The following is a 125,030-nucleotide window of genomic DNA, read 5'->3' on the forward strand; positions in this document are numbered from 1 at the left end:
AGTCTCCTTTGTTGAAGCTGGCCCAGGACATGTCCACCTCTGTAGCCCTGATGACTCTGCGGCCCTTGACATGCAGCAGGCGTTTGACATTCATGTCGTTGGTCACCACATGCTGGAAGCCCGAAGCCACTCCACCTTGCTGTGACACAAGTCAAATAAATGTTTTGGCTTTTATGCCTTTATTGACAGGACAGTAAGCTGACAGGAAATGGGGAGAGAGAGATGGGGAGTGACATGCAGCAAAGGCTGTCGGGATCGGGACTCGAACTTGCGACACGCTGTCAGGCTACACTGAACCTAGGTGCCTGGACCGCTACGCTGCTACGCCAGCGCCAGCGGTCCTTCTTTCTGAAGGCCAACTGCCACCGTGGGTTCCCACCGAAGATTTCTGATTTGTTTTTGTTTTGGAAATGTTCTAAATTTCAATACAGCAATGCATTGATATTAAACACATTAAATGTACTTTAGGTCATTTCTACTTTTGAATTCTTGAATATTTACTTTGTCCACCACTGCGATTATGGTTCGCTGGCATCACTGCCTCTATTTTTCCACAGGCTTGGTTCAGTTTGGCAGATTTGCTGCCATTTAGTGTTGGAATAAGACAGTCATGAGTTTTCCTCAGCCTGTTTTCCATTTCAAACTCTCCATGGAAATCCCTTCAGTGGAAGCCCTGTGAGAGCAACCAGCTATTACTCTGGAATGTTCTAGAGATAGCGCTATGAGCATTTTATTCACTGTATAAACTGTATGTTTTCAGACTGGTACAATAAACAAACTGTATTGTTTGTTTATTGTTGTAATAGTGTTTCATGCTGCTCTATTGCACAGCTCAATCTTGGAAAAGAACATTTCAATATCAATGAGTATTTTACCTAGTTAAATAAAGGATAATGATTAAAAAAATGTCCTGCACTTGTGCCAAATACAACCACATCAATATTTATTAATTGAACAAAATGCAACCTTTTCATTTACATCAACCAGATTTAGGATCTATTATTATTAAAGGTTAAGCTTATCGAGACAATTCCGGTCTCAGAGTTGAACCGTATGGACATGGGTAAGTACTGTACTGTGCCATGATTGAGATTTTGTGCCTCATTCGTCGTCTTGTCTAGATTTGGTCATTCTATGTGTATTATGTTCCTGCAGGTATAGTTTTCTTTGTTCTAGGCTCCTGTCTGCCTCAGCTGTGTCTCATTTGTAATCCCCCATGTGTATATCACTCTTGTTCCCCAGTTAGTCCTTGTTGGATCAGTGCTCTGTGTTACAGTACATGTTGTCTTTGTTTTCTGTGTGTCACCTGCATTAAAACATCCGGTACGGTACTGGGTTTTTGATCACTACCTGCCTCACTGTCCTGCACTTAGGTCCTCACCACACCAGCACGTGACACACTGGAGAGGATTCATAACTGTGTATTATGCTTTGTCCCGATAGTAACAGCAGGAACCTCAGTGTCCCCGTCAGAATAACATTGACAGTCCTGCATTATAGTATTAGAAAGTATAATCTTTCTGAATCTGTATTGATAAGAAAATGATGTAGCGATGTAGGTGTTTGCTGTGCAAACGGTACAACAATGTTACACCACATGTCTACACCAAATCTTGTGAGCTTGTAGATTGGTTAAGTCAGATACCTTGTACTTCACTCCAGACTTGAAGTAGCCCAAAAATGTGAGTGACTCATGTTGTTGAACATCGTGGAATTGTACTGGTCCTCCGCCCAGGAAGTCATCAAGCTGGGTGGCAAAGATGGCAGCCGCGCCTTTCTCATCCTGGGAACTCTCTGCTCCTATGGTATAAGTGACAGTTCATTGAAAACTACTTGTAAGAATATAACAGGAAACATGTATGTTCATCGCGGGGTCCATGCATGTAATCCACTTGGAGGGACATGCATTATTTTAAGAGTTAATTAGACAAAGTCTCATCATCTGAATCAAATCGCCAAATTGTTCTCTTACCCAGCCACATGTGAATGTTGTACGAGAAACCCGCGCTGGTGTATAGCAAGATATAGGCATCGCCGGTGTAGAAGTCTCCATGAAGCTCTTTAGGAAGAGGCTTCAAATCCATCTTCTCCACCCGCCACACCTGCAGGCCGGGCTCCTTCCCTGCCACCTCAAACTCTTTGTGATGCACCATCGCGCTGATGGGCAAAGAAGAAGAAGATTCACACTGAACCATGTCATTACACAAACTTTACACATGTTAATATACAGTACAAAATTGTGTTTTCACTTTCACTTTAATTTATGAATTATAAAAATCATGTAAGGACAGAAAAACTGCCACTATCACCAACCACTTAAACCCCATATGAGTCCTACAGGCCGATCTACAAGCTTACAATGCTGTTTTAAGCTTGTAGATGTGTTATTTATTCGAAGGTTTTCCCTGGAATACAGATGCTGGGATTTAAGTAGATAAAATACAAGTCTCAAAGGTTTCCTCTTTTTTGCACTCTCCCACTTGGATTCCTTTCAAAAGCTGAACTTTATGTTGCATAACATATAAATAGTGTACAGCTCTCCAAGTTAGGCTTTTAATGTCTTTTGTGTGCAATGTCCTCAGTAGGCCTGGGACGATATGAAAATGTAATGTCATGATTATCCTGGCCAAAATTATTTGGATTCACATCATTATCCCGATAATCATAAAAAATATGCTTAGACTCCTAAAATGGCAATATAACCCATAATCCTCAGTGTGCATGCATGGAATTGTTTGCTCAAGACATGTATGCTATGTTATGAGCCTTATTGGTAGGCTATGTATGTGTAGTGTGCTGCAAAAAAGTTATGAAATGGTGCATGAAACTAGTAACCTAAACCTATTGTATAATTCTATCAAAGGTGTCAATTATGATGTTCCCTCTCAACATCCCAAGATTTCTAAAAAATACTTTTTAGATGCAGTTTTGAATTTGCAATTCTCTATCCTCCAAAATGCCATTTAAAACTGCAAATGTGCAAATGCATAATAGTCTGTAGTTCTACAACCTGGTTTGATATTATTACCATTACATCATAATTTGTGCTGTAGGGTGGAGAAAGGTCACAGTGTGTCATTAGAGACAGCATCATGTAAATGATGGTAGGACGCATATTGTCTTGAGAAGTTTCATCGAATGATCGACTATATCATTTTAAGACCCATTTCTCCAACGACTCTATTGCATAAGCCAGAGCTTATTAAGTTGACTTAATTTCATCCAATAACCAGTTTCTGCGGGTTGGAGGAGGCTATGAGTAACACGCAAAGAATTCAAGGGTGTGAAGATACAGCCTAGACCTGCAGCGACATGCTGGAGAAGTAGAGAATAGGCTCAGTGTGTCACTGGAAGACACAGTGTCCATCATTTCATGATTGTCAAAATGAGCTAAAATAAATCACATCTATACTTTCTGACACTCATTCTACAACTATTTAGTGTGCACCGAAACAGTGTTAATTCGGCTATTTCCTACCTGCAGCCAGATGATTAAAACAAGTAATCAGAAGCTGGTAGAGTGGACAGACAGGTAGTTCCAGTTCCAGATGTCCGCAAACTCGTGTGCGAATACAAACCAAATCTGTTTTATAGCCTGGAAGGCTGGAAAAACGGCATCATTATGCTGGCAGAGAGGCGTGTCTAGCCGCATCCCATCCACAATGTGTGGGATGGGTCATCATGGGTGTGTTGCTGAAGACGCCCTTAAACCAAACCAAACACGCATGCACACGCGCGCGTTCGCAGACTTCGCACGCGCGCGCAAGCCCAGTCAACCCACACACACACACACACACACACACACACACACACACACACACAGAGCTTGGTTAGTTACATAAAGAAAAGGAGAAGAGCATAATAATATATCTACATTATACAGTAGACTATGTTGAATGTCTTGTAATAGGCCTATTTTTTTTCTGTGTTGACAGAAATTACTTAATGAGATGGTGAGAAATAGAAAAAATAAAAAATAAAAAATAAAGAATGAAAATAAAATAAAAACGTTTTTCTGTCTGTGCCTTCTTGGGATCAAGGTGCATAGTGCTGAAGCAATGTGAAGGTTCATCACAGGGTTGTGCGTGACTGCTTGTGCCTGATTTATACTTCCCTATTATAAAAAATATAGTAGCCTAGTAAATAACTGATCTACAAGCTCACAACATGTTAAATCGCAACGTGTTGTGAGCTTTAGGTCTGCTATTTTTGACTGGTGACACCATCATACAATGGAGGTGGAGCATGAAATAAACATAATGTAGATGGCTGCATGATTTGAATGACCTGCTGGCTGTTAAGCTTGAGACAGAATCTATATAGCACACAGCACAATGTCAATTTAAATCTGGATGGTGCGCAACACGTACTGAGTTGAATTAAGTCTCATGATTCTGTGTGCAGTACTAGTGTGCCAGAAAGCTGTCAACAGGTTGGGTATTTGGCCTCTCAGATTAGGGCCAGGTCCTTCACTCTCCCTACAACCACACAGCTGAATCAGCACATTCTACCTCATTGTTTGCTATGCACACAGCAGCACACAATCCTTGTTGAAGCCATCTGCACACACACTTTCATTCATCCACCTATCTCCCTCTGTCACACACACACACACACACACACACACACACACACACACACACACACACACACACACACACACACACACACACGCACACGCACACACACACACACACACACACACACACACACACACACACACACACACACACACACACACACACACGCACGCACGCACGCACGCACGCACGCACACACACACACACAGTCTACACACAATTCTCTCCAGCCCCAATAGTTTGCATAACATGAAGTCTGCCAACTACTATGTTCTCACTTGATTGGGCACATAACTTTGGTGCTGGTGGTTTTGCACAACTGGAGTTGCTGGTTATTGTAATTCTGAGGGTTTCTAAAATGAACAGGACTAACACCATTCACAGACCAGGCTTCAACAAATGTTGTGTATTTGTAGTATGTACTCTGAATGTACCTTGGACAGGTTTCTCTTGAAAAATAGATTTTCAGATGTTTTTACCTCGTTTAGATAATGGTGTGATAATTAACAACATTCCACCACTCTTTAGGCCGGTGCAAGTTTCATCGTGTAGCATGGATATCAGATGAACAGAGAATATACAGTATTTGGAGGTAGCATCAGATCAAAATCTCCCACAGTACAGATCCTTATCCACTTCAGATTCCAATTCGGCAGACGTTGCGCTTGCATGAAACAGGAATGCAAATCACAAGGACCTCATGAAAGAGTTGAAAGGGGACATGACATCAAAAGTTACTGGCATAAAGATCTGTCACTTTTCACCCTCAATTCCTGGAAGAATGGTCACTGGCATCATTATATTAACAACAGAACAGTATTTACCTCAGGTCTGATGCATCTGCAGATGGTATAAACAATTAATAGTTGTACAGTAGGTATTTCATGCAAAGCTGGATGATTGGGGCTCAATGTGTTATCCCATACCAAACAAATGGAACTTGATCCCTGGCTAATGGACGTTGCAGGTTCATAATAATACATTTAGGATAAGAATAATAATAACAACAGATGTACAGTAAGTCTCTTTTAAATTAGATGTTGGTGAGAAGTGCTACCTTATCTGATTTCCTGTTTTTCCGATCATAAGTCATAAAGTATATTTATATTGGCGCCATTTGGAACACAAGGACCAAGTGAAATAGCTAAACGTTTTAGAAATGCTGAAAGGGTCAGGTATTACCTCAAAGGTATTTGAGGTATATGAATTTGCCTGAGGGGTTCATTTGAACTGCAGGTCAGGAGTGGTTATTTGTTGGCAGATGAGTCTCATCTCATTGGCATGCTGTCGGGTGTACTGTGTCTTGCACTGGAGATGTGACTCTTGAGTTGTGAATCTTTTCCCTCAGTGTGACTAGATGAGACCTGCTCTCTTTCAAACCCAGAGGCAAAGGGTCATTATCAGGCTATTCTGCAGTTTATCCAGACGTCACACTCTCCCTGTCTGGAGATGGTGTGATTTTCACAGGGTTATAATAGCCAGAACAGACTCAGCAGTGTAACAGCACAAAATAAATCCAATCCAGATACTAGTTCCTCATTGTGATGTACAGTAATAATGATAATTACTAGAAAAAGTGCTCCTCGGAGCACAGGTCTCCGCCAGGTCAGGTACGTTATTGTGGCCTCCTGGTGGCGCTATAATAGGCCAATGTGAAAAGGGTGGCCGTTTCTTCTTAGGCCTTTCACGGCAATCGGACACTGCATTCATGATTTGAGGCATTTTGTTCCAAAAATGTATTTTGCTAAATTGGACCTGCTGGTGGTGCTATAACAGGCCAATGTGAAAAGGGTGGCATTTCTTCCTGGGCCTAGTGGGAAATTGGGAATGTGTCACGGAAATCGCAAGCTGCGTTCATGATTTGAGGCATTTTGTTCAAAACGGACCAATCCTGCAAACTTTGGAAGCCAACCTTAGCCAATGAGGATGGAATATGGGAAATCGGACAGATCCGTGTTGATCACATGACTATAGAGATACTGTGTACCGATTTGCATGACGTTTGGATAGAATCTGTAGGAGTAATGGGGAATAAATGGGTTTTGCACAAATCGGCCTCCTGGTGGCGCTATGACAGGCCCATGTGAAAAATTTGCCCATGTGAATTGGCATCCAGGGAGTGTGTGTGCACAGTTTGGCAGCGACCGGGCCAACAGTGTCGGAGATTAGCTGCTAACACACGGACAGGACGGATGGACGGACGGACACACGGACACACGGACGGACAGGGGGTAAAACATACTCTCGCCATGCCTTTTGGCCTGGCGGAGACAATAATAATACATTTTATTCATATTGCACTTTACATTTAAAACAAATCTCAAAGTGCTACAATACAGGGTAAAAAATAAAATATTTGCAACAAATATTACATCTAAAATAGGTCTAAGGAGAGAAAAGAAAGAAAAAATAATAATCACGCGAGCATAAGAACTATTACTAAACGAATGCTTTGTTAAAAAGGAAAGTCTTTAGTCCTCTATTAAAAGCGTCAACAGACTGTGGAGCTCTTACTGTAGGTAGTCAGGGAGGGCGTTCCACAGTCGAGAGGCAGCTGAGCAGAAGGCCCGGTCAGGCGGTCACCCATAGTCCAGTCATAGTTTCAAGGAAGGACAGACATTCTGGTAGCCCTAATATGTAAGCGATGTGCCTACATATTACAGTAATATTGCTGCATTTACATTGTTTCATATCCACTTGAACTCAGATATTGAGTCATATACCATATACCAGGGTGAGCGTGTAGCCTACTGGAAATGTTGTGTTCTGGAGCAAACCTTTTCACAGGTTATCTGAACTGCTGGTGTTCTTCTCTGCAATATTCTAATATATATCATGTGTGAACAGGTAACCAATATAGTATTATAGCATAGTATAACTAGTGTCTGTCAAAAATCAATCATCTAACATGATTCATCATTCACTCCTAAAGATTTCCTGTATCATTAAGTACGTAGTAAGTAAGTATGTAAGTATTACCTTTAAGCTGTAGCTCTTTAATTGTTTAAAAACTATTTCAGTGAACGCTGATACAATTAAAAGACATGGTAAACATGTTTGTGTATTCAACAAACCCCAGTAATGACAGGGCAAAGAGGACATGATCTACATGCTCATTGTTACATTGTCAGTTTAGTGGCTCACTGTCAGTGATGGCGGCCAAACTATCATAACAAGAGCATTTGTCATGTCCATGATAGTGTTTTGTTTTATACTGCTACAGTAATACCATAGATTGCACCAGTATACAGTACATTAAACCTCAAGCAATCAATTATACTAAACCATTGTCTGAAATGTAGTGGAGCTGCTTATAACAGTGCTTTACATAACATTAGGCAGCTTATTATACAAGACAAGACATGATATGACATGAATATTCAAGATTATTTATTGTTACATCTCATTATTCACATAAGAGAGTAAAATCTTTGGTTTGGCTCCTTGACATTGCAGCTACGAGAGAAAATAGCACTAAAATAACAAAAAGAAATAGCAATAACAATTATACATTATATACAGTATACTGTGTGTGTGTGTGTGTGTGTGTGTGTGTGTGTGTGTGTGTGTGTGTGTGTGTGTGTGTGTGTGTGTGTGTGTGTGTGTGTGTGTGTGTGTGTGTGTGTGTGTGTGTGTGTGTGTGGGGTGGAGGTGTGTTAAATATGCAGCCAATTTATCATGGTTTGGGGTAATTAAATGGTATTCTGTAATTAAGTGGTTTGGGGTAGTTAAGTTAATTAGGTTTAAGTCAATAGATGGTGGCCATAACACAACTTGAACTGCTAACATTTCTGGCATGTAGAATAACTCGCTCTTGCACTTCCTGAAGCACATTTGTGGTTAACCTTACTTAAACTATCAATTACACATTTTGAAAAAGAACACAATAAAAATATAGAGAACATTGGTGTTTGTGGTGAATAAGTAGCATCTTTTTTTGCATAAAAACTACTTGGGACGTGTTATGCATAAACATTGTACTAATTCTTTCAATAAAATCAAGACCCAAAGCCACCAATGACATTTGTCACCAGAACTATGTCAGGGGCAAGCTCAAGGAACACGTCCATCCTGCTATACTTTGCATAAATCGAACATGTTTCCAGTGTATACTTTGTAAGCTATGAGTTCAAAATAATACCTCTAGGACATAGACAGGGAGGGCTGGCAACAAATAGGTACGATATTAGCCTTATCTAAGAGAATTAAATGATGCTGAACCTTTGCTTCACTTGCATGGCTTTATGAAGCTCTTCAACTTCCTCCTCCCTTTCTTTGGGGGCTCTACAGCAGCGGTTTTTAAAATGTTTGTCAGGCACACCACTGGTTATTCAAAAATCTCATGGCACACCTGATTCATAGCAAAAATCTACATTCTACAATCTCACAACGTGCCGTGAACTCATACATCTGCTATATTCACTATGTATTATGTAACTAAATAATAATAGGAAATGACATGCCCAAAACAGGGATGCAGTATTTTTAGGGTAAATAATGTTCCTCAGTATAGGGAAATGAGTGCGCAAAAAAGGGCTGATTATGTTAAATAACAACATATTTAATAACGTATAGTATAGTGGTGGTTGTCATTAAATCCCAAGGCACAACTGGACTGGACTTGGCATACTGCTTGGGAATCACTGATCTACACTACAGTACACACAGATCCATTGCAAGTCACTTTGAGCATGGCAAATATGTAGACCTAGGAGGAATTATACAGACACAGGGACATCTGACATGTACTTGATGCATATAAGGAGCCACAAATTCATACTGACACAATCCAATTTCTACATACATAATAGCAATGTAAGATGTGTATTTTTCACTTAAGTAGCTAATGTACAGCATTACTCAAGATCAAGAGAGAATCAAAACAATGAATTAATTAATAACATAATAAGACTAACAGCATGTGATAGCCTGTGCTAAATTTAGTGTGCTTACATCTTTGCCACAGGGACAAAGATGAAAATAGGCCTATTCAGCTGACTCACCACAGGGCACAGAACACACTATTGATCCCAGAAGCTGTTAAAGAGAAAGATTCTTAGTGAAACCTATGATACATTTCTACCATTTTAGAAGTAGATTGCAAAAATAAGGAAAAAATACTAAGAAAATGTAAGATTGCATGAGCATTAGATATGATGTCCCAAAAGGCTTTCCTTTCATGTAATGGATACATGTGTGCAATTGCTTTTTCTATACTTGTGTTGCCCTGTATACTGGTATGTATGAAAACAATTATATAAAATGACCATTTGAAATGTAACATTTTGACCAATACATATTTATTACTATCTATGGGATGTGGTCTATCATTAGCTGGTATCTTAGCTTTGTACTTTATAGTGATTAGTTGACTAATTGAACTAAAACCAATATTGTATCTCATATTTTCATAACCAATCCTCAACATATCCTTGAGACAAGACAGCACCACCGAAATATTGAACACAGCACAGTTCAGAAACCATGAACGCCTTTGTGTGTCGCTATGATGGGTGTGGGGATTTATAGTCAGGAGCTGCTCATCGTTGTTTGCCACACAGGACATACTAACACTTGGATAATAAAAGCCCAAACACTATTGCACAGTATTTAACCACACCCAATTACAAACCAGTTTTAGAAGGAAAACATTCAAACTTGGTGGTCTATCGGCTAGTAGGGAAGGAAAAGACAAAAGATGTGGGGATGCTCAGAAACAGTAGACACGTATCCGTTGTCAGAAGCGGGGTAATGAGTGTCTTGATGGCAAGCTTTGCAGAAGGAGCACAGAGCCGTCCGGGCCAGCACGATGCTTCATTTATACTTTGTCGTACGACTGATTTTCAACGTGTCACTGTCATACGACAAAGTATAAATTAAGCGTAAGAAGTCTCTGTTCTACCGCTTACCCTCTTCCATGGTTCAGTGATAGGAGCTCTTGAAAACATTGAAACTTTGCTTTAAAAATCAACAGCAAGATGGGGTCAACGAGGCAGCCCTGCGGCCAGCTTCTCCATGGCGACTGTGCGCTCCTCCGCTTTCTGCTGTGAGCGGCGCAGCTTATCCCGTAACTCCTGCAGGTGGTCCAACGTGCCCTCCAGCTCGTCCTTCACCGTTTTCATCTGGCTCTCCAGCATCTGTGTGTGGTGCAGGGAGCTTCTCCGCTGGCGTCTGCTGCAGCGCACCCTCTCCTCCAGGTCCTCCACTGCAGCACACACAGCACATAACCAAGCATGTTAGAATTAGAATTAGAATAGGAGACTAGAATTGAAAAAAAACTTTGTTAACCAAAGAAACAAGGCTTTACAAAAAACTATAACTAACTGAAACTGTTGTGTGTGTGTTTATGAAACTAAATAAAAGTGAATATGGCCTTAGTTTTAGTCAATATTTTTAAAGAAAAGAGCAGATCAAAAAGCTCACAATGCATCGCGATGCAACGCGTTGTGAGCTTGTAGATCGGCTATTTTTAATATTTTCCAGAAGTCTTTGAATCTCACCCCTGACAAATACTTCATATTACAATAAAAAACTAAAACTAACACTAACACTAAAACTAATAAAAAAAACTAAACTAAAACTATAAGCCTTTAAAAATAAATAAATAAATAAAGTGGAAACAAAATAAAAACTAATGAAAAAAGTCCCTTTATAGCACTGTCCACACTGTTATTTGCAAGTGATCAGATCTGATTTGTGTATTCAGACATTGACAAAAATAGTAGATCTACAAGCTCATAATACTGCACTTTCTGAGCTTGTAGATTGGCCATTTCAAGCAAGTAACAGTATTGTGTGTCGTGTATCGAGTGTCCAGACTGATACACATCTTTAGAAATCAGATTTCAATCGCATTTCAAACCACCTAGGAATGTGATTCAATGACATCTGATTTGCAAAAATCAGTTTCTATGTGTTTTTGTGCTGTTCAGACTTGATAAACCCAATCTGATTCCATCTGTATAGGCAAAAAATATGATTTGGGCAGTTTGAACATAACCAGCCCCAGCAGAGCTGGTACTTTATATTAAGGTCAATTCCAATCATTGGGGTTAATTACAGCTTCAATAAAATTACCCAGGCTTTTAAGCAGGAGCCACATGCAACACATGCTGATACAGACCCATGTTGTCCTGGTAGTCTTGGCTTTCTGTCCCCGACTTCTTGTCCATCAGGCTCCTGGTCTCCTGTAGCATCTTCTCCATCTTGGCAAGCTCTGCGGCCTTGGTGTCACTGTCTCGCCGTATCTTGAGCAGCTGCTTCTCCCTCTCTGAAGGCTCTCCCCCACCCTTACTCATGTCCTGTGTCACACAAAGCCTGCACAATACACCCTGGAAACCGAACACGACGGCGCGGCTGATACGAGGGCAAAACACTGCGGTGAACACAAGGCGCCTTAATGATGGGTGAGCGATTGTTATGACGCTTGCACTGTGCACTAGCTTTGACGAATCATATCCCTCTAAGAGTACAATTTGGAAGTAGAATGCCCCCTGTCAATAGCTGGTCTCACGCTTTCCAACCAGAAAAAATCAGTTCTCTTCCCAATAAACTGTAGTGCTAGTGATAGTTGGGTCTTAAAAGCCTCAGCACGTCAAGAGACTGCACAAAAACAGTACACGGCACGCCATGTCATAAGACTCGCTTCACACAGCCCTGAAGCAAAAAACAATTTTACTCAATGAAGCCAAAGTTCTATAGGGACAAAACAAACAGTAGGTTATGTGATAAACCATAAAAAAGAAAGGAAAAGAAAAAAAGAAACACTGATGTGGACAGCCAAAGAAAGTATCACTGTTGTTCAGATTGGTGAAATGTTAATTTATGAAACAGCAATGTCTGTGCATGGGCCTACAATACAGTGTTTGGAATATTAGATATTATACATCAGCAGTCAGTCAGTGTACCCAAACCAGTTAAAAACATAACAGCAGGTTTGAAGCATCTGGTTACTACTAGGTTACTACTGGGCCTTACACCCAGAACTCATCCATTAACCGCTGCTCATTGTGCTAGGGTGGGATGGCTCAGGGTAGAGGACAGAGTAAAGCAACTTGCAATGGGCCTGGTCTTCAAGATACACAAGAAACAGGGATACCCATGTACCTGTCAGAATACTTCAATAGCGTAAAAGACACGCGACATGCACAACACCAGAAGGGGCTCCACTGCTCCACTGATCTCACTGAACCCAGTTTCGGCACAAAATTGGGGTCAAATTAGTTCTACAGCTATGCCACCAGAATGTGGAATGCCCTACCAACAATCATAAAAAAGTGTGACTCCTTACCCTCCTTCAAAACCGCTCTAAAAGAGCACCTACAGGTGGCAGCAATTTGTAAAAAGTCTAAGCTTATCCTTATCCCCCCCCACCCCCCAACTGTTTACTGTACATGTTTTTTTTTTTTTTATTACTACTGGTATATATGTTTTGCATATTATTGTAAATTATTGTTTCTTTAAATGTCTCGATGAATTGAATACACAGGAGCTTAATGGAAATATGGCTTATTGGGATATCCTTTTAACATTCTTTTGTATAAATCTGTGCCACCGGGCCTTTTTTGCAAAAGTTAAAGTGTTCAATCAATCACTCAAAACTGACTATGATCGTGCCAGTTTGGGGTAGGAAAAAGGTGGATATCACACATGTACAACAGATGTACAGTTCAGTACAATGCAATCTCTCCCGTCATATTTTCTGAATCAGGAATTTACTCAATGTTTACTGTCTCTCTACTTCTGTTCCCGTCTCTCCTCTCCAGCTACTTTTCCCTCACTCCCCTAACTTGCAATTCTCCACTCACCCACCAGATGTCCTCCTCAGACCTTTCTCCATTCCCTTCAGCCTGTCAACCGTAAACACTGGGAAGTTACAAGCTGGGGGTTTATTCATAGCCAGTCTAAAGACCATGACCATCACAAAGGCCAAGGAGGTGACCATCACTAAGGCACTGTACTATGGCCTAGGAGGTGACCATCAAAGGCACTGTACTATGGCCTAGGTCCAGAGGTGACCATCACAAAGGCACTGTAGTAAGTAGACAGGCTTGCTTCAAGCATGTAGAAAACCTGCTAAAACAGCTATGGGTCCAAATGTGGTTATTTCACAACAAACACTTATTGATGAATGACTGGTAACAGTTGTACAACATTGGAGTTACTTTTTTTATTAGGCTTTATATTTTAAGTAAATATGACCCCATCACAAATAGGGCACATAATCATACAAAGCTACAGATATGATTGTGCCAAAGTGTGATGACTTTTTAAAGATGTATTTTGAGAAGCATCAGACTTCAGTAACAATCACAATAGGCTGTAACATCTCAATAACGAGGGAATAAAATTAAAATTAAAAACTTGATAAGTGTGTTCCCCGGAGCGAAGGTCTCCGCCAGGCCGCGTTGTCTAAACAGGACTTGCACATTTTGGAAGGCAGTTATAGACAATTGGAATGGTATAAGAGAAATCAGTCTAATATATCTTGATCACATTACTATTTGTGTGAGTTTTGGACAAAAGTTGTAGGAGTTGTAGCAAAATGTGTGTTTTAAAGAAAACGCAAAAAGGATTTATATAGGGAGCTGCATCATGGTCAAAGGAATCCAGGGGAAAAAAAGATTTTGATCTACAGTTCACAGCTACAGGCCAAATCAAGAAGCAGGCTGTTATAGCGCCACCATGAGGCCGATTAGAAAATTTGGGGTGGAGGTTCTTCCTTGGTCTACTGAGAGTGTGTGTGCAAAGGACGGACGGACAGGGGCGAAAACATAGTCTCCGACTGTCCGGACTGGCGGAGACAAAAATACAAACACACTCACAGTATAATGTATATAAACATATCATACACAATATATCGATCCATATCATATATACAAACAAGGCTCTGTAAACATACTCATTTCATTTCTGTCTAGCTAATCAGCTACTTTGGGCATCTTCGATCCCTCTGTAGAGCCATGCTCTCGCTTCTGTCGTTTTGTCTGCCCCTCTTCTGCTCTGTACTCATTCCTGTTGACAAAATAAACACATCTAGTATGCCTTATACAGCACAGATGTATGACTTCAAAACAAATCTATACATCATCATCACAAAGTAATATTTGGTACAATAAGGACTTAATGCACTTGAGTTTTACAGTAAAACTAAAATGGCAGCAGGATTTGGTGAGTGCTAATACATCTACTAAAAGTAGGATATTTGTTGGCGAATAGTTGTAATTCGAATAGTTGGCGAATAGTTGTAATTCCACTGCAACAATGGTCATATGCTGCATATGCTATATCTGAGCTCATCTTTTATTTTTAATAAGCACAATCATGCCAGCCCCCACAGAAGAAGGCTGCACGCTAAGAACAGTTAACATTTTAAAACTACCATAAAACTTATCACATGATTAATAGTTTTTATTCAGACCAAACGCAATTAAATGAAGGGAGTGATTGTAACAAAGTTTTACACCCGTTTGGACTGTCCTAAACTGACTCAATATGTAGACTTTTGGATGAACTACCTAAGCTCTTGAAAATAAGTGAAAATCGAATATTAACTATTAACTAATTTTTTAGTTTCCAAAGAAATTGAACTGTTTAGTCCCATTTCGCTGGTGCTCTGGTCCATTGACCAGAGCACTGACTTAGTGAACCCATAACTGTGAATAGTTATAGGTTCATGGCTTTCTCATGGACACCTTGATTAATATCCGATACCTTTCCATTAGACAACTCACACACGACCTCACGCACGCTGAACCTCAAATTAACTCATAACCATGTTTCACTCGTAGCCAAATGTAGGTGAAAGCTGGTATTTAGTTATGTAAAAGACAGCATGCAGCTTATTGTTCCCTGAAAATACAATCTGCAATACGATGTGAATTCTACATAATAAGTTGGCATCGTTGATGTATTGTTTGAAATGTACAATATATTGTGCTGTGATGACTTTTCCCCATACAAATTCTTTACAGTGTATGTTTGTGATAAGAAGGTTAGCCAACAGTTCTTTTCCTTAAAAACAACTCAATCTGCTCCTTGAAATGCAGTGGTGTTGCGTTTCCAGAAACTATAAAAAATACAGTAATATCTTTACTGGAATCTATTTTCACATACCAAGTTCTGGATACAATTTGACCACAAATGATATTCCGCTCTTGGGTTTGTAACCTTTCAACACACTTGTCATACATGAGTGAGCTCACCTGGACTGCCAGCGCCGGCCACTGTTCCACACTCTACCAAAAGAGGGCAGCCAGTTAGCGTCTGTCTGGGAGCTGTGGTCAAAGTTGGCCCCCACTCTGTTAGGAGGCAGCTTCCTCAACTTCTCCTGTTCCTCTGGAAAGGAAAACAAACAAATAAATAAATGGCCAGGGTGAAGGCCAAGGACAGATAGGCTATACAGCTGAAATGATCCTCAGTTACATTTATAAAAGAATGTCATTCATTCTAATTAATCACGTGGTATGTTTACATGCATGTGCGGTCTAGCCTGGTAAACGCCCTCCCTCCGGAAATCTCATTTGCATTTGATTTCAAGGAGGTCTGGGATTGCGCAGGGAGTAAGCATGCCCGAACACTGCGTGTTCGAACCAATCAGCGGCTGCTAGGGGCGGGATCATCCAATCAGCTGCCTAGTAGCTTGAAAAAAAGAAAAACTGTCTGTCATCGATTCTGCGACCGAAGTCTCAGATGGGAAGTAGGCTGTGAAACAAATGTGTGTCGCAAGCTTCTTCCATTTGACGGTGTCAGGTTATGTGCGGTCTGCAGCAAATAATATGTCCGAAGGTAGGTTTGTATTAATGTTTGTGGCAGCAGGGTAATGGTTAGCGCAAGATCCCGGGAAGAATAGGTACGGAACAACCCCCCCAGGACTGTACCTTACCACCACCAAACCATGCCTAAACTCAACCTAGTAACAGCACCTAAACGTAAAAACCTTAAAATTAATTGATTATTGCACCACCACAAACCCAAGCCTAAACTTAACTAAAATGATTTAAGTAAACCACACCAAAACCATTTGATTGGTCGAGGTGGCCGTCTACCATTCTTCCGTTCCTACACCCTCTGGGATCTAGCACTAAATGCGGGTATGGTATGTTGTCAGCTGTAAGATACACCAGGACTCCTGGAATGCCAAAAAAAGGCACCAGGTTGAAAGTGGTTAACCCATTCAATCCGTAGATCTACAAGCTCCCTACGAGCTTGTAGATCTGCTATTTTTGAAAAATCTTGAACATTTGTGCAAATCTTTGAATATTTATTTTTTTAAAGCGAACATTTGTAACTCAAATCTTTGCTTCTGGGGGTCCCTGGAACAAAATATTTTACAAATGTTCACTTTATATATATTCAAAGATTTGCAAAAATGTCCACGATTTTTCAAAAACAGCGGATCTGCAAGCTCATAGCGAGGCACTCGGTGCCGCGCTATGATGCCGCGAATGGTTCAACCTCCCTAAATGTGCAACATTTCCAGAAAAGTGCTTACTCTGTTTCAGGAAGTCTTGCAGTGATGGGCCGATCTCCTGCTGCGCTGCCATCCCAGGGTTCCCAGGATCCTCCTGTAACCATGGAGGAATGGCCCCTACAACACACAATGACTACACTCATTTCTGGAATATAAAAAAATCATACGTCTCTAAAATGTCTAAGCAGGCACAAAACAGTAATAAACACATCATGACATAAAAGTCATCTAGTGCAGAAAAAGTGAATCCCTAAACGCATCTCATATAGCTGGGGACTACGTGGCTCAGCAGGCAGAGAAGAGGGCTGGCGGTAAGGTTACTGGTTTGAGCCCCGGCTCCATCTGCACCGTGTTGAAGTGTCGTGGAGCAAGACACTGAACTCCTAACTGCTGCTGATGAGCAGGCTGATGCCTTGCATGCTTGCCATCACCATTGTGGTGAGTGAATGAGTGAATGTACTCACAGTACATTGTAAAGTGCATTTGAGTGTTTGTAATGACTGGAAAAAGCACTATATACAGTACTGTAAATGCTGTCCATTTATCATTTATTGTCCAACAAGGAATAATCAAGTAATCAATGTTACAAACAAGCCCTGTGTTCTCCATACAGTTAGTTACAGCAAATAAAGATGCAGATTATATCAATTCATAGTTTCAGTGTTATGTTCTAATAACATGGGTCACACTGTGATTACATGGGGTTTGCTATATGGTGGTTAAGGTCCCTTTAAGAGACTGTGGTTATTATGGGATGCTGACGTTACGCGCGGAGCGCTCGCTAATACAAGGAAGTATGCTCTGTACTGTGAGAGACTGAAAGTAAAGCAGTGTATGTTCTGACGTTGAAACGTGCGTGCGTGTCAGTCTTTTCAACACACAACATTCAGGTTCATTTTACCTGTGTGAACATTTCCACTGTTCCTGGAATCCTGTAATAGAAGAAAAATGTGAGCCACCAAAGCTAATACAGTTGTAAAAACCTGTTTAAACAAATGTGTTATGATAATAGATCTTTGTAGTTTTTATGTCAAATCGGGGATCCTTTGCTTCCCTCACAGTGCAGACGAATGCGTCACATGGCATTTTCAGTTCAGATGTGCTTGTTTGTCTATGGTGAAAATGAATGGGACTTTTGGATCGCATTGTTCTGTCCTTAACAAGAGTGGAATAATATCAGAAGATTTGACACCTCTAAATGTTTAACAACTTCACCGGGGTACACCAAATCCCTTTGCCAAAAATAGCCGATCTGCAAGCTTACTCTGAGCTTGTAGATCGGCTATTTTCGTCGAATGTTCACCTTTTATTATACCATGCCCAGAATTGGGACACCAGGGTTAAAGTGGTTAAATTACTTCCAGGATTTTTTAAAGAATCTGCTTACAACAACCATGATATGGATGTTGTGTCATCGTGCTGACTAAGCATGGATCTCTAGTCAAAGCTTGTCACACTTGTGTGTCATGCAGATGTGACATCTAGGCATGCTAAACTAGGTAATGCTTCTTTTACGTTTTTCAATGCAACTTAAACCCAATAGAATCTATCTCAGCAAATATAGAAATGCACGGTTGCGTCAAAAGAACAATAATATGGATTATTTGTACAGTAGTTGGAGGCAAAAGAACAATAATAAGGATTATGAATTTTTTAATGTACAGTAGTTGGAGGCAATCTCTTTACTCTTCGGCTTAAATGGTGTAGTTAGGCAACAAAATTACAACACAATTTAGTGATCTAAGATATTGTGTCTATAGTTTTAACACAGTGATACCTGGTAACCAATGAAGGTCAGGCCTTGTCCCGGTCCAGGCCAATGGCTTTCCACAATGGAGTCTACCCGGCTAGGTCCCGCCTGTTCATCTGATCCTGTGGGCTTCAAGTGAGAGCTATTCCAAAACAATATCAAGCAAAGCCACATTTGATTATTTTGTATTTATTTATTTAAAACGAGACCTGCTCTACCAAAATATGTGTCTGATGTCTTTTCAATTGTGAGCAACATGCACAGTTTTTCGAGATAGGTCAAACTACAGTTCATCTGACACTGTTTATGATAAAAACCTGCTTCAAGGTGACAACAAATGAGTAGTCACATACTGTATGAGTTGGACCTGTTTCACATCCAAAACTCATGAGGTACGCCATGAATACGCAAACAAATACTTTTATTGTTAAATGTTTTATTGCAATTAAATAAAATCTCGCCAAATGAGTTTAAACGACATTGCAATTACAATAGATTTTTCTTCTTGTGATGTCAGAGAAATGTGCCAATAAAAGTGCTGCAATGTAATGTAGATGAGTGTTATGTTGCTCACCTGGCTGCCTCCTCTACAGAGTTACCCAGGCTGTGGCTTCCATTGGGCAGCTCCAGCTCGTTCTCAGGCTGATGTTGATTCAGGAAAAGCCAACAGTGTTTCACAGATAAAGGCTGATACTGTACTACCCCATCATGCCATTTTAGCTTAGCGGTTATTACTGTCCACCTTCATCCCAGATATTCCAAGTATCTCCCTCTTCAACCCTCCCTCCCACATGCGGAAATAATGCAGCAGCTGATGTAATATTACAAAATAACTAACCATGAAAAGAAATGCAATTAGTGCTAGTCCACAGTGACGGATACTGCCATTGCATCCTGGCAAAACAAACCTCTTTAAGGGAGGACTGGAGGACCTCCTGACGATGTTTCTCCTGGGTCCGGATATGGTCAGCTTGCTGGAAAACCAGAAGAACACATCACAACAGAAAACGATGTAAACTTTAATTAAACTTTAGTTTTTGGTATTTTTGGGGGATTATTCTTCAATTTTACCCCAAAAGCCTGAAATTTGAAAAATCAGTGGTTTATTTGTGGTCAGGGCATATCTGCATAATGACTCAAACAGGCCTTTGAATAGCCCGTGGACTGTTAGGTGATTTTCGTAACAGAAGGCAATCCAATCCATCAGAAAGAGAAGCAGAGAATTATGTGGTGCATGGTGGATGGACATAAATGACATGATGATGTTGTTGTTTTTTCAAAACCAGCATGTCATAGGACCTTTAATTGGGTCTAGCTTGATTCCCCGGCCCATATTGTTTATAGCAGTGCTAAAAAAAAGCACATGATTTAGCTATACAGCACATTGTCCTTAAATAACACAATAAAGCACAACAATATTCTATTGAAAAACAATGTTAGCGGGTCCAAATGTTTTGCAGTTAACCCACTTTCAACAACAATGCTGTCTGAATACTAAGTTGGACTTCAAATCGCATCCTCATTGAAGGAATGGTCTAAACCTCTATGAACAGAAATTAAACCAATCTTTAAATATTTCAAAACAAAAGAGTGTGTGTCACCTGTTTGATGAGTTCATCCTCCTTCTCCACAAAAGACTCCAATACTTTTTCCACTTCAGATTTGAACCTGAAAGATAAAACAATTCTCACTTTAGAGCATCCTTACTAACTGTCATGGTCTTCCACATGGCAGAAGGCCTGGTTTTCGTTCCAAACTGAGTAGTGTGATCCGGTCTAGGCCACACCTACTCTAGAGGTCCATCAAAACATGGACATACATTTATAGTTAAGCTTTGTAACTAGTACCCACTGGCACCTACCTTTCGGTTTCCTCCTCTGTGATGATGAATCGGTCTAGAAGCTTTGGGTCAGCCTTATTCTCCCACCAGAACTTGTGTGTGCTCTTCCTATGTTCTGCTCTGAAATTACATTACAATTACATTTGAATTATTTTACCAAACTAATAGAGCACTCAGGTCCATTGCCCAAAGTGTCCATATATTCCAACGTGTTATTCTCTTATTTTAAGTATTTCTGCTTTAACAATTAAAGTGGAGTAAAGACAGGATAGTGTGTGGCAGCAGACATTTGTGCAGCCACATATAGCTTCAGTTATGCCATCACATTGCCACACGTTGTTAGCTAGAAAATCAGCTCTTGTCAGCAAGCCACATACTATGGAGTATAAATTAGGCGTATGGTACAAGTAGTAATGATGATGATAATAACATTATTATTATCTTTATTTATAAAGCACCTTTCAAACATAAATTCCGCGGTTCAAAAACAGAAATGTTAAAAGGAAATAAATTAAAAGCAAGGTCATAAAAGTATGTTTAATCCATCAAGACCAGGCACTCAGTGCCGCGCTATGAGCTTGTAGATCTGCTGTTTTTTTTATTGTGAAAATGTGTGCAAATCTTTGAATATATATTTTTTAAAGCAAAAATGTGAAAATATTTTGTTCCAGGGACCCCCAGAAGCAAAGATTACAAATGTTCTTTAAACAAGACCAGGAGACCTGGTTCTGCCAGACCCAAAATGAAGTCCTAGTATGTAACACAACTACAAACCACTTTATAACTGAAGTTCATGATGTCATGAATAGTTCGTGACGAAAGGGGACGTCACAAACTTTTTTTTGGCTGGGGCCGGAGGACAAATGACCCCTGCCCATGTATGGACGAAACAGGTACAAAGCCTCATGGTACAAAGCCTCCATACATGGAGGAAACAGGTACAAAACATGCACTACGTCACGGCTAAGCCGGACTTCACATGACGTGTCAGCCTGTGTATACCCATGTATGGACGAAAGGGGGACAGACTTTTTTGGCTGGGGCCGGAGGACAAATGGCCCCTGCCCATGTATGGACGAAACAGATACCCATGTATGGACGAAAGGGGGACAGACTTTTTTGGCTGGGGCCGGAGGACAAATGGCCCCTGCCCATGTATGGACGAAACAGATACCCATGTATGGACGAAAGGGGGACAGACTTTTTTTGCTGGGGCCGGAGGACAAATGACCCCTGCCCATGTATGGACGAAACAGATACAAAGCCTCATGTAAGCCCGACCCCTTGGGTCTGGCAAAAAACATATATTCAAAGATTTGCACAAATGTTCAAGATTTTTCAAAAATAGCAGATCTACAAGCTCACAGCGCGGCACCCGTATATCTGCTATTTTTGAACAGCCAAAGAAATCTAAAATGACACAGATGCGTTGCTGGATTGAATGGGTTAACTGCCTCTTCAAACCATCAACCGAGGTTGTAAGTAAGCGGTGAAGTGAGAGTGAGAGTTGCAGAATATCTTACGTGGCCATGTGTTCCAACAGCCCCCCGAACAGCACCGTCATGTTACCATCAGTGACGTTCCTTTCAACTTCCGTCCCACAGCAGTAACACCAGAATGTACGCTGGTGCTGAGTGCGGTCACATTTCTCAACATGGGGCTTTTTTATTGTCCGCCGGGCTTCTTTCACCTGGAAAAGTTCAGATTGATTGATTGAATACTTTCACAGTTTGCAAACAGTACAGCGAGTACAATTACGCAAGAAATGCTAAAAGTATAAATGACTTATTTAGATCCTGTTATAAATTGTGGACAGGTGCTCTTTTATGGTGAGTTTGAATGAGGATAGGGAGTCGCACAGTTTGAAGCACTCGATTTCAACAAGTGGTGTAGGCAGGACATGCATAGATAAATAATCTATGCGCAGAAGTTATTGACAGAAAGTAGCTCATAAAATGCCTAGGTGGATTGTTATGAAACAAAAACTTGACAGAGACAAAGAGGATAAGTGAAGCTTTTCCGCACAGGTGCAATATTGATGAGTTTACCGTTGTTTAATACAATCAGATATGACTTTTCTGTTTCATGAATGGGCTGTCAAAGGGAGGGTATCGCAACTTAGATGTAGATAGCATTTATAGCATCTAGGTTGCTTACGGCTAGTCCTCTCTGTGTGTGGTGTGCTCACAAGACATCTAAATGCATTGATGCAATAGTAGCTCTGGTCCACAGCGTTAGAGGGTGTGAAGGAGAACTCCCTCTAACTCTATGGACCAGAGCTAATGCAATAGCAGTTTGCAAGATTAGTCAGGTTAATTTAGTAAGTTTAACCAGTGAATGGTTAAACTGGTTAGTTTAATCAGAGAATGGTTAAACTGGTTAGTTTAATCAGTGAATGGTTAAAAACTGATGGTTAGTTAAAGGGATATTTCACTTTCAAACATGTTTGGGGTCTTCAGGCTTTTGTGAGCAACTCAGACAGTTTTAAGTTGCTTGATTCAGTATTTAGATATTCATTTTATCAGACACGCCCCCTCCCTATTCAAACTCATTGTATCTTCAAACTCCATTCTAACCATGATAGATACATCGAAAACACCCGTCCTTGGTTCTGGTGACTCATACTGCCCTCCTAATACTAGCCTGGTAAAGCCCCTCCCTCCGGAAAATCTAATTTCCATTTGATTTCAGGAATACATTACAAATGAGATTTCCGGAGGGAGGGTTTACCAGGCTATCCTAATACGTGAGGGGCTGTGTTTTTTCAATTACGTTTTTTATTTTCCCCCAAAAAAAAAAAAGTAATTGAAAGTCCTCACGCATTAGAAGGACATTATCAGTCACCAGAACCATGGACAGGTGTTTTCGATGAATTTCTCATGATTAAAATTGAGTTTGAAGTTACAATGGGTTTGTATGGGAAGGGGGCGTGTCTGATCAAATGAATATCAAATATCTAAATACTGATATTACAATATATTAAAATACTGAAATAGCAAATTAAAAACTGTCTGGGATGCTCACAAAAGCCTGAGGCGTTAAAATGACACCAAACATGTGAAAGTGAAATATCCCTTCAACCAGTGAATGGTTATGCTCATATAGCTAGTTTAACCAAATATTGGCTGTTCATTTAGTTAGTTTACCCAGTGAATGGTATGTTCATTAAGGTAGTTTACCCAGTGAATGGTATGTTCATTAAGGTAGTTTACCCAGTGAATCAATGGTATGTTCATTAAGGTAGTTCACCCATTGAATGGTACGTATGTTCATTAAGGTAGTTTACCCAGTGTATGGTATGTTCATTAAGGTAGTTTACCCAGTGAATGGTATGTTCATTAAGGTAGTTTACCCAGTGAATGGCATGTTCATTAAGGTAGTTTACCCAGTGAATGGCATGTTCATTAAGGTAGTTTACCCAGTGAATGGCATGTTCATTAAGGTAGTTTACCCAGTGAATGGCATGTTCATTAAGGTAGTTTACCCAGTGAATGGCATGTTCATTAAGGTAGTTTACCCAGTGAATGGCATGTTCATTAAGGTAGTTTACCCAGTGAATGGTATGTTCATTTAGTTAGTTTACCCAGTGAATGGCATGTTCATTAAGGTAGTTCACCCATTGAATGGTACGTATGTTCATTAAGGTAGTTTACCCAGTGAATGGCATGTTCATTAAGGTAGTTTACCTAGCCCTGAAACATGACTGTCATACCATGACAGTCAAGCGTCATGTGAACCATGGCTAGTAGTTTACCCAGTGAATGGTATGTTCATTTAGTTAGTTTACCCAGTGAATCAATGGTATGTTCATTAAGGTAGTTTACCCAGTGAAGGTAGTTTACCCAGTGAATGCAAGGTTATATTTGATTATTACTTAAATAAGCCAACTTACCTTTTCTGAGAATTTAAGAAGGACGACCCTGAGTCTGCTTTGATGGCTTTTTCCAAATATGTGTCCCTTGCCAGAGAAAGACGTTTGTCTACATACAGAGCAGTAAAATGCAGCCATGTGTGAAATCTGCAAGACACCGTGGTATTAAAGCGTCCACAATAAGTTAGTACATTTATTAAGTAGATTAAGAACTTCAAGTATTCCTAAGTTCTCTCTGTAAACCATAGCTGTAAACATAAAGAAACAGGACGTCAGTGTTGCCAGATTCTGTGAGAGAAACAAGCAACCAGATCTAGGAAAACAAGCGACTATGGACCACATGCATGAGCACTTTAAACAGATACATCGGCTATTTGAAAATAGCAGATCTACAAGTTCACAACGCGTCGCAAATAAAATCTTGGGGGAAACACAATATTTTAACAACGCAAATATTGTATGGGGGACATTGGGGTCCCTGCCTGGCATAACATATTTTTAGATGGGGGTGTCGGTGGACAAATACTTATTAATTTGGGGGTCCAGGACATCAAACATTTTTGACAACCACTGGTTTAAACAACATTAGGAAACAAGCCCAAATAAGCAACTACACTTTAGAAACAAGCCCAAAAAAACGCAACCACCAATATTTACAAGCAACTTAACAGAAAAAACGAGCCCAACGTCGCTTATAATATGCAGACATGGCAACACTGCAGGACATGCAGCATACACAAAGGCTCGGGTGGATCCACTGTCTCACGCTTTCTCGTTCCTCTTCTTTTATGGCGGCTTTTTGCTACAATTACCGCCACCTTCTGATCCGGAGTGACAGTGTGGATCATTCAAATAAAAGACCCAAAAGGGCCCTATTTTCACCGGTGCCTTACCCATTATCCCTATTATTATTATTTTTTTTACTATTTTAAAAAACATTTTCAAATAGCCAATCTACAAGCTCACAACGTGTCGATGTAGATCGGCTAGTTGAACTATTTGAAAATGTTTTTAAAAATAGTAAAAAAAATGGCAAAGAAGTTTAGGGATAATCTCCCAGCCCATACACAAAAACTCACACACATATACCCTGAACTACTCTATATCCTGTATCTCAAAAACTCTAACAGCACTCTGTTTTCTCAGGTTCCTAAGATCTTACTTTTAACTTTTTTTAAAATCACTTTGATTTAAGTGATGTCCATAGTGCCGTGATACACAAACTTGTTATCAAACCTTGGAAAACCAACCACCTGGGCCTGAATCAATACCATATATATCTATTCTTCTGCCTACACATACGTCATGTCCTAAGAGTGAATAGGAGAAGGGGATCAACGTCACGTGATTCCCCTAGTTTGACCCGGCAAAACTTGGATGTGTCTCAAAGAATATGATTATTGGCAGAATCACGGAAAGTTTAGAATATTTGGCGGTTCGGTTACATTTTTTCACAAGATCGGTGGTTGTTGCAATGACCTGCACTACAATACTTCACCATATGTTGCGCTATGATGAAATAAACCCACAAAATGTAACAATGTGTGCGTTCCGTAATGCAATTCCAATGGTGAATGCTGTGTTGTTTCACCCAGTGAAGGAATGGCGGATTCGGCCACGCCCCAAAATACCTGTATGTGTGTCTCAAAGATGATCAATACAAAAACGTAGGTGTAACTGTATAAAGGGCCCGACAAAAGTAACTAGTCCTAAAAAATAAATTTGTGGGCAGAGATTCTTGTAGTGCGCATGCAAATTGATCATCAGTCCAATGGTTCCTGAGATTAGCTGTTCATAGACAGACAGACAGACAGACGGACACTCAAACGCCCCCCACCTTTATAACACCAATGCACCATAACCGCACCCCCCCACACACACCTTCATACTGCCATATCCATCCAACGCTTTTATACCACGTCTACCATGTCTTCCACCTTCTTGCAGTGCTCAAATGGTGTCATTGATGCATTGCTCTTGGCAGAAAACGTGGTTGCATACATCTCAGCAAATTGCTTGAAGGTGAAGTCGATCATAATGTTACCCATACAATAGGTCACCCTCATCCTCTCCATAGGTGGAGATGATGACATTGACATTCTCAACTATACGTTGTGATAGCTTTATTATTCCCTAGTGAATACCAGTCCATATCTATCCGACAGTATATTAAATAATTACATCAATAAACGGAGGACACTTCTAGTTATAATAGTATTTGGATTTATTCCAGAGAAGAGATCTTACAAGCGTCAGAAAAGCATGGTTCCAGATATGTTCTTCTGATGTTTTAAACAGAGACATAGTTTTATACACATAACGTGGGTTAACGCCTTCCGTCATCACGTGAGCGTCAGCTGTGGCCATCTTGCTTCATTTCCCTGGCACCCAAGTTCATCATGACATCAAAACTGTAAACAATCCGATATTAACCTGCTATAATAATATTGTTTACATACCAGATCGAGCCCATCAGACATAAACAAAGTTGCAGGCACTGCCTGAGGGACCTTGGAAGTTCAACCAAACTGACACACAAGAGGCAGGTTGGCTAGCAAACATGAACAAGCACATACAAATGATATATATCTTTATCAGATTGATGAATATATATTTATAGATCTATCACGTTGGAATGTCTGGTGAAGCTTCTTGGGGTCCAACTGCAGCTCCAGCAAGGCATGGTCCATCTAGTTCATCATCAGGATGGGCTTAATATGCTCACACTAACACCAGACACACAATCCACAACAACCAGGGCTCCATCAGTGACGAGGAGAGCTGCAGTCACTTCAGAGAAGTCAACATTCCCTGGGGAATCAATCACGTTGATCAGGAAACCAATGCTCTGCATGCTTGATAAAGGCCATGTCATTCTCACTCAGCTCATAGTACAAAGAGATGGCAGTGGACTTGTTAGGGATGCAGTGTTCCTGCTCGTCTTTGCACGTGTCAGTGAAACGATGATGCCAGCATTTGACACCAGCAAGTCTGTCAAGGTAGACTTTCCGTAGTCAAAGTGCCCAATAACAGACATGTTACGGATATTGGCCTTCTTGTCCATGATGCCACAAATTTGGTCTACATTAAAGTTCACCATTTTGCCAAACTGGTTTTGGGTTTTCTTAGTATGTAGCTCTTGGGAAAGCTTAAAAAAATAATTTTAACTTTTTGGCAAACAAAATGCTTCACCACATAAGCCACATAAGAGGAGATCAAATCACTGGCACACTGGTGCCGGGAGAACAACCTCTCTCTTAACGTCGACAAGACCAAAGAACTGATCGTGGACTTCAGGAGGCCGCGGAGAGACCATGCGCCCATCCTCATCGACGGTGCTGCAGTGGAAAGGGTCAGCGAGTTCAAGTTCCTCGGAGTACACATCGAGGAGGACCTCAAATGGGAGACGCACTCCACACACGTGAGGAAAAAGGCTCAGCAGCGACTGTACTGGCTCCGCCGCCTGAAGAAGCTCGGAGTAGGACGTCGCATCCTCAGGCTGTACTACAACAGTTCTGTTGAAGGCATCCTAACAGGCTGTGTCACGGCCTGGTACGGGAACTGCACTGCCCGAGAAAAGATCAGCCTACAACGAGTAGTGCGATCGGCAGAGCGGATAATGGGAATCGAGCTCCCAGCGCTCCAGGAACTGTACAAAAAGCGGTGCGTGGTCAAAGCCAAGCGCATCATCAAGGACAAGCACCACCCAAGTCACAGACTGTTCAACCCCCTACAACGACCGCGACCGGGCAAGGGGCTCTACCGCAGTATCAAGAGTTCCACCACCAGGTTTTGGTGTAGTTTCAATCCAGCTGCTGTCAGAATGCTGAATGGGGCATAAGCCTGGATGAGGCATGGGCCTTGTTCAGCAGCCTGACAGCAGGCGGCGCAGACTTTTCTGGCTCTTCCTGAACACACCTGTGGATTATACCAGGGACAATGACTTGGACTTTAGCCCCCCCTCGGACACACCTGTGGACTACACCAGGTACAAATGACTTTTTGTTGCACTCCCTCATGGAGCTACTTGCGGATTATACTAGGGTCAGTCCACTCTAGGTGGACACGCACTGACCTTTTTGCACCTTAATCCCTTGTATAACGCACTGACTTTTTTTTTTGGTCTTTTTTTATTGTGCTCCTTTTCCTCTAAGCACCTTAACGTCCATTGTCTATCATGCACAGTATAAGTATAACATGCACAGTATACAATACATTGCTGCTATGCTCAGGCACCTTAGTTTAGTTTTTTTAGTCTTTTTATTATCTCAGGTAATTTGTAAATATGTAGATAACTTGTCTGGCCTTCTGTTGCTCTCTTGTTTTGATCTCCTTCCCACCTGCCCCCCACCCTCTTCTTCTCCCCCCCCCCCCCCTCTTCTTTCTATGGAAACTAACGTTGCGATGGGAACGATGTACAAAAAAGAATTTCACCCACTTTTTTACCTTGTAAACCTGTGATGTGACAATAAAACTGATTCTGATTCTGATTCTGATTCTGATAAGCAAAGAAAAAAAGGGAACACTTATTTGCAAATATTCTTTGCCCGTACTAGACTGTGGAGAAATTAAACTTCATTCTGAAATCTAGCTTGCCTAGATGGGAAACATGAGCCATACATAATCGGTATAATTCATATCTACGATCATCAGCATCTCAGGACAGATGGCATGAATTCTAAATACAATTTTGAAATTCTGCCTGATCAAGAGTGGAGTAATAATATAGACAGATAATGGTCCATCTGTACCTGTGTTTATGTTACTGATATGAGAAAGGTTAACATGATGCATACAGTGTGAATAACATCACCTTCTTATGAATTATTGTTGAAGTACCTTTTGTACCTGTTGATGTCAGTACTATGTAGATGAGATAAGGGATCTCCCCATATATGGACATGAAAGGGACACAGACAGACAGATGCCGAGATCTCCATATATGGGCATAAAAAGGAGACAGACATATGGAGATCTGTGGATTTATAGATACCGCCAATCCAAATTTCCACTCGGCATATCACTCCTTCAGTTCCTCAGAGGTCCACCAAGTTTGAAGTCGATCGGTCGGACTCCATATTTGGTCAAGGTTCCGGGCTGATTCCAACCTCCATTCACTTCAATTATTACATTATTATATATATAATAAAATTAAAAACGTAGTAAAAAAATATACTATACGGATAATGTGAAAATAAAAAGCATGGAGTAGCTTCCTTGTCCTACTGTCAATGTGCACAAGACATTTGGCACTGATCAGTCCAGCAGTTTGCACACACACAGACTCTTGCTAGATGACTCGTCATGCAGACTACTGAATTTTCCTAAACCAATCACAAGGGATCTCCACCCCCACCTCCGACTCTCATTGGAGGGTACTTTTTGTACCGAATAAATCCTAGGTTCACATTACAACACCAGACCAAGAGAGGCAGTCCACTCAGAGAGTGGGCGGGGTCTATGGTCTGGAACCAGCCTATAGAAGTTCTACAGTATTCACTCTGACAGCAGATAATCTTTTTCTTTGCTTTCATACGTGTCTGAAGATACATAAACTAAAAAACGAAGTTAAATATGAAATATAAAAAAAACAATAAAATACAGTATGTGGAAAGAAGTTGGTGGAGCCACACAAAATGTGGCACTGATCGGTCCAGCTGTTTGCGAGATTATCCCCGGACAAACAGACAGACACACACACACACACACACACACACACACACACACACACACACACACACACACACACAGACTCTTAGATGGCTAGCTCTTTCAGAGCCATGCCACATGGAAACACAGGAGATGTAGTGAGTGAAAACAAAGAAAACATGGATACGGTGGGTAAGTGGGAGGTTGGATGGTAGAAAGCTGTGACCAAGACCCAATGTGGGCTAATTTGGTGCTGAAGTTACTTTATAGGCTATTATCCCCTCCCCTTCCAGTGACAACAAATCCTCAACAACAAACAAAATATGTCAAAAATATGGATTTATAGGGAAGGGGAGGAGACAAAAATCATTGCTGGAAAAAAAAGATATCCCTCTTGAAATTACTTAAAAACATTATTGAGCCACCTGGTAATTTGCAGAGATCTTGCCATTTTCTCTGACGGACTGCGCTGTCCATTGTTGACACGATAAATGGAAAGGAATTTGCATTCAAGCGGTCTACCCACAAATACACAGCTCGTACCCAATCTTCATTCATTTAGTAAGAAAAGTATGAATCAAATCTAGTTTAATAGCTTTTGCACCTTTTCACTGATTATTAATCCAGCTGTACTATGCAGCCATTTTGTTGTCCTTCCTGTACTCTGGTATGTCAGCAAACTCCCTGGCTGCTTCTGTACCCTGCCCCGGTACAGCCACCGCCTCCATGGGGAGGTGGGCTGTTAGAGCGACCTGTGTCCCTGTGGACACTGATGCCACCACGACCACTGTAACCCAAACGGCCTCGGTTCTGACGTGAGGGGATACCAAACGTCTCAGAGTTCATCCGCCTCTCCTCAGCCCAAGTCTGTCTACGCTCCTTTGGGAACCCCAAGCCTCCAGATTTTTCATTTGCTTTCCTGGTGTCATCATAGGAGGATATGTGGTCAAAGAATGACTTGGACTTGTCATAGTAACAGTTGGGGCCCAGTGGGTCTCCGTTTTCATCAGCATTCTCTTCACTGTTCTGGGTCTCAACGTCTGACTCATCTGTATCCTCTCCAACATTCACCACCACCTTCTCCTCTGGCTTGTCATCTTTCAGCTTCAGTTTGTTCTGAAGCTCTGTATCGACCTCCTTATTGAACTGGGCGTTTGCGCCCTCAAAGTCAAAGTCTTTGTCAAACTTCATGGGTTCGTCGCGACGTACATTGAAACGTCCCCGACCACGGTGGCCACCTCCTCGACCACGCCGGTTAGCCTGATCACCAGCAGCTGCTGTGGAACGTTTAGAGGTATCCCTGCCTTCACCTCGAACCTGATCAGTCTCAGGCTTGCGGGCTTTCTGCACATCTGTGCCCCGTCTGTCCGTGCTGTCCTGATGATGAGCCTTCTGAGCTCCGCGGTTAGCAATGGTATGGACTGTATGGCCATGAGCAGGGTTCCTGCGTCCTAGCCCTGGCGCCAGAGAAGTGAAGCCAGGAGGTGGTGCCAACGAGGTGGCTTGTAACACCTGTGAGCCAATTGCACTGCCCTGGTACTGGGTAGCTGTTGCTGCTGTGCATGGGTCATTCACAAATGAGGGCACTCTAAACAGTGGGTGGTTGAACTGTCTGTATTGGGGAACTGGGCCCATGTTGAAGGGGCCATAGGAACCAGGAGACTGGAATGGGGCTGAGGCAGTGGAAGATGGTGGACCTGAGACCATGGAGGACTGGATGATAGCAGGGTCCTGAAGCAGAGAAGATGTTGGTTTAGGTGGCTCACACACAAGCAGGTCCTTAATGTCGCTTCCTCTGAAGATGATGTACTCAAAGATCTCATCTCTGGGTGGGATGGGCCTATCAGTGGGACGAACCTCTGTGCCAAAAGAACGCACTTTGGCGAGTGCGATGGTGGAATTCTCAGGATCTATAGTATAGAGGATTCCCTCGTAGCGAATCTCTGCCTTTGAGATTAGGCTGATTTTACTTCCCAGATACGGCGTCCCTCCACTCATTGTGACGCACTGTGCCCAACGGTCTGGTCAAATACAACTAATTTGACACCCCAACCTTTAAACTGCACAATTAAATGCAAAGCTATCACTCAACCTTTCTTTAATGTGTGCTTCTTCACCAATTGATTGGTTGAAAAAACAGTTGAAAGACAGTTTAAATGTGATCTCTTCCAAAACTCTACAAAGCGTTATTCTCTCACGTAAATCAAAGTGAGCCTGTAACATGTATTTTATGCTCACCAGTTCTTTGCGTCATTTGATGATGTCACCCCTCCAATGCACTCTGATTGGACAGCGTCAGTCAGACTTAATTCAGCCAGAGTTCCCTAATCAATATTTCTATGGCATGGCTGTGTTGGAGGCTAGCGTCCAGAAGAAGTCTAGTCTCTGTTAAGTGCCTGTCGTGCGTGTGTCAGTGTCCGGGGCTAATTTCGCAAACTGCTAGACCAATCTGCAGCACATTTCTTGTGCATGCAGTCATGGAGTACGGAGTCACAACAAACTGACGGCATCAATAAGACATCAGTCTTGCCCAAATATGGAGTTCCAACTTGACCTCAATTATTGACCAGTGACACCAAAATGGTGGCACTGAATAGCTAATTTCATATTTTAGGCCTAAAAGCAATACCTATTTTTTCTCAAACTTCTTACAGTGGTAGAAGGGCATCCCCAACATCAACTGTTGGAATATGAAGCCTTTTAACCACATTCTGTCGCTTTGCTGATGACATGTATTATTGTGTTAATGTTTTATGCTTTGTTGAATTGAATACCTTTCTCTATAATTCAGTCTATTCCATTTCTATGGCTTATTACGCATATTGCTTATTGTGTTTTGCATATGGCTTATTGTCTCCGCCAGGCCGAAGGCATGGTGGAGAGTATGTTTGCCAGACCCAAGGGGTCGGCCTACATGAGGCTTTGTCCCTATTTCGTCCATACATGGGCATAAAAGAGGGTTCAAGTTTCGTCCCCCATAGTGATGGAGCTCACTTTAAAAAAAAAAGATTTTTTGAAGTGCATAATCCTATTTATAGGTTATTAATGTCATCATGTGTCTCGCTAGCCAATCACAGTGCTGAATAGAGTCAGCCAATTTCGTCCCCCTTTCGTCCATACAGGGGCATAAAAGGAAAAGGAATTTATTCTGGGTCTGGCAGAACCAGGTCTCCTGGTCTTGTTTACCCTCCGTGTGTGTGTGTGTCCGTCTCAGCCAAGCTAACATTGGTCAAGCTTCACGTGACATCACAATATGTAATATAAATAGGTAAGACAGGATTAATCAGGAACAGTACTCGCCTGGCGGAGACCTGTGCTCCGAGGAGCACATTTTCTAGTTGCATATGACTTGGCCCCCGTTATTGCTGCTTGCAGCTATATTCATTGTTATTAAAGGTAGGGTGAGTGATTTTTTTTTGTTAAAAGGTTAAAGCACTATTCTCGGATAGTAATCATCTCCCGTCTCTTCGGCTCTTTAATAAACATAAAATACATTTTCAACCAATCAGGAGAGATTACCCATTTATCAGCTTCAATTTTATATTGTTCCAGTTCTAATTTTGTCTGCTCATTTCTTTGTGTCATTACTTCCAATTTCACTTGTTTAATCTGTATCCTGTATGAGTCCTCTCTCCTGATTGGATACAATTGGTACGGTTACGATCTTGAGACTGTATTTTTATATTCCAAATTGAGTGTTGTACAAGTGAAATACTGAAGCCAGAGAGCTTATTGTTTTTGAAAGGTAATTATTGTCATGTCATTCTTGAATAAATTCATTTCTCAGAACCCAAGATCAATATTTATTTCAGAATACAAGGTCATGCGTAAGTGTAATTTTATGCATGAGAGCGGTTGATTATGATGATCCTAGGATCTCACTGCCCAGAATGCCAGAACAGAAAAAAGAAAAACAAGACTTGACATGTCCTTTACAGCTGGCTACCAATAGAATTCTTTTTTTTTTACAAACACCGGCCACTCGGAACGTCCGAAATGAGAAAACAAGTGCACCTCTCTGGGATATGACCTCTCCCCCTATCTCTCTTCTCTGAGTACTCTTGAAGCTTACTGAACTTTACACAAACACTTTCACACAGAACACCTTGCAATTGCTTCGAGCAAGTTGTTCCATTGTTTTTTCATTATGACTGCTCCCTCTTCACATGTTCCTAATAGGTGCTGTCATATATTTGGTTTAAAAGTTAGATCTCTATATTCTGAAACTATAAGTAATTATTAATAATAATTAATAGGGGTGTCCTCGTTTGTCCAGCTCTTTAGTAAACTCTTGTACTTGTGATGTACTCTAGGGTACATCACCAATTTCATGCACTCAGGAAAGATCACCCATTCATCAACTTTAGATTTATATTGTTGCCCTTTTGCAATGTTGTCTAACCAAACCAATGTTCATAAATACATAAGTGGAAACCACCCCTAGTGTGCGTAACAAAGTTTCTGCCTACATGATGCCCATGTGTAGAAGCCTCTGTCTTACCTGTCCCAAGGCAGGGCATATAAATATTATAAAGTAGGAGAACAAATACCAACAATTCAAAGGCTGCTCTGGGTAGTCAAACACTAGCCTGGTAAACCACCTGCGTCGCGGAATTCAATTTCATTCAGCAAAATGAAATTGAATTCCGCAAACGGGTGGTTGTGGAATTCAATGCTGCGCATGCATGCCAGGGTGCCTGCTGTGAGTTTAGTGACTTGGGAGAGCAGAGAGGAGAGCGCAAACTAAATATATGACATGAAGTCAACATGCGCACCGTGGTGTGTGTGACCATGGAGTCCTTCTTTATCAAGGTGAAAACATGCAATTTAAATCAACTGTCTCTTATCTTGTAGGCTGCTTCATGGCTGCTTAGATTCTGTCATGGAGTAGTCTACTGTACAACTGGCATGTACAGGTAGAACAGCATTTTTTGCCAGCAATTCAAATCATTAGGTTTGTCAGTACAGTATGGAAATGCCCAACAGTCGGGTCAGTTCTTTAATATTGAATCTCACGGGTCCATCTTAGTGTAGGCCCAGGATTGATTGTTCATGCATGAGAGAGGGTGCAGACCGGTGACGTGGAGAGAGTGTGACTGTATTATTGTTCTGGAGGGCTGCAGAGTGCACTGAATAATGCTCCAAAGAATAAAGAAGTTATTTGTTTCTTGTCCTTAAAAAGCCTAAAGCCCTTCTACCTTGGACACTACATAAATGCCAGGTCCACTCAGATCTCTGACCAAATTTCACATGTCCTTTTGGGTTCGGTTCTGTCATTTGAAAATAAATCTCGTAGCCAATCGGATCTCCATTTATTTGGGTTCGGTTCCGTCACTCAGAACCAATTGGATCTCAGACCAAATGTCACAGGTCCATTGGGGTTCAGCTGTCATTTTTGATCAGTGAAGAGCTCTAATTTGATCAGTGAAGAGCTCTAATACCTCTCTCTCTGTCCGTCTCCCTCTGTGCCCCTCCCCCCTCCGCTGCATAGGAAAGCTTTGTTGCTATTGGTAGGCATGGCTGCCAGTTCCCACCTGATGTTGTGTGGGAGTTCCGACTACTCCAGACCGTACTGAATAACAGCTAGCTTGGATAGCGTCTTCAGACTAGGACTTAAATCTAAGATGTACAGGTATTCCTCCAAAGAGAATGATCTCCCACCATAGCACATCCTATACATTGAACCCGGGTTTATCCCTTAGGCTCAACCTTCTTCCAGGAGAAGGACTATGGGTTGAATTTCCACTGATCATTGAAGTCGTATTACAGCTGTAGCCACCAAATATGTACAGCCCTCCATTGTAGGCAAAGGTTGAATGACTTCAGCATTGTTCTGGAAGATGCTGTGCAGACGTGCTCAACCAGCAGTTGGTCTCTGTGTCAAACAACGTTATGTTTTTTGAGTGGTAACACATATCAGACCTGCTCACCAATACAAACATGTTTCCGATGATGTGTTGATGATGACATTTTGATGTCATCTACCAGGCCAGGCCTCAGAACCCTGTTCTATCAATGCCTCAGTACCACAAGACTCAATCCTCCTCGGTCCCGTCCTATTCTCCATCTTCATCGATGACCTGGTTGAAGTGTGTGAGAACGAGCTGTACATGTACACATACGAATCTCTCCAGATAGGGCAGAAGTGGAGGCTAGCGTTAACTGGGATTTCCAACAAATAACCATCTTGGGAGACCGATGGAAGACCACCTTTGAGACATTGAACCATCAAAGTGCAAGTTCATGACACTCTCAAGAAAGAGGATTCCTGGTAGCAAAATAAATTATCACCCTATCCTGGCTGCGACCACTACAATTAATCAATGGCATGAGAGGTTGTGGAGAGTGTATACTATGGAAAAAATACTGCTAAGCTCCAGATGAAGTACGACACGTTTTAAAACATTTTTTAACTTCCCTATAAGAGTTTACGTTTTTGTGTAAATACTGTATATGTGCCATGCTAATGTCTTGCTATACTTATGTGTATTTTTATTTTGAGTACATCTTATCAAAATATCTTACATCTTAGCTTTAAATTTCTGTTTATATGTTTGCCGAATTGTCATTTTTTCCCCTTTTTTTTTCTCTTGTTGCTTGTTTTAATTTTGGTTTGTTTGCAGACAAAAGTAGCCTGGCTCCACCCCCTGAATCGCTTGCCAGTTGCCTCGCATTCAGGGTCTGGTGACAGTGTCGAAGGCGGGGGTTTCTCGGTTGAAAATCTGTACGACGAATCGGGATCGGGATAATCCAGTATGAACCAATCGCCAAAGAGTCCAACTTTGGCCACGCCCCCACCTCAGAAAACGTCTGCACTGAGAGGGCTTTCAGACTGAATAATGGAGTGAAACGAAATGAAAATTCAGGCTGAGTGTCAGGCTAAGACAAAAGATGACTCTGTAAGATTTCACTGATGCAGAAAGGCAAATGAACATCTATGTTCAAAAAAGAAAGAAAGAGTATTCCATCACAGCCTGACCTGCACTTCCTTATTGGTCACCACCAGCTGAACACCACTGTAGCTGCTGCTACAGTCCTGTAGTGTACAAAATGCACACCCGCCACTGCCCACTGACCTGCAGGATATGCTCCCTCCACCATATGTCAGATGGCGAAGCACCCACCTGCATAGTCAGCCACACAAGAACATGCTCTGAGCCTCCCAGGCTCCAAAACACAACCATTAGACAGAACCTTTCGCCACATTGCTGTCCAGGTGTTGTGGAAATTTAACATTTCCTCAGTGAGAGAATGAAGAGTTGATACCAATATGCATTTTAGAAGATTTATTCAATACAAAAGATGACAATAATATGAATATAATTCCTATGTAATATAATAATGAGAAATATATCAATGACAGATAAAATAATGATAAAATAAGAGTAAAGAATAGAAAGGAAAAAGAAAGGGATGGAAGGAGATGGAAGAAGGAAAGGTGGACAGGGTCCGGCTGCCTCGGAAGGCAACAGGAGTCTGACACCGATCTGGATGTTGCGGAAGCCTAAATACAGATTCTACAAGGATACATTTTTAGGATAATTCTGAGGACTGACATTCCTTCTGTCTGACCAAAAGATGTGTTCTCGGCACTTGAGTATGGAAGGTCAATTCTGCCTAACTGCCTTGCAATGAAATGTGCTGCTCCGCGCTCGGCATCCAAAAGTGGCGACACTAACCTGACCAACTATGAACATGTGCTCTCATCGACTGAGAATGGAAGGCCCACTGCTATATGCCGAGGCCATATACTGCCCTATAGCCAAAATACTGACGCCTGATACGAGAAACATTCTCCTTGCATTCATAAAACCTTATAACTTGTCTTCTTGCTGTCTAGGTCTGAAGCTTGCCTACAGAGGAATAGCTGCATGACCTTGCTGTATGAGCCTGCTACTTAATAACTACACTGACGGTGTACTAAACTCCTAAGACATATATCAGAATAAATGTACTTCCCTTGCTAGGACATACATTCAGACACATCAGCATACAGTCATATAACATAACTGAAGTAAGATGAATACTAAATGTAAATGTATAATGAATAAATAATCGAGAAATCAATGGCCTAAAAGGAATATAAATTGTATCTCCGTTACACCGGGTGTGGAACGCACAGCCTAACAGAGTATATAGTCATAGTCGGATCACTTTTCTGAACCTTTGATTTGATCTTTTTGTGTATTTTGTGAATACATTGGATTTGCTGACTATGGTTAACTTGTTAAAGTTAGTCTAATATGCAACACACTTTCATACAATATATTGGGGGTCCGTGCTTCATCTAGTGGCTAGCCGATCTCTGCAGTTATTGGGGTCCCTGGCCTGAAAAGTTTTGAAGACCCCAGATAGATAGAGAACAACCTCTCTCTTAACGTCGACAAGACCAAAGAACTGATCGTGGACTTCAGGAGGCCGCGGAGAGACCATGCGCCCATCCTCATCGACGGTGCTGCAGTGGAAAGGGTCAGCGAGTTCAAGTTCCTCGGAGTACACATCGAGGAGGACCTCAAATGGGAGACGCACTCCACACACGTGAGGAAAAAGGCTCAGCAGCGACTGTACTGGCTCCGCCGCCTGAAGAAGCTCGGAGTAGGACGTCGCATCCTCAGGCTGTACTACAACAGTTCTGTTGAAGGCATCCTAACAGGCTGTGTCACGGCCTGGTACGGGAACTGCACTGCCCGAGAAAAGGTCAGCCTACAACGAGTAGTGCGATCGGCAGAGCGGATAATGGGAATCGAGCTCCCAGCGCTCCAGGAACTGTACAAAAAGCGGTGCGTGGTCAAAGCCAAGCGCATCATCAAGGACAAGCACCACCCAAGTCACAGACTGTTCAACCCCCTACAACGACCGCGACCGGGCAAGGGGCTCTACCGCAGTATCAAGAGTTGCACCACCAGATTTTGGTGTAGTTTCAATCCAGCTGCTGTCAGAATGCTGAATGGGGCATAAGCCTGGATGAGTTCAGCAGCCTGACAGCAGGCGGCGCAGACTTTTCTGGCTCTTCCTGAACACACCTGTGGATTATACCAGGGACAATGACTTGGACTTTAGCCCCCCCTCGGACACACCTGTGGACCACACCAGGTACAAATGACTTTTTGTTGCACTCCCTCATGGAGCTACATGCGGATTATACTAGGGTCAGTCCACTCTAGGTGGACACGCACTGACCTTTTGCACCTTAATCCCTTGTATAACGCACTGACTTTTTTTGGGTCTTTTTTTTATTGTGCTCCTTTTCCTCTAAGCACCTTAACGTCCATTGTCTATCATGCACAGTATAAGTATAACATGCACAGTATACAATACATTGCTGCTATGCTCAGGCACCTTAGTTTAGTTTTTTTAGTTTTTTTTATTATCTCAGGTAATTTGTAAATATGTAGATAACTTGTCTGGCCTTCTGTTGCTCTCTTGTTTTTGATCTCCTTCCCACCTGCCCCCCACCCTCTTCTTCTCCCCCCCCCTCTTCTTCTCCCCCCCCCCCCTCTTCTTTCTATGGAAACTAACGTTGCGATGGGAACGATGTACAAAAAAGAATTTCACCCACTTTTTTACCTTGTAAACCTGTGATGTGACAATAAAACTGATTCTGATTCTGATTCTGATTCTGATTCTGATAAAGAGCCAATCTCAGTGATTTTGTGTAAATACACCCTAGCCTTAGGCTACACCCCAATATCCTAATAATTTTTAGTGACAGTGGTTGTCCAATATGGTATATCCAGGACTAGTCTAAAAGTAATATTATCATTTATTATTGGTTAATAACATTGTGGGAATTTTCAGGCCTTCGCCTGAAAATTGTGACCTTTTGGATTCAAGAGGATGAGAGAGCAGGGTGGCAAACCCTTAGATTTTAATATAGATGCATGTCTCTGCTATTGATGTGTTGATCAGTCAACACTTTAAGATCCTGGCCTTTGTCCTGGAGCAGAAGCTCCCAGCTTTAAGTGTGAACCAAAACAAGTTTCTGGGCCAAGTCTTTTGTTACCAAGCGGCTGATTACAATACTATTGTCTTTATGCAAGGGTGATGGCTAAGGTGAATGCATCTGTTCTATCTCTCTCTCTCTCCAAAAAACCTCTGTCCCTAGGAAGTCATGCAGACTCAAATTGAATTATTGTAATTATTCTTATTTCACAGTAAAAGCTTATTTTGTAGTAAGTACACAAGAATGAACATTGGTGAAATGTGGTTGGTGGAAGAAACCAGTTAGTTTCATGTAACTTTTCTTCTTGAATCTAAGAATAATGCCATTCCTTTTAAATCATCTCTTTTTGTCTAAATCATTCATACAAGGTTGAAAACATATGTGAGTGGTCTTATTTTGAAGATAATAAGATGTAAAACAATGATTTCATAATATGAGCTTGTGTAAAAAATACAGTTTGATAGATAAATGTTATGTGTTAAAACCTAGACAGATTGTGTGATCCATTGTGCTGATTGAGAAGGCCCACCCCAAGAAGTCTTTTGTTCCTAGAAACCAGTTTGTGAGTGGTCAGAAGGAGGACTGGGAGGAAGGTCCTATGTCAAATGTCTGTCTGTATTGTGATGTTGTTCTGTCTATGGAAATAAATACATTTCTGTGGACAAACCCACTTTCAGACTGGATCTTCTTGCATTCAGGGAATAGTTATGGAATAGTGTTTTTCTTGTCTGATCATGGGACCATATACAACACCAACAACGTTCACATGCAAGACAAGTTAGAGCACTGGTTGCCAAACTTTTGAGCTCAGACCCAAAAGAGAAATTTGATGTCTTTGATGACCAGAGTAAGTGAAAATAGCAGATCAACAAGCTCACAAAAAAATAGCAGATCTACAAGCTCACAACATCGCCATCGTCTTAAACATTTGTTTTCTAATTGATGGAATTTATTAGATTTTTATTAATATATTTTAAGAAATTATTTTGAAGAATCATTGAATTTGTTTGTAATTCATGAAACATTTTGCATTGACATTCTTTTTAATGAGTTAGAGAATGCTATGGGGGAGGGGGGGGGGGTTTTTCGAGGCTCTCTGAGTCCTGCACAGCCAATATATGTAACTAACTTTACCGCAGCAGCAGCATCGCCACCGACGCAGCTGTAGCTTCATGTCGGTCTGCCTCCTTGCAGCACAACACCATAAAGATCAAGACACTGCCGCGGGAGTACAGCATCTAGCCTATAGAATTACCGGGGGGATATCGGTGCATTTGTTTAAATTGCCTGTAAGCCTAGGCTATAATCTCTTAATATGAAGAGTAATTTTCAGAAGTCAAGTGGCACATAAGATAAGGCGCACGCATAGCTTCATTTGGCAGCTGTTGTGAGATGTTCTGTATTATTGGCCATGGCAAGAGCTCTGTTTCCATGGGGGCTCTTCCTCTTCAGGAAGCCCGTCTACATTCAGGTAAGCCTCGCCTCGGGGAAACCCCTGCTACCCTTTTAGGACGAAAACCTTGTAATCGCGCATTTACATGATCGGTCCACCACGTCTCAGTTCCATAGTCTAGTGGTACGTCGCATGATGCACTCGACTGTTTTTTTTTAAAAACTACATTTATCATACAAACACACCGCATTGCCTATATGAATGTCGTTGCTTATATTATCTACATTCAATGCGATGTTTTCCAGTAGCCTACGGTATGATGTAGACTTTATGTAGGCCTACAACAGTGGAGACTGGAGAAGGATACTAGGCACTTGATGCTCGATATGCCTCGGGAGAACTCAACCTCCACCCCCCTGATACTGGTTGCTGTAGCAACCAGGTCCATGATCCAGCTCAGCTGGTAGACGGGACTACTAATGATAGTCGTTCTATGTAGCCTACACCAGTGGTTCTCAACATGTGGGTCGGGACCCTACATGATTATATTTTTTGGGGGGGAGGTCCCCAGATGACAGTGAAGTGACAATTTAAGGACTTTTAAGACCTTTTTAATACCTACCTAAATAAAAGAGACCATCACTGCATCAAAAGTAATCAACAGACACACTATACTATAAATATAAAATACTGGTCAAACATTGGCCAAATTGTCAAATAATATTAGACAGAGGGAAACATTTTGAAAATAGCCGATTTACAAATCTGCCATTGCAAAAAAGAAATTGCCCTTGGCAGATTAGGTCTGGCCCCTCTTAATAGAGATTTTATTTCTCTCCCTCCAAAGTTGTGAGGGACCAATCAGAGCCCAGTATGTAAATATGGGGCGGGTTTATAACCAGAGGCATTTTTTTAATTTGCCCCTCGGAAATGCAGGTTCCACACAGAGATTCCAGACTAATATTTACACAGTGATATTAATATAAATTAAAATAAAGGAATAAAGGAAAATAATAATCAGCCGGCTCATGCATTTGATAGCCTATTTGAAAGGGTTTGCTGGGTCAATGAAAGTGGTGCCATGGCTTCTATCCTGTCATTCATTTTAACTGAACATAATACTGTATGTTCAGTTGACTGCTTTTGGCACTGCCCTGTTTAACTTCAGCAGGCCTAGTCTTTGCTCATACTCTGTCTTTCCTATGTAGTCCTCTCCCTCCCTGTATGTGAGAAACGAAGTTGTCAAATGCAGTGGAGGAAAGGACGGCCCATCTCAAGGGATGGCCACCATCATACATCGTTTTCTAGGGCAGGCCACCATAGCCTTCCGCTATCTGACAACTTAACAAGTGTCATTCAGTGATCCTGCTGAGAGTGAAGCGATTTCCAGGAAATGCAAAGACAGACAAGTTGTATGTGATGTTTCAAATGTCTAGCAGCATATTCACAGCAACAAGGCTACTTAAAATGATTGTATATATTTTTACGATCAAGTCTGGTGAATACTAGGAGGACCTAGAGTACAATACATGCATGAATGCAAAAATACTCTCGCCCATGGTTCATACCATCATCCCTCCGATTTTACTTTATTTCAGGCTCAGACATTTCTCCATATTTGCTAAATTAAAGTTAGCAATTCTAATTATTCACATACTTAATTGTCCATCTCCCTAAAAACTGTTAAGCCATGAAGATAATTAGGTTTCTAATGTTTTTGCACCAGTGAGGCGTAGATGCTAGTTCAAACACATGAAATAATGTGAGTCAGTAGAAAGGTGAAAAAGCTTTGACTCTTTCTCAAGGGATTTGCATGCTGCCAAATGTTGGTGCAACACACTGTTGTTTAATGTGTTTTGATCTACTTCCCTGCAATTCTGCAATTCTTTTTCACTCCATCACAAACGGGATGGAGAACTAAGGCAAATTGTTTCTCCCTCACTGGGCAAGAGACCAGAATCTTTGCAAGATTTGCATTCCTTTTTATGAACTGTAACAAGAATGAATTAGATACGTTAGAACATTATTAATGCCAAATTGAACAATCTGTCTCCGTCCGTCCGTCCGTCCATCCATCCATCCATGCCTGTCTGTTTGTCTGACTATATTTATTCTGTAGTATAGTGGAATCAGGGATCTATCATTTGTTGCACTTTTGGAAGAGACAGAGGCTGAATTCGGTCCACAGATGGGAGAATTCCCTATTGAGAGCGTGAGCCACATTGTCCAGAGGTCAGTCTGAACCTGTTCCTCTTTTCCACCTTCACAGTGTTCAGGCTCATCCCAATGACAGAGCTAGAGCCTTTTCTAACACCTAACTGAAATGAGGCAACAGAGTGTGACACTGAAAACAGATTCACATAACAGAAAGCCAATTCCACCACACAGAGCCGACAATATTAAAAAATAAATATATTGTGTAGAGGTCTATAACTCTTTTAAATATGTATTTATAACCAAAGTATATTTTGTTCTTGGTTTGATTTCAGTGCAACTTTAAGAATAAGCTTCTTTATACAGTATGTAGTCAGAAGACTACAATCATTGTGGTATACAAATGAGTTTGACATATCCTCACTACAGTTTGAACGTGATGGTTCAAATCCCAATCGAATGGGTGAAGTTCAGACTTGTGCTCAGCCGTCCACGTCCACACATATATATGTCGCAGTAGTGAGTCAGAACGGGGAAGGGACTGGAGGGAGGTGAGGGGTATTGTGAATGTCTGCTGTCTGAAGCGTGATAAGATGAGTCAGATCTTCCCATATGGGAGCACGGGACAAAATAGCCCCCACCGAGTGCCTAGTGAGAAACAGACACATCAGACTGAGAAACTGGCACATAACTCTTTGCAAAGGAGAGTGTCACATAGGTAGCCCTTTGGGCTGGTTCACATCCCCTAATCATTATGCAGTAAGCCCCTCCGTGTTAACCACTTAAGCCCTCTAATCTTAGTAAACTGTACCGGGGTCGGCTCTGTACTCGGTCCACTCTTCCCCCCCCCCCCTCTACGCTAAATCTCTAAATCTACAATCTCACAATTGACGCGTTGTGAACTTGTAGATCTGTGATTGTTTTGGAATCCCCCCTCAGAATAGGGGCCCGTCAGAGTTCAATTAACAGTAAGTATTTGCTGTGTACAACTTAAACAACCTTGTACATGCAAAGCGTGACCATTGTCAATGGTCACGCTTTGCATGTACAAGGTTGTTTTTTTGCTCGTGTTTATTCAATTAAAATCTTTGTTGTTGTGGGTCTTTGTGTCAGACAGTATTCATTATTTCGATGTTCCTTGTTGTTCCATTCTTTTTCACTCCCTTATCTGTCTTGGGTCTTGGCTCTGTACAGCAGACAAGGGAACCCATTAACTGGCAACCTCTGAGGGATAGCTTTATAATCATACATAATGGATGAAGGGTGTGCAAATAAAATGTGTCGGGACAGTAATATCCTGTGTTCTTGATCAGTTTCAATCACCTCTTTCTTGGTGTTTGAACACCAGGTTACCGTGGCAATTACTTCTAGGTAAAATGGTAAATGTGCGTTTATATACTGTAGCACCTTTATCCAAAGTGCTTTACAATTTGCATTCACCCATTCACACATACACCGACAGCAGAACAAACCATATGCAAGGTACCAGCTTGCTCACCAGGAGCCGTTAGGGTTTAAAATTCAAATAAATGTCTTTCTCACGGACACTTCGATGGTTAAGCCAGGATGAGGCGGGTATCAAACCTTTCGATTCCCAAGCGGCCACTCTACCTACTGAACCACTGCCGTCTCAGGTTTCAGAGTTTGTATTGATGTTGAACAGGTTTTTAATACCGGCTCTGGGTCTATGTTTGTGGGTCAATGTGAGTGGAGCTAAACAACGACAAGGAATTACCGATCCGTCCCATAAACCTCAGCGTATGGCCACAGTTCCTTGTCATTTCCTAATTAATAGCTGTCACAACAGCCACAATCAATATTGCCTCATTAGCCATGTTTGCCCAGCTCTCTTCCCCTCAAAAAGGCTCAATATAATCCCAGTGATAGAAATGCATCACCCATAGCAGAAATGGAAGCCACACGATATTGATTGTAAATGCCGACCATACATTTGTTTTCCTGCAGACTGTTATGGTTTTGTTGTGGGAGCATTTCACCTACGGCTTGCCAGGTCAAACTTGTAAGCAAGTCAATAAATACGTAAATAATTCTCAGAGGAACTTGCTAATTGATATTCAGAGATTGTGGAGTATTTGTAAAGGACAGATGATTTTGTTAATTGAGCTCATCATCGTAAAACTGAAATGATGTGTCTGTCTGTCTGTCTGTCTGTCTGTTTGTCTGTGGTTGTCTGTGTGTGTGTGTGTGTGTGTGTGTGTGTGTGTGTGTGCGTGTGTGTGTGTGTGCGTGTGTGTGTGTGTGTGTGTGTGTGCGTGCGTGCGTGCGTGCGTGTGTGCGTGCGTGCGTGCGTGCGTGTGTGTGTATCATTTGTGTTTTGTTGTTGTTGTTTTCATTTTCCTCTCAGTTCCTATACCCCTAAACCTGTGGCATAGTAGAATCAGATATGGGAATGGCAAGCTGACAAAGTAATGGGCCGGATTATTGGAGAGTTTCCATAGAAGAGGGGGATGATAATGATAGGCTGACATTAGGAGGGCCATTGTATTGCGAGAAAGATTAGATTAGAAAAGAGACAGCTATGGAGGCTGTCTGAAAGCTTGACTGGCAAGCAAACTGGAAAAAGTACGATGTAAGATTGATTCTGAGACAACATGCTGTCTAAAACCTAATCTATTCTGTGTCGCACAACAGTGATGCGTTATTTTTGGCAAGTGACACTGTCATCGGACAAAGTATGAATGAGGTTTAAAGGTCCTCAATCAGAACCTCAGATTTAACCTGTTCATTATTTCAGGTGGCCACATTTACCCAAACACAGTGTGCTTTGCGAGTAAAGGGATTGTAGGAAGGAGATGAGAGCAGACAGTGCTAAAGAGCATACAAGGGGAGGGGAGCGAGAGGGAGTGTTATGCCAATAAAGAAAATTGGAACTGAAAGGGACAGAGTGTGGAGGCAGGGAGAGTACATCACTGTCAAGCACTGAGCACTAGAATCATTAATTGAGCAGAAAGGAGGGCTCCAAATAGTCTGTTATTCCTCCACCAAAGTCCGATTGGAGGGGTGCCATTATGGATCTCAAGAGACCGTATTCATTTGTTTGGAATGGAAAAGACAAGCAAAAGAATGCAATGAGTGTAGAGTGGGTCTAAATAGTCTGCACCACCATCACCAGCCATGTGAGACCATGAGCAAAATTCACTGTTGATTACAGAGCACCTGTTCAATAGTTATTGCGCAAATGAGGTACTCTACGATGCAACTCACTTGGGTAACTTCTGATTTGTGTTCTACTTTAAAGTCTATTTCAGTATCAACTGGCCTAGTGGGCTCACCGAAAGAGAAGCCTGACCTGACGTTTTCACAATTAAGATTAATTACTGACTACAATTTGTAAATTAATGGAGAAATACATCATAAGCAGCAAGCCCTAATTAAAAAATAATCAATTTCCAACCCACAAGGTTTCTCAATCGGCACTTAACCAGGATTGATAACCGTATTTAAAAAGATGCCATTCTGCTCTCTCTGTGTTTTGAAAACACATATGCACAGCCTATACTGTATATGGGCATTCTTCACATATTTTATTGTGAATGAATTTGCATTAAGTAAGTGTACATGGACCAGCCTAAACAGGCTGGTGAGGAGGAAGGCTGGCTCTGTCATTGGGGTTATGGGCGGGGGTGTAGGATGTGGTGAAGGTGCGTGTACCGAGGAAGCTGGAGGCCATCAGGGCCAACCACTTCCACCTCCTCCACACAGAGATTTAAGAGCAAGTGAGCGATAGGAAGGACTTATTCTCTCTGTGACTTAGTAGCATTACGACATTGTATGACTATTGTAACATCCAATCATCTGTAATAACGTAACCTGTGGTCTGTGCTGATGTCATAACTTACCTTCTTACCTTTTATCAGGCTTACCTTGCCACTCTTTTTCATGTTCTGCATCAGGCAGGAGGATTGTATAGAGCAGTGGTTCTCAAACTTCTTAATTGCAAGGGCCCCCATAACTCTGAGAGTGTACAGATGGAACCAAATGGTATTTGGCATTTGGTTCCATCTGTACACTCTCAAGACTTAAGTGGGGTCCCAGGACCCCACTTTGGGAAACACTGGTATAGATTGTATACGTTTGTATACTTTTATATTTATGTCTCTTGTTTTGCACCAGGCAGGGTGATAATATAGGGTGTATACATCTGTATACTTTATTTATATTTGTTGGAGGGTGTTTTTATTGTGATGTTATTCTTCTGTACCTTCTGTAACTTTTACTGCTGTGCTGTCTCTGGTGCCTGAATTTCCCCCGCGGGATCAATAAAGTTATCTATCTACATCAGGCCTAGAATTTTACAGAGACCTGAAAAAGATAAACAGTCCAGCTAATTTACTGCCCACCTACGCTGGGCAATTGAATGCTTAATTTATACACTGTCGTACTACAAAGTATAAATCAGGCTTAACAAATGCATGAGTTGCAGCTGTGGCACAACAGGTGTGTGATACCTTTTTCAACGTAGTGGTGCAATGTGAAGAAAAAAACTGAATGTATTTTTCGAGTTTGTATCCCATTTGACTGCAGGTAGGCATATACCTGTGCGGCTGTTTCAATCCTGACTCAGTGGGGAGTCTGGGGACATGGCATTTAGGAGAGGAACGGCATAGTAACTTCTATAGTGCTGGCTGATACGGTTATTCTCCCAACAGCTGCTGCACTCTTTATTGCTGAGGTTCCCTCTGGACCTGCCTCAATATCCTTAGGGGGGAAAGTCGACAAAACAGTTGAGTGTTGTAAAAATTCTGTCTCCCAGGCCATACGTTATTTTCAGCTCATTAAGTCTTATAGCGTATCCATCCATCACAAACTACTTCACCTACCTCGCTGGATATTTGTAGTGCATTTTTCTAAAGTCAACAGAAGGCAACGGCAACATCCTGATTAAGATCTTTTGGGGATCGTGACTTTAATCTGCACAGAGCTAACCACACTGTGCAGACCTTTTTTGTATGTTGATCTTCTGTTTGTCTGCATCTGTTCACAAAAGTGGATGTGCATGATCTACAGTATGTGTCTTATTTAACGGCTGCATGTGGCTCATACTTGGCAAGACAGATGGGACAATTTCATTGTATAATTGAAGTGCTTCACAAAACTGAATTTAAACACGCCTCAAGCAGTTAACCTTTGCAAAAAAAGAAAGCATTACTATAATGAGGAGACAGAATTGTTATTTTCTGATAGACGTGTCTTCCATTTGGCAGTAAACGTACCACAAATGCAGATTACATTCACTTCTATGAATGCAAGAATAGGCCTTTAAATAAATGTGTTGTCTGTAACATATTTTCCATCAAATGTTGTTAGTTTTGTCATTTTCAACATGAATCCATGAATCCACCACAATCTTCACACATTTCCAAATGAGATGATTCTATTAGTAATGTGTCTTCAGGGCCTGTGCATTGCATCCTGCAAACGTTTGACCACATTTGGACGGTCCCATATCATCGCTCTCTTGAATACACCTCTCTGCACCTCATTGATCTTTAATGGTTAGGTTGGATAATTAGGAGTTTAATCTTGTAGCGAGCAGAAACAAATGTTAACATTGTTAGAGTAAATAAATGCCATGCTGAGAATTTAGGCTCTAAGTTAGATGGGTAGTGCACGCTGTGTCCTCACTGCACTTAGAGGACACTCATGAGCTGGCCTCAAGCAACAAATGCATGGCGTCGCTGTCAGATGGAAACCTTGTATGTCCAAAACCATTCCCTTTTTATTATTGTTTTTTAAAATCTTTCAAAATAGTCGCCCTGCGACGCGTTGTGAGCTTGTAGATCTGCTATTTGCACTACTTTTGTGCAACACTCTTGTATGAGGTCATTCATTTGCAAAAAAAAACTAAAAGTTGAAACATGGAGATAGGAGGTTTCTGCCCGACAGCAACGATGGCCTTTCTCATTTATCTCCATTATGATGCGTGTCAGCCGAAAGAGCCAGCATTGAATTAGTGCTCAGATTATGCCGGTAACTTATGCTTACAACAGCCTCAAATAGTACTGGAAATAATGAATAGTCCAATGAATGGGAGACCAACAACCAAAAATAATTCTGATATACAGTAACACAATAATCACAGCTGTATTTTAACAACTTTCAACCTGGCAACCTTATAGTGGTTTAAGCGGTTAAGTCTGTAGTGGTAACTGTCTGTACATGACATATCTGTGTCTGTAACACTATGGTCAGGTAAAGACACACTTTACCTGGGGAAGTGCCTGTCCGTCAATCCTATCAGCCAGGTCATAAGTAACATCGTGAAATCGTTTATTCAATCAGAAAGTAGCACTCATGGGTGTCTATATTTTGTTTCAACAGGGACGAATCTCTTACCTCCATATGAAGTACCTGTTCTTCTCCTGGCTGGCAGTGTTTGTGGGCAGCTGGATAGTGTACGTACAATACTCATCCTACACAGAGCTTTGCCGCGGGCACGACTGCAAGAATGCAATAGTGAGTATTGCGTTTCTGTCCCTGTCCTGTGTATCTGTGTCCAGTTACCATGCTATATTGATACAGCCTGGTAATATACAGTGTTCACATTACATACTCTCAACTGTGGCAAAAGATAATTAAAACATTGAAATTCTGAAATCAAATTAATGGTTTACTATAACAGTTGTCCTGTTGTAATCTTTTAGTGCGAGAGGTTCAAGAAGGGAGTAATCGATGGCTCAGCCTGCAGCAGCCTTTGTGAGAAAGACACACTTTACCTGGGGAAGTGCCTGTCTTCCAATCCCATCAGCCAGGTCAGATCTGTAATGACCTTTTTTGGTCTAGTTTGGTTTTGATCAAGAAAGACCTGTCCCGGTGTCCCTGTGTGCCACTACTCATGCCTATCTGTCCGCTGTCCTAGGTGTATTCTGGGATATGGGGAGACCTGGAGGGTATCATTAAGTGCCAGATGGAGGAGGTTCCTCGTTACGACCTGGGAGCCGAGATGGAGCCCAGGAAGGAGATGGTGGCCTTTAACAAGCCCACCAAGGGGACCTCTGTGGAGAAGTTTAAAGAGATGATCCTCAGCCACCTAAAGGTCAGAGTGCACCCATCATTCCTCACACCATACCACACAAATTGCTTTCACTTACAGTAGATTTCTCAGCCCTGCAAGTTAATATCTGAGAACCTTCACTTGCTGAAAGAAAATAACGGCAACTGTGAATACCTGATGCACTTTTTTAAATCATTCATGTTCAGTATTGGCCAAGTTACTTTATTACTTTAAGGTGCTCTACTAAAACTACTTTCTGTGCAAAGTAATGTGTAACACCCTAAAATGAAGTGCCATATTATTGGAATTAAAATGCTATTTTGCAGGTGCCTGGTACCTCAACTGTTAGTGCACTAATACTTCTTCTGAGTTTTGCGAGGATCTGGGTTCGAAACAGACTCCCAGTGTCACCTGTCCGCTCTCTCTCTCTCCCTGTCCATTTCCTGTGTCTCTACACTCTCCTCTCTGAAAACTGCTTAAAAAATAACAATTTTAAAAGAGAAAATTTCCAATGTCATGATGAAACAAACAACAAAGCTTCTCTGATCTTGCCTCTATCTTTTCAGACCAAGGTGGGGGAACAAGCCAACCTCTCAGATCTGGCAACCCTAGTCCTCTCGGTTGCTGATGCCAACAAGGACGGACATATATCACTGCCAGAGGCTCGCTCCATGTGGGCACTTCTTCAGCTTAATGAGTTCCTGTTGGCAATAGTCCTGCAGGACAGGGAGCACACACCCAGGCTCCTGGGCTTCTGTGGGGATCTGTATGTGATGGAGAAAGTGCCATATTCCCCCTTATATGGGATCAGCCTACCATGGATTATTGAGCTGTGGATTCCCGCTGGTGTGCGCCGCGGCATGGACCAGTGGTTCACTCCCTCCTGGCCACGAAAAGCCAAGATCTCCATTGGACTGCTGGAGCTGGTAGAGGACATCTTTCATGGCACTTTTGGAAGTTTCCTCATGTGTGACGTAAGTGCCATCAGCTTCGGGTACAATGACCGGCATGACCTGAAAGTGATGGACGCGCGGTTCATAGTCCCAGAGGCCACCTTCCAACAGACCATGAGGGAGCGACGCTGTGACGTGGAGGACGACTGTCTCTATGGAGCCGACTGCCACACCTCCTGTGACCTCACCAAGCATCGCTGCACACCGGAGGTGACCAGGCCCAACTTAGCAAAAGCATGTGGTGCGCTCAAGGACTATATTCTGAGGGGTGCACCGTCTGACATGCATGAGGAGCTGGAGAAGCAGCTATACGCCTGTATTGCACTGAAGGGCTCAGCTGAACAGATGGAGATGGAGCACTCTCTAATTCTAAACAACCTTAAGACCTTATTATGGAAGAAGATATCACATACTAAAGACTCCTAATAGTGGACTGAAAGATGGGACTGCTTAATATTTAATGTTTTCAGGAAATGTAAGGACAATCTTTTTATAGTGGAAAGCAGAGGGTCTAACAACAGAATAGTTTAGTGACTTGCCCTGTATCCAAACCAGGAATATTTCGGGTAATTTTCTCATCAGTTCCTTAAGCTGTGACACAATAAACATCACTTTCATGACAATCAAGTAGTCATGTAGACATTTAAACTTATTCATGTCAGATTTCTTTGTAGTTAGGAATACATTTAATTGTATTTTAATTAAACTATTTACAGTAATATATTCTACCTCGTTTGGGTACAGGTTAAGGACTGTAGTTTCACATGTGCCCATTATTTCAAATCCTCTGCATACTTTATTTTAACCAGAAATGCTGGAGCATCTCTAGGCTCAACACACCTGCTTGTTTGTTTCTTAAATAGAATGTTTTCTAACATATGGTTCAAGAGCATGGTAAATTTGCACATCAAATATGAATAAAGTATCCTTTTCATGGCATACCATGGGGAACATACATCACTTTCTAGGTCAAGAGCCAAGAGTAAGCCAACAGTGCCATCAAGTGTCTGAGTGATGAAATTAGATTGTCCAAACGTTTTTCAAAGGGGACCATATTTGAAAATACCTTAGGGCTGTCTACATCTCCTATCATACTGTACCTTTGGACCATAAGAACGTCACATACAAATGCTAAATAAAAATGTCCTTTCTTCCACATCTTTAGAATGAAACCGGAAGGAACAGTTCGGAATCCTTACAAATGTTGCTGTGAAATAGCCAATCTACTCAGGTTCATTTCAAAACACCAAAATGTGAATGTATGAATTTTACATGAACATACTGGCAGGTCACATATAATAAGTTTCATGAAGGAAGCCGTGGGCCATATAAAATCTGCCCGCGGGCCACCATTGGCCCCCGGGCCGGTCTTTGGACATGCCTACCACCAAACACTATAGGTCTCGGAGTGAGAATAACAAGTTTGTAGCCAAAGTTTGAATTTTCAGTAGATTTATTAGAACAAAACTGGAACATTAGGACCCCAGATGGCCAACACTTTATTCTGCCTCCACTTCCTGAGCCCGGAGGAAGCTGGCCTTCTTCTGGGCGACACGGTCTTTCCTCTGGGCCAGAGAGAGCTTTGCACGGTTCCACCTACAAGGACAAACAAGGACAATGAGCATGGGCAAAACTTTCTCTACTAGTGCCAGCTACTTTACGTAATTCAGGGGTTAAAGCAACTACTTTGAACACATATGCCTCTGCACAGTATATAAACATGAATACAACACACCATACAAATGAAGGACAACCTAGAGGTGCATCACTTAAAGCAGTTCAGGGAAATAACTTGATACCTACAACTTGCGTATTGGTCGATACAGAGTACCGATTCGATACCAATGTGTAACAAAAAACATAATCTAGGAATAAATAATTCCATTAATAATTGGTAAAGTGCAGCCACAAGTTAGTAAAATGATAATGTAACATTTAGAGTATAAAACAGAGTAGTGCGACATCAACTGAAGAATTCAAAATACAACATAATTGTTTAAATTGGTTACATTACGTGGTATCGGAATGGCATACTTGTCGCCGATACCAGCATTTTAGGCAGTATCGGGCAGCTTTTCCGATACTGATATTGGAAAAACTACTTTTTTATTACATTTACTAGCCAGTGTAAAGTAACGGTATCCTGGCAGTTCAGCAATAATACCTTCATGCTACACTTGGTAAGGGGGAGGGGTTACTTCTGGGCCAGGTATGCTTGCAGTCAGATTACGTATATCATGGGGTGAATTCCAAAGGACAAATTAAGCAAGGGCTACTCATGTGGCCGACTCTGTACTTTGAATCCTCATTTTTCAAAACCCAATTAGCCGTCATAGGCTAGTGCCCAGGACCAATTTTTCAGATGTCAAATATTTTCTGTGGCCGACAGGAATCCCTAGGATTTATTAAGAAGGCTATGAAAACAGTTTGAGAACTCACAACTTGAACCGTATCTTGCCAGTTGTCACATTCTTTAAAATTCAACTTGATCCATTCCATGTAAAAAGGATAAATTGTTTTACTTTGATAGTGGTTTAATTCTTACCTCTTCTTCTTGACTTCTTTGGCGGCCTTCTTCTCGTGAACAGGGTTCTCACGAATGGAAGCATGAGCCTTTTTGTACATCTCCTCAACCTGAAAGACATCAATTTCATAATCAAAAGAGTCCAATGTTTTGCATGCATTTTAATAAAGCAGGCAAATGGGTTGTTGGCTGCAAGGAGTCAACATGTCCGATGACCATGTCTGTTAAGCAGAGAGAAGCTGATACACAGCTAAAAGACAAGCACATCCCAGACCTACTAGGCTGGGTGCTGGATCAAAATAATTTGAACAGTATACAAGAATAAAACATCAGCACACCAGTATTGCTGCTCCCAAATGCAAGTTTACTTTGGAAACGTTTCGATCCACCAGGCTCGAAACGAGGAAGAGCCTGGTGGCTCAAAACGTTATCAAAGTAAACTTGCATTTATTTGGGAGCAGCATACTGGTGTGCAGATTTTGTTATTCTTATATACTGTACATGTCTGATAGGCAACCAAGGAGGGGGAATAAAATTATTGCTAAGCAGGAAGAATTATGATTACCATTACCCAACAAGCTTCTGAAATTGCAGTCACAGAACATGACAAAGAGTGTGTATATCTTATCTGGCCAATAGTCAGGTAAAATATTTAGATTTGAGAGGTTAACAGGTGAGGACTTGTTTATGGACACATCATGTGAATAACGAAGAGCAGATTGCTCTTTCCCAGTCTCTAAAAACAAAGAAAGAATGAAACCTGCAAAAACTCACCCCTATATTGGCCTTACTTGCCCTGGGGGCAATCGGGCAACTGTTAATGGCTGTAATATACGTTTTGATTTGACGTATGTATGTTCTCTGACAACATCTTTACAAAGACTACACCTGAATGACAAATTATATTATACTTCTTCAGCGGTTCCGTTTATATGGCAGAACGTTCTGTATTGTACATTTTATGTGGTTAGCTCAGCTGATATAGGCTACAGCTGTGGATCGAGTGCATCATCTTATCAAGATCACAGAGCCATAAGTGCAACTGAGCAGCATCACACGACAGTATCACAGAAGACCTACAAACTCACAGCGCATCGCGGATGCAACATGTTGAGCTCACAGGTCTGCTATTTTCAAGCATAAATTAGACACAAACCTCACTCTGTATAATGCAACACTGGCTGTACTGAACATGCAGTACCACAGTACGTTGAATCACCAGTCAATTGATTCAAAATGATAACCTAGGAGAAGCTGAAACGGGCGATCAATTTGGTAATGACGGCAGACCGTTTCCAACCAGACTCGACCGAAAAAGCATAGCTTGACCAAAATGCCTCACCTATGTCCTCAAATGGAGCCATTTAATAGCAAGCTACATGGGTAGAAGCCTGTTCCTTTTTGACAAGCAACAATCATGCAACGAATAGATAGTGTGAAGTGAAGGGAGGTTAAGAGATGGCATTGCAATCATGCAAGGCCATTAAAAAGGTACATGAAGGTTGACTTGCCGAGTCAGGGGCGACTCCATTCTTGATGAAGCGGGAGAACTGCTTCTTGTACGCGTCTTCATCCTCCTCCATTAGGTAGCTCATGTACTCAGACACGTTGACGCCCATGATGTGCTTGCGGTGGACCTCAGCGTTGAACTCCTTGCTCTCTGTGTCATACCCAGGGAAGCGCTTGGTGCTGGGAGGAAACAAGAGAAACAAGTTAATTGCTTTTAATGGTCGAGTCAATCATCACAATACAGACAGGGATACATTACAACATGAGCCTCATGGGGCACCCTGGTGGCTGGACCAACATGCTGACCACATCATGACCACAATAGCTAAAGCCTGCTCAGACCTGTATTGATTGAGTGTTAATTTAACTCTTAAAGTGTAGAAAATGGACCAGTATTCTGCGGTGCACCAACGCTGCCCTGCCTCTTTTTTAAGTTATTTTGGGGGAGCCTTTTATTGACATCAGTGTTTCCCCTATATGCATTTAACTGTGGTGGCCCGCCACAGCTTAATTCTTATGAAAAGTATTATTTTTATACTAGATACGTTGTGAGCTTGTAGGTGTGCGACACCGTCGTGTAGTATGAATTTGGCGAGCAGGTCTCCTGAGTCTATGGGTCAAAGGTTTAGGCTCAACCGGTGGCAGAAATACGTTTTGTTTTACATGCTATGTTTGTATAGCTTTTCTAAGATGATTTCAAAGCGGATTTTGCTGTTCATTAGTAGGATGCATGCAATGGACGCATCGGTGAGTAAGTGGAAGCATGTATTTGCAGAACATTCGCGTCAGTAACTTTGCGCTTGCCTGTACATCTCAGCATATTAAATAAAGTCACACCAGTAGATTTGTTTGTTTTGTCAAGAAAGCAACACCGTTGCATGCATTACGTACAAAAATTTTTTATCATTTGAATGGAATGTGCAAGGAAACACTTAATATGGATCCATAATGATCTTGGAGAGCTTTCCAATCCACGTTGTAGGCTGCCATCACTGAAACAGGCTGCTACTGCATGCTGACAGAATACAGTGAGTGAGGATCCGGTGGGAGGTAAGCAGGTAACCATAATGCTTAATTTATGCACGTGCCGCACGCTGAAAACAGAAATACAAGCCCACAACACTTGTGGATGCAATACGTTGTAAGCTTGTAGATATGATATTTTCAACACCACCTTCCCTGTTTATTGACCAATGATACCTCCTAATGCTTAATGTATGCACGTGTCGTGCACTGAAAACAGATGTACAAGCGAACACCACTTGTGGATGCAATGCATTGTGAGCTTGTAAATCTGCTATTTTCGGTACCACCATAATACACTTAATTATACATCGATCTCAATGGTAGGTGTGGCAGTCAATAACCATCAATGGGACTGCCCGAAAGTTTTTTCAATCCAAAATAATCTCACGATCCACTGGCAATCAGCCCACGGCTGACTGGTCGACCGAGTTATATGGAGATAACGCTTGCTGCAGAATCCGACCCACGCTGGCTTCATTTGGAAGGAAAAAAAAGCAGTAGAAACAAAAACAAGCACACTCAGCCCATTCAATAATTTGCCAGGTGCACGGCTCTAGGGCTGTCGGAATGAAATTTGGGAGTAGAATAGAATATATATATTTTTTAAATAATCTTCGAATGTTGAAATCTCCATTCGAATTTTGTTTTTATTTGTTCCTCCATAAATGTACTAGTAACATATCTAAGGATGACTCAGTTCCTGACCTACCGATGAGAACAAATGCTTTTATCACGAAACACATAATCAACAATAAAATTTGAGTGCATGCGCGCACTGCACACTGGCTGAGACTCCTCCCTTTCCCCCCATAAACTTCACTTGAAAGTTAAGTTTAAGAAAGTTTCATAATTATGACAACAGCTAAATTTAATCTATGTAACATCGTTTACGCTGTCGCTGCGGCTACAACGTGGACCTGTGGCTGTCAACAGACAACTGCCCTGGGGACGGTGGCTGGAGAGAGCCCGTTCTCGCTAGTTAACTAAGGAACGGTGGATGGATCTCGCTAGAATATTACAACAACATCCATCTTTAAGTAGCTACAACACACCCCTGCAAGTGAGAAATTAAAAATGGGTAAAGCACAGCCTCTTACAAAGCAGTAGTTTCTACTACCTGCCATGTTGATCAGCGCCCAACGTGGACTGTGCTCGGAGGTTCAGACAAAAGCTTAAAACCAGTGAAAATGAAGAGGCATTTCCACTCACCAAACATCCACACTAGTACTTTTTATTAATAAGGCAAGGGCATAAACTGACATGTTTCGGTGTCAAGCCTTCCTCAACATCTATCAGGAAAAAAAAGCGTTTAGTGGCGTTTGCACCAGGGGAGTACTGATGGACAGACAAACATGAAGACAACGACTTTATAGTTGCTGTTCGTAGTTGTAAATAGCCACCGTGACTCCGCGACACTGTCAATCTGCCACAATCAAACATGAGGTACAAACATTAATATAACCTGCGACAATATTTCCAACGTCCGTTGTACTTACTAATTGACCAAATAGCAGACACAGCCTCTAAAGATAAACAACTCGCACGCACTACCCGTCAATAGGGAGCAAAGGAGTCATGTTAGTGCGAGATTGTGGCATTCGGCACCAGTGCCCTAACTGACAGCAACCAACTGCAGCAACTAGTGTATATTATGACTGGGAAAAGTTAGGCTTGGATGGTAAAGCAGGACAGATGTGTGAAGGGAATGAGCACGTTGGTGAGAGAGAAAGTTGTGTGATGAAGTGAGGAGGGCAGGTCTTTCTGACTCAGACTGACCCAAGGTGTATTTGCACTGAGAATTGATTTAGCCACCCATTTCTGACCCCACCAAGTAATAGGCACATGACATACCACATGACCACAATGCCATGATAAATGAGTCCCTGGTTCCATTCCCGGACGGCCAGGAAACTTTTTATTTCATTCCCCTACTCTCTCTCGCCGCTATGTGTCAATAAAGGCAATGCTGACAGTATTTGACCACGTCAAAACTTGACATGACAGGATGTGCACGGCTAGTCGACTAAGCGGTGCTGCCTCCCTACTGAACATTTACGTGGCGGCTGCATCAAATCCCAACAGATTCCCAAACCTGCTGTTGTAAGGAGCGCTTAATTTTAATTATAGATTAGATGCCTAGATGTTTACAAAGTTATCATTTAACCGTAAGTTAAATTAGTCGCTACACACATCCCTAATTTAAAGACCCCTGTCCTAGTTGACACCAACTAAACTTTCCTCACATCCTGTGATAATTCACACAAGTAGATTTTAACATTTGCTATAACATGCTCTCAGGGTCTGTTCGTCGTCTGTCCTCCCCACCCCATTACTTTTGGGGTAATGGGGTGGGGACCAACAGGAACGTTTTGACATATTGCCCAAAATCCACCACTACTCCAGAATATGTTTTTATAGCGGACACCACATTTTCAACCAAAAGGTAGATATTGGTTTGAAGTCAAACTCAATTACAACAGCAGGCTCAGCGTTCCGTTTAAATCCAAACAACAGTTAGCGGGTACCTGTGGGGGATGGAAAGGCCTCCGTCCACGGCTCCTTTCAGAGCTCCGAACACCTTGTTGCCTGTGGTGGTTCTGGCAAGCCCAGCGTCGAGGTAGCAGGTGAACGCGCCTGGCTGACCGTCAATGCTCTCCACGTTGAACTCCTCACCAGTAACCTCCAACTGGCCCTCGTACACCTTATCTAGGCCGAACTTATTCAGCAGCTGGTGCGAGATGAAAAAACACATTTAGACTGGTGACTAACGTCCCAGGGACGGCAAGGATCAGAAACAAACAACCTCAGGGTTAATTGCAACTAGATTATCTATTCTATCTTAAAAGGATGATGAACCGGAACCATCTGAAGACACTCCCAATCATAGCAAAACACAGAGGAAAAGCTGGAAACATCCACTATGAACAGAACTGTCACTTCTGGAAAAGTAAAGCGCTTCAAACTTACTCGGCGAGCCACCAGCAGACCAGTGCAGTAGGCTGCTGCGTAGTTTGTCAACCCAACAGTGATGCCGTATTTGGGCAGTTCGTGGGAGTAGGCAGCACACACAATCATGTCACCTTCGATCTTGGCATAGGCGACCTGTAACACAATCACAAGAACCCATGAGTTCGAGTTTGCACATGCATTTGACAGCCATACCATACCATACTCAAATCCATTAATCACCTGGCAGACGATGTCTCTGTTGGAGAAACGGACTATCATCCTGTACTTGGGTGTGTTGTACTTGTTCTTATCCTGGATGACCAGGCGCTTGCGGGCAAAGTAGTCAGTCTTTCCCTCTGTGAATAAAATCATCATGTAGGTGTGTGAGCAAAAAAGTTTTGCACTTTTTTGCACTCTCAACTGCTGTTGTTGTTTTAAGCTGCACTATAATGTTTTTCACCCACTGTTTTACTTGTAATTCATGTGATGTGACAATAAAGTTCTATTCTATTCTATACAGACACGAGAATGGTCAAATGAACACACAAGTGCATGAATAAACAGAATAAGGTGTAGTTGCCTTGTGTTGTGAAAGCCGGAGCCCCTTACCTCTCCTTCTCCTGAATTTGACCTGGTACCTCTTGAAGTAGGCCTTATTCTTCACCACTTTAACAAACCCCTGTGAAGTGACATGTCACCAGTTCAACAGCTGACACTCATACACACAAGCAGCAGATCGTGTGCATATTCCATTTTGACATGTACAGCGAGGTGCCAGTCACAGCATTACTGTTGTGTGTGACAGTCATGGACAGCATTAGCTTTAATACACCGCTGGTAATACAAGCCAATGGGTAACGTTAGCATAGTAGCTAACCTGGTTTGACGTTTAGCTAACAGAGCGATGATAAGCTGTGCAACAATGATTTTGGGGTGACATTATCACCCAAGGTGTCCCCCGGTCTCACACATGTACATGTCAAAGAAAAACTGTTCACAGGCAACAGGAATTCATTGCGGTGGCCATTAGGCCACGTTTGACTGAACGTTAGCAGGACAGAATCTATATTCATCCATAAGTAATAAAACACACCATCGGACATTTGAGGCCACGAAAGGTAAGGTGTGTGTCTTATATATGGATGTAGATAGATATTTGGACAGATTACAAACCATTTTTGCAGTCTTTTTGTCTCCTTAGACAGAAGCCAGGAGCCAAAGACTGGTGTTTTGACTCCACTGCACGGGAAAAAGGAAGGAGCTCGCGCGCATGCGCAATACATAGCACGGCGCAAGGGAGCAGGATGAACGCCGACGACACCATACTGCGGTGAATTTTCTACTCTGCCCCCTATCGACCTGGGGTTAGCCATTTTAAGTATTTCTTTTGTATGATCAGGAATTAATTACCATCGTGTTATGGCATTTAATTATTTCAAGGCATTTAAATAGTGTGTCCTATTAGGATTGGTTGGTGTAGGGTTAGTTAGGGTTTTTAAGGTTAGGGTGGAGGTAGACCCTGGGAACATAGATAGGCCTATGCTCACATTCTAGGTAGGCCTACCTCACACACTTCAGTCACCCCTCCACCTAGACAAAACAGTTAACTCCTTCCCTGGAAAGACTTTATGCAGGAGCTTTACATTTCAATTGACAACATACTGGTGTCTCCTGCTCAAACAACTGCCAAGAACCCAAGAGTGATGCTGGACAGTCAGCTGTCATTCAAGGCACACACCGGCCACATACTCACGTAGGTTTACACTTTACATCAGGAGGATCCCATCACACCCTTCCTACAAACCAGCCCATGCAGATCCGTATCAAACATTCAGTATTCTCCAGGACAGTTACATCGCTTTCCTTGCTGGTCTGAACGCATGCTCTCAGACTCTCTCTCAAACCTGAAACCTCTAAAGGAGGATTCAGAATGCCATAGCAGTCCAGGTCTCTCCACTTCTGCAAAACACTGCTGATGACCCACAAGGTGGCACAGTATCCCTCTACCTGTTGGCCAGGTTCAAGATGATACATATTGTTATGACCTAGGCTAGGGGTCACTACGTGCAACAAAAGATGGACTCCCTCCTTCCCACACCCCAAACAGCCAGGCCACACTTTGAATCTTAAGAGTTAAGGATTTATTTTACAGCCAAGATAAAACATGATTACCTAAACTCAAATTCAAAACATAAATCCTACTCTTACCTAACAAAGGAAACCAAAACTACAAATATCTAACCTAACATAACAAATAAAAACAGAACAAACTAATAACGAAAATAGAGGTCATCCATCCCTAGACACCCAAGGCATTACATTATCAAGAACTTTAAATCATGGTCATTCTAAAAACAATGCAGAGTACTGGTGCTCAGAATCTGGCTGGGGAAGCCATCAGAAGGTTGGTGACAGCCACCTTTATAGTTGAGCCCCTCATCACAGGAGCCAATCACCAGCCTGGTTCCAAGTCAGCCACATACTCAGTCACCATTCACACCAGCTGGTATTCAATCAGTCACTCATCATCACCACTCAATCAGACATACACCAATGAAGGGAGAAACATGTACAGAGAAGTCAACACATAAGGAACTACACATATGACCCTAGGGTCATAACAATATGTACTGACATTCTTGCACTTCAAGCTTCCTCAACAGTATGGATAATAGTCAAATAAAAAATAAAAAAGATAGAAATGTAAAAATGATACTCGTAGGAAAATAGTAGGCTAGTATTGATACAACAATATGAACATATGTATATTTATATTTATAATATTTTATATATTTTTCTCATCTTCTATGGTGGATAAAAGGTCAGTTGTCTTGCAAATATATATTAATAAAGAAGAACCAGATCTAGACCTGAAGTCTTTGTCAGATTCTGTGTTTACAAGGTGAAACATAAATGATGCGATGTGGTGCTTTCTCAGGTGGTCTGGTGTACAATGGAGCCTGCACTGACATGGGCGAACAACTTTGCCAGAATCCATCTATGTGTGTGTGTGAATGTAAATAAAAAATGAAATGTATTGAGCTGTAATAACATGGAGCTTTCATAATTGTGAATGTGTATTGCAGTGTAGGCAGTAAAATAAATCGGTATATAGGTGTCATATGCTGAGATATTTAACTAAATTTCCTTTGGAAGTATGTATTAAGAAAACAACAACAAAATGACAGCCAATGTTGTCAAGAATGTTTATTGGTACTTCCCAACACATAATCTACAAACATATATACAGCCACATAAAACAATGGAGTATCACTGAAGTAAAATAGGCTATGGTTAAAAAATGAAGAGTGAATACATGGAATAATTGTGTAAAGGAATAAAAAGGATATGATATCTGATAAAAGAAGTAAGAAAGCAGCACCACTAGACATAAAAGGAACAAATGTGTTCCTATGTCTGGTTTATGTGTTGTGGTGCTGAATCACATTTGCACAGAGGTAGCCTAATAACTGGGTTTCAGGTGCAGTTTACTGTTCAAAACACACAAAGGATATGAAATGTTTATGGCTGGCTGAGAAACCATTATATTCACAGGTTAGCATTCACAATGGCATCGTAAAGCCTACCCTACAGTGTCATTTGTTGTAATATAACAAGAGAGGTGTGTGTGTCTAACAAAATAAATGTGAGATGTGCGTCAGAAAGTTCATGCAAAACCAGAAAGGTGAGTTTGATGGCCTTCTGGTATGTGAACCAAGTTCACTGTCTGGGAACTTCCTTTCTGATTGGTTTAGGATGACTATCTGTTCTGTAGTATCAATACGTAAGCTGTGTGACGCTGTCGTGCCAGCTTTTTCTAGTTTAGTTTAGTTTTAAATAGCCTTTTGCAAGCATTTCAACACTTTTGATTAGTTACATATTGATCATTTAGAAGAGTCTTTGGATGTGTAAATGTTAATATTAAGATAATTTGCTTAGAAAAGTGCATCCGTTTTAACACTTGCCGTACTTTGAAAGAACAATGTAAAAACTTGAAGACTTTTAGACTTGAAAACTCTAAATTCTGTCAATGTATAGCAAAAGTGTTTTAATTGGCTCCTGTCTGCTCAAATGGAATTACTTTCCCCTACAGCAATGAACTTCAGGTAAGAAACTTCACAGCTATACCCTACAGGCACTTTAATTTGCATTTGTCTTGAGCATTTCTTTTGTTCTTACAACTTTATACCAAATAATATCTTTAAAATAATACCTCAATGATGGGCATTATTACTATTTCACAATGATGTAACCACGAGAGAGTAGGTCTACAAAATGGAAACAATTCATACAAGGGTCTAGGCAAGGGCCTATCATTTATACTCTCCCAGAGTTAAAATAGGTTATTTTAGATTAGATTAAATACAATTTGGACTCTGGCAGTGCAGTCACTCAATAGCAACACGAGGTGGCGGTAATGTTCCATATTGAGACCCCATTGGGGCGCATGCTCGGTAGGATGTAAACATTTAGTACTCGGCCTGTCTGTCTTGTGTGGAGCACATTAGTGTGTGTGTACTGTGTATGTGTATGTGTGTGTGTTGTGTACACGTATTCGGCTTCATGGGCTGGACCGTGGAAGTCAATGGGGACTAGCTAATGCTAGCTGGCGTTGCCTCAAGTTGTAAAACCTCGGGGAAATAAGTGGTTTTCAACACGTTTCAAAGCACTTTTAGTAGTGGAACCCGTAGGGTCGTGCATGGGAAGTAGAACACGTTTACTGCCGGCGGTCCAAAAGGCTTCAAGGTAAGGCTTGGTTCTTGTGTTTTGGGTTCGGTCTATGTCCTGGTGCGTGAGACAGTAACTCTGGGTTCTTGTCAGTGTTGCCACGTCGGCTTATTTATAAGCGACTTTGGGCTTCGTTTTCTGTGAAGTTGCTTGTAAAAAGTGGTGGTTGCATGCGGTTTGCGTTTTTTTTGGGCTTGTTTCCAAAAGTGTACTTGCTTATTTAGGCTTGCTTCCACATTTTTTAATTATCATTTAAACCAGTGGCTCTCAAATATTTTCAGAAATGTTTTGTGCCCAGGGGAGCATTTGTGTTGTTTATAATGTTTCAACAAAATCTAAATAGGGTTTTTGAAAATAGCAGATCTACAAGCTCACAACGCGCTGTGAGCTTGTAGATTGTCTATTTTCAAATAGCCGATAGCATATCCGTTTATTAAGTGCATAATTTATGTTGTGGCCAAAGTTGCTTCTTTTGGGCTAGTTTTCATAGACCTAGTTGCTCATTTCTATCGCGAAGTCTGGCAACAGTAGTGGTTCTTGTGTTTTGAGGCCGTCTATGTCCTGGTGTGAGAGACAGACAGTAACTCTGGTTTCTTGTGTTTTGGATAGACAGCCTTGGATCAAGACTATCATAGATGTATATGATCGAGTATAGATTCGTATGTCTTGTTAGTTGTTAAGAGACAGAAACTAATGGGACGGTTGTTTAGGTCGTCGTTTATTGTCTGTTCAAGCAAACAGAAGCGTTTGCTTCTGCCTCAAATAAGTGTTTAAATGCTTAAATGTCTGATTTGCTTTCGTGTTAAATGTTCGCGTTGTAAACTGTTCTTTGGCTCGTCAAGTTAAGTTGGGATCCAGGCTATCATCTGATCTGACACAGATGGGAACGTTTTAGGCAACATGAGGGGGGTTTTGTATCTGACTGGTAGATACTGTAACACTACAGTAACACTTCTGCAGTGGTGGAAAAAGTATTCAAATGTTTTACTTAAGTAAAAGCATCAATACTGCTATGTAAAACACTCTATGTAGAAATACTGTTAGAAGTAAAAGTCCGGTAATACAAATTTACTTAAGTAAAAGTACTAAAGTACTAAAGTTATCATTATGTATAAACATCTTTTGAAAATAGCAGATCTACTAGCTACTTGCACGGGGGCTACTGTAACATTAGACACAACATGAGCACACTGTTGCACCCAACACCTAACGTGTTCCAAAATGGACCCGTCCATTTGGTTACATTTATACACTCAAAGAGTTACAAGTGCCATACACTGACACATAGAGGATTTTACTGTGTATCAGGAATGCTAAGTCCTGTGTCAACTTCCATTGATAACACATCAAACACTCCTTTTTACAGCCTGCGTGGCAAAGACAATTTACATCATGAAGAGCATGGATAGTAATGGCTCAGCTAAAGCTGTAATGTTTTGAAGTAACATTATCCCTTAATAGGGAAGTTGTGACTGGTCCTAGAAACGTTTTCTAAGCTTAACACCAGAAATGACCCCCCCCCACTGTTTACTGAGCATATATGTTTATTGCTTCTAGTGTTGATGATGTCTTGTATATTATTGTATGCCTTTAAATGTCTTGATGAATTGAATACACAGGACCACAATGGAAACAAACCCCTAGGGTTTTTTGTGCTATCCTTTTAGCATCATTGTAAAATCGTACCACTGTACTATTTGCAAACTGTTAATAAAAGTATTCAATCGATCAAAGATGACCAGCTCAAAGTTACACTGGTCGTCACTTACATAACATAACCCATATCGTCCAGAAAGTTGACTTGTAGAATCTGACGCTATTGATGTCAGGCATTTGATCAGACATGGTGAACTTTCTGTTCACCAAATTCAGTTAAAGTGCTGTTGTTTTAGCTCTTTGACAGTGTGGCGCCTTCAGGTCACATGTTTACTTTACTTTAAAGATTTAGTGTGTGTGTGTCATGACTTGGGTGGTCAGTTCCTATAATTAAGGTAGAACAGCTAGCATTTTGGCAGATGTAAAGAATGCCTGTGAGAGAGCAGAGCAGATGGCCTAGTTAGATGACTTCTTGTCAGAACTCGTCCCAAGAAGACAACGGTCACGGATTGACACAAAATCTTTGACTAACTTCACGCAGTCCACTCACAAAAATAATTCCTGCTTGTCAGTGGTCACTATGAGAGACAGGCAGAATTGTGCCTAATAGTTATTTACAGGGTACTATGTTAAAGTTGTTTTGAGACATTTAATTTCAAAGCATAGATGAAATAAGTTGAGAGGTATCTACAGAAATATATATATATATATATATATATTTTTTTTTTAATAGAGAGGGATTTTGTATCCTCAAGTCCACTACATGTGTGTAGGCTAAGGCTATATTGACATTCCACAAGTGTCAGCTAAATCCCAGTAAAATTAGTTTAGGCCTTTATCTATGCATAAGATAGTTGTCTAGACTAAATAAACAAGTAACATATACATGCCATAGAATGCTTCCAGGTCACACAGAGTCTATAAAGAAGACAATAGCTGAGATTGAGGTCTAGCTGTCAGGTTTTATTGTCTTAAAACTAGCAGTCATGTCTCATTTCCTAGGCTAGGCTACCGTTTGGAATGTCGTTACTGCAGGCTACAGAGCGTTGGAACGGTTTCAGGGCAGCTCACCTTATTATGTGGCTGCGTACTTAAGAGCAGCCTGTAGGCCGGGGGACCATTGAAATGCTCAGTGTACACTGACTGCACACATCTGAGTTGCCCTCTGTGTGTGTGAAGTGAAAGGCTTTTCTCCTTAAGCATGAGAGAGCCATTTCTGTCTGCCCCATGTTCCCATACCCTGAGAGCAAATGGAATGTATGTTCTGTTGAAGATGGCCATTCAACCTCTGTTCTCAAGTGCTCCTGCTGTGGCAACTGATTTTGTTCTGATTCAGACCTGGCTGGGACTATACTGTAAAATTCTCTGTGTTAATTTAACCCCAAGAGTGTATAAATGTATCCAGTAGGACCCTTATAGGTCCGTTTGGTTATATTTGTACACTTTCTGAGTTAAATGGATAAATTGAACACTGAGGATTTCACTGTGTAGCATGTGAAGAAAGTGCTTTTTTATGCAAGACAAGTGAAGTGGAAATAAGCCATTATTACTGGTTGTGGATTATATCGTCATACCATCTCCCACATGCGTACAGTACCAGTATACCCCTACTAATGACTGTAAAATGGATTGTAGGAGTCTTTGCTGAATCTGTGCACTGTATGGTATGGTATGTAACTCTGCGGTTCTCAAACTATGGGTCGAGACCCAAAGTGGGGTTGCGGGAAGGTTCTGTTGGGGTCACGCATTGGCAACCAAAAAATTATAATATTTTTCAAGAAATTGCACAACCAACATGAAGAGGACGGCCACCTGACTCCTCATACACGCACTTCTCTGCCTCCAACACAGACCGAGAACAAGCAACACAAGACAACACACACACACACACACAACAAGCTCTTGCAGAGGCTCATGCAGTTCATAAACGGTTTACTTAGGAATTTTGTTCAATATGAGCGGGTGGCTTAAAAGAGTGTTTTCGTTACCCCGAGAGGGTACAAACCATAGACCGTAAAAAATATGGACAGCGTCTTGACATTGGTTTCTACAGACCATAAATGAAGCCTACTTTCTATATCCTGGCTATTTCCGGTCCAAAATGGGAACGAAAATTTATGCTATTGGCTGCAACTGCAGCAAGGGCGGGTCTTCACTCGGTAGAACCAGTAGAAAGCTTAGAAACATGCCCTAATTTATCATTAATTAAAATATTAATGGGACCGTAATTTACTAAACACATATCATGACGATTTAAAAAAAGACTTTAAACTAGCGATTGAAAACAAAGTGTTTATGAAAAGGTTTAAGGTATTAAATTAAAACTAAGGCCAAAAAAAATCCCTCATATGGGGTCGTGGTATAAAAAGGTTTGAGAACATCTAGCTAACTGATTGCTTTTAAGTTATGGGCGTTAGTTAGACGAGATTAAATACAATTTGCCTTTAGAGCTCTGGTGAGTTTCAGTTCCCTTTATCTTCACGATGCTGTTTTGCTGAGGTTTTATTCAAACCCACTCTTGCCTTACTGTGAGTTTCATTAGCTATGCGTTATGCGTCTCAGGGGCCCATTCTCATTTGAATTCTTTGCTAAACCATAGAGCACTGGTTCTCAAAGTGGGGTCCGGGGACCCCCTGGGGTCCTTGAGGGGGCTCCAGGAACGCACAGACATAAATCGGTGATGGGCCACAGACGAGAAAGAGAGCCAATATATATTGCTCTTATAAAAAAAACGAAAATGAATCTAAATTAAAGCCATAACCCTTAACTAATATAGTTGTTTCCCTATTTTGTTTAGCCTGTTATTATAGCATTTGTATGTATGCACGTGGGTGTTTATTATTGTACAACTATACATTATTTTATATAATTACATATTATACAAAATATTCGAATATATTCGAATATTAAAAATAATAAAGCATTGAAATTTGAATCGGATTATAGAGGAAAACTGTACTCTGGACAAGGTTGTGATATGCCGTGTATGGCACTAGGGGGTGAAGGATGGCAAAATACGAGGCTAAATGATGAATGCGGAGTCACTAGTCCTAGCTGATGGTCTCTCTAAATTGAGTGAGAAAATGTGATGTTAAACACATTTCATTTTAGTTTTCATTTTCAGCAGAAAACGAAAAAGAAGCGACTTTTCTTCAGCTGACAGTGTGAGCACTTTTAGACACACTAAGCGCTTCAAATGTTATTTTTTACGCATTCAAAGTACATGAGGATTTGGTTACAATTACACCTGATAATTAGCGTCTTTATCAACAATCTTGACAATTATCTATTGAAACCCCCCCCAAAAAAACGTCACAAATGTGTAAGTAATTTGTGAACAAAAAAAGCACAACAACAAAATTTAGCTGCCATTCCCGATTATGGTGTAAAGTGAAAATATCGGCCCCTCTAAATTATACTCTGCACATTGAGCTTTGTTAGAAAAAGATGTTGGAGAATGTCACCCTGCTTGGCTGCCATGTCAACCCTGGACCGCTCCTGCATGGATTCCAACTGGATGAATTTTCTCTCCAACTCATTTAGGTAAATTATTAGGGTTTTTTGCCTTTCCTGGAGCTTTTGCGCTGCGGCTAGCAGCTGTTGCTCCATATTTGTAATTGCTAGATCTGCAAAGGTGATTCTTTTACTAACAACTTGCTTTTCTTTAACCAAAATGTGCTTCTCACCAAGTATTGCCCTTTTTTCCTTGTCAAAGGCGACTTCCTGCATTAAAAGCTCCCGCCCGAAGTGCTCCTCCAGCACATTATATTCCTTTTGCCACTGAACCTCTTTGTTTATCAGTTCATTCTTAGCAGAGGTGAGCTCTTTAACAAGCATTTTATTATCTCTATCGTGCTTTTGAGACACCTCTTTCCTGGCCTCTTTCGCTGGTGCTTTAATCTGTTCCTTCAGATGTTTGATCTTCTGCTGTGTTTTCTGTAGCAATTCATTCAACTGAGAATGCTTTGTTTCAATCAGATCGTCTCTCTCGTTCTGCCACAGGTCTACCACAGCCGGTTTCCTGAAATTCGTGTCGACCTTTCTCTGCACTTGTCTTCGGTCCTGTTGCCATGCCTCACTAAGTGGTTTCTGAATGGCATCCCTGGCATAGTCATCTTGTAGCACCTTGCCATGATCCAAGGCTTTCTTATAATGATCCATAGGTGGTGGGTTGTGACGACGGGGCTTGTATCTCGGTGCGTAGGTGGTCCAAAGAAGCTCTTTGCTTTTCTGTTTGGAGATCGGCTGGGGCAAGAGGGGTTTCCGAGACTTATTATCACCCTTGTAAGTCTCTTTCCCGAATTTGAGCTCGTTCGCTGCTGCTCTCATTCTTTTCTCCAGATATTCAGTCCTACAGTTGTCCATATCAGTCCTCTCTTCCCTGACATTGAGCTCGTGCTCTGCTGCTTTCATCTTTTTCTCCAGAAATGTTATCCTACTTGTCGCAGAGCTCAGCTTTCCAGCCAACTTCAGCTTTTGATCGATCAACCTCGCTCTCTCTTCCCTCTCATCGTACCATGTGTCATCCCTGAAGGTCGTATTTATCTGCACTTCCCTTGTGCATGGTTGCCTTGACTCACTGAGTGGCTTGGGTGGCTTGGGAGTGTCTAGCACGGGATCCGGTGGCCTGCAACAGGCCGCTGTACAGACCTTCTTCACATGACGATGACGTTTTTTTGGTTTGTTTTGTTCTTTATATTTTTTCTCTAGTATCTCCAGTTCCTTATCAAAGATGGCCAGATTTTCCATATCCTCTTCTTTAACTGTGAACATTTGAGCATGTGAAACTCTGTCCACATCACTTTCGATAGCTTCTCTTGCCTTCTGGATGCCCAGGTTGCACTCCTCCAGATTTTGACGATTTGACGATTTTGATCCCCTGTTGTAACACACGAGTGCAGATTCAAATTCACCCATGGCATACAGTGCCTCTCCCTTACAGTACAACCCCCTGTAAAACGACATGTCCTTCTTAAGAGAGGACTCTGCATCACGTAAAGCGTTTTTGGTGTCCCCTATCTTCAAAAAGCATGTTGACCGAGAGGCAAGGAAGTTCTTGTCATCTGGCATAGTAATCAATTTCTTGGAAAACCTTTCTATTGCTGTTACATATTCGCCCTTGCGGACCGATGACTGTCCCACAGCCATTTGGGCTCCTTCTGTCTCCTTCACACCGATGGCCGAGTTGGCGATTGGCTGTAATGTTTGATTCAGTCGCATTTATCGTTTTAATACCTCAGCTGTGGAATTCCCACGCATCACGCTGACGTCACTCACTCCAAACAGTACCCATCACATATGTCATGCAATTTGAGCCAATCATTGGTAGAAATAAATTGCCACCTCATATAAACGTACATATTCAGATGGGGTGTCCGCGGCCAAATATATATCATTTTGGGGGTCGGCACGAAAACGTTTGAGAACCACTCCATAGAGGCAACTATCTCTGTATCCAGTATGCATCACAATGCCTATTTCTGTATGTTACACGACTCTTATCTCTTAACACATTTGACCACCTTCCTCTTTGGGGTTTACTTTAGAATATGCTCATTTTTAACCACTTCTTAACCACTTAAACCCTATATACACGTTGTTTACAGAGGTGCCCCAGGGGCCTATATTTGGTCTGCTCCTTTTTGTCCCTAAAAATAAAAATTGTTATCTACAAGCTCTGAACGTGACACGTTGTGATCTTGTAGATATGCTATTTTTGGTGAATGTTACTGTATTTTTGCCACATGTTCCCCTATTATGCACAGAATATGGTTCATGAGGTGAACATATTTGACCTCCTTCGTCTTGGCTGTTAGTTCTGCATGGCATCCTGCATTGAGGTTGTGCCTTTGATGGATTCTTTCTTACACCCACACATCCTCATCTTGGCTTTCAAAAGGAAAAGACCACAGAGACGGTGCTTTGTGTGGCTCAGTGGTGCATGCATAGAGAACTGGGTGCTTTGGAATATTGGCATAGAAACATGAGGAGCTACACATTTTCAATTAAATTCCTTCAAGCCCTTAAACCACTTTAAAACTGGCATCACTCATTTGGGCATGTCATTATTGGCAGAAATGGTCAAAAAATTGAACAATATATAAAAAATGCAATCTACAAGCTCGCAACGTTGTACTATTGTAGAACGGCTATTTTTGGTGTCCATCGTACGATAAGTATATAGGGCTTAACTTAACTGATTAACAGATCACTTAGTAGCATGATTAAAACTGTACACAAACAACTTTTATAAGCATCTTTATAGATTTTCTTAATTTTAATTCATGTTTTAATATGAATTTAAATATACAGATAACTTGAGGAATGGTCAGCTACTGGGCAACATTTAAGTTACAAAAATCATACCTAAAATACAATAAGCTTCTAATACCTACAGTTGATCAGCTAGGCTTATATTACTCGGTAAGGGAATAATGATTAAACACTCTGAGTCGAAAGAAGAAAAAGGTTATGAGAGTGTTAGTGATGGTCTAAAGCTGCAGTCTATTTTATTGATTAGTTTTGAATGGAGCAGTTTTTAAGTGTCCTGAGTCATGCAAGGGAGCTATTTAACAGCAGTGCTGTACAGTATATCCTCCCTGAAACTGCTGTCTGCTGCTAGTTAGAAAGTTATGAAGGCATTAAAAACGTGCATACAGAGACCGCTTTGAAAGTGTAATTTCACCCCAAATAAATAATAATAATACAAAATAAAATAAAAACCTCAACGGGAATCCATCAGATAGTTTTGTTGTGATTGACAGAGGTCTGTTTGATGTCTTCCATCAAACATGAAGCTCAGTCAATGGCATGATTTGGTTTGTGGTTTTTAAAACTGCCAAAAAATTACATTTGAAAGCTTAAAGGGGTAGTTCACCCCCAAAATAACTTTTTTTCTATTGATTACTGACCATCTGGAGCCTTGAATTCATAGATATTTTTTTGTTTTTGTCACATTCCTAAGCCAATAATTTGATTATAATAAATGTGTCCCCATTGATTCCGTTAGGAGACACAAATGCATTTGTGTCTCCTACCGGAATCAATGGGGCTAAATTTATTATAATCAAATAATAAAGGAAGGAATGCGACAAAAACAAAAAAATATCCATGAATTCAAGGCTCCATGGGGTGAGTAATCAATAGAAAAAAAGTTATTTGGGGGGTGAACTACCCCTTTAACAGCAACACATGTCTTTTACAGAAATCATAACATTATAATCCACAGACCTCTGCGAACACCCAGTTTAATTGAGAACAAAGACAAAATATGCCCCAACCAACTATAGACCTAGCCTATACACGAATCCACGGAGCGCTGCCCTGCGCGCAGCCATTGCTGCGGTGTCAACGCTCCGCGGACGCGACACCGCAGCAATGGCCGCCTACAGGCAGCTACAGGCAGCGCGTCTGTGGATTCGTCTATATCTCTGCACTGTGCCACTGTATCAGGGTAACGACAGACAATTGTTCACGAGACATCTTCAAACCTTGGCAGATCACACTGAAACTATCTGGATGGATAGATGGCAAGCAAGAAGAGCAAATATATACTGGAAAGTACTGTTCCTGAAGAAACAGTGTGGGATCGCTAAGAATGTTGATAGTATTAAGTATTGATGATAGTGTTAAAGGTATTACAGTATTAGTAGTGTAAAAGGTTTTAAAGGTTTTAACAGTTTTAAAGGTGTTAAAGGTGTTAATTAGTATTAGTAGTGTTTAAAGTGTTTATAGTGTTGACAGTGTTGAGTAGTGTTTAGGGTAAAACAGTGGTTCTAGGGTCTAATAGGTGGTTTCTAGGGTATAATAGCTGCTTGCTAGGGTCTTATAGGCGGTTGCTAGGGTAAAACAGTGGTTGCTAGGGTCTAATAGGCGGTTGCTAGGGTAAAGCGATGGTTGCTAGGGTAAAACGGCGGTTGCTAGGGTATAATATGTTGTTACTAGGGTCTAACAAGCAGTTGCTAGGCTCCACTGTAGCTAAATGGCATTTCCCCATTGAAATGAATGGGTAGTGTGTGTTACATTTGACCTTGCTTCTATGACTCAGGAATAGGGTGTAGTACCAAAAACAGTGGTGGGCTACAGGCCCTACTTCCTGTTTGTGCCACCCAGTGCTGAACAGATGTGGTACAGTGCTTGGCAAGGTGGCTAACAGCTAGAGGTCCTTCAATCAGCATGTTTAGCTTATTATGAAGAGGTAATTGGTGATTGGTTAGGCTCAATTGTGAAGCCTCATGATTGAACTGTCTGGTGTTTAAATGTTGCCTGTGTTATAATTGATTTAGTTTTCTAGCAGTGTAATATTTTTGAAGCAAAGCTGTAAACCATTTCCTGTTATTGTAAATCCCTGGGTTGCTCCTCATGGAAATACAATTGTGATAGGGCAAAAGTGTGTATGTCACAGGGAAATTGGCATTCGTTGGGAAATTGGAAAGGTATGCTCGTTTTTAGGTGTGGGGCTTCGGCTCGAAAACGAGCACTCCTTTTTCAATTTCCCTGGTTTTCCAATTTCCCTGTAACATATATATATTTGAATTAAACAAGCTTGTTTTTGGAAACCATGTCGGGTATGAAGAAGAATTTTCCCCAAATTGCTGAAATTATAAAATTCTGTATCCTTGTAGATAGATAGATAGAAGAAAAGTGACATACCCTAAGATTAAATTATAAATATAATAGCCTAAGACTTTGTGTCACTGAGGCCTAACTAGTCACATTGGTATCTGTTGTGTCCTCTGATATATTATCTGGTTCTGCTTGATCAAAGTTTCATCCTGCTTTAGTAGAATAATCCTCCATCTCAGAAAAACGTTTAGATCGGGTCAGATTGGCTTATGCCCCGTAATTTAAGGACCTAACTTGTGTCACTGTCACACTTAGCGAGAGCAGTTTTCATTCTTATGCAACAAAAGCAGATGGTGTTTGTGGCAAGTTTTGAGGCAATATGTGACCACACAGAACCACACCTCCCATCTCCTACCATCACCACCATCACAGCGAGTTAACCACATGAACCCTAGCATCCCTATTCTGGGGGTGAAAAAATCTCTGCAAAAATCTAAATGTACAGGTACAAGCTCACAGCACGTTGCGATTGCGTTGTGAGCTTGTAGATCGGCTATTAGCTGTGAAGAGATTTAGTGTAGAGGGAATAAAGGAAGGGACCAAGAATAGACCCCTGGGGGACCCTGGTCGACTAAGTATATAGGGTTTAAAGGGACCACACCATGAATTTGAACTTTTCCTTCTTTTTTGTGTTTTTTTGGTCTCTCCTTCCTCTCTTCTATCCCAAAAAATTCCCTAACCCTAACCCAAAAAATACCCCAGTTTGAACACTCAGGCTTTCACAGCATATCTGGGGTTTTCTGTAAATTGGTCTCAAAACAGACCAAACTGATGCAGGTGAAAGTGCTTTATAAGCCAGAGAGAAGTTTGTTGGAATGAGTATATCTGAGGCTTGATTTAGGCTCAAACCTTTTGAAAAACGTTTGAGGGACATAAACAATATGATATTAAATATTAAATATATTTTTTAAATTCATGGTGTAGATCCTTTAAGTGTAATATGTACTCTGTAGAGATTCTTAAACTCCATCACTTCACGTGGCCTCTTTTTCTCTGTACCTCTGACTAGCCCTTGTTGTTGATTTGGGAATAACACCCATTTCCTCCAAGAATAGCCCATGTCTTAACGTAATGGCCTTCCACACCAAGTACTTCACTTTCATCACTGTTGTCATTATAGTTGTGTTGGGTACTCTGTCATACGATAAAAAAAAACCGATATTTATAGTTCTAGTGCTTGGTGTGGACCGCCCTTTATAGAGTATGGGCTGACAAAACGGATTGTGTAATATTGGCTAAGTTTGGCAGATCATAATGTAGCATTATGTATAGTACCATACCATATCACCATAACACTTCTGGAGGCTCCATATGTGGAATGTCTCCCTGTTATAAGTGTTTGCTGTGCAATATCAAAGTCACTCTGTGTCTGGGCTGTGTGCAGGGAGGCAGCTGAGCTGAGTGGACTTTAATTTGCTCTCCAGCAGCAGCAACGTTGTACGAGCCTGATTATCAGACCGAAGCTTCCGTCCACTCAGTAGAGTGGGCGGGGTCTATGGTCTGGAGCCAGGCTAACATTGTATTGTAGCACATTACACTTTCCACAGGATAACCCAAATATCTGTCTCTCTCTGTCTCTCACTCTCTCAGATGTGCACTTTATTTCGACAGTCACAGCTACAAGTTAGTATATGTATGACTCATCATTCCTTGAAATTACAGGCGGGATGAGTCTGATTTTTTTTTTCTGCCTGGTGGCGGCATCGCCACTTCCTGCTGTAGGAGTGTGAAAGTTTAGGCCTGGTGACTCGTGCTCAGCTCATAGCCCAGTGACAATACAAATTCCCCGTTTCCTCTCAGATCCGCTGTGAGGTGGATTCCACACTCAGCGTCTTGCTGAGGACAGCACTGCGGTTCCTGCTGCATGCTGATTTGAGCAGTCTCCTGTAAGGGCAGGCCTATCTTTGGTAGAGCACTTTGACCCTTTGTGACAGTATGATCACCATATGACTCGGAAGCAGCACGCCTAAAGAACAGAGAAAACAAAGCAAGACAAAGGCCAAAGACAAAGTCTCTTGATGAAGGGATTGTCTTTGGAAAAAGCTGCAAGTTCACCACATTTAATTTTGTGTGTTTTTTTTCCTTTTGGTCTTTTTCTGTACGTTTTGCTGAACACGCTTTCTTCATGGAACAGGCCAATAGGCAAAGGTTGCTGATGTCGGCTAATTTCAAATAGCAGCTCTCTACAGGTAGGAATGTACAGATCACCTTAAATATAGCAGTTTGGCTTTTTGTGTTTTTAGTGGCTCACGTTCAGGAATGGTTTAGCCACTCACTGTCTTGTGTATTAGATATTTGGCCTGCCTGATTGACTCGGAAACAAAACAAAACAAAACCACATTGTGTGGTCTAAGCACAAACTCTCACTTGCATATCAATTTGTCTGCTAAGCTGAATTGCTTTGCTCAGCCTAAAACAATGTCTGTGCCATGCCGAAACACAGTCTGACAGATCAAATGCCACCATGAGTCCGTTGTTTTCCCCCAGCATCATGTGTCTGTCTGGTTGCATAACATACCTTATGTTTCCAAGTGTGTTTAATTAGCGTCTTGATTTATTTTCCTTCCCATAGTCACTAGTTTATACGTGTTGATTAAAGCCTCTCCACCTCTGTGCCTTAACAGAGGCTTTATATTCACCACAGCTATTACTCTGCCTATTTCCCACAGACTGTCTAGTACAACACCACTGTAATTTGCATCTTAAACGTTCAAATGTACACCCAAGTAGCTCTAGATTTTACATTCATGTGATATAAATCATGTTCTCTTAAACTAGTTTCTCTACCTGTGCATACTTTTTTTTTGCCAGCAACAACAAACTAGTAGGAAGCTACTGGCTAGCTAAAGAGGAAAGACTTGGAGATTGGTAATAGTCTATTTGTTCAGTGGTTCCCTGTATACATTACGTGCCCAACTTAACACGAAAGCTTTCTCTTCCATCTCTTGCACTACTGTTTCTTTTATATCTTTGGAAATATCAGTTATAAATATTAATACATAATCATAAGCAGCAAACATTCAGGGGAATAAGTACCCTATGGTTCTTTATAAATGATCTTCTAGTTAATGGATGTTCTCTTGGGTGCAGATTGATGTTGGCAAAGTACCGTTTTGAAATCGCATTCACTGTGAAATGCTAAGTGGCTCTTCTCTACGGCTTCTCTGCAGGTGGCGACAGACAAGGTCGCAGGCAAGCTGAGTTCTACTCTCGCATGGGTGAAGAACTCGGTGTCGCACACGGTCAGTCAGATGGCTAGCCAGGTGGCCCCGCCCATGTCCTTGCCGACCACTGCCGCCTCCTCCTCCACGTCGCTATCTTCGCCGACTCTCTCGCCGTCCTCGCCCGCCCAGCTCAGCCCCGATGAGTTGGAGCTGCTTGCCAAGCTTGAGGAGCAGAACCGGTAAGCAAAATCTGCTCTCTTTGCCTGGCAACGTTCAGAGGTACACGGGTACAAATGTTATATTGTTAAATGACAATTAGGCTTATAATCTAAAGTTCAATGGTTAACTTCAAAGGTCAACTTTTGGGGCAGCTTATTTTGTGTGGCTCAAACAGTTTACGGTTGAACTGGATTTCCCCACCCTTGCATTTGTGAGTCTGCTGCTTATCTGGGTGTGGGTGTTTTCAAAGAGATTTGAGTTCTCTTGTCCTGTCCACCAGAAGTAATAATTCTTAGTAATAAAAAGTAAAACATTTTGTGATCAAACATTCCCATATGTTCTCAAAATGGAATGAAAGAATTCCTACAACACTGATGTGCTGTAAGGGGAGATATGAGGTTTTGAAATTGTTTTCACACAACTGTACTGTCTGTTTGTACTACAAGTAATGGGAAAGTCATAGTATTGATTTGGTAATCCAATAGCCACAATAGTCCTCACTGAGTCCCTCGCAAACTGAAAAGGCAATGAAGCAACACTTTCCTTCTCCTTAGCTGTTCATTAAAGGACTGTTAGAGGGTGAGACGAACACTTTTCTGTCTCCTGCTGTATGAATTCCTCCCCCATGATGGCTCTTATCCTGTGCTCTCAGTGTTGGCATGGAAACCAGACTGAGTGGTTCCAAAATTAGGGGGTTGGGTTCACAATTACCTCCAGTGATAGATGAGGAGCAGTAATGTGTGTGTGTGTGTGTGTGTGTGTGTGTGTGTGTGTGTGTGTGTGTGTGTGTGAGGTGAAGCGCTTTGATTGAGGAGGGTGACTCATGTCATCTGTGGGCCTACAGCAGTCCCTGGTACACAGTTCCAGAATGACACCCCCTTGATAAGGGAAGATAAGACAGAGCTGGGGAGGGGACATCCATTTGGCCCTTCATGGTGCTCTGGGTTGTGTCCTTCATCAAAAGGTGGACATAAGGCATATGGCCTTAGAGGTTCATAGTTCGGGTGCCATTTGACCCCTGCCTCCACCCTGACAAGTGGGACCACAGCTGGGCTCTTTCACCAGGCACATGTCTTTGTTGACATGCTTTCCCTATGACTGACAATGCTGTCTACTCATTAAATCCCATTCATTCTGTTGGAATATGACAACAGTTGCCTTTTAAATATAGGGATAATATTTTCATGATCTTTAATGATTATTTCCATTTTTATTACTATTTTGAAGGCATTTCTGCTTTGTTACCTCTGCCAAGATGGTAATGATTTTGCCTCCGTTTGTGTGACATTGGCATATCTTAATCACTTAACCCTGCAAGACCCGGATATATTTCTACTTACAAAAAAAAATAATCAACCTTTCAGATGGTGTTTTAGGAGTACTTTGGAGAGGGAAATATAATGTTTTTTAAAAAAAATAGTTTTCGTAAGGTTTAATTGAAATGTTGTAATATTACAACAGTGGGTCTAACGGGTAGCAGAATTTCCTATAGGCCATTTTTACTCACTGTCAGAATAGCATGGCAAATGTCTATATACTTCACTAAAACAACTTAAGGGTTCATTTATATGGTTATGGTTTATCATTTGGCCTCAGAACAGTATACATTATGAATAATATTGGGCCTCAGAACAGTACATTATGAATAATAACATCAATAAGCCATATTTTTAAGAATTTTGATTTTATTAAAAGAACAAAATGAAAAACAGTACAATGAATGTACTAAAGAAACCTAATTACAATATACACTGGTCACAATGTGATGCAAACAGCCCTCCACCGAAGACCAATTCACACCTGCTCAAAATGAAACGGGCACCCCCTCTCATCCATCAATTTGAACACCATTTACAATCACTTGCTTTTTAGCAGTGATAGTCCCAGAAACAGTTTCGGTGTCCTGAAATGCACAGACGAACACCACACTTGTGGCAGAGTAAGCTGGTGTAACTTGAACAGCCACTATTCCTGCAGCGCCCCCTCTCTGTCTTCCGTGGGAGGTGTCCAACTTGGTCCTGGCGCACATCTGATGGCCGATGTTGACATGGTGCCTTGCGTGGATTGCAGTCTGGACACATCCCTTGCAGTGAAGCGAGGCTCTCTCCTTGCTTGTGGCATTCTGGGTTTGGCGTGTTTGGCCGGTTGGGGGGGGGGGCAGTGGGTCAGTGGGTCAGTGGGTTCACTGGGTTCACTGGGTGGATGGTTTTCTTTGGACTCCTCTCCACAGGCCTCTTCATCCGACTCTTCATCAGTTTCAGTAAAGTCGATGTCCACATCACTCTCTCCATGCATTACAATATCCAACACATCCCTTGCAGTGAAGCGAGGCTCTCTCCTTGCTTGTGGCATTCTGAAATGAAAATAAAGAAATACCATTAGTACATTAGTACTAGCACATCTCACTGCAGGTACATATTTCACAAGTCACACAATACTGTCTGGCCAACCTATTGTACTTTGCTTATCCTCACAAGTGGCATCAGTGATGATGGTACTTAGCACTATCAGTGATGAATGATGATGCTTAGCCTAACAAAGGGATTGGGGATGACTGTAAGTGGGCAATCCCAACACCCATCACATGAACAATGATGAGAGATTCTTAACTGGGCGACTCCCATATGAACAATTACCATACACTGATTGCTAACCACAAACATTACCAAAATGTTTTGCTAAAACATTATAGGCAATGACATTTGTATGTTTTAACCAATTGTACTCGAAGACAAATATACTGCTTTAGCTTAAAAGTTATAACATTTCATTGCCTATAATGTTTTAGCAAAACATTTTGGTAATGTTTGTGGTTATTTGTGGTATATATATATATATATAGTAATGCAATGTGGGGAAAATACACATAATTGTATAAATGTATTGTGAAAACTATAAGACTCCACTTAGCCAGGTGAACAGGTGGCATTGCTATTTGCTACCACTATGACCCAGAGTTGTAAAAAAACAACAAGTATAAAGCATGCTCTAATTTACATTTGGGGGATATCTTTCCCAATAATATCATATGTACATGTTCTAGACATTCTAATGATCACCAAAAAAAATATTGCAGACATTTTACTTACTTTTTTGTGAGAAATCCTGTCCAGTGAAAAAGAGATTGTTCTTCCTTCAAGGATTTTCAAGTTGTGACTTTTCCTGCCTCTGTGGGGGGTATTTATATGCAAATATCCCGGCCAATGACATTGCAAGACTAAACAATAGGATCCAATGATGATGTTTAGGTGAAAGAATAACAGGAAAACAAATGATTTATACCATGTTTTTGATAAAATACAAATGTTGTAATATTACAACTGCGGGTCTTGGAGGGTTAAGTGCACAACGTGTTGCAACACAGCGTGTTGTGAGCTGTTGTTTTAGCTGAATGTTCTATTTTGGCCAAATGTTTTGTTTTCGCTAGCCTGGAAAAGCAGAGGAATCTGCCAGTGCAAAAAAAAAGGCTGCTTCATTTGATTGGCTCAGAAGCACATTTGAACAGGAAACACACATGAAGGTGTAATTTATGTTTCCTGTTTAAATCTGCTGCTGAGCTAATCAAATGAAGCTATGGGACACTGAACCGCAACAGGAAACGGGTATGACACCTGGACTACAATTATGCACTGAGACGATATGGTCGCTAGGGTTCATGTGGTTAACTGATGGCTGTATTGACATGAAATTTACTGCACTCAAGAGGAAGAAACCTATTGATTTTGGTGACCCCCGTGACCTGTCCTCTGGCACCACCATCAGGCCAGTGAATGTGAATTCACTAAAATAACTGTTGTTGTTATTGAGTGATTTGAAAAATATTAGGGAATTGAAGTATTTGGCCTGCTGGGAGCAGGCACAAGAAATAACGGTAATCGGACCAGTATTATGCAAGATTTGCAACAGACACGCACACACACAGGGGGGCAAATGCATGAATCTTCTAGCGGAGATAGACTGCAGATGGAGAGAATCGGTCTTGAGACAGATTTGGTCACAGGACATAGTAACACACACACACACACAGCAAAGTGACTGCCGGTGTGGCACATAGTAGTAGGTGTAAAGGGCAGTGATGTTTTCATATGTTAACGGAGTGATGTGCCCTCCCACACTCGATCACCAATGGGCCTTTGTACCCTACAGACCAGATAAGAGACCAGATAGCCACGCTGGTCAGTGTGAAAAAGACAAGGGACGGGAGTCCCGCATTTACTGCGTCAATCTGTCAGCCAGGCATGTTGCTACTCAGGAATCCCTAGAAAACAAGAGGATATGAGGAGTACACCATGAACTTATCTTGGTAAGAAGGCGTCTGTCCTTTCTTTTCTTTTGGCATGTCAGTCTACAGCAATAATAGATAGCCAACTTCACGATGGAAGAGGGAGAGTGTTGCCTTCTTTAATCACTTGAACACAAGCATCCTTACTCTGGAGTGAACATTTAGCTAAAATGGCAGATTATACGAGCACAACGTGTCGCAAAGTGACATGTTGTGAGCTGGTAGATCGGCTAGATGGATAGTGTAGTAGAGTGAAAAAAAGAGGAGGCCTAGCAATACGGTCAGCTACATATAGGGTTTAAGTTAACGCGATGTAGGACTAACATTGTTTTGGTTCTGTTCATCGGTTAGCTGTTGTAACTTTAAAATGGAGAGATTGTTATTCCAAACAGTGGTCACCTAAATTATTTCACCTGTTGTTTCTGTGTACAGCTTTGAACTAGTCTAAGTTGTTTGACTACTGGTGAATTATTTGCAGAGCCCCTGTGAGGCCCTCTACTGTAGGTTAAATAAAGTCAGGTTCATGTGCAGCGCAGGTCAGTACTCCAATGTGGATGTTCATCTGATGTGGGTTAACCACATGCGTGAAAGAGATGGCAGTTGTGAGATAGCGATGTGAGTGTATAAGGACGACTGTGGCCCATTTTGCTTCCAGATGGCTCGCTTGTATGACGAGTATGATGTTTTCTTGGGGACTGTGTAGCACGGGGAAGTGGAATTCCCTCCCACCCCTTAAGTGGATCATCCAGGGCTACACTGATTATTGTAGTTTTAATTTCCTCCGTAAAGGCCTGGATCATGCACACAGATAATTGTCAATCAGTTTTGACAAACGCAGGAATCAAACTGGGTTTGATTGAAAAAAATCACGCACCACTCGGTCGGATGACAATTAGATGTGCAAGAGGTCATAGAGAAGTGTGTTCATGAATAAAGAAAAATGTGTGTGAAAAAAATCTGACTCTGTGTGCAAGGGCCTTAACAACAGGCTACATCACGCCCAGATCATTCACCACCGTTCATCCAACCCCTATACTGGACACGCAGGCTGTGCTCATAGGGACATTGCATTTGTTCCCCTCCCTTCGTTGACCCAAATTCGGCTGTAACCCGAGCCAGGCAAGGGAACACTCCCCGGTGACGTCACCCGCATGCAGTCGAGAGAGGGCCCCTTCCCCCCCCCCCCCACATTTTCCGAGATCAGGTGTCTGAGCCTTTGTGTGCCTGCCTGCCTGCCATGGGTTTCTGTGCAGAGTACTGTAACAGGCCAGGAGCCACACTTTCCTCTCTGTAGGCTGATCCTGGGAACAGGTCAACACTGTCGTCGGCAGCTCTAGTGACAAACTAGTACGGTACAAGGTTAGCGTGTTGAAGTACGACGCGCCTGGCTCGCAGGTTTTGTCTTCAACATACCGCTTTAAGGGTTGGTGTTGATATGACTTGTCAAAACATTTGATTACGTTATGTGTCATGGAGTTGAGAACGCTTTAACATTTCCTGGATGGATTTGTTGTTGCTGTCCTAACTGACCTGTGATTGGCCTGTATGTTTTTTTGTTCTGGGGGTGGGGTTGTGCCACTTTTAATATTTGTCCGCTCATTACAGGCCTAAAGCTTAATTTATACTTAATCGCATGAGGGTATCGCTTGCCAAAAATAACTGTTCTGTAAGCTAACAACACGTAACGACACTGCGACACGTTATTACTTGTAGATCGGTTGTTTTTGGCAAGCAACATCATTGTACCACGGAGTAGCTACAAATTAGCCGTAAGTCACTTTGGGGTCATGTATAACATCACAGGAAAATCTGTCTTTTTAAATGAGCTTGAACATTTTCAGCACTGCACTATAAATGAGGGGCTCTGCTCCCCAGCTCCGTTTGGATTCATGCTCGGCTTCAGTCACTGGAACATTTTCTCAGTATAAACTACACGTTCACTAAACGTACACTGTATTGACAACATGCACACAACCATTTTATATACACAGTCAAAACTGAGTGTAACTTAACTTAAAAGGTGTAAAAATTTACACTTTCATTGTTTCAAATTTGACCGTGTATTCACTGTTTCTTTTTTCTTGCCTCACTTTGATTGAGGGTTTTTTGGTTTGTTTTTAACTTATGCTTCCCTACGGTGCCATTGAAGGAAACATTATACTTTTATGCTACAGTTTTTACTCAGCACTTATTCAGCACCTTAACAGTCATGAGTTGACATTGAGAGACAGCCATTGGTGGAAGAGACAGTTAGTGTGTACTATTGATGGGGGTGCAACAACACTTTGTGTTGAATTTGTGTATAACACTTAAAATTGTTTTGAAGATTAGTGCCAAATTCCCTTTTCTCGACACGTTCGTCTCAACCCCCCTACCCTCATTGAAACACAGTGGGAAGATTGTATTTGAGCTGATTTTTTTAAATTAAAAGCTGCAGATTTATAAATGAATGGCTCTCTCATCATGTCTCACACACTTATGTTTGACTGTACCCTACACAGGCTGTTGGAGACGGACAGCAAGTCGCTGAAGTCGGTGAACGGCTCGAGGCGGAACAGTGGCTCCTCACTGGTGTCCAGCTCCTCTGCCTCCTCCAACCTCTCCCACCTGGAGGAGGACACCTGGATCCTCTGGGGACGCATCGTCAACGAGTGGGAGGACGTGCGCAAGAAGAAGGAGAAGCAGCTCAAGGTGAGTGGAGAGCAGTGGCGGACAAAGTACTCAACCCCAGTACTTGAGTCAAAGTATAGATACTCCTGGTCAACTATTACTCAAGTGAAGGTTGCTCAGTCAAATTTGTACTTGAGTTAAAGTACTGGGGTATTGGCTTTTAAAAATATTATTCAAAAGTACATGCTTTAAAAATATTCAAGTATTCCAAAGTAGAAATTATAATTAGTTAATAATAATAAGTTTTTTTAGCTTTTAGTTTTGAAAACATTTTGAAAGTATAAAATAGTGCTTAAGTGGTTAATGCATGATGCACAGCCGCCCGCCGCCCGATGTTCTCTGAATGCCGCCTGGGGGGATGTGATGCCCCCGTTGAGAAACACTAGTATAGACGCTCGACAAAGCCCGATGCACCGCGGTGGATTTGAACCCCCAGAGTCCGCGGTGGTGGGCACAGACGGTATTTACCACTGTGCCACTGAAATGTATTTTCTGTTTATAAAAGAGCTGGAGAGGTGGAGAGACCCCTGTTATTGAACAAACACTCTATAGCGATGATTACTATCAGAATATAGAGCTTAAATATCACTTGCCCCTGTCTTTAAGTACAGTACTCAAGTAAATGTACTTCGTTACTGACCAACTCTGGTCCCGTGTGCTCCCGCTTAGGCTGGATTATGAGCTCAGGGAGGCACGTTTGACCTCAGGTCACCGATGTTGTTGTTATCCAAAGTAAGGCATGCTACTCAGGAACTGAAAATACTAATATATATTCATTAACTGAGATTATTTTTTTTATTTATTATTTGATTAATGGGATAATAGAAGTCTATTCACCACAAGTTGTCTGAACCCAAGCAGTCATCTTTGTGTACACACTCACAGCAGTCAAAAACATTCCAATTCTATAATATGGAACAAAGACAAAAATTCACAACTGAAGTTGTAAATAGCAAATCTGGACACATTTCCCATTGAACAATATTTGTTTTTGTCTAAAGGGCTCATCCTTTAAGTTAGACTGTACTTGGAATCTCTGGCCCTACAAAGTTACGCCTCAAGCTTTTACCTCTGGCACTGAACCAAACAATTCCCCTATCTGTCGGACTGTTTACTTACTCAGTTAAAAAGTAATTCCCGAGGCTAAGTTTGTGCATGTGTGTGTAGTGCCTCAGTTGTTGTCCTTGAACTTTATTATTTTAGTTCTTGACATTTGAAAGTGAAACTAAATTTGGGTCACTTGTTCATGTGATCGTATAAATAGGCTCATGAGAACTTGTTTCTCCAATCCATGTTAAAGAACTATCGGTTTGTAATTTGATCTGATCACAAGTTGTGCATTGCATAAGTACACTATGTGAATGTCAAGGTGCTCAAAAGATGTGTGTACATACAGTACGTGTCTTTGTAACCGGGGGAAGTGTAGTAAAGCAACTGCATTGCAAGTTGTCAATAATAGATGTGTTGTTGTGTAATTTGATGACCAGATGGCTACAACTGGCCTGTGATATTAATCATCACCAATTCCTTCTCTGAAACAGTTGGTCAGTTGGTTTTCTCTTCCCCTCAGCATGTTTTTAGCTGCATGAGGGGTGGAGGGGAACCTCCAACTTTTTTCTTTTCTTCCCTGTCAGCAAAACTCTTCTCAACCTATTAATGATGTATTCATGTATTCAATGCATCTCGTTTTGCCCTCTGGACTTGCTTTTCTCCACTGCTCTGGCAGAGAAGCCTCTCTTTCTAGCAACACCAAGTCGTGAATATGCACTAGTAAAGGCAGACCTGGTTTAATGTAGCGCAGTAACATGGGTAGGCGTCAGCGATGGCTCCAGATGTCTTACATGAATGCGTAATTCATGAGTTTCCACTTACATCGGTGTGTGAGTGAGAGAGAGAGACTATCGCACAGTGTCGGTGGGCTGGGAAGACGAGGGTGACAGAATGAGCAGCGAGTGTGGCACAGAGTTCAGCTTTCTCTCTCAGACAAGACAGGATGTGAGAGGGTTTATTGTTCCAGCACAAGGCTCGGCCTGTCTTGGCTGACCTCAGCGAGAGGGGCGAGAGATCCCCTGCTGAAAGCCTGCATGGGTGGACCTCTGATCCAGATACACCCTGCATGCACCAGATGCACATATGCACACACACACACACACACACACCCACACCACACTCACAGCTGCACAAGCCAGTGTTCCCTCTCAGAAATGGGATTAATGATGGAGTTATATCGGCAATAATATGCAAGGAAAACATTTCGCGCTGCAGGACACCTCGCTGACAAGATTATTTAGTGGTGGAAAATTGTGTTATCATGTGGAACATCCCGTGCTAGAATGGGATAACATATTAGAGCATGACGGCATGAACAGACGCATGGCTGTATCCTGATATAAATAAAACTGGTGTGTGTTGTATTCCCTGGTGGAGGCCAGCCGGTTCTCCTGTTCAAAACATGTACATTTTTAGAAATGTCTTTCATAATCTAGGCCTTGCAGGGTTTGAGTTTGATAGTTTTCCTTAATGGATCATTTTCTCATTATCCCACACAGGACCTTGTCAGAAAAGGGATTCCTCATCACTTTCGGGCGATAGTATGGCAACTTCTCTGCAATGCCCAGAACATGCCCATCAAAGATCAGTACTCGGAGCTCCTGAAGATGACTTCGCCCTGTGAGAAGCTGATTCGCAGGGACATAGCGCGCACGTACCCAGAACATGACTTCTTCAAGGAGAAAGACTGCATGGGACAGGAGGTGCTCTTCAATGTCATGAAGGTAATTTTCTTCTCCCCATGAAACGCACTCGTATCTGTACGATCTTCACCAGTTGGTTGCTATTTCACTCCAATTCATTCAGCGCCACAAGTAATGCCATTTTTGCGCAAAGGCTCTGAGTGTATTGTTTGGTTTAGGTTTCACACGCACACACACACACACACACACACACACACACACACACACACACACACACACACACACACACACACACACACACACACACACGATGCCCATACCCTACGCTTATAAAAAATAAAATAAAATACAATTTTGGACACCAGTTTTGTTCCCAAAGAAACATGGCATCCCCACTCAAATGGTTTGATGTCCAACATTTGTCCTCAAATGTGGCCTATGTCATTAGAAAACACACACACACACACACACACACACACACACACACACACACACACACACACACACACACACACACACACACACACACACACACACACACACACACACACACACACACACACACACACACACACACACACACACACTACAAATAACTTGACCAGCAGTCCATGTCTGTGTACTTTCTCATGTGAAACCAGCTGTGCTCCTGAGACCATCACTGATACTTGTCTCACATCCCTCTCTGTTGTCTCAGGCTTATTCTCTGGTGGACCGTGAGGTCGGCTATTGCCAGGGGAGTGCCTTCATTGTGGGACTGCTGCTCATGCAGGTAATCCCAGTTATGCCTTCGACACACACAAACTGTTTCCTTGGAGACACTGATTTGTTATGGCCTTCCGGCAAATTCTCCAGCATCCGTTTATACATATTTGTATTGCTGGATGAGAGAGCGGGTGTTTGAATATCATAATGTTTTCATCTCTAGATGCCAGAAGAGGAGGCGTTCTGTGTGTTTGTGAAGCTGATGCAGGACTACAGGTTGCGGGAGCTCTTCAAACCCACCATGGCTGAGCTGGGACTCTGCATGTACCAGTTTGAGTGTATGATCCAGGTAGGAGCCGTATTATGACAAATTAAAACACTGCAGGGGGCATGTTATTATGAAGTTCTGGGAAATGATTTCTCACAACTTTGGTCATGCAGGAGCATCTGCCGGAGCTCCATGTGCATTTCCAGGCCCAGAGCTTCCACACGTCCATGTACGCCTCCTCCTGGTTCCTCACAATCTTCCTCACCTCCTTCCCACTGCCCGTTGCCACCAGGATCTTCGACATCTTCATGTGTGAGGTCAGTTTGTAGAGACCGTAAATCACCATTTTGAGTATTTATTTAAAAAACACAAATAGAACAAGAACATTTTGATTAAAAAGTGTGTTAATTGTTAATACCTGCTGATCAAATACAAGATGTAAGCAAGCAACAACCAATGGAGAATAGACAGTATGTTGTCCGTTAGCGCCACCTGTTGGCAAAAAAATACCAAAGACAACTTTAGTCAATTTTGTGAGTGTCAACGTATTTATGGACCAAATGTATTTACTTAGTATTGTCTCCATTTTGTCATGATCTCTCTAATCTTTCTTAATTACACTATTCAATAATGTACATACTTGTTTTATGTCTTTTCTATACTGAAATCTGTCTTAAGAATAACAGTTTAAAGGGGAGGCAGAAGAGATAACACTTTTGACAGATACTGAAAATAAACATAATGTTCAATATCATTTTGTGTTATCATTTAACCACTTAAACCCTATATACGTCGTTGATCAGGGTCCCCCAGGGGTCTATACTTGGTCCTCTCCTTTTTCCCCTCTACACCAAATGAAAATAACCGATCTATAAGTTCACTTGAGCTTCTAGATCAGCTATTTTTGAAACTGTGGAATTTCCACAGTCATCGAACCTGTGGAAGCGATTGTAAGAATTCCAAGTGTTGACTGGTGATATATATATATATATTTTTTTTTAGGGTCTGGAGATTGTGTTCCGTGTAGGGCTGGCCATCCTCCAAATGAATGAACCAGAACTGATACAGCTCGACATGGAGGGAATGTTACAGGTAACCAGGCACAACCACTAAGCAACATTTGTGCCCCTGTGAATGTTTGTGAACTCTCATGAACCCATGCTCACAATCAGCATAAACTCTCACCACCACATTAAATTGATTGATATATGTGTGCTCCCAATGCGCATACTGACATTTTGGTGGCAAAAGAACACCTTACCACAGCATTTGTAAAGCAAGTGGTATATGGTACAGTATATGGCTCTCATCCAGTCTCTCTCTTTCCTTGCTGCACTCCAGCACTTTCAGAAGGTCATCCCACATCAGCTGGACAGCGGGCCAGACAAGGTCATCCAGGCTGCCTATCAAGTCAAGTACAATGCCAAGAAGATGAAGAAGTGAGTCCTGCTATTTGCATTACTGCGGAAGCTTTTTACCCCTACTGTACCTTGACACTGGAATTCTAAATCATGTGCTGGAAGACTAGTCACACTGAAACGTTTTATTCCCCAAAATAATAAGTGGTATTGGCCTACAGTTTCTTGAAATTGTTCATTATTATTTTATGAATGTTTTCTGTCACATGTTTATTATTTCAGGTTGGAAAAGGAATACACTACAATCAAAAGTAAAGAGATGGAGGAGCAGGTGGAGATTAAGGTGAGAAACAGGCCATGACGTATCAAACAACAAAACAAAATGATAGGAACTTTTGGGATGTAATTAGATTGACAAGATTTTCATTTTGGAAATCCTGCAGTGATGTTGAACACTATACGTCCTGCATCTCTGACACAAAATCATCCTAAAGGATGCAGTAAACTCACTATGAGTGCGTCCAAGGGAAGTATCATATTTTTACCCTGATAAGGCTACATCGTGAAAAACAAATCTGTGTTGAAATCATAGAAAAACAAACGGCACATGCTGACAGTCTTTGAAACATTGCGTAGCCAGAGCTATTGGATCTGTGTGTAGCTTATATCGAGCGTGTGTCCATCTAAATGAGCCAAAACACATTCCACGTTTATAGCATGACTGAAAAACAGTGACATATTTCCTGTGATTCAAACTACATGGCTATCTTTATCCGTTGGGGACCTATTCGATTTCCGTGGGACCCACTTGAAAGATCAATTTAATTGTCACATCACATGATTACAGGTGTAAAAGAGTGGGTACAAATAGTTTTTTGTTGTAGAAAGAATCCGAATAGGGAAGAGGCAATGAAGAGGAAAGGAACACAGGTCAAATAACAGGAAGGCACAGACAAATCAAAATGAGAAAGTCCAATATACATAAGGTGCATGTCATGATTAAGACTTTTGCGATGGATAGGTGGTACGAGGTGCTTCTTGTGCTGTTTGTGCACCTGATATACAAATAGCAGTATGGTATATAAAATCATTTGATTTTTCATTTGCAATGCATCATGGTTAAAGTGACGTGGATAAATATAAATACAGAGCATCGGGTATAAACTCATAGTTTCATATGGATGGTTAAGTGGCAATGCAACATGGCGATGGCACTCAGCACTTGTTCAGCACTCCAATGTTTGCCAGGTGAAAATGTTAAAGTCTGGTGCTGTGGCATCTGATACCTCGGTAAGGCTTGCCTGGCCTTGGCTGCAGCAGCGGTGTGAATGGATTGTGGTTGGGGTGGTGAATGTCATTGATGATTCGCTTTGCCTTGGCTACACACCGTTTATCTTAAATTCTATGGAGGGCAGGGAAGGAAACTCTCTCTTAAGGTGCGCAATGATGCACTACATTGAAAACCGTTCATCGTTACTGACCTTGTTTTCTTTGTTTTTGTTACACAGAGGTTGCGAACAGAGAACAGGCTCCTGAAGCAGAGGATAGATACATTGGAGAAAGTGAGTACAATCTGGGTTACCTAACGACAATGGCAGTGCATGCACCAGTCATTCACTGTCATGGCATTCACTTTGAGATCACCAACATTGTTGCATTAACCCATCCAGTGTTTGTTCATATGTATGCAATTGCATATCCGGTTGACCGCTGAGACACGTGGAGTCACATCTTCACTAACCACGCTATACTTGTTGAAACCCATTCAACTAAACACTGGTTTATACTTTGTTGCAACTACCCTTATGATAAGTTCCTCTATGTTCAGAGGGTTTGTATTAGTTAATATCTTAAAACAGAAGTTGGCCATGGGAATGCAAGCTGCCTCTGTTATGATGAATGTGTGTGGCTCACGTACTGTATTTACACGCAGGGAATTATGTAATTCTTCTGGACACCTCTAACTCAAAGCAGCGACTGTTAACATGCTTTGTCTGGAATGCGAAAGTGAACGCTTAACACACATTGGGGGAGATGATACGGAGCACTGCATGCTAAGGTGCGCTGTTTGTATCATTCGTTCATTGTGCTCCTGTATGCGTTGTATGGCACGAATGGGTGCTGCCACTGCCTGGTGCAAGTGCCACGCATGAGGTCTCTGCAGTGGATATGCAAGGGTGTCCGTCACAAAGGAGACTTTGCCTGGAGACGTATATTTAAGCCAGTTCAAGGTTGCTTCACTCTGGTCTCTTATTCATTATATACATTTGCTAATGTAAGATCATTCAAAAGATTGGATGACCGACACTTAAAAGCAATGGACCCTCCGTTGCGTTCAAACAAGCATGGCTCCTAAACACTATATTAGTGCCGATGTCTCACTGCGCTTTCTCCTCTGGGCTCTTCTTGCTGTTAGCTGTCCTGTGCTTTGCCTGTGTGAAATGTGTCACTGTGTTTTTCAACACCATCTACGTGTAATTTCCACACTGTCACCACCTTATTCACAATCTTGTCACCACACCTGATGGCAATGTTCCTTTTCTGACTCTGAACGCTAACAAAAGTTGCTTTGTTTTTCAAGTTCTACAATCAGTTTTTGTCCAAACGGGAAGGGAGAGGAACATTGCCTATCTTCTCTACAACAATCAATTGTTCCTCTTTTTTGTGTTACAACCTGTCCTCTGTATTGTGTTTCTCTCTCTCTCTCTCTCTGCTCTCTTGTTGATATTTCTGTTTTGTAGGAAAGTGCTTCCTTGGCAGATAGATTGATCCAGGTATATTGCCTATTTTCTCGTCCTCATCACCTTTATTGAACCTTTACCCTTCTTAAAATGATTTAGCTTTTTTGGCATTGCATGCTCATCTTTTGCACTTTTAAAATTGACAAAATTATGATAACGATAAAAATGACTAACAAAGAGATTCCCAACATTCTGGATAAGAGAAATAAAACTAACCCTAGCAGATCTCATTAGCAATAACCACTACTGAGTAAGTGCATGTAACACCACATCACAGCATATCACAAAACTCACAATAATCACAAATCATGCTCAGGAATTCATCTAAACAAATCAACCCCTCCAAACCAACAGCATGTGCTTGAGATCCCCCAAGTCCCTCTGTTCTCCATCCTTTCATTTTGCCCGACCGTTCTGTTTTCACCCCTTTCACCGCGCTCACCCCATCACCCCTCGGTTGGCTATGTTAAGGGACAAGTGACTCGTGCCCAGGAGGCAGAGGAGAGCTACCTTGTCAAACGGGAGCTGGCCACGGTCAAACAGCACTGCGAAGAATCAACTGCTCAACTGGAGCAGGCCCAAAATACCATCAGGCAGCTCCAGCAGCAGCAACCACAGCAGCAGCAGTCTAAAGCGGTAAGGAAAGGGCCACAGTCAACCCAGCTTGGCAGGTGATAGCAGACTAGAGGCAAGGCCCTAAACAACCCTTCGACCTGACAACACGATCCACAGAGTGACACGACAAACCTGTTATTGTGACACCGAGGTTTTCTTTTGACAAACCATTGTGTTTGCAACGTCAGACCTCAGACCGACTGTTGTTGAGACTTGTTGAGATACAATGTTTTGTATTGTTGTTTTCTGTAAAAGTTTGAATTTGCCATGCTTTTTCTCTCCTTCTCTTCATCGTTACTATTTTATGAAATGGAAAAAAAACAAACAAAAGCAAATCGATGCTGCTTCTCGCCTAATGACGGAATCGCCCGCAATGGCACGGATGTGGTTTCTCTCCCCACTCTGCACACCGGTTGTGCATAATGATCTCCTTTGGCATGCATGACTTCACATCGGGACACAGTGTTCCACACATCTCAGCTACCATTTGCAGTGTTCGGCATCTCTAGAAATGTATTCATGAATTTGTAAGCAGATGTGTGATCGGCTTGTAGGATTTAACACCGCCGAGGCGTCGACGCCTTGTTGTTCCTCAGCCAGCCGGAATCTGTCATCGGTGCATAGCCATTGACCAAACAGACATTGCAATATTCTCAATTATTGATGACCTGATCCAAGATGCTAATGTGTGCAGTGAATAAAATTATGTTTTACATAATTCGCTGCCTTGCTCTGCCGTAAGCGGCTATTAAATATTTATTTTGAAGTGAATGCACAAAGGATAATTTGTTGGTGTCAGTTGAAATCAGAGGTGAAGTGAGCTCTGTGTCTATGCCGAGGTGTGTGTTTTCTGATTTTGTAACGCATTCAAAATAACATGGCACAAGCTGTTGACATTTAAAATGCATTTTTGTGGCGTTATTTTTTTAAGAAATGCCTCTTGCTATTTTGTCCCTGGATAATGTCCAGGCTTGAGCAGACACAGTAGATATTATGGACTATATTGGTGTGGTTTTCTGACATTGTGGTGTCTGCTGCAGAAAGGCAACCAGCGGTACACAGAGGACTTCATCCTACAGTTGGAGAGGGAGCTGGTCCAGGCCAGGCTGAAGGAGGCTGAATCCCAGTGTGCACTCAAGGAGATGCAGGACAAGATCCTGGACATGGAGAGGGTGTGTTCAAACCTCATACGTGCCGATACAATACATCATACAGTCTTCCACAAATGTGTGTGTGTTGCATACTGTATATTGCATTATATTGTTTCCCAAGTTTTCTTTTTTTTTGTTCCGAGACCCAAAAGAAAAAAATGGTGTCTCTCCGGGACCAAAACTTACAAAAATACATTAACGACTTAAACCTTATTTAATAGTGAAAATAGCCAATCTACAAGATCACAAGCTTGTAGTTCTGCTATTTTCAAGTGTTTTAAATTATGGAACTTTTTTGTCTTTTCTGAAAATCTTTTGCATTGCTTGTTTTTTCTGAAAATCTTTTGCATTGCTTGTTTTTTCTGAAATATTAAGACATTTTTTGTTTGAAAATCTTGTTTGATATTTATTTGCTCTATTTATAAAAATGGTTCCGCGACACAAAAATGGGCCGACCCATTGTTTCTGAAGCACTGGTATACTGAATAGAAGAGGGGCAGCAGAACTTGAGTTACCACTTTTTTCTTTTTAGTTCTTTTTACCTTTTTATTTTATTTATTGTGATACCTTTTATCAGTATACTGCCTATCAGAATTAGCACCCTGATTCTAAAGTGAACACAAGCTCATCACATCACTGGATGCCTTATTTGAAAGCCTAATGTAGCCTAAATAATGCGTGTGTATTCTCTTACAGAGGAACACTTCACTCCCAGATGACATCAACGTGGTGCGTCTCCAGGAGGAGTTGATAGGGGTGAAGCTGAGGGAGGCGGAGGCTCTGACTGGACTCAAAGAGCTGAGACAGCAGGTCAGAGGCCTGGAGGAACACTGGCAGGTGAGCACGCAACGCACATGCACGCACGTGCACTCTCACACACACGGTTTGTAGGCAGCTATTTCATGCACCTTGTTGCATACGGAATCTGCTTTTACACCAAATGAAAATGTCTGAAAAACTGTGCAGTTCTATTTATAATATTTAACCTGATCAATATATGTTTTAATTGTTAATAAGGACACAAGGAATGGATACATTTTATGGCCTCTAAAACAGTGGTTTTCAATCTTTTTCATGTCTAGGACAAATTAATTTGACCCCCATCTGCCAAAAATATTCCAAAACTGTAACTTTACATTTTTCCAACATTTTATAGGTTTTGATGCTATATTAACTCATTTTTGCTGGTGACCCACTGGGGGTCCCCGGACACCACTTTGAGAACCACTGCTCCGACTGACAGATTGTACCCCTCCTCCCCACCGTCTCTTCCAGCGTCATTTGGCCCGCACCGCTGGCCGGTGGAAGGACAGCCCCAGGAAGAACACGCTGAGCGAGCTGCAGGATGAGCTGATGAGCGTGAGGCTACGCGAGGCCGAGGCCCAGGCTGAACTCAGAGAAACCCGTCAGAGGATGCTGGAGCTTGAGACACAGGTTCGGAGATTAGTCCTTAACCTGACACTAAAAGGACTGTTCACACCAAGCACGATAACTATACCAAGCACGATAACTATAACTCTAAATATGTTGCTTTAACCCATTAAGACCGGGAAAGCATCTGTGTTATTTTAGATTTCTTTGGCTGTTCAAAGCACGGTACTGAGTTCTGCGCTATGAGCTTGTAGATCTGCTATTTTTGAAAAATCGTGAACATTTGTTCAAATCTTTTAATATATATATATGTTTAAAGCGAACATTCTTTATTTTATATTTTCACATACAGGTCATTAACAAAAGGCATACAAAAACAGTGAATGTATATTACCCCTCCCACAGCCCCAAAGTTCCCGCTCCGAAAAAGCCACAACCCTGGTATCTTATTGTACCATTAACACAAAGGACAATACAAACAAATAAGACGCAATTGCAATGAAAAATTAAAACAAGTCAAAAAATAAATAAAAAATAAAATATACACAGTAGAATATATATATTATTAAAGTAAAGTCAACTCAAATCTTTGCTTCTGGGGATTCTACAAATGTCGTCTAAATCCCGACCACCCAAAATGATATGTATTTGGCCGCGGATCCCCATCTCAATATATTTTGTTCCAGGGACCCCCCAGAAGCAAAGATTTGAGTTAAAAATGTTCGCTTAAAAAAAAAAGATTTGCACACATTTTCCCGATTTAAAAAAAAATAACAGATCTACAAGCTTGTAGCGCGGCACTCGGTGCCACACTATGAGCTTGTAGATCTGCTAATTTTGAATAGCCAAAGAAATCTTAAAATGACACAGATGCGTTCCCGGTCTTAATGGGTTAAATGATCTAACTCAAGTGGACGGCAGAGTCCACACTATAACGACAACGCTAACCGTGACCGATATCACTTTTTGGATCACTTTCAGAGCGTTTTTATGAACTAAACAAACACTTGACAGCCATTCAAACCCATCAGAAGGACATAATATGGGATGCAATCGGTCTCACTCATCCTCGGAATCACATCAGTGAGGTGTATTATGGACAAAGATGAGGAGACGATTATGAATAGCTAACGCTAGCTGGTAGGGTAGGCTAACTGGCATTACCACAGGAATAGCCTACAACTAATTATCTCGCCTCCTTCAGATTATCAGATTATTTATACAGAGTCAGATTATCCATCCATATGCTATTGCATGTCTTTCAGCACCTCAGAGTCCGGGATCTCTCCCACCTCTGTGTGCACTCCAATGCAGCGTGCGTTTGGTACCACTGTTTACAAGAGCATATCGTTCTTCGGTGTGGACGCTCACATAATTATCGTTATAGTTATCGTGCTTGGGGTGAAGCTTTCCCTTCCACCATTTCCCACCATTCACTGTCAAATCCTGATAGTTCATCTAACTCTGAGAGTGTACAAAATGGCTAAGGGTCCATTTGGTACATTTGTACACTTATCAGTCTTTTGTTTGCTTTATTTGTTCGTTGCAAATGTTATTAATTGATACATTGTTGGCTCACCATTAAAAGAAAGAATGACTGGCCTAGTTGCACTGTTGGGTAATGGCCACCAGAGGGCATCAGTCATCTTCCAAGTCCAATGTTTCCAACAGTGTAAATTGAAACATGTTTTTTTTTCTCTCTTTTTCTTTTTAAGTATTAAGAGCTTTCCTAACAAAGGCAGTGTTATGAGAGCCATTAGATTAATCCACAAAATTATATAATACATTTGAACACTTATTCATAATGTAACTCTTGTGTGCACATCATCAGAATCAGATTCATGGAAACCACTTGCGGCGGGCCGAGCAGGAGGGGAGGAGTCTCCAGGAGCGTGTGCAGACACTCACGGCACAAAATAAAGGTCTACACGTGCAACTACAGGACATCAAGAGGAAGCAAGCTGAGATTGAATGCAAGGTACAAGTCTGCTGCTGAGTGATGGCGTTTAGTACCTGTTAATGTAGGACAAAATGCCATAGTTCTGATGATCAAAACGAAAACTGAAGCACCTATCTGAGTATATTTTATTGTCCCTGATCCAAAAACTGATTGCTAGCTATATTATATAGGACTGTAAATACCAAATGATTGTGCTGTTAACCACTTTGATTACTGGGGTCACCCAGGAGTCTATACTTGATCCCCTCCTTTTTTTCCCTCTACCAAATGTCTATAGCCGATCTAAATAGCCGATCTACGACCTCGCAATGCATCGCGTTGTAGCTCTGCTATTTTTGAAGATTTTCTTTCCTTTTAATTATTTTTTTTAATGTTTCCCCTTTCCCCCCGTAATGTATTAACTAAGCCGATTCCCTGATTTCCCCACATACTTGATGTATCTTATCACAAATGACCCACAATGGTTGGTCCTAGGTTAGGTATTGAAACTGCATGCCTCCTCTGATATACAGGGAATCGTCTGCCTCTTCTTTTCACCTGCCAGTATGAGGAACTTTACCGGAACGGACCTTTAGCGTGTGCGGAGGAACACGCGATTCCTAATATTTCAGCACCCCTGCTAGGAGGCACCCTTGACCAACCTGTAGAAATCGCTAGTGCAACAGCAAAGCTCACCCTCCCCGTCTGGCTTCGCTCCCGCAAAAACGGCCAATTTAGTTTTTAGGATTGCCCGACCACTGCATTCAAACCTCTAGTCTCCGCAGTAGTGGGCAGGAAGGAACTTTCCACTCAAAGTCAAAAGTAGCAAAAGTAGCAGATCAACAAGCCGGAAACGCGGCGTGAAGCGACGCGTTTCCAGCTTGCAGATCTGCTACTTTTGCTACTTTTGTGTGACGCTGTAGTATGATCAAGTAGGACGTTAATTTACAAAAAAAACAAAGTTCAAATATGGAGATAAGAGGTTTCTGCCCGACAGCAACAAAATAAAGAAAATGTTGTCCAACATTACGTGAAAGATGCAACATGGTAAAATGCAGTGCTACGTGATACGTTGTTAGCTTGTAGATCTGTTCTTTTTGTCACATGACGCCTTCGCTCGGGTCTGTCTTGGTGCATTGATGGCACACTGGTTTAAGAGTCTCATTATTGCACTGTATGATTGCTATAGGCCTGGAAATGGGGTAAAATACTTTGGAAAGTTATGGAAAAGTTTTGAAAATTCATTGTTAAAAATGATGGGAACCCTGTGTTTTTACGTTTTGTATTTATTTATTTATTTATGTTTTGTTTATTCTTGCAGAGCAAGGAGGAGGTGATGGCAGTGAGGCTGCGAGAAGCTGACAACATCGCTGCTATGGCTGAACTCCAGCAACAGATATCAGAACTTGAGATCCAGGTATTTCAATACTGTTATCTTATTATCTCGCTGCTCCACCCCCTCTGTGTGTGGCATGTTACAATCCAGTCTGAGCCGTAGCCCATCTTCAAGATGGAAGATGCAGAGTCGAGGTGCGTTCACGACGGACGCTACACGATTCGATATCAAGTCGGCGCAAAGATGCGACATCGAGAAATATTTTGTTTCTGCGCCCGAAGCGAAGTGGATCGTGCAGGTTGAAAAAGTTTCAACTCGAGCGATTTTCATGGAGGCAAACAGAGCGACATCTGATGCAGGACCCATTTGGAATAGTAGTTCGTTGTTGTGTGTGGATTTCCTGAGCTGTTGATATAACACTTGGACTAGTGAGAGAGAGAGAGAGAGAGGGAGAATTAATTTGTTTGTCTCTGGTAAGCACGCGTGGTGCTCATTTGCTGAAACATGCCTCAGCTTTTTGATTATTTTTGTGTCTTTTCTAAATTTTAATTTCAAAATAGTGAAAATGGCTCACAATGCGTCGCATCGCTTTGTGAGCTTATAGCTATTTTCGCTATTTGTGGTCCCATCCTCATTTTGTTTTCACAAATCAAACCCTGCAACCTGATTATATTACACATTGCCAATGCTTCCTGCAGCCTGCGACCAAAGTCACAAAATGTCAGTTGAATAGACCGACACAGCTATCGTGATTGAAGTGACGCGATTTATTTTTATCGCGTCCGGTATGGTTGTACCTTCAAGCGGCCGCGTCTTTTTTTAGTGTCTTCATTGATGTGAGGAAGAAGGTGGGGTAAGTAATGTGTGTTCTGCACGGCTGCTGGGTGGGCAAGAAAACTTTGATCTGTATGACACTGTTGCCTCTTACTACAGAATGTAACGTGCCATGACACACGGATAATCAAAAGTATTAGCTATTATATTAACCACTATTATCAGTTATCAAACTGAGGTCACAGAATGGTAATGAAATTACTTAGTATGCCCTATTATATAAAACAAAAAACAGAAATAGCCAGTCTGCAAGCTCAACGCATCATATCGTGAGGCGTTGTGAGCTTGTTTATATGCTATTTTTGCTATTCTAGAAAATAAATTAAAAACATTGCATAAAAAAAATATTTTAAAAATCTCCAGTTTGAAAGCGGTGAATTTTACGAGGACAGTAATGGTATGTGGTATATGGATAAGTAGTGACATTGTCAGGGTGAGTTTCTATGTACTAATTAGCGCAGCAAAGACCAAAAGACTTAAAAGTAAAAGCACACATCTTAAAAGGCTGTTTTCCACCTGCATCTTCCGCTGTTACACAGATGCTGTTTATTGTTAAACTTCCATAAATCTGCATTAGGGCATTAAACAATATTTGTATGCACTCAGTGGAACCAGTTTGACATCAGCTCTACTTTTTGTATTTGTAATTGGGACAGTTGGATAACATCTACCAGTCCCATCAAACAAGAGTGCAGAAACCATTATTTACCCCTAAGCAAATGTAACGCCACACATAATATGGGCGACCAAAACACATGAAGGTTCCAGATCCATCACCATCCCTGAAACAATACTGATGGATTACACATTGAACTCCCAGCATTAGGATTGCCTCAGTAGCCGGTGTTACACGACACCAGCAACCAGGTTGAGTAGGACACCTACAGTACTACTGTAGTTGACAACAGTAATTTTTAAAATTATTTAAAGTAGACAGCAAGCGAAATTAAGTAGGTCATTAAAGTTTGTGGGTACAATCTCCCCACCACATCAACCCTGGCACCCCACAGCAATGACAAACATTGGACTTGACACAAGGTAGACGGTGCTCTTTCTCTGAAATTAGTCAACTGTCTCATGACTGGTAGTCTGTGGTCTTTCTTGAAATGAGTCGACTAAATCATGTGTGTGTAAATTTGTTTAGGCAATAATGACGCAAAAACATAAGGTGATATAAAGTTGTCAAACAATGGTTCCATAATCTAATATTGAACTGTAAAAAAGAAAAGAAAAGTGAAAATTAACATTCAAATGTGACCAAAAGTAAATGTCTTATCTTTGCACCTCCTTTGTTGCAATCGGAAGTCGCTGCATGCATATGCTGTTACTTGACAGACACGGTAGTACTTTCATTTCATAGGTGGATTGAATATTAGAACTCCAAGCATTCTAAAAAGCCCTGTTAAGAAAGTTTTTTGTCAGTAAATAACAAATAATAAACTGAAGGAAGAGCAAAGATCCTGACTGCAGCCCGAAAGTTTAAAATTATTATATATATTTGAATATAGTAAAACTTTTAACAAGATGTTTGACCCATCTCATAGTAGCTGTATGACAAACGTACCACAGGCCTACATTAGTCATCCTCATGGTATGTAGTTAACATTAATTAATATAAACAACAAGGATCACTTTTACAAAATAATTGGGACAGATTTGACCGAGCAGTCCCACATGAGGATAGATAATGTTTTGTTCAATGCTGCATCAACACAAGAGCCTAACAGCATGGCCTCCCTGTCCAATCTTTAACTCTCGATAATAAGTTACTGCTGTATGTATGCAGTTTGTAAACAAAGCCAGACGAATCACAAAGCAGTATTCAGTGGTGAAGGCGAACCATACAGGAAAAATCTAGATGGCATCGTCCCTGCATTGACTAGTGTTGTGATGGTCTATGTCTCCTTTGGCCAAATGGAATCTTTATGAATCCCCATGGGCCATTTCCCCACGTATCTCGAGATGTACGACCGACTGACCGACTTCAAATTCGGCGCTTAGTCCCAAGGGAGTGCCAACTAAAAGGGACACAGACAGACAAATGGGTACAACGGGTACTCTGACCGTGCACAATGGGTATTATAGATAGAACAGAATCTTTATTTTCGGTCCATTTAAAAAAGCAAAAAATACGTACATATATTAGAGTCCACTAATACATTAGTATTGAATAACTGGATGGGGCATGCTTTTCAAACTTGCATCGTTCCAGAGTAGGCCGCACCGGTCTAGTAATATCAAATCAAGCAGCATGTTAAGGGGGGAAAGAGGCTTTGTATTCTGTTTAAACCCCATTAAGTTTCACTTTAGTTTTGAATGACATGGGTTTTAAAATAAATCAAATGTTTTGTTCTGAAACCATAGCTGATATGGAGAAATCAGAGGGTTGGTTTCATTTGCTTCAATCAAGTGCTGACGTCAGTTGCAGTACCATATTGGATACAGTTGCTGTGGCCAAGGCTCTTGATATGCACTGTTTATTTGGTCATGCTTAACCTCGGAAAACCGCAAACACTCAAAGAGAGAAGCCTTGTTCTTTAGCCACGCCGTAAAAAAGATAATGTTCGGATGATTGTGATACATAATAGAACTACGCTTAAAATATGATTAAGTGACACTGTTCACACAAATACAGCTAATATTTTTACTAATATTTCTATTAAATTGACTAGAGGTTTGGGCCGCTTGGCCCTCACATCTAGGCCGAAAAAAAGGTGCTGCGGCCAAAAGGAAGGAAAGCTGCTGTGGCTAAAATGTTAAGATGTAGTAGGAAATGTAGTTTTATATTAACCGTACAATGTGTAAATACATTGAAGGCGGGGAAAGAAGCCTAAATAATAGCCAGAGCTCTGATCAACAGTCTGTGGCATGTTTCGGGGCAAGTGGAGTGTTCGTGTGTTGACCAACCCTGGACAAATTTTGGAGGTCATTTCAATTAAAGTAGTAGGATTAGGATAGGATAGGATAGAATTGTTAAAGCCCAATGCTATGATGACACATTGAGGTTAAACATCACAGTCCATATTTGGAGGCAAGTGGAGTGTTTGTGTGTTGACCAACCCCGGACAAAAAAGTGTATGGCCATATATGACGACTGATTTGTTAGGGCCCGATACCATGATGACACATTGAAGTTAGACATCACAGTCCATATTTGGTAGTGGTAGCTGCATTGGAAAGTCCTTATGGTTATGAGTCATCATCATGGTAATCGACTAATCGAATAAAAAGATACTGCGGCCGGAAAGAAGGAAAGGTGCTGTGGCTAATATGTTAAGATGTAGTAGGAAATGTAGTTTTATATTAACCGTAAGTACATTGAAGGCGGGGAAAGAAGCCTATATTATAGCCAGAGCTCTGATTAACAGTCTGTGGCAAGTTTCGGGGCAAATGGAGTGATCGTGTGTTGAGCAACCCCGGACATATTTTGGAGGTCATTTCAATTAAAGTAGTAGGATTAGTGAAAACAAAACAGTATGAAAAATTAATTAACCGGGTAAATAAAAAGGCAAAAGGTAGATGGAGCACAGTAAGTGTGTCATACTCTCAATATACGTCTCCCATAGGTTAAAGCGGCACTATGTAACTTTCTTTTAATGAATACAATGTCATTTTGTCCAATCTGAGTATGTTAATACAATATAACTTATACAATTGGGGTGGTTGTATTTTGTCTCCCTGCTCTTCTATTGAGATATTTAGATCCTGTGTCTAGGTGAGACATGACCTTTGACACTATCCTGTTTCTGGTTTGACATGTTTTTTTGACCAAGGTCGAGATTAAATTTATCCCCTGGCTCTATTAGCTCAATGGTAAATATCTCAGCACTTTCGCAGGAGATCCGGGTTCAAATCCGGGGGTAGAAGAGGAAAGTAACATAGTGCAGCGTTAAGGTTACAGCTGTGATCAGTAGCACCAACAGGTGAATTTATAAGGCACAATACATGCATTTAGTTTCCTTAAGGGAACACGTCACCCATTTTTAACCCTATCTTTATTGAAATTGGTCCTCACTAATGCTCATTCTAAGATGGCACCATTTCCATCTACCTGCTCTGCTTCTGGGGACTGTTCAGATACCGATGACATCATCGGTGGGGAATGGATTCCAAGCTAATAGAAAGGACAGCCTTTCTCTTCCTTGAAAGTTAGCATGCTGAAATGTCAGCTTGCATCACTAAATAAAATAAATGTTTGAAATCTTGTATGAAATTACCACTGTCGGTAGGTACATTTTCAAATCATCCACAGCCCACCTCTGAGACACTGAGGATGGAGACAGAAATGGCACCGTCCCCTTTGTGAGGACACACGTACAGTATGGTGCTGATTTTTGGGGGGAAAAAGGCAAAATGTTCCTTTAAGTGACACAGCAAACCTTCAAGTTGTCTCAAGAACAAACATACGGTTAGGAAAAAGTACCGTAGTACAGCAGTTTTCACTGGAGACAAACATTATGCAGTACTTGGTTGACTGGGGTCTCCCAGGGCTCTATAATGGTTTCTTTTTTCTGCTCCAACAGTTATCTTTGCCGAAGATAGCTACAAACTCACAGTGCTTGTAGATCTGCTATTTTCACAGAATGCTCGCTACAGAATGGGGACCCTTTGGGTTCATGTGGTTAAATTCTGATCCTTATTCGTCTCATCTGTGATTTCAGGTCAGGTATGCGAAACCGAAAGGCTTCTCTTTTATTTGAGCTTGTCATACCTGTATTTTGCGTTTTGAATATTCCCTTATGCAAATAGTTGTACCTAATGTCATACTTACTTTCACATTGAAGTCAAGGTGCAAGGGGGAGATCTTTTCCCCAAATCATGCTTTAGTAAATTAAAATGCTGGCACCCTCATGAAACCCTGGGGGTCAACACCGAATACGCTTTTTTCTTTCTTTCTTTTTTTTTTACCACTTAAGCCCTATATATTTAGAATGTAATGCAAAGGGTTGTGAGTAGGATAAAATAGGGCTTAACTGGTTAAACATAAGATAAATAAATCATTGTTGCATTGTACACAATGGCACATGGGTGATAATCTTGGAAGACACATTTGAAAAGAAATCAATGAAACCAGCAGAACTTCACAATTAGGCTCAAGCAACCAACTAAGAATTTCTTCAGTGAGGTTGATCGCTGTTGGATGCAATGAATTTGCCGACTTATTGTTTGTGAGCAGATTGAGTAAATTGCTATTTTTAAATGCATGACTATCGGCCTCATGCATACAAATGTATATGCAGAGAGCAACGTTTTCCACCGTAAGCCCAGACTATAAAAAAATATGTAAAGACACAGCAGCACTGAAAAAAAATAAAAACCCCTTCCTCCTCAACCCAGGCACACACAATCACACAAGTGTGGTCTGAGGTTTTGTTACTAGGAGATGGAGCAAAAACATGCAACACCAAAATTTACCACTACCGCCCTCAACGCTCTTTCAGATCTGTGCAAAGAACTCTCATTTGGGTAACGATAACATCAAATGCAGTGTATCTAATTTGACTCGATAAGGTTGTATTATCAGCATTAAATGTGGGTATTTATTTAATTCCTCCCTATCTGCATGAACAGTTTGTTTCACTGTAAACCAAACTCTTGGTGAGCTATTGCAAAATCACTGTGTCAGGGTTGAGTTCTTGGTCTGTGGTTTTGGTACCTGCACAACATGCTGTGGGTACTGTGTATGCTCTACTGTAACGATGCATGGGATTTTGTCTGGCCGTGAATCGAACCGGGGACTCACTGTCGGGGATTAGAGCCAATGTGGTATGCACTCTAACCACTCGGTTATCAGATCAGAGTTCTAAACAGGCCTGAAAATGTATGCCCGGTCCAAACCGGGCCAGGCTGCCAGGCCAGCTGGCTTTTCTCTGCTGCCTGCATGCAGCCTTTCCAATAAAAAGATCGGCAGTCACACAGACGAAACTGAATTTTCTTATTTTTTTTGCAGCCCAAGCCCGGCCCGATCAATTAGCATACATTTTCGTCCCGAACTCGTCGGGTTCGGGCAGAATTTGAGAACTCCAAATCGGGTCGCCCCAAGCCTTAGTTATACCTGATTGCGTGCGGGTGTCCCACACCAAAAATAGCCGTTCTACAAGCTAAAAACATGGTGCAGCGTTATGCGTTGTTAGCATGTATATCTGCTAATGCAATGTGTGGTTTGAAGCTATAGATTTATTTAACTCATTAAAGTTTGTTTTTGCACAGCTTATATCAGAAAAATTCAAGACGTTGTCATTCAAACTAAGCTGTCCTAACTGTAACAGACACAGAAGTAGCCGTATATATAGCCTGTAACCTATGAACACCACAGCTCAGAATCTCTATATCTACATCACAAACCACTTCCTATCATGCAGAGATACACTGGATACATGCTTGATTTAGTTTGAGGTTTCGATGATATGCTCAGAGATTTATGTAAAAGATTTGAGTCTTAAAGTGATAATCACTGTTTTTCCGTTACCCGGCATTAAGGGAGAATTGTAGACAGTTGTTGCTTACTTACCTAAAGTGATGTGTTAACTAGTAGTTATTTTATTAAACCATAGCTAGCACTAGCTACAAGTTAACATCCTAGCTTGTGTCCAGTAGAAGGCTTTGGTTTTGAAGAGGAATAATACAATATGTATATATGTTTATTTTGTAAGTAACAGTTCAAAAAATGTTGCTGCTCTTTCTGAGAAATGACACACTTGTGAAACAAAGATTAAACTATCGTAACTGTTTTAAGATAAAGAGCAAAGGAATTGAAATCATCATAAATGACTCGAAGAGCAACTGAACACTCATAAAAGCACATCATAATGCTAACAATTGATTCTGGTCTCAATCTCTGGTGTTCAAATATCCTGTGATGTTGCGCTGTACCTCCTACATGTGCAGAACAGTCCAACGTCATACTGTCATGGCCATCAAAGGGTGCACTCATTTAAGGGCCCTTGCCCTTACCCTGGGCGGGCATTGGCATGCCAGCTGGGTGGAGTTTGCACTCAGTTTTTGTAACGGGCCTTCCTATCAGTATAAGCTCTGAATCAGCAGCGAGAAGCGAACGTCTCAATCAAAACAAAAGGCCACATGATGGAGGATGAATTAAACGGGGAAAGTGAGGCGGGTTTGTTTAGCCACTGCTAAGGACTCTTTATAATTAGTTTTGCAACACAGCTGTTCTCCGCTTATCACAGCCAAATATTGTTCCTGTGATTATCTTCTTCATTCTTTAACATGACATGAGTTTGTCTCAGTCGAAACGTTATTTTTTCCAGATTTTCAACAGCTTGCCGTCATTCATTAGTCGGAATTGAATTGAATGGAAACAGTTTTTGGGGGTAGCGAGGGTGAGGAAGCCATTACTTTTCAGACGTTTGGCGTCCCTGGCCACAGTTTGACACCTGGTGATTCATGCAGCTGAGCACAAGGAAGTTTCATTAACTGCCTGCCCCTTATCGTTAACTGTGCTTTCAGGGGGAGGAAACCTCAAAAACAACACAGATTCTTGGAATAACATCACCCGCTTAGATTGGTCCCGGGCCCCAAAAAAAGAACACTATCAGGACCCCACAGGAATCAACCTCCCCCGACGCCCCACCACCGTCTATATTTCGGGTGTTGGCGACCAGGCAGAGGTGACAATCTCACCTCCCTGCCCTAGATACCCCACCCCTGCATAGTGTGCGTACAGCTTCCCTTTTTTTTCTCTGTCTTCCAAGCTGTTGCCTGTGGTTTGCCCTCACTCACTGGGCCCGCTGTGTCAACTGGTGGCTTCATGGGTGTGATTTTTGAGGTCTGAAATAAACTGTTTGTCTCCTATAGCTGCAGATGTCTTTGCTGAAGAAGGTAAACATCACACAGGCAGTTTTTTCTTTTTTCTTTTGGCTGTTGAACTTCGCTACGAGCTTCATCCCCAGGGCCTCTAGAGGAAATCAAGCACAAATGGCAAAAATGCTGTGCCAGGTTTCCCCTGATAGCTGGAACTGTAGTCTGCAGACATATTTATGTACAGTAAAGGGACGTTTGTGGTGCTACTGTGTGCGCAGTAATCCGCCTATACTATCTTTATATTTGTTTTCTTTGACCCATGTTGTAGTCTTTCCATTACTAGTTGTAGCTTTGGCTTTTTACTAAAACCCGTAGTTGCGGTATGCAAGGACACAAGTGTGTTATGGCCTTTCTACAGTTGTGTGTCCTTAGGTATTTGTATATCCAATCCTTGGTCATGTCCCTTTAGTTTCGACATTCATTTAGTTTCGTTCATGCTCATGAGCATACTTCCATCCACGTATCCAACATAAACAAAAACGCTCAAGAATCTCTGGTTATTGTCAGCATTGTCACCATTTGGGCTATCCACCTGTCATTCAGTTCCATAGAATTATTTGGTTTACATTGCCTTTTGTGAGACATAAAGACATTTAGTATGTTTGTTTTTGTTCATTTACATAGAAAGAAGAAGGGAAGGTCCAAGGTCAACTGAACCGCACAGACTCAAGCCAGTACATCCGTGACCTGAAGGACCAGATAGGAGAACTCAAACATGAGGTGAGTCCTATAGAACCACTGTGTGCAACTTGAACCTATCAGGCATTAGTACTGACACACAGGTACAGTAAGCAGATCTATTTGTGTCAGAATGTTTCACAATTTGCTCAGATTTTGGGTTTACTTTGAGGACAACATATAGATTTGTTGAAGTGTTAACTACGCCCATCAACTTCCTGCGCGGAGTATGCAGCACACACCCCTCACTATAGCATCCGCAGTCGCACAACCGAATACTCTGTTTACGAGGGCCGCTTTGAGACGCTATGCCCAGGTAGAACAGAATCATATTGGTATGTGAACATACAGTATATATTTTCTGTCGTATAGTAATATCCAATACAAAGAGTGGACCCAATATAAGTATTCCAACATAATGGCTATATAATTTTGAATTGCTGTTTATTGCTGTTACAATGTTGAGGAACCAAAACCAAGAATTGTACTCATTTTACTTATGCAAGTGCATATAATCTTGAAAGTAAGCCATTGACCAGACTTGTAGATTTTTGTTTTGACTTGCAAGAAATGTTACCATGGATTTCAACTTAATTACTTTACACGCTGTGTGAAGTTGACCATAATTAGATTACATATTTCTGAAGTACAAACGCACTTAAAAGTGTTACTACAGCTTTCTAAACTGTAGCAGAGAAACGTGTCTTTCAGTAGATCCATTATTCTCGAGGTGGGATGTCTTCATATTTAAAGGTAGGGTAAGTGATTTACTTTGGTTAAAATAAGTGTTAAATAGCTCTATATTCTGATAGTACTCATTGCTATAGAGTGTTTGTTCAGTTTCTGTGCTCTCTCCTGATTGGCTTAAATTTCGTCACCTACCTGAAAATGTACTATATTCTGTTTACTAAAGAGCTGGAGAGACCCCTGTGACCGAACAAACGCTCTGTAGCAATGATTTCTATCAGAATATAGTACTTTAACCTTTTTAACAAAAAAAACCCCCAAAAATATCTCTTACCCTACCTTTTAATTTAATTTTACCGCCTCCTGCTAAAGGAAAGCAACCCTCTCAATAAAAGGCTTGTGGTTAGTGTGTGCAGCACTAAATCATGTTGTGCCCATATCAAGGCAGTGCAGTGACGCAGTGTGGTGCAGTCAGCCAGGATGTTAATCCCCCTCGGCTGGCTCAGGCCTGGTGGTATGCTCGTGAGAAGAAGGGCCTGCTATGCAGATTGAAGTGTTTGTGGTGAGGGGAGCGGGACGGTTGCAAAAATGACCATCCGCTACAAACCGCCCACAACTTAAAGCTAAACCCTGTGCTGAGTCAGTTAGCAAGAAATGGTGAGAGGATCGGAACGGTTGCAAAAATGACCATCCGCTACAAACCTCCCACAACTTAAAGCTAAATCTGGTCCTGAGTCAGTTAGCAAGAAATGTTGATTTCAGGTTTGGGCCTACAGTTTCTTTGTAATTATTTTTGTTTATTTATTTTTTACTTAATTTTTTTTGCAGTTTCACACACATTATAGCATAAATGACCATTCCTATCAACAACAAAACAAAAACATAACACAAAAAACGACCTTGAAATACAGAAACAAGAAATGATGACTTAAAAAAAGAAGGAACCGGCACTCGATCACATTCCAAGATACAGTATTGCAAGTGTCCATTCTTTGTAATTGTAACAGGAAGTAACAACAGGCCAAGTTTAGAAAGATGAGGGCAAAGTGTGATGTTCCAGTGTGTCTTTGTCTAAACTGGCCCTCTGAATGCGTTTCCTCCTACATGTCTGTCTTTGCATGGCAGGCTGATGCAGGTGAGTTGTAGCAGGGATGTACCTGTACCCACCACAGTGTTTCTATCCAGAACTTATTTAGAATTCTCTGTCCCCATTCCATGGGCTCTGCAGCCCAACACCCAATTACAAAGGTTACTTTTTTAAGGCACAGTTAAGACCGATTTATACTTGGTTGCTCATCATATCGCACACCGAGAATAGACGATTTACAAGCTCACAACTTGTCACAAGCTTGTAGATCTTCTATTTCCAATGCACCACACGCAACTAAGTCTAAATCAGGCTTTAAATGACCAAACGTGTTTCATCCCCATTTCTTTTTGGACTGATTTGCTGTCTGCATGCAACTTCATTAGTGAAGCTCATCCCTGCTCTTCTCTGACGGTGATACTCCATCATCACTGATCACTCAGCCCACATTTGACCATACGGTGGTGTTTGTAGCAGTTTGTGCATGTTTTGTCTCAGTAATTCTAATTCAGAAGTGTAGTTGATTTGCTATCCCCACCTTTTCACCTCCAGTTTAACCACATTCCACCTGCCGTCCCTATTTTTGTCATCCTATATTGAAATCAGCTAATGGGAGGCCCGGCCGGTGGGCCTATGATCGGGATAGAATCCCATCACTATGACTCAGACATAACCATATATAGAGGCCGGCCGGCCGGCGGCCCATCACTATGACCCCGTCACATGCCCATATATGAGCATATACTGATGACATCAAGGATCTCCATATATGGGCATAAAGGGGACAAGGAATGGCGGATAGAGTACTCTATATATGGGCATATCGGTCGGATCAGTGGTGCGACATAGGTGTGAAGGTCACATAACGGCCCAAACTTCTTCTTCTCACAACTCATTGCATAGTTAAGGTTTAACTACTTAAGCCCTATATAAAGTATTTAGTCATACAACGATAAGTTAAAATAGCAATATGCTAGTTCATGCAGTTTAAAAAAAGGAATTCCGCTATAATAACCTGTCCAAAATAGGGACGCCAGTTGAAAGTGGTTCAAATAACACATGGCTTTCCGCTTCTAATGCCCCTCCCCCTCTTCTTCACAGATTCGCTGCTTAAAAGGACAGAGGGGGGGCTTGGCCGGCCAGCCCACCTTTGACGGCATTCACATCGTCAATCACTACGAGGCGGACAACGAGTCGTACCACTCCTCGGATGACGACGTAACCCCCCTCCAGGACCACCACCAGCGGAGGAGCGACGGTAACGGCAGCCGTATCAGACTGCACCCCAACCTGGGAGACACTGACAGTGAAGGAGAGGAGGACGGGGAGGCCCTGCGCCTCACCGTACCCTCCAACGGCAGCCACAAGTCCACCACCGTGTGACCACCGCTAGCTGCCGGCCGGAGTCTGTACCCAGGATACCACTCACACTGGGGGATGATGGGGGGATGCTGGTGGCTCATGGTAGCCGTTCTACGGGAGAATTCAAGGTCTTCTACAATGTCGCATTTTTGTAGCGGAATGCATTGCCATTTCATATCACGAGAATCACATATGGATTGTCTTTTTTTCTGTTTGTTTGCTTTTGATGTCCTTAATTTTTATTATTATTGTTATTATTATTATTCTCTGGGATGTTAGACACCTACAGTACCTGATCACCACTGACTGTGCGTCACCTTTGGCTCCTGCAGAGAATAATTAGATTTAGACTGTGCAACTAATCTGACTCCTGCAGCCAGATTACCATGGAGGTGGGGGGGGGGGGGTGATAGGCAAACTACACCACACCAAGCCCTTCAACTAGGTACAACACAGAGAAAGAGACTGTGCAATAATGCTTTATGACACTTCATTCAATCACTTTTTTTAAGTCGACATCCAAGACACCTTTTACTACTAATCGACCGTCATGACACAGAAATACATCATAAATACATGAGTGGTTGTGTGTACCACTATGTAGTTGTGATGAGCATGTTGGAGAGCCCAGCATCAAAGGAACTGGTATCAAGCTACTGACTTGAGATGGTGGTGACGTTCGGCCTTAGCCAGTATCGCATGCCTTCCACCGCGATGGTGGAACATGAGGTCAAAGTGAATTTTGCATCCATGTATATATGTAAATGTGTTTTGTTGTTTTTTCAATTCCATTTGAACTTGAAAATATGTATCTAAAGAATTATTATTGCATATCTAATGTGTAGAATGTATTATAAAAGTCAGATGAAAGGGACATTAGTTTAATATGGTGCAGATCTGCAGATTGTGTGTTTCTTTTTAAAGGCTGGGGGCAGCAGAGATTTATTTTCCCATAAAGTGGAACAGACGTAGGTTCCCTTCAGCTGAAGCTTTCAGCTTGCGGTTTAAAGAGTGTGATAGCCTACTAGTTAAAATGAACTGTCCATTCAGTTTACAGGGACTGATTTCTACATACTGTGGCTTTTATGAGATTTCTTAGTCTTACCTTTAAAAAAATGATAATTCTGTTTAAAGTCAGGTAAACAGCGTATATCATCTCCACTGTTCAGTTGGAAACATGACTCAAGTCGGTCAAAGGTTTGGTGTGTTAAATTTGCACGGAAATGTGTGAAAGTCCATGGGAACATCGTAAGCAATCCAGAAGAAAATCAACAAATTGAATGTGCTCTTCAAATGATGATGAATTGAACATTAAGTGTTACCAAAGCAGGCACTGTACTGTGCTGTCAGCCACAAGCCAGCTCCACTCCATTTCATACGGGAGGACAGGGGTCCAGCAGACCATCAATGTTTTTCTCTGAACGACCTGAACACTAAGCCAATTCTTGTAAGTGAAGATGGGAGTGGTACGCCACTGACTGGAACCACGGCTTGTCACATTGAAGTCTACGCTGTCATCATCTTCATTTGGGGGTCATGACAAGAATACCCCACCAACACCCACCTACCCCCTGCCCTGCCGACAAACAAGAAATTGTGTCGCTGTTTGAGAGAGAAACACTTTATAGCACTTTGAGTCTGCAGTGCAGTTTATGGACGCATGTTGCATACGTTAACACTATGACAGTCACCACACTCATTTAGAATAAAAAATAAAAAAGCAAAACAAAAACTTGACATTGACCTGTGTGATGAGTTCACAATAAACAGTTTGATAAACTTTTTACTTTGGTCTTGTCTTTTTGCAGTATTTGACCTATTCATGACCCAGGCTGAAATAATGAACTGTGTAAATGCCAGCAAAGTGTGTCTGGGGAGTTAGTTAACACCCTCTTCCTCAACAAATGATTGTTATTCAGATTGCGTTCAGGAAGTGGCTTCTGGAGATGCACTATGAGAGTCCCATGTGGTTATTATGTGGGGTGTTTCATCATGAATTGGCATTGGACTTCTTCGGGCAGTTTGAAGGATCAACGCAGGTTTGTTTTAATACCATACACCTGCTGATTAAAAAAACTGCTACATTTCTGTTTCATAGAAGGCTATGGTGCTTAGACTAACCCACATTATGTCGCCTGTGATGATATATTCGCTATGCCAGAGAAGCTACAGAGGCTTGATTGTAGGCTTTTTGGTATTGAAGCATTTTGCTTAAACGTAACTTAGGCTACATGAATCCCAGTTCAAATCTCATGAATTATCAGCAAGATGTAGGTTATTATAGGCTTTGGTCAAATTAAATTTATTTTAAAAAATTGTTATAATTGGGCTATATCTATCACTATCTGGATTTGCGATCAGATGTCCAGGTAGAAAATAGCATTTATGATTTAAGAAGACTAAAGCCTAATTGTTTTTTTTGTCCAGATGTAGCACTAGTGGTTTATTTTGCTGGTTTTGGATAGAAGCCAAAACAGATTGCATAGGTGTAATTTTAGATTTTCTTTGGCTATTCAAAATAGCAGATATAGCTTGTAGAGCTGCTATTTAAAAAAAAAGAAAAAAAATTTGGGGGTCCTTGACATGAAAAGGTTTCAGCACCACTGACAAATAGCAACTTATGTTTTTTTCTTTCTTATTTTATTTATTCCTGTTTGTTTCAATGTTCGCACTAGGCTACTGGGGGTCCCGAGAAAAGGGTGGCCGTTGTGAAATGACTTGATTAGGCTATTATAGCCGCCTACAATCAAACGAGATAATAGGCCATTCTTCTTTAATTTGAACATAAAGACGTATTTGGGCCTGGGACATTTTAAAGGTGATGTAAGTTTTTTTTTTTTTTTTTTTAAACACACAAGCCTTGTTAAAAGGTTAAAGCTCTATAGGCTATTGTCTGATATTGCTCGTCCAGTAACGGGTCTCCTCGTTTCTCAATTCATGTTGTAGGATAAACAGAAAATACTAAAATATATTTCCATGGGTCGGAATAGGCTACCAATTGTATCAAATGAGGGGAGAGAACCCCACACAGAGAAAATGTATCATTTAGTTATGTGTGTTCCAGTTCCAATTGTGTCTGCTCGTGTTTTTTATATTTTATTCATCACTTCCAAATTCACTTGTTTATGTTCTAGGCTAATCCTGTAGCCTATAGCCTTGATACAAGACTATCATTATGACCGATGACCGTCTTGATTCAAGGCTACCTGTAGCCTAGAGTTCTCTCCTAATCGAATACAATTGTTAGTTACCCATCTCTTATTAGTCTATGTTTATGCAACTAAACAGCTGAATAGATGGCTGCATGGGGAGACCCCTGTCTGAACAAAACTCTATAACAGGTCTATAATGATTACCCGGCTAAAATAGGCCTATTATGAGCTGTTTAATTTAACACTTATTTTAACAACAAAAAGAAGGACAAAAAGAAAGAAAGAAAATCACTTGCAGCACCTTAAAGACACAATGTTAAAAAGGAAGCTCGTGAAAAACAACTTTGTCGTCTAAAATGTGGCAATAGCTAATGGCTGATTCTCTGCATGTCCGTCCTTAGTGTCATATCTTAAGCAGCATGTTGACAGGATATGCTGATGACACTGGGGTGTGTGTGTGTGTGTGTGTGTGTGTGTGTGTGTGTGTGTGTGTGTGTGTGTGTGTGTGTGTGTGTGTGTGTGCGCGCGCGTGTGCGTGCGTGTGCAGGCTAATCAACACAGGACATATGGAGCTTTGATTTCCTGTCCTTCATATAGGGAGATATGCCTGCTTCTGCTTCTGACCATATAAGGTATAATAAGCACTTGTTCTGTCAGTGTGCTGCATCCGCAGCCTAATTCACACTTCGCCGTACGACCGCGCGTCGCTCGCCTCAAATAACCGATTTTCAAACCATTTATAAATAGGCCACTGTTCATTAAAAGAAACAACATTAAAGACGAAGTTATCAGTGCGTAATGCGTATAAGTACAGATTGCATCCATATAGGGCCCCCTGAGTGGCCCCTGTCTTGTGCATGCTGTCCCTATTGTTCCGTGCGTAATGAGCCAAAGCAGGTAATCAGCGACGTCCTGAGCGAATGGAAAAACAGGTCGCCTCTGTTCTGTTCGAGGCCTTCTAGTCCTCCTCAACATATAATACCACCGTGTAGAAATACGAAACGCTCTGCGGCACCGGAGGCGTGCAGACGGAGAGTGTCTGTCACGGGCCGGCCATAGATCAAAAGAATATAGCCTAATAATAGGCCCTCGATGGATTCACAGAGCTATAGGCTGATCTCTCATTCTGATCTAGCCTTGGATCAAGACTATCATAGATATGTATTTAATCGAGTCTGACTTTTACTTTGTTAGATATGCAAATGTCAAAATCGATACAATACACCTATGATAGTCTTGATCCAACGCTAATTCTGATCTATATTTGTCCAGAATTACTGCATGAAATGCATGAATATGAATTCTGCAACAGCGCAGCGTCTACTGCTCTCTCGTGTCAGACTGATGGGCCCCGGCACCCTGCTGTTTGCCTACCCTCCCTCCCTCCCTCCATCACCCATCTAGATTGAGTAACGCATTGATAAAGTGGTGTAGCCTATCTCTCTTATCCTGATTGCCACGGCCCTCGAGTCCCCCTGGAGACGTGCTATTACGTAGCCCAGTGGTTTCTCAACCTGTGGGTCGGGCCCCCCAGGGTGGTCCCCACAGGATTTTTGGGGGGTCCCCAGATGACAGGGAAGAGACAATTTAACTACCTTTAAGACTACTTTTGATGCCACTGCATCAAAAGTAATCAACAAACTATACTATAAAAACTGGTGAAATATTGGTCAAATAATATAAGAAAGAGGCAAAAACAATTGTGAAAATAGCCGATCTAAAAATGTCACAATATTTATCCTTGGAACTAAATGTAATACCTCAACTCCTACCATTCCAATTGCTTATCAGGGTGGGGGGATCCCCAGTTAATAATCCCCAGTTAATATGATTATTTTGGGGGGGTCGCAGACTTGCAGCCTGCAAGGTTGAGGTGTGATTCTGAGGAAACCTGCAGGTCGTCGTGGACTGAAGGACCAATGAATGGCCAGCTAGAGGCTCTAGAGGCCAGCTAGAGGCTCACACCCACACCGCAGGCACCTGTCTGTCCCCAAACACCTGGCAGGCGAGAGGCGCAGTGTGCGCATGCTCGGCTCTCAGTGTAAAATCTCATATATCATTTGACCACACGTCTCTTTTTAAACCAGTAGAGTTCAAATCTTTGCAGGGTTAACAACAACAACGCACACACCACCAGGTCCATCCGAGGGAACAGTAACACTGATTGCTGCTGAATCATCACCATCATCATCACAGAAGAGGCCAAGCGAAGAAACATGCCTCGTTCATTCCTGGTTAAGAGTAAAAAGGCACACAGTTACCACCAGCCGCGCACTTTGGAGGATGACTACAATCGATTGGATACCATCTTGGCTCAAATATGTTCAGGTAAGTGAATAGCCTGTAATAATGTGCTTTCGATGAATTGAATGGAAACAAGCCATAGCATGCTTTCTTGGGTTTAATCCTTTTAGCTTCCCTTTGTAGGCCTATAGAACTGTACTTTCTGTGCTTTTTTCTTGCAAACTGCTAAATAAAGTATTCAATCAATCAATCAATCAATCAATCAATCAATCAATCAATCAAAAGCACAATAAAATCATTAACTCCGAGAGTGTTCAAAATGGAACCAAATGGTTTTGTACACTCTCTGAGTTATATCAGCATGATTGATGATGTATTAAGGTGTATTTGGCTTTGGATTAGGTGTATTTTGCTGTCCATACAATGACTCAATTTGTGAAATATGAAATCGTTTTAATAAGTCCAATCATACAATTTTCTGAAGATATAGACTATAGATTAAATTATTACGCACACAATTATGCATAAAAGCTTATAAGCCTAAATGTGTTTTGAAGACTGTTAACATCAGCCGATTTTATTTAAACATTTATCGAAGAATGCCTAAAATAGCCTACTTTAAAAAAAAAAAAGTTGAATAGCCTATCACAAATTTACACGACAGTGTGGGGCAAATTATTAACCCATTAAGGCCTGAGGTTCCGATTCTACAAAATGTCTTCTAAATCCTAACAGTTTTCTAAAAAGCAATATGTTACTATATCAGTGGTTCTTAAACATTTTCATGTCAAGGACCTCCAAAATGAGATATGAGGTCTTTGCTTCAAAGATGAAGCAAAGATTTGAGTTACAAATGTTCGCTATAAAAATAACATATAAAGATCTGCTATTTTTTAATAGCCCAAAGTATAAATAGTGGTTACACATAGATGCGTTCCCAGTTTTAATGGGTCTTGGGACCCTGGCACATAATATTGTTCTGATCAATTCCTCATTGTGGTTTTTCATCCGTTTTTTAGAAAGCGACAAGCTTCCGGAGGACAGTGATGTGTTGACGCTGTCCCCGGACCCCCACTTGGTCGACACGGGGTCCCCGCTAAGCTGTGGCGGCAGTGTGTGTGGTCGTTCCCCGGACTATGAGGACTTCTGGCGGCCTCCGTCACCTTCTGCATCCCCTGGTATATATACTGTCACCTGCTGAACAAACTTAATAGATAATCGATAATTCGAGAAATTGATTGAACTCATCATGATATATTTTGTGTGATATGTGTATAGGCCGCCTAGTCATGTTAAATGTGTTGTTTTGTTTACAAAGTTGTTAAATGTAGACCTATATGTGGTGGACTTTGAAATGCACAACATGTGTGCATATATTGTTTCCAATAATAATAATAATAATAATAATAACAATAATAATAATAACAATAATAATATTTATACTTATAAGTATAAAGAACTGTTTATATTACATATTTTTCTTCTTGATACTCGTTTATATGATGTTTTTGCATAGTATTGTATATTATTGTTTGTCATTAAATGTTTCGAAGAATTTAATACACATGGACCCCAATGGAAACAACTTCAAGCCATAGCGCTTTCTTGGGTGTAATCCTTTTAGCATCCTTTTGTATTGAACTGCACTTTCTGTGCTTTTTTTGCAAACTGTTAATAAAGTATTCAATCAATCAATCAACCAATCAATACTAATAGCCTAATGTCCATTTTATTCCCCATGAACAGTTGATTCAGAGAAATCTCTGTCACCGTCGGCGGATGAGACGCAGCCCTTCGCGGTTCCCTTCAGGCCTTACGCGTGGAACCGTGGTTACCCTGCTGGTTCTGACATGAGACATCTGGACCTGATCCAGCAGCACTCGTTCCATCATCACAGCGTGGATCTGGAGATGAGCCCCTCGTCCCTGCAGGCGTTCTATCATGGCGACAGGACCACATCAGGCGACCCCAGCGCCTTCGCGGACAGAGGGTCTCTGATGGGAGACGAGCATTACAGTGATTACAGGCAGCACCACGCCGCTAATCTGTTCGACAGAAGTCCCGGGTTGTTTACAGACAAACCTCATCATCGTGACAACAAGGCTCAGGGGTCCGACCTGCTCTGCTCCAGGCTCATTCTCACCGGCGCCTTCAAGTGCGTCAAGTGCAGTAAGGTGAGGAAAACAACAACAAAAAAAGAAGAGAAATCCTATGTGAATTTAACATTGAAAGTATAGGCTATTAGCACTGTTTCTCAAACACTGGGTTGGAGCCCATTTGTGGGTCGCAGACACATTTTCATGGGTCACGACTCACGAGTAGAAATATCCATGTTGTTTTTAATTATAATTATTTCAAAACATTCCCCCCCCAAGAATCCCTAAATAAATCTCCATTAGACAACAAATGTTTAAGAAGTATAGTGAAAAAAGCTCACGATGCATCACATGGCAAGGCATCGTGAGCTTGTAGATCTGCTATTTTCCCTAGCTTGGGTCCTGGCCTGGGGAGACATCAAATTTCTCTTTTTGGGTCTCAACTCTTCAGCTAAAAAGTTTGGGAACCACTTGGAGTTACAAATGGAAAAATGAACACACATAGGATTTTGCTGTGTAAATTTAAGAAAGACATTGTTTATAGCTCATCATGCTCATCGGTGTTCAATCATCTTGTCTCTCCAGGTGTTCTCGACGCCCCACGGACTGGAGGTCCACGTCCGCAGATCACACAGCGGGACCCGGCCGTTTGCCTGTGATATGTGCGGCAAAACCTTTGGCCACGCAGTCAGCCTCGAACAACACAAAGCAGTGCACTCACAGGTACAGACAGGCATGTTACTTAGAGAGGCAATGCATTACAACAGTGGTTTTCAACCCTTTTCATATCAAGGACTGTCCATTATTTATTCGGCATTTGAGGCAGGGACCACCATTTGATGAGATTTAGCCTCTCAGACCCAAAACTTTGATTATTTCTCTTATCAGAATGAACCAAATGGTCCCATAAGGGTCCATTTGGTTTCATTTTACGCTCTCAAGAGTTAAAGAATAAAGATCTATAAGGGTCCATTCGGTTACCAACTCTTCATTATTTAGCTGGGGACCACCTGGAACCCCCTCAAGGACCACTGGTGGTCCCCGGACCACTGGTTGAGAACCACTGCATTACAATAAAAATATAGGCCTTGTAAAGCCTCTAACTGACTTAATTGAATTCATAATTAACACGTCTCTCCAATCCCATTTTCAGGAAAGAAGTTTCGACTGCAAAATATGCGGTAAAAGTTTTAAGCGCTCGTCCACTCTGTCCACGCACCTGCTCATCCACTCGGACACGCGGCCTTATCCGTGCCAGTACTGCGGGAAGAGGTTCCACCAGAAGTCAGACATGAAAAAACACACGTTCATCCACACCGGTGAGTTTAGCCTAAAAAAAAAATCAAACGCAGAAATGCCTCAAAGGGGGAAGAAGAGAATCATCCTCAATGGACGTTATTTATTAAATCAAACGCCGAGGGGGAAGAAGATAATATTTATTAAGTGGACATTACACAACGACCTGTGCGTAATTGGAAAAGCCAAGTGCGTAATTGTCCACGTATGTCATGAGAAGTTGAAGTAGCCTAATGTTATGTTTCTTATTTGTGTTCCTCAGGTGAGAAGCCTCATAAATGCCAGGTGTGTGGCAAAGCGTTCAGCCAGAGCTCCAACCTCATAACGCACAGCCGCAAACACACGGGCTTCAAACCGTTTGGCTGTGACCTCTGTGGCAAAGGGTTCCAACGGAAGGTGGATCTGAGAAGACACAAAGAAACGCAACATGGACTGAAACTGTCAAACTGAATTGAACTGAACTGAACTGAACTGAACTGAACTGAACTGAACTGAACTGAACTGAACTGAACTGAACTGAACTGAACTGAACTGAACTGAAATGAACACATGAGGTCTCGGCAACACTATTAACTATCAGTGGTTCTCAACCTGTGGGTCGGGACCCCCAGGGGGATCCCCACATTATTTGTTTTTACTGCATTACTGCTTCAAAGGTAATCAACAATCTATATTTTAAAAAATTGACAAATTGACAATTAATATAAGAAAGAGGCAAACATTTTGAAACTAGAAAACGAAATGTAATGCCTCAACTAATACAATTCCAAGTGCTTATCAGGGGGGGGGGGGTCCCCAATTCAAGTTCAAACATGATTATTTTTGAGGGTCACGGCCTGAAAAGGTTGAGAATGAGAACCACTGAACTATATAGATGTTTATGGACGCCAGAGAACCAGATATAAGCTATAAACAGTATGGAATTCAAATGAACATGAAAAAACTGTTTTTAAAGGTGGCAAATGAGTTTGTTGCTCATATGCTGATTGAGTGTAATGACATTTTGCTGTAGGCCCATGGGTGGGTATATCCCTGCTAAACCCAAAATATTGACACATCATAACCGGATTGACAACATAACCACCAAGAAAAAAATCTGCGCCTCTCCAAAGAATGACATTTTGTTTTCAGTCCAGAGACATGCTGGCAAAACAGTCATGCACAGGACTGTGTGATTTAATAAACATAAGGGTTAGGCTATATTTATTCTGCGAAATGCTATTTATTATGAAATGCTATTTTTCTCTTTTGCACATTTGGTCGTTATACGCACATGCTGTCATTTATAAAATGAAAATCTGATATTTTATTTATTTTGCCTATACGTCCTGTGGTCGTTTGAATTAAAAATGCAGTAAAAGTTTTGAAGTAAAATGTTTTTGAGAGTGGTATTTTTTTTATGTTGGCGAGGTCAATTGAGATAAATCTCCAGACAATAAGAACCAATTTTACGCCTCACATCATGTCATTTAATTTAGGCCTACTGAACCTTAAAAATGGAGCAGTCTATTATAGCTATATATAGCCTAGTAGTCCCAATAATTCAAAAACAATAAGATAACATCTTCTTTATTTACACTTTACTGTAAACTTCTCCAGTATAGCTTTGGGCTATGTAAGGCGGCAGGCCTACTGTATATTTACAAACAACAGCACGTGCATACACAACAGAAACTACATCAAAAGTCAAAGGCCATTTAAAAACAATGATTGTTATTCATTTGCTGATGGAAAAAGAAAGCCCAACAACAACAAAAATAAATACAAAATGAGGACCAATTAGTATTCGATTTAATATAGCCTGCCCTATAGGCTTTTGTTTTTCCACTTTTTGTGGTTAATCATTTTCAAATAATTGATGAGTAGTCCTGGCTCTGAATTGATTTAAGTTGAGTCTCAGGCCATGGGAGTATATATACATGTACTGTAATAGCTCTTAAAGTAATTTTGCCTTTGGCCATTTTACTGGAAATCTGCGAGGAGGAGACCACAGGAGAAGTCAGGTGTCAGGGGGAGACTCGAGTCCTCTGGGTCTCCTCCTTCTATTATTAATCATTCACAGCCGTGTGCTAAAGACACGAATACAAGTTTATTTATGACATCACATATACAACGATATCGCAATATGCCTTGTTGTAATAAGCCTGGATTAGGCTATATATCAGTGGTGGAGTACATGTAAAGTACTGTGCTACTTAAATACAATTTTGAGGTACTTTTACTTTACTGGAGTATTTCCAATTTTCAATACTTTTACTTCTACTCCACTACATCTCAGAGGCAAATATTGTACGTTTACTCCACTACAATTATTTGAAAACTTTAGTTAGTTACTTTGCACAGTTTGCAGATATTACATTATTATACCATAAAATATAATAAAACATTAACCACTTTAGCCCTATTTTAGTACTTTTACTTTTGGTACTTTAAGTATATTTTGATGCCAATACTTTTGTACTTTTATTCAAGTAACATTTTGAACACAGGCCATTTACTTGTAACAGAGTATTTTTATATTGTGGTATTGCAACTTTTACTTAAGTAAAAATGTCTGAGTAGCCTACTTCTTCCACCACTGGCTACTGCTACCTATACCTCCACTACAACGGTGTCGCTCGCTTGCCGACAAGATAAGAGAAGTTATCTGCTCACGACGTGTCGTCGCGTAATTGCCTGCAAACAACAGCCGTCGTGCGATGAAGTATCCAGGCCTAATCTTAAAAGGCAGGCAAATGACAAATCATTGCTCCGCAGGCTGTGATGCCGTGTGTCGTGTGCTTCATATAGCCAGGGGCAACTTGGGCTGTTTGTTTTGACCATCATTTGTTTGAACCATAAACACAGCCTGAGCAGATTTAACCGTTTACCAAATGTTGTTTTTAAAACTCGGATTTGAATTGGTTTAATTCGTCTATTCTTGTAGTTGTAAGTGGATTGGTGTTGGTGAATAAATAGAGCAACAATAGACGTCAGGCCAGCTGTCAAACTTTAGCCTATTCCAGTCCTGGAAGAGATGGTTCAGCGTTGAACATCATGAATGACAATGGCCCAGGCGGCAGGCCTAAAAAAAGAAAAGAAAAACTAAAATGAAAGAAAAAACTGATTGTGTGTATAACTGCAGTATAGAGGCCAGTTTTTTTTTCTTCGATGAATTGAGTACAAAGGACCCCAATGGAAACAAGCCATAGTGCTTTCTTGGGTTTAAAATCCTCTTAACAGACCTTGAAGCATTGTATTGAACTGTACTCTTTGCAAACTGTTAATAAAGTATTCAATCAATCAATCAATCAATCAATCAATCAATCAATCAGTGGTTCCAAACTTTTGCCCATAGCCAACAAGATTTGGGTTCTCAAAATGTTTTTAAGAATTCAATTTTTTTCACATTTTATCAAGACTTATTGAAAATAGCAGATCTAAAAAGTCACCCAACATAATCTGGGAACCCATTCGTAAAAAGGAAAAAAATATTATTATTTTCTCCTTTGTTTTTGCCTCTGGGGGCACCCTTTTTTGTGTAGAAACAGGAACTCGGTTTGGCTCCGCCCCTTTCTTAGTCCACTTCCTCCCCGGTGCTTCTGTGTTCTATGGTTTATTCCTACAACAACATATAAACATATAAACATATAAAAAATGTGTTTTGCAAAAATCGGCCTCCTGGTGGTGCTATAACAGACCAATGTGAAAAATGTGGGGCAGAGGTTCTGTTCTGGCCTCCAGGGAGTGTGCATGCACAGTTGCACGCCGATTGGTCAACCGGTGCCGGAGATTAGCTGGTCACAGACAGACGGAAGGACGGACGCATGGACACGCGGACAGACGGACAGAGGCAAAAACAATGAAAACATGCAGTCATGTCCCTAACTGTAATTTAATACTTAGCCTGATAGTAAGTAGATGTAGAGTGAAAAAGTTCCAAAAGCCGGATTTGAACCGACAACCTTGAGTTCATGAAACAATGATTCATCTCCTGCACCATAGAGGCTCCCTTTATGCTCCTCCCTCTTCTAACAGGGTAAAAAAGAGCGTACCTCCATGCTCCTGACCTTTACAAAGACCAAAAATAAGGATTCACCGGGACCAAGAGTCAAGCCCTCAACCCTCAGAATTGAGAAACCTTCCCTTTCGTCTTGCGCCACCAGGCCTTTCACACTAAGAAGACGTTTGAGATTATATTTAAGGTTGAAGGGAGAGGTGGTGGGTCAAAAGATGAAAATCCAAAGCAAACACCTCTCCCCCTGACAGAATGACTACAGATAACACCCACTGGGTTCATTTTGACACAACTGAGATTTAGGTTGTTTAAAACCAAACCAATCTTTACTCTGCACCCAGATTGACTCTTTTATTCAACGCAAAACTACGTATAGCAGTTTTAGTCAACCAGAACTATACAAGATTGATTTAATCAAGTACATTTGCTGTTGTCACTTTGGTTACTGCACAGCTTCTCTTTGATTAGCTGAATTAAGTTTAATTGAGAAAATTCCACTCATGGCATGCAACCTTGTTGTGAAAACATGCCGCATACTTGTGAACTGCCTTTTCTTTTGAGCTATTCTTATGACCCAGATTCATTAAACTGCATCCAACCACTTCCATTTCATGTTATTCATTCCAACAAACACCAGTTAATTACAAAAACAGATCACTGTGCTGTGAACAATTTAGGCAACTTGTA

The 125,030-nt window shown here is 41.4% G+C and overlaps 8 protein-coding genes across 13 annotated transcripts in view; 3 read left to right on the forward strand and 5 right to left on the reverse strand.

The window, feature by feature from the left end:
- The window catches only part of LOC308087435 (gelsolin-like), a 9,530-nt gene extending 5,897 nt beyond the window's left edge, over window positions 1-3,633 (reverse strand). For both annotated transcript variants that reach the window (XR_013933334.1, XM_080431281.1), the window contains exons 1-4: window positions 3,479-3,633; window positions 1,973-2,157; window positions 1,646-1,800; window positions 1-139 (exon numbers count right to left, since the gene is read on the reverse strand). The exon at window positions 1-139 is cut by the window's left edge and continues 23 nt beyond it. Coding sequence is in view for 1 of the 2 variants with exons in the window: in XM_080431281.1 (XP_080287407.1) it covers window positions 1-139; window positions 1,646-1,800; window positions 1,973-2,153 (475 nt within the window). In the remaining variant the exon portion in view is untranslated. The remainder of the gene's footprint in view (window positions 140-1,645; window positions 1,801-1,972; window positions 2,158-3,478) is intronic.
- A 6,017-nt stretch (window positions 3,634-9,650) lies between these two features.
- LOC308086878 (uncharacterized protein) lies at window positions 9,651-13,524 on the reverse strand (the record flags this gene model as incomplete). Its single annotated transcript, XM_080430521.1, has 3 exons — window positions 9,651-10,785; window positions 11,704-11,955; window positions 13,392-13,524. The coding sequence occupies 3 exons, from the start codon at window positions 13,522-13,524 to the stop codon at window positions 10,565-10,567; spliced, it is 606 nt and encodes a 201-aa protein (XP_080286647.1). The 3' UTR covers window positions 9,651-10,564.
- Window positions 13,525-13,740: 216 nt separating this feature from the next.
- cenatac (centrosomal AT-AC splicing factor) lies at window positions 13,741-24,784 on the reverse strand. The gene is made up of 11 exons (XM_080430068.1): window positions 24,535-24,784; window positions 22,166-22,332; window positions 20,664-20,762; window positions 20,404-20,470; window positions 19,711-19,776; window positions 19,377-19,444; window positions 18,830-18,944; window positions 17,954-17,984; window positions 17,074-17,169; window positions 15,785-15,917; window positions 13,741-14,594 (listed from the first exon to the last, which is right to left on the reverse strand). The coding sequence occupies exons 1-11, from the start codon at window positions 24,649-24,651 to the stop codon at window positions 14,501-14,503; spliced, it is 1,053 nt and encodes a 350-aa protein (XP_080286194.1). The 5' UTR covers window positions 24,652-24,784; the 3' UTR covers window positions 13,741-14,500.
- Window positions 24,785-30,834: 6,050 nt separating this feature from the next.
- Window positions 30,835-32,160, reverse strand: LOC308086879 (protein LSM14 homolog A-like; the record flags this gene model as incomplete). Its single annotated transcript, XM_080430522.1, has 1 exon — window positions 30,835-32,160. The coding sequence occupies one exon, from the start codon at window positions 32,158-32,160 to the stop codon at window positions 30,835-30,837; it is 1,326 nt and encodes a 441-aa protein (XP_080286648.1).
- Window positions 32,161-41,457: 9,297 nt separating this feature from the next.
- On the forward strand, window positions 41,458-52,149 carry dipk1ab (divergent protein kinase domain 1Ab). Its single transcript, XM_080431153.1, has 5 exons — window positions 41,458-41,576; window positions 49,995-50,129; window positions 50,318-50,425; window positions 50,533-50,709; window positions 51,234-52,149. The coding sequence occupies exons 1-5, from the start codon at window positions 41,517-41,519 to the stop codon at window positions 52,044-52,046; spliced, it is 1,293 nt and encodes a 430-aa protein (XP_080287279.1). The 5' UTR covers window positions 41,458-41,516; the 3' UTR covers window positions 52,047-52,149.
- Window positions 52,150-53,055: 906 nt separating this feature from the next.
- rpl5b (ribosomal protein L5b) lies at window positions 53,056-60,939 on the reverse strand. Its single transcript, XM_080431761.1, has 8 exons — window positions 60,802-60,939; window positions 60,238-60,307; window positions 59,869-59,984; window positions 59,647-59,781; window positions 59,205-59,407; window positions 55,656-55,833; window positions 54,166-54,254; window positions 53,056-53,216 (listed from the first exon to the last, which is right to left on the reverse strand). The coding sequence occupies exons 1-8, from the start codon at window positions 60,802-60,804 to the stop codon at window positions 53,120-53,122; spliced, it is 891 nt and encodes a 296-aa protein (XP_080287887.1). The 5' UTR covers window positions 60,805-60,939; the 3' UTR covers window positions 53,056-53,119.
- A 2,512-nt stretch (window positions 60,940-63,451) lies between these two features.
- Window positions 63,452-113,342, forward strand: evi5b (ecotropic viral integration site 5b). 4 transcript variants are annotated; one of them, XM_080431019.1, is made up of 20 exons: window positions 63,452-63,734; window positions 77,748-77,980; window positions 84,744-84,933; window positions 87,462-87,686; window positions 88,303-88,377; window positions 88,534-88,659; window positions 88,752-88,895; window positions 89,581-89,670; window positions 89,920-90,017; window positions 90,219-90,279; window positions 91,445-91,498; window positions 92,678-92,710; window positions 93,149-93,313; window positions 94,333-94,464; window positions 95,140-95,280; window positions 95,719-95,877; window positions 97,646-97,792; window positions 99,075-99,170; window positions 108,369-108,464; window positions 111,298-113,342. In XM_080431019.1, exons 2-20 carry the CDS (start codon window positions 77,829-77,831, stop codon window positions 111,577-111,579), a joined length of 2,466 nt encoding a protein of 821 aa, XP_080287145.1. In that variant the 5' UTR covers window positions 63,452-63,734; window positions 77,748-77,828; the 3' UTR covers window positions 111,580-113,342. The 4 variants fall into 4 exon arrangements, with proteins under 4 accessions (XP_080287145.1, XP_080287144.1, XP_080287146.1 ...); XM_080431018.1 differs by lacking the exon at window positions 63,452-63,734 and adding an exon at window positions 64,154-64,374; XM_080431020.1 differs by lacking the exons at window positions 63,452-63,734; window positions 92,678-92,710 and adding an exon at window positions 64,154-64,374.
- Window positions 113,343-113,527: 185 nt separating this feature from the next.
- On the forward strand, window positions 113,528-121,673 carry gfi1ab (growth factor independent 1A transcription repressor b). Of its 2 annotated transcripts, none has more exons than XM_080431022.1 (7): window positions 113,528-113,597; window positions 116,818-117,038; window positions 117,974-118,132; window positions 118,701-119,128; window positions 119,636-119,773; window positions 120,204-120,369; window positions 120,609-121,673. In XM_080431022.1, exons 2-7 carry the CDS (start codon window positions 116,927-116,929, stop codon window positions 120,794-120,796), a joined length of 1,191 nt encoding a protein of 396 aa, XP_080287148.1. In that variant the 5' UTR covers window positions 113,528-113,597; window positions 116,818-116,926; the 3' UTR covers window positions 120,797-121,673. The 2 variants fall into 2 exon arrangements, with proteins under 2 accessions (XP_080287148.1, XP_080287149.1); XM_080431023.1 differs by lacking the exon at window positions 113,528-113,597 and adding an exon at window positions 115,290-115,342 and having other exon boundaries at window positions 116,848-117,038.
- The last annotated feature ends 3,357 nt before the right edge of the window (window positions 121,674-125,030 follow it).

The sequence above is a fragment of the Gymnoscopelus braueri genome, assembly GCF_963280865.1.
Source record: "Gymnoscopelus braueri genome assembly, chromosome: 6".
NCBI lineage: Eukaryota > Metazoa > Chordata > Actinopteri > Myctophiformes > Myctophidae > Gymnoscopelus > Gymnoscopelus braueri.

What these genes read in the sequence shown, in the direction of transcription:
- evi5b (XM_080431019.1), top strand. Translation starts at nt 77,829, where the DNA reads ATGGCTAGCCAGGTGGCCCCGCCCATGTCCTTGCCGACCACTGCCGCC. An exon ending in TGCTGGAGCTTGAGACACAG is followed by an intron (nt 95,878 to 97,645) that starts GTTCGGAGATTA and finishes GCACATCATCAG; the next exon opens with AATCAGATTCATGGAAACCA. An exon ending in TATCAGAACTTGAGATCCAG is followed by an intron (nt 99,171 to 108,368) that starts GTATTTCAATAC and finishes TCATTTACATAG; the next exon opens with AAAGAAGAAGGGAAGGTCCA.
- cenatac (XM_080430068.1), bottom strand. Translation starts at nt 24,651, where the DNA reads ATGGCTGCATTTTACTGCTCTGTATGTAGACAAACGTCTTTCTCTGGC. An exon ending in TCTGTAGAGGAGGCAGCCAG is followed by an intron (nt 18,945 to 19,376) that starts GTGAGCAACATA and finishes GTTTTGGAATAG; the next exon opens with CTCTCACTTGAAGCCCACAG. An exon ending in CAGTGGAAATGTTCACACAG is followed by an intron (nt 17,170 to 17,953) that starts GTAAAATGAACC and finishes TGTGTGTTGTAG; the next exon opens with GGGCCATTCCTCCATGGTTA.
- rpl5b (XM_080431761.1), bottom strand. An exon ending in ATGGAGTCGCCCCTGACTCG is followed by an intron (nt 54,255 to 55,655) that starts GCAAGTCAACCT and finishes GATGTCTTTCAG; the next exon opens with GTTGAGGAGATGTACAAAAA. An exon ending in AAAGAAGTCAAGAAGAAGAG is followed by an intron (nt 53,217 to 54,165) that starts GTAAGAATTAAA and finishes TTGTCCTTGTAG; the next exon opens with GTGGAACCGTGCAAAGCTCT.
- gfi1ab (XM_080431022.1), top strand. Translation starts at nt 116,927, where the DNA reads ATGCCTCGTTCATTCCTGGTTAAGAGTAAAAAGGCACACAGTTACCAC. An exon ending in CTTGGCTCAAATATGTTCAG is followed by an intron (nt 117,039 to 117,973) that starts GTAAGTGAATAG and finishes TCCGTTTTTTAG; the next exon opens with AAAGCGACAAGCTTCCGGAG. An exon ending in ACAAAGCAGTGCACTCACAG is followed by an intron (nt 119,774 to 120,203) that starts GTACAGACAGGC and finishes TCCCATTTTCAG; the next exon opens with GAAAGAAGTTTCGACTGCAA.
- dipk1ab (XM_080431153.1), top strand. Translation starts at nt 41,517, where the DNA reads ATGGCAAGAGCTCTGTTTCCATGGGGGCTCTTCCTCTTCAGGAAGCCC. An exon ending in GGAAGCCCGTCTACATTCAG is followed by an intron (nt 41,577 to 49,994) that starts GTAAGCCTCGCC and finishes TTGTTTCAACAG; the next exon opens with GGACGAATCTCTTACCTCCA. An exon ending in CTTCCAATCCCATCAGCCAG is followed by an intron (nt 50,426 to 50,532) that starts GTCAGATCTGTA and finishes CCGCTGTCCTAG; the next exon opens with GTGTATTCTGGGATATGGGG.